The following is a 107,500-nucleotide window of genomic DNA, read 5'->3' on the forward strand; positions in this document are numbered from 1 at the left end:
TCACCTGTGTGTGTTTCCCTCGTAACCATCAGTGCGATCAGCGTCACACACACGGTCGTCATGACGACGAACAGGACGGCCAGCGTGGCCTCCAGAGTCGAGAGACCGCAGCACCCCGACCTTTTGGCGGCCATGTTGTCTGTCAGCCGTGGAGACGAGACAAAACTTTATTGAAATGAGCAGAGACAGACGACACTACATTACCCATGAGCCTCAGCTGCTGTCACAATAAAACTTTATTCTCTGATACTCTCTGTACAATCACCTGTAGCTACACACACACTCACCTGTCTGATGACCGGGTCCAACAGATCACAGCTACTTCCTGTTTCTCACCTGAGACACAAACAACCTGAGACAGAACAGACACCTGAGGCTCTGAGGACACCTGGACACACACACACACACACACACACACACACACACACACACACACACACACACACACACACACACACACACACACACACACACACACACACACACACACACACACACACACACACACACACACACAGAGGAAACACAGCTGAGTCTGGACCAGAACAGAACCTGCAGTAACAACATGACGGTACTCACCGACAGCAGAGTGTGTGAGAGAGTGAGAGTGTGTGTGATGTGAAGTGTTTTACAGCGGTTCAGTCGTTATCTCTCTGATGAAATGACTCCAAAGGTCGAACAGATTCTGATCGGTGATTCAAACTGATCTATAATCAGTAATAAAGTTGAATTGAGGCTCCATGGCGTGCGCTGGAACAGTTTTATTTATCTATTTTGCCGCCTCATTCTATATCTATTACTGTTGTCATTAAACTACACAGAGCAGAGACTGAACGATGCAGATCTGGTGCAAAAGACCGTTTATTCAGACTAAAGAGCTCAAACCAACATGAATGCAGACCAACGAGGACATGGATAGGTGGAACAGGTAGGTGACAGCAGGGCTGAGAGCAGGAAAATGTCAAGACTAGAGGAATGAAACACAAAACAGGGAAGTCCAAGATCAGAAGTGCCCGTACAAAATCCAAGGACAGGGGTCAAAATGTATTCTCAAGTCACAACCAGGAGAGCGAGGCGACCAGAAGGCCCCGCCCAGCGCTGGGGAAAAAGAAAACATGGACAGAGAGAGAGAGAGAGAGAGCAGAGGGAGCAGAGGCGAACCGGATCCTGACAACTGTAACCACTTGGTTGTGTGTATAATTGTTGCCTCAGTTATGTAGGTATGTAGTTCTTGTGGTAGATGTTGAATGTATTTTAATTTACTTCATGTGCGTACTTTTTAGAGGCTGGCAAGGCATGGCAATTATATTTGTAAAGCCCGTTTTTACCAACAGTTTGTCTCAAAGGGCTTTACGTCCCATCATAACAACATCCTCTGTCCTTAGACCAGTGTTACTCATTGCGCGGCTCGCGAGCCACATGCGGCTCGTCAAGCTATAATTGGTGGCTCGCTTGGTAGCTTCCTATGTGGAAACACAGCCAATACATTTTTTCATGTGCTACATAAACATACAACACTGGAATACAAAAACGCAAACATCTGAATTATACTTCTCCCTTCACCCAAATAATGAAGGTGAAAGGAAGTATTTTAAGCCTTAATGGTGACCCCTAAAGGGGACATTGTCAAACCTGGCAACGCAGCCCGCAGGCCGTGTGGCATTGTTTACAACACTTGACCGCAGAGCACGTTTACAGGCAGGCTACGTTAGCTCCGCTAGCTCCGCTAGCCAGCGTGATGGACCGTTTTTAACAAGAAAAGGAACAGAAACCAGCTCAAAAACCAGACGGACAGACACAGTGTTGTAACGAATAGTGTAGTTGGTGAGGAAAATTAGTCTGAGGAAGCAGCAAACAAAAATCAGCACGAAGACACCAGAGAGGGGACGAGCAGGCAAAAGGCAGGTGTAATAGGAAGCATACAAGATGAGCACAGAAAATTTCAAGACAAGTGGACAGACGAATTTTTATTTGTTCTGTATGGCATGAACCTTAACAAACCCTCACTGTGATTGCAACAACAAACTACAAATACACATTAAAAAAGTCAAGGACATGCATGGCCAGCTTCCGCTCATCCCAGTATTAAGGTTAATATGGTCTTAAATGAAAATGTATTGGCTGTGTTATTTCTTTTTTTGTGGGATGTCCAATTTATATGTAGAAATGCACATTTGCAAAGGTGACTTAGTATGTTGTCGCAAAAGTGGCTCTCCCCTTGATTTTGCACTGCCAATGTGGCTCTTGTGAAAAAAATAGTGAGGCTCACTGCCTTAGACCCTCACATCGGGGGTCTAAGGACAGGGAGGAGAGGAGATACATTCTTATTTGAATTTTCTCTTTCCTGTCAGCCAGTCTTGTTGTGTATGTTATTTTGTGTATATTTGTTTATGATACCAAGACAACCATCCCTCAACAGGGGAGGAGGTCTCGGACACCACCTATCTCCAATTTACAATGCTGCCCTTTCATCCCTTCCCAGGAGATTCAACAATCTAGCCTCAAAGAACAACAACTGTTCACAAGTGGCAAGTGACTCCAACGACTGTCGTTATAACACAATAGGGCACTAACGAAGTCGAAACCAACTTCCCACCAAAGACAGTCACTTAATGACTGTTGTTGGCACTTGGAGCACAAAGGGAACCAGTGACATCATCTTCACTCTCGTCTTGTGAACGCCCACACAAGAGGTTAAATAGTGAGTCTCCACACCAGATAGTTGGACCAGTCCCAGCCTGGTCAGTTGCGTACATGAACTGATGAAGCCTCTTGGATGAGAGGTGAAACGTCTTCCTAGACAAATAACTAAGTCCAGTTGCTTTCGATTTAACCTCTTACCACTCCTATAAATTCTGTAATATTCGCCTATCCAAGGCGTACCCAAAGTAAATTGAATGCTGTTCTTGAACTGTTTGGAGAATATGGATGGGCTTGGTCTCTTTTGAAAGGTATCACTCTGAAGTTTTTCCCAAAACTGAAATAATCACTATAAGTGCTACTATCATAGAGATATCTAAGTGGGAGCACACTGAATTAGAATGTTTTTATTCTCGCCTGAATTTTTTTGTTGCAATCAGATGCCTGAAGATGAGTGTGGCTGAGAATTTTAGCTGGAAAACACAATGGGACTACAGCATGAAGCCTTACCTGGCCCCAGTTCAAATTTGATAACAATCCTGCTAAAAATGAGTATTTTACACATGTTTTTCTAAGTGTATATCTAGGCGTTTTCCTAAAGTTGCCATTGAGAAACAATTCATGCGCCAAAGTGCAGCTTTTGCAAAGTTACGCATGAAAATGGCAGTGCTGCCTTTTCCCAGGGACCGTGAATGCAGCACATCGTTCGTTTCGTAATCTCATTGGCTATTCAATGCTACAGTTTCCATCGGGATCGGTTCCTATTGGCTGAAGCCATTCAGCGCTGTCGGAGGGGATGTTCCTCATGAGACACAGCCACTCCATTCGCTATTGCAGGCGGCAGCCGGGGACAGGGAGCTTGTGATTGGTCGAGTGAGCTGTCAATCGAAAGGTCAGAGGGCAGCGCCATTTTGTAAAGTGAAATAAACATTGTTTTCATGTAAACGCCGGACTTATGAGGAGAAATAAACGGATTTACTGGATATACAATGCGTAATTTCATAAGATGCAGCAGCGGGATGAGGTTATCTACCGGTACAACCGTGTGTTTTGGACTAAATACTTTACTGGATTGGATTTACTGGACTTTTCTGAATGTAACGACACCAAGTTTGTGGGGAAACCCTGTGATCCTGAGCCTGCCCTGACACAAATCGTGAGTTATATCGGCTTTTTACGAACTTTGTTAGCATGTTTATAGTCTGATTCGAGTGTTGCTGTGATGATTATATTTAGGAATGGTCGGCATATCTTTAATCACAAGAGTTTTAGCTTTCCAACGATATGTGGCATGACTATTTCAAGTGACTGGTGACATCCTCTATGACACCTCCCTGATTAAAACCCCCCCGGGGGCCCGCCGGCGGGCCGTCGGTGTCTCCTTTGAGACACCAAGGCCACTGGCAATTTTGTGTTTATTCTTTTTATACAATGACAATAAAGCTTCTATCCAAATGAGCGGCGGTGCCATCGACTCCGCTGAGCTCATGTCCGTGTTTGGTAAAAGGTCAGTGAAGTGTAACCAGGAAGCATCAGGTGACATCATCACAGAGCAGGTGAGACTCAGCGTCAGCAGCAGCTGTGATAAGAAGCTGAGGAGATATGAGGTTCTGCTGAAACACTTTGACTTTCAAATACACAGAGACAGAGCTGATCTCAGGTCAGCAGCTCTGCAGCCAAAACAAGAGACAACCATATCTGTGAGATAGGTGAGGGCAGACATGAACCAGCTCTTTAATAATATACCTGGTATCACATCTGGACTGGTATCACATCTGAACTGGTATCACACCTGGACTGGTATCACAACTGGACTGGTATCACAACTGGACTGGTATCACATCTGAACTGGTATCACAACTGGACTGGTATCACATCTGAACTGGTATCACAACTGGACTGGTATCACAACTGGACTGGTATCACATCTGAACTGGTATCACAACTGGACTGGTATCAAATCTGAACTGGTATCACAACTGGACTGGTATCACACCTGGACTGGTATCACATCTGGACTGGTATCACAACTGGACTGGTATCACACCTGGAGTGGTATCACATCTGGACTGGTATCAGTATGATCTATTAAAAATTAAACACAGCATGGCAAGGCAAGGCAATTTCATTTGTATAGCCCGTTTTTACCAACATAACAACATCCTCTGCCCTTAGACCCTCACATCTGTCCTGTATGTTCTACGCAGGTTCAAATGTGCGTACACATGCTCAGACCTGGCATGAGGTTTTTGTGTACCCCACGTTCAATTTCAGATTGATAAGTGCCAATGCTTGCGGGAGATTTGGCATACAACCATTTTCTTGGTGTACGCATGTTTGATAAATGTTGACCCAGGTAAGGAGTTGGAATAAATTAAGAGGTCACACTGAGGTCACACAGAGGTCAGTGCATTAGTGACTGTGACCAGTAAACCAGATGTGTAGTGAGGGTGAACTGGGGATGACTGGTGGACGACCCCGTCCATCACCACAGGTCCTGGAGCCTGATGGACTCTGATGTTCAGAGCCTCCACTGCAGGAGCAGACGTTTAGGAGTCAACTCTGCTGAGCTTGTGTCCATGTTTGGTAGAAGATCTGTCAAGTGCAAACAGGAAGTATCAGATGACATCATTACTCTGAGTCTGATGAAGCTACACTGAGTTGCCACAGAGACTGAGCTCAGGCTCCTCCCACTTAGCTGTGTGAGGTCAGAGGTCAGTGGATGAGCAGTGGCATCAACTGTGGCTGAGTTCGTGTCCATATTTGGTCGAAGAAGTGTGAAGTGTAACCAGGAAGCATCAGGTGACATCATCATCACAGAGCAGGTGAGACTCACTGAGCGTCAGCCGCAGCTTTGATAAGAAGCTGATCTCAGGTCAGCAGCTCTGCAGCCAAAATAGGGGACAACCATATCTGTGGAGGCAGGTGAGGTCAGTGTTCCTGATAACCAGGAAACAAGTATGAACAAAGAGGAGGTGTGTGTTGTGGGAGGAGCCAACAGTATATAAACCCCTGAGACCTCACAGGGCATCAGACTGGAAGCTCCAGTGAAGTCCAGAAGACAAGTCAGCTGATACCTATCTATCTACACCTGCACCAGGTAAGGACACACACCTGAGGACAGAGACACTGACTGAGTCACCTCTGTCTGAGGACAGGTGTTTCCATAGAGACACCTGAGCATCATTCTCCTGTGTTCTTGTCCTCAGGTTGGAGACATGGCCTCAGACCAGATTGTAACAGCTGCCCTGGGTCGACCTTTCACCTTAGGGATGATGTATGACGCTCGAAAAGAGGACCTGATCCCGGGTGAGTCCAAGATGAGTTGGAGTTAGAGCTGAGACAACATGAAGATGTAATCACTCCGATTCAGAACAGTACACTCATGGGATTTGTAGTTTTTAGTAATTTTTTTTGGAGGAACCAAAAACGTGAATAAGCTCCTGAAGCTTCTCAGATCAGGATGTTGCTGCTTCTTCCACCTGTTCATCTCCTCAGGGGAGACCAGTTCACCAGGTCTGAGTCTGTAGGTCCTGGTCCTGGTCCTGGTCCAGATGAAACCCAGTGGTTCTGATGCTGCTCAGCTCTTAGTCTCTATAGATAAAATGTTGAATAGTCTGAAGACTTCTTTTTTTAAAATATATTTTTTGGGCGTTTTTGCCTTTATTTGATAGCACACAGTATAGATAGACAGGAAAGGAGGAGGCAGAGAGAGGGGGGATGACATGCAGGAAAGGTCTGCCTGACGCGAGATTCGAACCGGGGACGCCTGCGTTGAGGACTGTAGCCTCTACATGAGGCGGCTGCCTTAACCAAAGTGCCACGCACCGCCCCAGTCTGAAGACTTCTTAACTTTTATTAACTTGTGTTCCTTTTAAATTAAGCTTGTACTGTAGCACTTTGAGATTGCTTAAATGTAAAGTGCGTTATAAATAAAATGTATTATTATTATTATTATTAAGATTTGACAAAGTGATCAAGCAATCTCCCTGTGATGCTGGTGGTGGCGAGCCCCCACCTCTCTGCACAAACATATGAAATGTTACATCATATGACACATTTTATGAAACTGAGTGATGTTTTGCTTTGTCTTTAGGTTTCACACTGTGGGATAAAACGACTCTTCAGGAGAAAACCAGAAGTTCCTCGAAGGAGAGCAGCACATCTGAGATCACTACATCAGACTCATTTGAATCCAAGTCGTCCCTGCTAGAAATCGAAGCCTCTCTAAAGGCCAGCTTCCTGGGCGGACTGGTCGAAGTGGGAGGATCTGCCAGTTACCTGAAGGACAGGAAGAAATCCAACAAGCAGAGCAGGGTGACCTTCCAGTACAAAGCCACCACCGTCTTTGAGCAGCTGAATGTCGCTCACCTGGAGGCCGGTAAACTCCATGACAAAGAAGCTCAACACAACTGCACTGCAACACACGTGGTCACTGGGATCCTCTACGGAGCCAACGCCTTCTTTGTGTTCGACAGCGAGAAGATGGACACCAGCAGCGTGCAGAGTGTTCAGGGCAAAATGGAGGTGATGGTGAAGAAGATCCCCTTACTAGACATTGGAGGCAGCGCCAGCGTCAAGCTCAACGATGAAGAAAAAGCCCTGACTGAGAAATTATCCTGCAAATTTTATGGAGACCTCATCCTTGACAGCAACCCTGCATCCTTTGAAGAGGCTGTGAAGACTTACCAACAGCTTCCACAGCTGCTCCGAAAAAACCAGAAGTCGGTTCCTGTCAAGGTCTGGCTGACACCGCTGAAGAAACTGCAACCGTCCGCTCTCGATCTGAAGGGTGAGATCTTTCCAGGTCTTCTGAGTAAAGTGGAAAACACTCTGGAAGGAATGAGGGAGATAGAGGTGAGGTGCAGCGATTCCCTGGAGGAGAAGGTGGTCAAGATGTTTCCCCAGATTTCTAAACGGTTGAAACTCTTCGAAGATGTGTGTCAAGTCTACACCACATCGCTCCAGAAAACCATGAGGGAGAAGTTTCCTTCCATCCGAGCAGGAACAGAAGACAACAGCTCGTTGGAGAAGATCTTTGATGCCAAGGAGACGTCTATGTTCAGTCACGAGAACCTGAGCAAGTGGCTGGAGAACGAAGAGAGAAAAATCAACGTCATCCAGTCGTGTGTGGAGCCACAGGAAGTGGAGATCGCCCAGAGCAAGTCAGACCTGGACAGAGTGGTGTTTGACCGGAGTGTGGAGCATGTGCTCTGCTTCGTCTTCACCTCTCTGGACTCCACCGACCCCTTCCTGGACCAGATGTCCAACCAGCTGCAGCATGACCGTCTGCATGGTGAGAGTTTCGCTCCACCAGCACAAGACCAGTGGTTCTTCAAACCGGAGGTGATTGCCAAAATGAGAGAGAAAGCCACGTACTTCCACGGCGTGGCCAAAGCCCTGAAGAAGAGCGGCAGGTTCAAGTTCCTCATGGCTGCTCTTCCAAATGAGAAATACGAAGGAGCCACGATCTACCACTACAAGAAAGGAGCTCTGGTCACGGAGGACTTCTCCACGCCAGTGATCCAGGACGTGACCAAGGTCACAGACAGACGGGACTTAATCTGGTGTAAGTCACAGCTTCTGCTTCTAATTTGTAAAGATCCTTTTTAGAGAAGATGTCTCACTACAGGCAGTGGTTCACACTCTCTGTTTCTACACAGCACTAGGTACAATTTGAATCTGTACCATATCCAGTAAAGATGTCACTTTAACCGGGTCGTTGAAGCAGGTCCGGTCTCTGTGATCATCTCATCTCTGCACTTTAAATAGTCACAATTTTTCTAGTAGTCTTCTAATGTTGGAGCATCAGGTCATAGACGTTAACAGTTTTTATTAAATATTTATACTATAGATTGTTTGGCCACATTTAAACCACATAACCTCGAATGTTTGGTACAATACTAGGATGATTCATTTGTACAATCTACATTTATGCTTCATTCACAAATACATTGAGTGTTACATTGTGTTCACTTTCCAACCTCTCAGTTATCACTTAATGTACCTGAATCCTCCAGCAGCTCCTTTAACATGTGATCAGTTCAGTCTATTGACTCTCTGTGTTCACTCAAAAACAGACGCCTGTGATCTGAACCTGGACCAGGACACGGCCAACAACTACCTTACTGTGTCCGAGGACAACAAGAGGGCGACATATGGAGCCTGGCAGTCGTACCCCGACCTCCCGCAGAGGTTCGATACCCGTCCTCAGGTGCTCTGCAGGGAGGAGCTGACCGGGCGCCACTACTTCGAGGTGGAGTGGACCGAGGGCAGCGGCTACAAGGGCATCGCTTTGCTGTACAAAGGAATTGCACGTAAAGGAGAAGACAACGACTCTACTTTCGGGAGCAACCTCCTGGCCTGGTCCTTCGAGCGGGATCCAGAGCTCTCTGCGTATCACAACGGTAGTGTGTGGTCCGACTCCCTGCCTGCCACCGGCTGCGACCGGGTCGGAGTGTTCCTGGATTGGCCGGCCGGTTCCCTGAGCTTCTACAACGTGTCATACAACACACTGAGCCACATGTACACCTTCAAGGACCGGTTCACCGAGCCACTGTTCCCCGGCTTCTACGTCCGCCATGGCTCTGACTACGCAGCCCTGTGCACAGACCTGTGAGGGAGCTACTCCACCTCCTACACCTCCACTCTCTACACCTCCACCTTATTTACTCTGGGTTTTCTGTGATGTAATGTTGATCAGTTTGATTAATGATAGTAGCTCCGCCCACTCTGTTTGCTGTGTGACTTATTAATTTCTTCCTATGGAGGTGGGTGGGGTCAGCAGGTGTAGGAGGAGCTTTTCTGCATATGTGTGACAATTAAAACTTCTTTCTATAAAATTATTGGTGATTAGGCAGCTCTTTGACTTCCTGTGACATCACAGTCACCATGGTTACATCTTAGAGCTAGTAGGGTGAAAATCAGTTCTTCAGATCTAGAAAATAATTTTGTTGCTTTGATGTGCTAGAAAAATAAGACGTCATGTCAATGAACCACTCAGGAAACGTCCTGGTCCTGGGTCATCTGGTACCACCCAGAACCAGAACCAGAACCAGAACCAGAACCAGAACCAGAACCAGAACCAGAACCAGAACCAGAGTCCATGTCATCACTGTGTTGTTCTGTTGTTCAGATGCTGTCACCTGTTGGATTGAACCAATAAAGCTGAGTCCTGAGTAAATAACTGTGTTTCTGGTCACTTCCTGATCACATCCAGAATAAATGACCTGTCAACACCAGTGAACCCAGACGTCAGTGATCACAGACTGAACAACATCAGAGTCTTCAGAACATCATCTACATTTATCAATTGTTTCAAGCTCCACATGAGTCCTGTAAAAGTCTGACTCCTGATCCATGAAGTCTGCTAGCATAGCATTCATGAACACAGCGCCAAAATCAAACAAGTAGTTACAGCTTCAGTTGGCAACCAGGGTTCTAAATTAACTTTTTAGATCACCAGCCAATTTGGCTGGTAACTTTCTAAAGTTACCAGCCAATCAGAATTTCCACTAGCCAAATTTTTTCCGGTGAAAATAAGAGAGATTCTTTACGTTCGTACTGTGTTTCCCATGAAAACAGCATGTTTTTAGCCTAGCTATCATACTGACAACTGAAATAATTACTTTCAGGGATTGTGCCTCCTCTATTACAGTTTTTCTCCATTGGTTTGGCTCATTTTTCAAAACAGAAATCATATTCTCAAAACAACATGGACAAACCTCCAAACCACTTGGCAAATGTTCACAAAAGAATTGTATTTCTCATTAATTTCATCACATTGTAGCCTAAATGTCTTTGTACATCTTTGCAAATGATTAAGTACAGATAATGTGTGATGTCAAACCTTATAAGCTACTCTTACCCTAAAATCCTGTTTTTATTATTTTATTTTATCATTTATTTATTTATTCAGTTTTACACACAACTGTATTCTGTTAGCTAGACAAAAAGAAAAAACTAGTCCAGTAACTATTGTCAATGAAGGACTGGGCTAAGACTGAGATGTGGACATGAGGGATATTTCAGTGTTTCTCTTCTATAAAACACATTCTACATCTGGGGGCAGAGCTCTGTGGGAAACAGTAAGTTAGGGGAGAACCAGCTGGACAGGGAACCAGGATTTGACACAACACGACAAGCACTGAGAGCCAGGTAGCATGTTACTGCAGGAGAAGCAGGTCCGTGCAGCAGCTGATCGATTCACATGACATGCAGTTTGCTTGCTGCCTCCCAAAAGTTGAGCTTTTACATCTGTGCACCGCACGAAAAAACAAACAAACCGCGACGCATCGTCTGCCGCCGCTACGGCTTCACTTTCGTTGTGAGCGGGCATGTGGCGCGTCTACACGTTGCATCTGAACGGTCCCATGCACGCACACACGCTTCACCCAAGCGGGCCGGTGTGAGTCGCGAGCGACGTGTTGGAGTCTCCTCTCTGCTGTAGCGTGAAACACCGGCCTGCGCGCAGCCAATGGGCGTCTGATACGTCATCACGTAGCATGCAGTGTTCATGGGAAATGTAGTAAGTGCTGCCAGGGGGACAAATGACTGAGAACAGGAGAGCGGCTCTGAACGTGATGATTGCCTTGTGCATCACCGGCCAAACTGGCTGGTAAGTCTTTATTAACACCCGCCAAAATGATTTTTAACCCGCATTTGGCGGGTTGGCGGGTGTTAATTTAGAACCCTGTTGGCAACAGTTTTTCAGATAATCTGCTGGAACTGTCACTATATTCTATATTCACTATATTCTGATAGTTGCATGTGAAATAGGCCATTTAGGAAAAACTCCAACTCCTCTGGCTCCACCTACAGCGTGTAATCGTATTTGCAAAAATCCAATGCTCAGTCAGGTGGAGGAGGAGCTGCCTAACCATGAACCTTTTCTAGTCACTCGGGCCACTCAAAGCACTTTACATTGTTTTTATTGCATTCACCCTTATAGCTCTGTTAGTAGACATACTTTTTGGGAGCTAATCATTCACACACATTCATACATCCTCCACCTGGAGGTCCTGCTCCACCTGGCGATCCTGCTCCATCCAGAGGCCCTGCTCCATCCAGAGATCCTGCTCCATCCAGAGGTCCTGCTCCATATGGGTCCTGCTCCATCCAGAGGTCCTGCTGCATCCAGAGGTCCTGCTCCACCTGGTGGTCCTGCTCCATCCAGAGGTCCTGCTCCATCCAGAGGTGCTGCTGCCTCCAGAGGTCCTGCTCCACCTGGCGGTCCTGCTCCATCCGGAGGTCCTGCTCCATCCAGAGGTCCTGCTCCATCCAGAGGTCCTGCTCCATCCAGAGGTCCTGCTCCACCTGGCGGTCCCGCTCCATCCGGAGGTCCTGCTCCATCTGGTGGTCCTGCTCCATCCAGAGGTCCTGCTCCATCCAGAGGTCCTGCTCCACCCAGAGGTCCTGCTCCATCCAGAGGTCCTGCTCCATCCAGAGGTGCTGCTGCATCCAGAGGTCCTGCTGCATCCAGAGGTCCTGCTCCATACAGAGGTCCTGCTCCATCCAGAGGTCCTGCTCCATACAGAGGTCCTGCTGCATCCAGAGGTCCTGCTACATCCAGAGGTCCTGCTGCATCCAGAGGTCCTGCTACATCCAGAGGTCCTGCTCCATCCATAGGTCCTGATCCATCCAGAGGTCCTGCTCCATCCAGAGGTCCTGCTGCATCCAGAGGTCCTGCTGCATCCAGAGGTCCTGCTCCATCCTGTTCCATCCAGAGGTCCTGCTCCACCTGGTGGTCCTGCTCCACCTGGCGGTCCTTTCAGACAACGGCTGCATCTTTTCAGACAATTGAAGAGCTTTACAAACCCTGACCATGGTCTACCGGTCACTCACTGGGAGTGTTCTCTTCTTTAATATCATCTCCTGGTATGGGAACCTCCCAGTCAGACACAGGTATAAGTTGACCCAGGTAGTTAACCAGGCCAGTAAGATAACAGGAGACAAGCAAATGCAGCTTCAGGAAATCGTTCAATGGCCAAAAAAGCCACTCAAATGTACAGTGACACCACCCACCCTCTCAACTTGTTTTGATGCCATCAGGAAGGAGGCTCAGAGTTCCCTTAGCTAAAAAAGCAGGGTACAAAAAGTAATTTGTGCCGTCTGCAGTGGATATCCTGAACCAGAGCATCTTCAGGTGAACTTTGAGCTACAGTGAAACCGCAGCTGTTGTATGATACTGTATTGTTGTATTTCATGTGTTTATTAGGGCCTCTCCTCTCCTCTCCTCTCCTCTCCTCTCCTCTCTTCTCTAACCCTAACCCTGCCCTTTGAGACACACTGTTGGTTAAAGCAGGTTATACTAATAAAATTAGCTTCCTTTCAAATTCTTATGAAACATTTTATCACGAAAACAAAAAAAACAGATTAAAAAAAAACGTTGACTTTCAGATGAAGGCAGTGTTCCTGAGAACCGGAAAACACGTATGAACAAAGAGGAGGTGTGTGTTGTGGGAGGACCTCCTCTCCTCATCTCTCCTCTCCTCTCCTCTCCTCTCCTCTCCTCTCCTCTCCTCTCCTCTCCTCTCCTCTTCTCCCCTCCCCTCCCCTCCCCTCCCCTCCCCTCTCCTCTCCTCTCCTCTCCTCTTTATTTTACTTTACTTTATTTGTTTATTTGACTGGGACAGCGCACATCAATGTACATACAAGAAACATGTAAATGTGCCGGATTGTAGTATCGATGCTAATTTCCATCCGGAGTCCCAGAACATAAAAACAATACAGTAACAGGGGAACACAGTTATATACACGACATGACGAAGCAGACAACAAGGTAAAAAACAGGTCAGATAATCAGGCCAGCAATGGAACCTGGACAGTTTGGGAAATAAAGTGCAAAGTGCAAAGTGCTGGGCCAAAGTGACAGGTGCTAAAGTGCAGGAGTACATGGGTACCAAGTTGTATTGCACGGTGCCCTAAAGTGCACTCAGTTTAAAGTGCCAGGTGTATTGCATTGCATAGCGCATCGGATTAAAGTAAAAGTAAAAATTTAAAAATGACATGGTATGTTATCTACATATTATAGCAACTAAACAATCTATCCTTCCATGTTTCCATTGCCGGTCTCACTCAAGCACTGCAGGTATTGCACAACCGCACCCTGACTTATTATTGCACATGAACCATCCATAAACATTCGCACATAATAACTATACCTCTATTAATTCAGACATACCGGTCACAAACATTCGCACATAATATCTACAATGCTGGACCATTGCACACGCACCGGCCATAGCCATACAACTGCGAACATGTTTAACTCGGGTTACACATGTTTACAGGTGCTCACAAGTTTGTTTGTCTAATATCCAGTCTGTAAATTGTGCTTTAAAGGTCCTAAAAGGCGGACACTCTCTAATATTGATGGGTAACTTGTTCCATTCTAAACATCCTTGGACTGATAACACGTTTTGAGAAAATGTTGTGCGTCTGAATTGTACCTCACAGTCCCCTCTTGTGGTGGCTCTAGTTCCTATATTCCTTTCTGGTTGTTTTTTATATACTCATTTAGGGGCGGTGGGTACAGGCCGTTTAGAGATTTGTAGATCGCACATACATGTTTAAAGAACTTAAGATTGTTGAAACTAAAAAAATTATATTTTGTCAGGATGTTGCAGTGATGATACGAATGTGTTCTTTTGTCAAGTACCTTGAGGGCTCTCTTGTACACTCTCCTCTCTCCTCCTCCTCCTCTCCTCTCCTCTCCTCATCTCTCCTCCTCCTCTCTCCTCCTCTCCTCTCCTCTCTCCTCCTCCTCTCTCCTCTCCTCTCCTCTCCTCTCCTCTCTCCTCTCTCCTCCTCCTCTCTCCTCTCCTCTCCTCTCCTCCCCTCTCCTCTCCTCTCTTCTCCTCCTCTCCTCTCCTCTCCTCTCCTCTCCTCTCCTCTCCTCTCCTCTCCTCTCCTCTCCTCTCCTCTTCTCCCCTCTCCTCTCCTCTCCTCTCTTCTCCTCCTCGCCTCTTCTCTCAATTTCGATTTCAATTTACGTAAATAGTCTTATTGGCATGACAAGACAATGCTTATATTGCCAAAGCATATAACAAAGAAATAATATGAATAAAACACATTACTGTAATAAGTGACAGTCAATGGCAGAACATAAACAATAACAATAAATATAAACAACTTACTGTAACAATTGTGACATTTATCAGTCACCAAGCCACAAGAGACACCAGGGCCGGCCCGTGGCATAAGCAGTATAGGCAAATGCTAAGGGCGCCGTCCATTTAGGGGGCGCCAGCATACGCAGCGCCACAAATGGAAAAGAAAAAAAAGTGTAACTTTCACTATTTCTATAACTAGTTGGTACTATTATTCCTTAATACAAAAAATAATCCCACGTAAATTTAAATGCAAAGCAATACCTATTAAAAAGTAATAATATAATATGTTACAACATTACTTACTAAGTCGCCCCCCCCTCTCTCCCCCACATGCCCATTGGTACTGCCCTCCGCTCTCCCCACAGTCACACACACAGCAGAGGTACCTGTCTGCAGTGGGGATGCTTTCAAGCCGTTTTCTTGTTAGAAACGCCACATTTTTAATTAGATGTGTGGATACTTGGTTGCATTAATCCTCAAAGTCGGCACAAATGCCAGCTCGTTTGCGCGACCGTCTCGATATGTTTTTGTTTATATTTCGGTCATTTTACGCCGCCCTTGACGACCTGTCAATCAAAAGAACAGCTGTGAAGCGCTTCGAACCCGCAGAATCGTTAGGAGAGAGAGAGAAGCAGTAAGGAGGATGAAGGTGCTTCAGAGGCTGAAAGTTCTGACTCATTTGATGAGGAAGATATTGAAAAAAGAAGAGAGAGTTGAGACTTCAGCCTGCTTAGACAGCCGGGCCAGTGGGCCACAGCTCCAGATCAGCTCCAGCTCTGTATTCAGACCTGCTGAGCTCTCAAATTAATTTTTTTTTTAACCTCTCAAACAGCAGCACAGTGACAACACATGTAGGGTAGGCTACATTATATATGTTAAATATTGTAAATGTTGTGTTTTTTGGCTGTTTAGTTGATATTTTGTTTGGAGAAAAAAAGCTAATTTCTCATTTAGGGCTACACACATCTCATGAATTTGGTAATGTTAAGTCAATATTTAGCTTCTTTTATTTTACATTTGAGACATTTGGTGAAAATAGAATGACAGATAACATTTATGCTCAAAAAGCAATTTAACAAAATTTCATTTTAACTTGTTTTCCACACTTACAGTATCTATTAGCCTTTATTCAGACAGTATATTCCACTGCTTTTGTGAAGCTAAGACTTATACCCATTTCAAGCATCACAACAGGTTATTCTCATGACTGTAGAGAGACTCCTTTTTTTCATGTCTTCACCCAGGATTTACTCAATGAAATTTTACTGATTGTTGTGCAAGTTGTGTATCTCGGGGCCAGAGGGGACATACAGATACACTGCTACATGTATGTTATCATTATAATCATTATTGATCATTGTTGGGGGGGGGGCGCCTGGGAGTAATCTCGCCTAGGGCACCAAAATGGCTAGAGCCGGGCCTGAGAGACACGGTGGCACGAGAAAGAAAAACATCCAGAAGCAGCAGGTCATTTACATCACAACATATTTACAGAGTTACAGAGTTGTGGAGCGGTGGTTTGCTCCTATGTGGTGTCTCCGTGGTAACCCTCAGTCTGTGGCAGGAGGACACATCCTCAGCTGCTAGTCTGCAGCACTTTGGTTTCTCACCTAAACATATTTTAATTTGTCTCCATCTGGAAGTGTCTCAAATTCTTCACAGTGGTTTTTAAATATGGGGAAGTACATTTGTCTAATTTGTTCATATTTGTCACAGTGGAATAGAAAATGTTGCTCACATTGCAAAAACTCAAAATCTTTCCAAGAATATTTGTCTCATTTCTTGTAAAAAAAAAAAAGAGTCTAATTTCTAGTCAAAACTAAACTCTATAAGACTCATCACCTAAAAATGAACTTGTTTTCAGATCATTTTCATTTGTTTCAAACTAATTTTCACTTGAAATAAGTAGAAAAATCTGCCAGTGAAAGAAAGTTTTTTGTGTTTGTAATAAGAAAGAAAAACTTGCTCCACTATCAGATTTTTCTACTTATTTCAAGTGAAAATCTGCTTGAAAGAAGTAAAAAGTGTCTAAAAAAGCTGCTTTTTAATGTGATGAGTCTTATTTTAAGTATAATGAGATTGTTTTGACTAGAAATTAGACATTTTGACTAGAAATAAGACAAATATTCTTGGAAAGATTTTGAGTTTTTGCAGTGCAGTCTCTACTTGTCCCTGTGAGCAGAGCGAGCAGAGTCCAGTCTGTCTGTGTGGGCCGGTTTCCAGAGCCAGACTGTGTCCGTTCAGTTTGTATTCTGCCACTGTGTACGGCCTGTTTAAGGCTGAATAACAATCCATTTTACTTTGGTACTTGGTGGTGTCTTTCCAGTAGGTCATGTATTTCTCTTTCTGTCTGCTCATGGTCTGGTTGGACCGGATGGTTTGGGGTCTGTCCTGAGGGTCTGGTGTTGAGGTCAGGGAGCTGAGAGTCAGAGAGCTGAGACGCTGACGGGACTTTTCTCCAGGTTTGTCTCTTGGGATTTTAGAGCTTTGTAGTGGAAGCTCTGGGGGTCACTTGCTTTTACGTGGTTGTAGAATTTGATGGCTCTTTTATCAATTGTAATTTGTAGGGGATACTGACCCAGTTCTGCTCGGCAGGCGTTATTTGGGATGTGTCTCTGCAGGTGTAATATGTTTCTACAAAATTCTACATGGAATTTCTCGATTGGGTGATTGTCCCAGTCAGTGAATTTTAAATGTTTACCGAGTGGGCCCCATATTTCACTGCAATATAGAGCGATGGGTTTTATTACAGATTTATAGATTTTTAACCATATTTTAATTGGAATATCTGTTTTGATGTTTCTCTTAATTGCATAAAATGCCCTTCTCGCTTTGTCTCTCAGCTCATTCACAGCCGTTTGAAAATTACCTGATGAACTAATACTACTGTAAGACCTAAGTATGTGTAATTTTTTGCATGCTCTAATTTGACTTTGTCCAGATAGAATTGATGTTTAAGGCTGTGATTCCCAGACCTCTTCTGGAAAATCTGTATTTTAGTTTTGTTCAGGTTGACAGTCAGAGCCCAGGTGTGACAGAAACTGTGCAGGAGATCCACTTCTCTCCTCTCTTCTCTAACCCTAACCCTGCCCTTTGAGACACACTGTTGGTTAAAGCAGGATATACTAATGAAATTGCCTTCCTATCAAATTCTTATGAAACATTTCATCACAAAAACAACAAAAAACAGATTAAAAAAACGTTGACTTTCAGATGAAGACAGTGTTCCTGAGAACCGGAAAACACGTATGAACAAAGAGGAGGTGTGTGTTGTGAGAGGACTTCCCCTCCTCTCATCTCCTCTCATCTCCTCTCCTCTCTTCTCTAACCCTAACCCTGCCCTTTGAGACACACTGTTGGTTAAAGCAGGTTATACTAATGAAATTGCCTTCCTTTCAAATTCTTATGAAACATTTTATCACAAAAACAACAAAAAACTGATTAAAAAAAACGTTGACTTTCAGATGAAGGTAGGAAGACCTTTCCTGCATGTCATTCCCCCTCTCTCTGCCTCCCCCTTTCCTGTCTATCTCTACTGTGTGCTATCAAATAAAGGCAAAAAAAAAGTCAAAAAAATATACTTAAAAAAAATGTATGATGGGGTTGACTCGTAGCACATGACGTCACTGTGGGGGGGGGGGGGGGGGGGGGGGAGTTGTGTCCCTACCAATGTTAACTCATTGAGTGCCAACCACGTAATTTCTCGTTTTTCGTTCCCATGCGTTGAGTGCCGAAAACGTAATTTTACGTTTTTTGCTTTTTTTTTAAATTATGAAAATAGACACTTTAATACACATTATATGTAAATTTGGGGACTCTACGACGAGGAGAACTGAAATAGATGACGATCAAAGTCACATGACAGCTCATGATCTGGAAGTTTTTATCATAACTCGGCTTCTGCAAACGAGTTCTGCATGCAGATGCAGCGCAGCTGCTCCGCTGCTGCTCCGCTCTTACCCGCGCTGCTGCTCCAGCTGCTCGAGCTGCTCGGAGCTGAACCAGGAAGCTCTCAGCCGACAGTCCGCCCGGTCTTCATCTGGAGCAACACCGTGTCCTCCCCAAAGTCCTCCCGCGGTAAAATCTGATGGTCTCTGGACCAAAGCAGACCGCCGTCACCGACCCGTACCACAGAAGGACCGCGACCACCGGCGGGACCGGTCTTCCCGAGCCGCGGTGGCCGACAGACCCTCACGTTCCGCGGGGAGAAGCTGTGACACGGCACGGTGCGTCTGTGTTATTGTTGTTTAGTGGCGCCCCCCCCGCCCCCGATGGTGGTTTTGTGAATAGAACAACAACTGTTGTATATATTTATCTTATACGAGCCCTTTGATCCAGAAATGCGAGTGTGAGAAGAGCGACAGACACAAACAGAGCACCTTTCATAAAAGACGCTCTATCTCCTTTTCTAGAAAAAAAGGAGGGATTTTGGTGAAACCCAGCCATGTTTAACTTGACTTTTCTCAGGAACAGAGGCACGTAGAAACAAACGGTTTGTGGCCACTTGAAGCATTAAGGTAAACCTTTCAATTGAGCCACAGTATGTGTTGGTGGCAATAATATAGAATACACTGTGGCTCTACATAAAAAGTCAAAAATGGTCTAAATTGCCGGTACACTTGACTAAAACTTTGGAAAGGAGCGCGGCACTCAATGAGTTAAGAACAAACCTACGCCCTTGGGTTATACTAATGAAATTGCCTTCCTTTCAAATTCTTATGAAACAATATATCACAAAAACAACAAAAAACAGATTAAAAAAACCGTTGACTTTCAGATGAAGGCAGTGTTCCTGAGAACTGGAAAACACATATGAACAAAGAGGAGGTGTGTGTTGGGGGGGGGGTTAAGAGTGATACATCTTGCTGTGCTTTGACAATCTTTGCAAAAACAAAGTTCCAACATGGCGGCGCGGTGCATTTTCCATCTAGCTCATAGCTTTTGATTGTGAAAGTAAACAAAGCCTTTAAGAAGGAGGACAAATATATGACATGGATTTCCAGGAGGAGAGAATTTAGCTCACGTTCAGCCATCATTGGCAGATGCAAATGCTCCTCCAGCAGTGTTTCTCAACAAGTGCCAATCGTGAGTGATGTTAGCAATGCTAACTTAGCATGCGAGCCACCGCTGCTTGTGTGTGTCACTGCTGTTGTTACTGTTGTTATTGTTCTTGTTGCCTATTTTGGTAAACATGAACATTTTGTTTATTTTACAGACACACACACACAATCTAGGCTGTGTGTTTGGTTTGTTTGCACCTCCAACCTATAGGCTAATGTATGATGGCGCAGTGGTTAAGGCGGCCGCCCCATGTAGCGGCTACAGTCCTCAACGCAGGCGTCCCCGGTTTGAATCCCGCTTGGGGCAGACCTTTCCTGCATGTCATTCCCCCTCTCTCTGCCTCCTCCTTTCCTGTCTATCTCTACTGTGTGCTATCAAATAAAGTAAAAAAAAAAGTCAAAAAAATATACTTAAAAAAAAAAAAGTATGATGGGGTTGACTCGTAGCACATGACGTCACTGTGGGGGAAAAAAAAAGTTGTGTCCCTACCAATGTTAAGAACAAACCTACGCCCTTGGGTTATACTAATAAAATTGCCTTCCTTTCAAATTCTTATGAAACATTTTATCACAAAAGCAAACAGATTAAAAAAACTGACAGACGTTGACTTTCAGATGAAGGCACTGTTCCTGAGAACTGGAAAACACGTATGAACAAAGAGGGTGTGTGTTGTGGGAGGAGCCAACAGGATATAAACCCCTGAGACCTCACAGGGCATCAGACTGGAAGCTCCAGTGAAGTCCAGAAGACAAGTCAGCTGATACCTATCTATCTACACCTGCACCAGGTAAGGACACACACCTGAGGACAGAGACACTGACTGAGTCGCCTGTCTGAGGACAGGTGTTTCCATAGAGACACCTGAGCATCATTCTCCTGTGTTCTTGTCCTCAGGTTGGAGACATGGCTTCAGACCAGATAAAGATGGCTGCCCTGGGTCGACCTTTCACCTTAGGGATGCTGTACGACGCTCGAAGAGATGAGCTGATCCCAGGTGAGTCCAGGACGAGTTGAAGGCTGAAATGAAACAACATGAAGATGAAATTACTCCGATTCAGAACACTAGACTCCTGGGATTTGTAGTTTACATTATAGAATGTCATGGAACACTTAACTATAACATTAACATCAAAATCTCCAATGAGCTCACAGTATTTCCCCAACGGTTTTCAATAAGTATATTTAACCTCTGGCAAATCGAAAAGGCAAAGCGAGGTCGGCAGCTAGTGGCTGGTTCCTCTCATGCTCTAGTGAACTCTATGTCCAATACAGTTAAGGCAGTGCTGGAAAAAATGGTAGCCACACCAAAAATTGACACTTTGGGCACAATTTGGACATTTTCACTTAGGGGTGTACTTACTTTTTTTTGCCAGCGGTTCAGACAGTAATAGCTGTATGTTGAGTTATTTTGGGGGGACAGCAAATTTACACTGTTATACAAGCTGGACAGTGAGTTTACTGCAGTTCGATTGCCAGAGCGAACAGTAAAGGGGATAGTGGACATCCCTGCCTTGTGCCCCTCTTGAGGTCAATTGGTCTAGATAACACACCATTTGTGGCAATTTGTGCTTTGGGGGCTCTGTACCTATAATGTTTTAACAGTGTTTATAAATTTGGTACCAAAGTTAATTTCATTCATAGTTTGGAATAAGAAAGGCCATTCGACCCTGTCGAATGCCTTTTCCGCATCCATGGAGAACACTAGTCTATCCTCAGAGTTGTTGGAGGAGTCATGGATGAGGTGAAATAGTTTTCGGAGATTATCAGATCTCTTTTGTGTCAATAGGTGTGTTGTTTCAGGGTTTTTAGTATGTGCATGTTCTTTTTCTAGCTCATGGATAGTTTGTTCCAGTCTAGTGAGTTTACTTTGTTTTTCTTTTCTTTTTTGAGCGGTGAAAGAGATAATCATGTGTGATCATATGTGAGGCTGAATCTCTGTTGCTTTCCAGAAAAGCTTTAATTTAATTACTAATGTACCCATTAAAAGACTGATCACTCAAAAGATGGGGTTTTAACCTCCATCTAAAGGGAGCAAGAGGGCTGGAGGTGTTTTCAATACTTATCTTAAGAGGACAGTGATCTGATAAGGTTGAAGCTAAATAAATGCATTCCACAGTTTTCATGCAAAGTGTTCTGGATATGAGAAATAGGTCTATCCTTGAATATGAGTCATGAACCTTAGAATAGGAGGAATAGTCTCTCTGGGTGGGGTTTTTCATTCTCCAGGCATCCACAAGGGAGAGATTTTTCATCCCTTCTCTCAAAGTTGAGCCAGCAGTTGTTAAAGACTGTTTGGTCTTGGTAGAGTGATCGGTCGAGGGATCTAAGACCAGGTTGTAGTCTCCACCCACTATACACTGGCCATGTACTTGTGTCAAGTCCAATAAGAGTTCTCTAAAAAAAATAGTATAATCTGTGTTAGGTCCATAAGCAGATCAAGGTGTAGGGAATTTTATTAATATCACATTTTATTTTAACCAGACGGCCCTGGTCATCTTTATTTGTCGAAAGTATGTTCACCTCTAGTCGTTTCGTTTGAAGAGAATAGCGACCCCTCTTGATCTTGAATTAAAAACGCAGCTTTCATTTTGATTTGTTTTTCTTTCTTTTGCTAAAAAAATAAATGGAAAATGTATTTTAAAAAATTGATCACAAAGAAGAAGATAAAAAGTTACTAAGACAATAGATGGCAAAATCCGAGGTCTTTTTTGTATTTACATTATTTTTCGGGCAAACCCACAGGACATGCCAAACTGTGTGTCTGCTCCTCTACAGCCATCTTAATAATAATAATAATAATAATAATAATACATTTAATTTAGAGGCGCCTTTCTTGACACCCAAGGTTGCCTTACAGAGCATAAAATCTTAACGACATTAAAAACAAGACATTGTGGAAAAACAAAACAAAACACACAAACAATCAAGACAGTGACCAGTTATAAGTTGTGTGCGAGTTTGAACGGGTGAGTTTTGAGTTGTGACTTCAAGGTTGTGATGGAGTCTGACTGTTTTATGTGTGGGGGGAGGGAGTTGTCAGAGTGCTGTGTTTTCTTGCCTCCATCGTTGACGTTAATCTGATAAAACGCTGATCATGTTTTTGTAACTTGGAACCTGTTGCACACAGACTGTACATTTTATATTTTGGTACAACTGTTTTGTTCATATTCTACTTCTTTCTCCCTGAAAATTATTAACATAATATTAAAAAATTATAGGGTTATATAAAAAAAAAAAAAGACAGAAGGCCTGTAGTTAATAATAGGCATCAGCAACTCTCGATATGAGAGCAGCACATGTCCAGATGCAGATGTGTGTCGATACAGTAGGCTATTTCTCCAGGTGCTGATGTGACAGTTGACGGGTCCTGTCACTATGCCTCCAATTCATCATGCGCCCTGGCTACTTGGCTAAGTGGTTAGCACGCATTACTCTTACCCGGGAGGTGTGGGTTCAATCCCTGCCCCTTCACCTAGCCACATTAGCCAATAATTGAGACAGGCGTCTATATGGGAGAAGCTTTTAGTTGAGCAGGGGAAAGTTTTCCGAGCGAGGAGAGGAGAATTTCGCGAACGAGCAGCCTGTGCACATGCAAGCAGGGGAAAGTACTGAGAGTGGAGTCTGCAAACGCTCGAGCTGTTTTCTCCTGGCAGGCTACAGTATTGCTCCAGGGGGCAGAGATGCAGGATACAAAACAGCTCACGAGTGCTTTGAAAGCGCAAGTGCAGTTTATGTCAGTACTTTATCCCCAAGCTCGCTGCGCCCTCTCTCCCAGGGAGCAACAGGGCCCCTGGCGTGACCTCCGACCGCAGCGGACTGTCCTCAGAGCGCCCCGACCACATCGTGTCACCAGAGTGGTGATCGGCTCACGATAAAGGCATCAGGGGTCTGTGGCGATGTTGGCAACACACCTCACATTCACACATAACTCTTGTTTCCCATACGTAGACCGTGTGCAGGGTTCTAAATTAACACCCGCCAACCCGCCAAATGCGGGTAAAAAATCATTTTGGCGGGTGTTAATAAATACTTACTAGCCAGTTTGGCCGGTGATGCACAAGGCAATCATCACAGCCAGAGCCGCTCTACTGTTCTCAGTCATTTGTCCCCCTGGCAGCACTTACTACATTTCCCATGAACACTGCATGCTACGTGATGACGTATCAGACGCCCATTGGCTGCGCGCAGGCCGGTGTTTCACGCTACAGCAGAGAGGAGACTCCAACACGTCGCTCGCGACTCACACCGGCCCGCTTGGGTGAAGCGTGTGTGCGTGCATGGGACCGTTCAGATGCACCGTGTAGACGCGCCACATGCCCGCTCACAACAGGTGAAGCCGTAGCGGCGGCAGACGATGCGTCGCGGTTTGTTTGTTTTTTCGTGCGGTGCACAGATGAAAAAGCTCAACTTTTTGGGAGGCAGCAAGCAAACTGCATGTCATGTGAGTCGATCAGCTGCACGGACCTGCTTCTCCTGCAGCGCATGCTACCTGGCTCTCAGTGCTTGTCGTGTTGTGTCAAATCCTGGTTCCCTGTCCAGCTGGTTCTCCCCTAACTTACTGTTTCCCACAGAGCTCTGCCCCCACATGTAGAATGTGTTTTATAGAAGAGAAACACTGAAATATCCCTCATGTCCACCTCTCAGTCTTAGCCCAGTCCTTCATTGACAATAGTTACTGGACTATTTTCTTTTTTTTGTCTAGCTAACAGAATACAGTTGTGTGTAAAACTGAATAAATAAATAAATGATAAAATAAAATAATAAAAACAGGATTTTAGGGTAAGAGCCCACTGAGCATTAGACGTCTATTAGACGTCTAGTCTAAGTTTAGACCAACATTCGCCCGTCTATAATCGGTCTATATTTTAGCCCAAATCTAGACGATAGAATTTAATCCATTAATCATTAAATATTAAATAAAAAAACAACTGTAAATTGTATAAATGATGGCCAAATGTTGGATTAATACATTTTTAACAGTCATTTATCAATGTACAGTGTAGTTTAGATTTAGACTCGATTTAGACGTCTAAATCAGGACCTCATATCAACGTCTATTTTTAGACCAAATCTAGATGATTGCACTAAATGATGAATACCGTCCAAAAAGTAACTGTAAATTGTATTAATGATGACCAAATGTTGGATTAAAACATTTATAACAGTCATTGATCAAAGTGCAGTGTAGTTTAGACTTAGACTCGATTTAGACGTCTAAATCAAGACCTCATTTAAACGTCTATTTTTAGACCAAATCTAGACAATTGAATTGTATAATGAATACTGACCAAAGAAAACAACTGTAAATTGTATAAATGATGGCCAAATGCTGGATTAAAACATTTTTAACAGTCATTGATCAATGTACAGTGTAGTTTAGATTTAGACTCGATTTAGACGTCTAAATCAAGACCTCATATCAACGTCTATTTTTAGACCAAATCTAGATGATTGCACTAAATGATGAATACCGTCCAAAAAGTAACTGTAACTTGTATAAATGGTGGCCAAATGTTGGATTAAAACATTTACAGCAGTCATTGATCAATGTACAGTGTAGTTTAGATTTAGACTCGATTTAGACATCTAAATCAAGACCTCATATCAACGTCTATTTTTAGACCAAATCTAGACGATTGAATTAAATACATTAAATAATGAATACTGACCAAAGAAATAGCCTAACTGTAAGTTGCACAATGGTGTCCAGATATTGTACTAAAATCATCTGAATGACCATTGATCAATATACAGTGAAGTTTAGATTTAGCCTTGATTTAGACGTTTAATCAGCATCTAGATTTAGACCAGGTTTAAACTATTAAGTGATCTTTATTTTTTTAATGTTGTTTATGTTATGTTTACATCTTATGCTTTCTTTTTTAAGCATAAGATTATGCCAACCATGTTTAGAAATATTTAGATATCACTATTAACCTATAGCCTATAGATATAGGCAGTTTGCAATTAAGTTTATTGAGCATTAATGCAAATAATTCCTTTGAAAAAATAATTATTGGTGAACAGTAAAATAAAATGGCAATTTGCACGGCGATCGGGGACAGTAGCCAATATGGATATGGAGATACTGTCAGCAGATCCCTCCCCTCCCCACTAGGAGGCAGCAACACGCTGGAAGTTGTCTTGTGGACCGGAAATCAGTTTCAGGAAGTTCAAAAACGACTTCTGGCCGTCTATGCTTCTAGCACTACACCACATCCATGCACAACACCGGTCGAGAGCGGAGAAGAGTGTGCGAAAAGAAGAAGAGCTTCCTATAGGTGAGTGGTCAAGGTTACGTTATTGAAATGCTGCTTTTTCCTGCAATGTTTGTTCATTTAATTGTCATCAATCCGTTTGCAAAATGCCGACGATATGCTTGATATGCTAGCTATGGCTTGCCTGCCCTGCTAGCTCGCTAGCTATGGCTTGCCTGCTAGTACAAGCATCATTGCAAAAACGATTTGTTTGTTTGTGAAATATGGCATGCTCAGCCAAAAGTAAGGTTTTAATGAGACTTTACACAGTAGCACATACAATAGCAGATTTTCTTGAGTCATATGATGCATAATACTTACTACCTGAAAATATAAGCCCAAAATTGATTAAAATATAGCTAGCAGCACTATTTCCAGTGTCTATTTGATTTCATAAACTCCCAGTTACAGACTTGTAAGGGTCACATTTTCCTTACCTAAAGGAACAGTCCCTGAATTCAACTTTGAAAAGCGTTTCCTTAAGTAATTCCATGTTTTTCACAATGTTGATAATTTGTAATATCATACAGATTGCAAAGCTGTCTCATATTGGAGGAAAGGATTTGAAGACCTGCACGAACAAAATCATGGACAGGTATGATTACACATAGAAGTTTAATATCTGTAGAACAGACAACATAGGCTAATAGTGGGTGGTTACAAGTTACAAGTTATATAAGTTTACTGTTAACAATTGTCTTCATTTTTTATCTGTTGCAGACTCTTCATGAACAGCATCATGACACAATTTAATATGTTGGAGGTGGGAAGCAAAAGAAGAGGGCCTTCACACAGACTGCCTTCTACTCTGTGGTCACAGGTAAATAGAAAAACTGTCTGCTAGTTATTTGGAAATTGCTTCATGTTAAACATGTGTGACTGACATGACATTAACAAACAACAATTTGTCTGGACTGTACTAGGTAATCTCTGTAATACTGACAATTATGAAACTTAATTGGTGTTGTTTCATGAAAGGGAACCATAATACAGTTATAGTCAGGCTTTATTTATTAATTTATTAATCTTCACAGACTTACTGCGCAGTGCAAGTTTTGTCCAGCGCAGTGCAGCACGCGCTTGGTTTGCAGTTTGGTAGACAGAGGTTTGCAGAGATGGGTGTGGCGGCGCAGCAGGGGGAGGAGTCTCATTCAGCTTGGCGCAGTGACAGTTTCGTGCCAAAGAGCAGCGCCGACGGTGCGCTGAATGCTTGCCAACTAAAATCAGGTCTACTCTCAGCGCAAGGTAGTGCAGTGGTAGTTTGGCTGACAGGCGCAGAGTGCACACGTCACCAAGACCTCACAGGCAGGTTTCCACAGATTCAGGCACATTTTAATGCAATTGCAATTGTCACTATTCAATGCAATCATCTTAATCAGCACATACATCTATATCTATATAGATTGTCCCGTCACATCTGATGTCAGATCAAAGGCAGTTGGCATGTGTAATGGAACTCAACCTGCCTGATTTAACACAGATTAAAACGTGATGCAAAATAACAAGTTAACATCTCTCTCAGCCAACCACAAACAGCATCAGAGAGTGAATATATATTCGGCATTGCTCATCTCCGGGAAAAAAGAGAGAGAGACGCTCTGCGATGCGTCCTTTACGCACAGCTACTTCTGGTTTCATCCCCATTACTATTTTTTTTATGTTGATGTGATCTGTGCACAGTGGTTACAGGGGTTTAAAGGAGCATTATCGCAAATACAGCAGCATAAAATAAGCTGAAATATGCAAAAGATTGGTCGGGGGAGCCATAAATAAATTTACAAAGAAAATAGCAAACAGTGTAGTGTCCGTGGGGCAAATGCAGAATTTGTCTATGTTATGATCCAAGCCGGCCCGGCGCTTGCTGCGTTTAATTGCACTCGGAACGCGGAAAACCAAACTCCGAATCGCAAAAATTCAATAGAAAATTGTAATGTAGCAGTGTTAGGCTGCTTACAGTCACTGAATCGCTCGGTAGAACACTTCTCTCCACGCCCCTGTGTCTTTCTTCAGCTGTCCTCTCAGCGTTATTAACGTGTTGACACAAAAATGATTTTAACGGCACATTTTTTCTCCTCATGTCCTACACTAGAGAACTTGTTCTTCTTATCACCAAACGAGGCTGCTCTCTCTCTGACAACTGATTGCACTTGTTTATATCTGATATGCTCCGCCACTGGCTCCATCTAGTCTCGTCCATGTCGAAATGACAAAATTGCAGTGCACATCACTCGTGGCGCATTTAAAGGTGAGGAGAGGAGCTCATTTGATTGGTGAAGAACGGACTCGCACCCTCTCCTTTGCCATTTGCGCCGGTAGGAGTAGAGGGACGGGAGGAGTGCCTGTGCCGAGCTGCGCCGTGCACCAAACTTGTAAAGTGCTCCTAGACACACCCCGTTGGCGCGACTGCGCCTGGTTTATGAAACTAGAGCCCCAAGTCTCAAATGGGTGGTGACCAATGCCCATTGAGTCAAGTCCTTTGAAACCATCTACCTTTTGTTATTGGATAGTATCTCTGTGACATCACGTAAAACAATAGGCAACCACACTTGCAATTTCTCTTCATTTATTTTATTGCTTTGTTTGCAGAAGCTGTACGAAAGTCCTTTAAGGATGCCACAGATGACCTCATTGCCTCAGCAACGGAGCTACATTTTAAGCAGGCCCCAGCTCGCAGCGGTGGAGGGGGCTACAAGAGGCCATTGGTGTAGCCTTTTTGTTAACAGTTTCAGGGTGTTCTTTTCAAATTTCTAATGTTTTTAACCCTCCTGTTCTGTTCTGACTCAAATTGACCCAATCTGTTCACTTCCTCCATCCTTGGTTCTTTCCTTCCTTCCCTTCATCCTTCCTTCTTCCTTCTTCTTGATCCACTTGTTCCCTCCCTCCATGTTTTGTATTTTCTGTTTTGTAAAGGAATTAAAAATATTTATATTGCACTTTCATATGTTTGTGATGGTTGGAATTTGTTTTAAAAATGTAGGTTGATTGAGATTACAGTAGGATAGTTTGGTTAATGTTCCCATCAAGAGATATATTTATATCCAGTGGTAAAATAAGCATGGCATTAGTGTTACTGAAACCTATTTAAAAGACCAAAAAAACACATAATGTGAATAGATTGTCATAACATACTGCAACTACATCAAGGTAAGGATCACAGGTTAAATTTGGTCATGATGCATTTTGACAACTTTAATGTCCTTTTTAATAGGCTATAGGGTTCTTGTTAATAATTTGATAGATTGTAATTACATGACTTAAATATCTAGATTTATTAGAATATCCATATAATAGTATGTTTAATTGATGTCTAGATTTTGTAATGGGCTTTAAATATGGTATAAAAGTAAACGTCTAAAATTAGTCTATAAATAGACGTTCATTAGCAGTTATTTAAACGTCTAAGATTAGACGAGACGTATACATGTGGTATAAAAATAGACGTCTGGCAAACGTCTAAATTTAGACGTCTAAAAATAGACGTATATTAGCGGTTATTTAAACGTCTATGATTAGACAAGATGTCTAGACGTAGTCGTCTTTTAGACGTCTTTTAGACGTCTATTAGACGGCTAGTATAAACTTAGACGTCTAAAAAACTTTCACTTTTATACCAGTGGTAGACCGATTTTAGCCTAGACGTCTAGGGACCATTTAGACGTCTATTAGACGTCTTTTAGACCGGAAAATGCTCGGTGGGAGTAGCTTATAAGGTTTGACATCACACATTATCTGTACTTAATCATTTGCAAAGATGTACAAAGACATTTAGGCTACAATGTGATGAAATTAATGAGAAATACAATTCTTTTGTGAACATTTGCCAAGTGGTTTGGAGGTTTGTCCATGTTGTTTTGAGAATATGATTTCTGTTTTGAAAAATGAGCCAAACCAATGGAGAAAAACTGTAATAGAGGAGGCACAATACCTGAAAGTAATTATTTCAGTTGTCAGTATGATAGCTAGGCTAAAAACATGCTGTTTTCATGAGAAACACAGTATGAACGTAAAGAATCTCTCTTATTTTCACCGGAAAAAATTTGGCTAGTGGAAATTCTGATTGGCTGGTAACTTTAGAAAGTTACCAGCCAAATTGGCTGGTGATCTAAAAAGTTAATTTAGAACCCTGAATGTGTGGCACAGTGCCACAGAATCAAGACCAAGCGCCAATTGATTCTGCTACTTTTTCTCTCATCGCAATATCGTTCTGTTCATTCATCTCTGCATAGCGCTCTTTCTCGTTCACACAGACCGATGCATTACGTCTTCCTAGGCAAATACTAGTCCAGTTGCTTTCGATTCAATTTGTTGCCAAGAGATAACGATTACCTGGATGAATGAGAATATCCATAGACATTTTATGAAACTAACTGATGTTTTGTTTCATCTTTAGGTTTCACACTGTGGGATAAAACAACTCTTGAGGAGAAAACCTTGAGTTCCTCAAAGGAGAGCAGTACATTTGAGATCACTACGTCAGACTCATTTGAATCCAAGTCGTCCCTGCTGGAAATCAAAGCCCCTCTCAAGGCCAGCTTCCTGGGCGGACTGGTCGAAGTGGGAGGATCTGCCAGTTACCTGAATGACAGGAAGAAATCCAACAAGCAGAGCAGGGTGACCTTCCAGTACAAAGCCACCACCGTCTTTGAGAAGCTGAATGTCCCTCACCTGGACGCCGGTAAACTCCATGACAAGGAGGCTCAACACAACTGCACTGCGACACACGTGGTCACTGGGATCCTCTACGGAGCCAACGCCTTCTTTGTGTTCGACAGCGAGAAGATGGACACCAGCAGCGTGCAGAGAGTTCAGGGCAAAATGGAGGTGATGGTGAAGAAGATCCCGTCACTGAGCATTGAAGGCAGCGTCAAGCTGAACGATGAAGAGAAAGATCTGACTGACAAATTCTCCTGCAAGTTCTATGGAGACTTCATCCTTGACAGCAACCCTGCATCCTTTGAAGAGGCTGTGAAGACTTACCAAGAGCTTCCACAGCTGATCCGAAAAAACCAGAAGTTGGCTCCTGTCAAGGTCTGGCTGACACCGCTGAAGAAACTGCAACCGTCCGCTCTCGAGCTGAAGGGTGAGATCTTTCCAGGTCTTCTGAGTAAAGTGGAAAACACTCTGGAAAAAATGAGGGAGATAGAGGTGAGGTGCAGCGATTCCCTGGAGGAGAAGGTGGTCAAGATGTTTCCCCAGATTTCTAAACGGTTGAAACTCTTCGAAGATGTGTGTCAAGACTACACCGCATCGCTCCAGAAAACCATGAGGGAGAAGTTTCCTTCCATCCGAGCAGGAACAGAAGACAACAGCTCGTTGGAGAAGCTCTTTGATGCCAAGGAGACATCAATGTTCAGTCATGAGAACCTGAGCAAGTGGCTGGACAATGAAGAGAGAAAAATCAACGTCATCCAGTCGTGTGTGGAGCCACAGGAAGTGGAGATCGCCCAGAGCAAGTCAGACCTGGACAGAGTTTTGTTTGACCGGAGCGTGGAGCATGTGCTCTGCTTCGTCTTCACCTCTCTGGACTCCACCGACCCCTTCCTGGACCAGATGTCCAACCAGCTGCAGCATGACCGTCTGCATGGTAAGAGTTTCACTCCACCAGCACAAGACCAGTGGTTCTTCAAACCAGAGGTGATTGCCAAAATGAGAGAGAAGGCCACGTACTTCCACGGCGTGGCCAAAGCCCTAAAGAAGAGCAGCCGGTTCAAGTTCCTCATGGCTGCTCTTCCAAATGAGAAATACGAAGGAGCCACGATCTACCACTACAAGAAAGGAGCTCTGGTCACCGAGGACTTCTCCAGGCCGGTGATCCAGGACGTGACCAAGGTCACAGACAGACAGGACTTAGTCTGGTGTAAGTCACAGCTTCTGCTTCTAATTTGTAAAGATCCTCTTTAGAGAAGATGTCTCACTACAGGCAGTGGTTCACACTCCGTATTTCTACACAGCACTAGATGCAGTTTCAATCTTTATTATATCCAACAAAGACCTCACTTTAACCAGTTCATTAAAGTAGGTCCGGTCTCTGTGATCATCTCATCTCTATTGCACTTTAAATAGTCACAATTTCTCTAGTAGTCTTCGAAGGTCAGGTCATGCCCACTCTGACCTAACAGTTTTTATTATATATGTATACTATAGATTGAATATTCAGTGTTGCACAAACACACAGAACAACAGATGGAACAAAGAGCCATACCTGAAAGTCCCAAAGTAAAGAAAAATGTTTGGCCACATTTAAACCACACAACCTCCAACGTTTTGTCAGATACGTTCATGAGCAAAGTCATTTGTACAATCTACATTTATGCTTCATTCACAAAGACATTGAGTGTTACATTGTGTTCACTTTTCAACCTCTCAGTTATCACTTAATGTACCTGAAGCCTCCAGCAGCTCCTTTAACGTGTTGTCAGTTCAGTCTATTGACTCTCTGTGTTCACTCAAAAACAGATGCCTGTGATCTGAACCTGGACCGGGAGACGGCCAACAACTACCTTACTGTGTCCGAGGACAACAAGAGGGCGACATATGGAGCGTGGCAGTCGTACCCCAACCTTCCGCAGAGGTTCAACAAGCGTCCTCAGGTGCTCTGCAAGGAGGGGCTGACCGGGCGCCACTACTTCGAGGTGGAGTGGACCGAGGGCGGCACCGAAGTCGGCATCGGTCTGACATATGAAGGAATCGTACGTAAAGGAAATGGCTACGACACCGGGATCGGGAGCAACCTCCTGTCCTGGTACTTCGGGCTGAATAAGGGGCTCTACGCGTATCACAACGGGTGTCAGTGGTCCGACTACCTGCCTCCCACCGGCTGCGACCGGGTCGGAGTGTTCCTGGATTGGCCGGCCGGTTCCCTGAGCTTCTACGATGTGTCTCACAACACACTGAAACACATGTACACCTTCAAGGCCCAGTTCGCCGAGCTGCTGTTGCCCGGCTTCTTCATCAACACCAACTCCGCCTACGCAGCCCTGTGCACAGACCTGTGAGGGAGCTGCTCCACCTCCTACACCTCCACTCTTTACACCTCCACCTTATATACTCTGGGTTTTCTGTGTTGTAATGTTGATCAGTTTGATTAATGATGATTGATTGATTGATTGATTAATGATTGATTAATGATAGTAGCTCCGCCCACTCTGTTTGCTGTGTGACTTATTAATTTCTTCCTGTGGAGGTGGGTGGGGTCAGCAGGTGTAGGAGGAGCTTTTCTGCATGTGTGTGACAATTAAAACTTCTTTCTATAAAATTATTGGTGATTAGGCAGCTCTTTGACTTCCTGTGACATCACAGTCACCATGGTTACGTCTTAGAGCTAGTAGGGTGAAAATCAGTTCTTCAGATCTAGAAAATCATTTTGTTGCTTTGATGTGCTAGAAAAATAAGACGTCAAGTCAATGAAGCACTCAGGAAACGTCCTGGTCCTGGGTCCTCTGGTACCACCTAGACCCAGAACCAGAACCAGAACAAGAACCAGACCCAGAACCAGAGTCCATGTCATCACTGTGTTGTTCTGTTGTTCAGATGCTTTCACCTGTTGGATTGAACCAATAAAGCTGAGTCCTGAGTAAACGACTGTGTTTCTGGTCACTTCCTGATCACATCCAGAATAAATGACCTGTCAACACCAGTGAACCCAGACGTCAGTGATCACAGGCTGAACAACATCAGAGTCTTCAGAACATCATCTACATTTATCAATAGTTTCAAGGTCCACATCAGTCCTGTAAAAGTCTGACTCCTGATCCACAGAGCTGGATGCTGTTGCCAGGGAAGGAGAAGTCTGGATGGATGGATGGACGGATGGATGGACGGATGGATGGATGGATGAATGGATGAATGGATGGATGGATGGATGGATGGATGGATGGAAGGATGGATGGATGGATGGATGGATGGATGGATGGATGAATGGATGAATGGATGGATGGATGGATGGATGGATGGATGGATGGATGGATGAATGGATGAATGGATGGATGGATGGATGGATGGATGGATGGATGGATGGACGGATGGATGGATGCATGGACAGATGGATGATGAATGGATGGATGGACAACAGATAGACGGATGGATGGATGGATGGATGGATGGATGGATGGACATGACATGGTCTTCACCTCTGAGTGTGTTACCTTCAGTGAAACAGTGCCATCTAGTGGTGGAAGCTGCTGTTTGTTTCATGTGGAGTTGAACAATCTTCATCTGATGAATCATCAGCTCATAGATGACCAATAACAATAACCAATCAATAAATGATCAGTAATTGATCAATAACTGTTCCCATAGTTAGTAAGATATAATCAGTTATAACCGATCAGCTCTACTGGTGGTTATTGATTATTGATTATTGATAGCCGGTCTGTGTGACCCTGGTCCTGGTCCTGGCCTCTGTGACCCCGTTGTGGCTCTGGCAGTAAACAGGCCATAAATAAACACCAACATACTGGGAGCTGTGGTGTCAGACTGGAGGCGCTTGTTTTCTGACACCTGACACCTTGACGGAGGCCTCCCCTCCCTCGGACCCCCACCCTACTCCACCCCACCCCACCCGGGGCAGGGGTGTCGGGTGGTGAATGAAGCGCTCCCCGTCACAGCTGCACATGTTGTTGACGCCTCGGCCACCGAGACACGAATCAAACGCTCCTGTGGACGAGGGAGCGCTCGGTTAATATCACACTGAGAGGAGGTTAATGATTCAGAGGAGACCGGTCCCTCTCTGCTCCGCTCCGGTCTGGTTCTGCTTGACTCCACCCCCCCACCCCCCCCACCCGCCCACCCTCGCCCCCCCGCACTGACCTCTGACCTCTGCTGGATGTTGACGTGGAGGAGTCGACCTGCAGGATTCAGATCAGCAGGACAAACTGTTCACCTCTTCAATTAGAGGGACCAGACCAGACCGCCTCAGGACCAGGACCAGGACCAGGGACCAGGGACCAGGACCAGGGACCAGGACCAGGACCAGAACCAGGACCAGGACCAGGACCAGGGACCAGGGACCAGGGACCAGGGACCAGGGACCAGGACCAGGGACCAGGACCAGGGACCAGGACCAGGACCAGGGACCAGGGACCAGGACCAGGACCAGGACCAGGACCAGGACCAGGACCAGGACTAGAGACCAGGACTAGAGACCAGGACCGACCCGGTCTGCATCTGCAGCCATGGCCCCGGGGCAGAAGCAGAGTGGGGGGGTTTCTCCTCCGGACGGCGGTTGGGGCTGGGTGATCGTCGGCTGCTGCTTCATGGTGACGGTCTGCACACGAGCTGTGACCAGGTAACACACACACACACACACACACTGAAGAGATGACGTGAACTAATGAAGTGTGTGTGAGCGCTGAGCTGTAAACTGATCAATCAACTAATGAATCAAACATTTCTGTCAGATTGATGAGTCATAAAAATAATCAAATAATCATCTGACTCTCATCTCATCTTTTAATTTTTTTGTTCATAGTGAATTCTTCATATTTTTATTCCTTACTTCTTTACGTATCTTGTTCTTCTTTATTACTCACTATTCCAAGAATACACTCAAACTCAGCTCATGGTGCTTTTAGTCATTATGGTCCTATACTCTTTGGAATTCCCTACCTCACGAACTCAGGTCTGCTGCAACAGTATCTTCTTTTAAAAGCAGACAAAAAACATTTCTTTTTAGTTTTTAGTTTTTTTAATTTGCAATATTTCCCTCTATCCTAACAAGTTTTTAAATTGTTTTTAATTTTTTTTTAAATTTGCAACATTTTCTTCTTTTTGTTTTCTATACGTATTTTACGAGCTATGTAATGTTGTGCTTTGTTTTGTTTTTGTGAAAGCACATTGAGTTTGCGCTTGTCGCATGAAATGTCCTATATAAATAAAATTGTTGTTGTTGTTCTTTGATCCTGTTACAAGTGAATTGGATCAATAAAAAGTTTTTGTCTAATATGCTAAGCTAAGCTAACCATGATGACGACAACAACAACAGCTTCGGTCTCTGTCCGTTATAAACTGCAGCTTGTTTTACTGACGGGAGCGTCTGCTTCTGTCAACACCCAACACACACGCGCACACACACACACACATGCGCACGCACGCACACACACACACACACACACACACTACAGCTCTGAAGGTCTCGGTCTGAGATTCTGACACCTGAACAAACACCTGACCCCCCCCCCCAATGCTGCTGACTGAGAAAAAAGGAAGGGAAAGCGATTGACAGACATCAATCATCAGGTCACACAATGACAAGTGAGTTTTGGGCTCAAATTAAGAGGAAAGTAGGAGACAAGAAAACAAAAGGACATTTATTTAGTTTAGAAAAGGACAGCGTGCAGTGACATTAATTATTCAAAGAAATTAAAAGATGGCTGCACCAGATTTAACACTAATTTCCATCTGTAGGCCTAGTCCTTGACATAGAGACAGACATCATGAATAAGTGCACGTTGAAATACACAGTTCAGGGTACATCGATAACAGATTTTTATAAGAAAGAAAAGACATTGTGATAAAATTACAAAGTGCAATTTCAGATATGGTAAATACAGGTGCCCATCACCTAAAAAACGCGAGGTATACACTGCATAGTGCATAATGCATTCATTCTAACAAGTTACCGCTACAGTTTCCTTCTGGGGGAACATTAAATACAACGAACCTCACAATTAGAAAATCTACATAAGGTGCATAGTATTGTTCAAAACCTTGAAAAAGTACAAGTATGTAAGATTTTTAGTTTAGTTTATTTAGATCCCCATTAGCTTTTGCCACGCAGCAGCTATTCTTCCTGGGGTCTTTTCATCATAATAGATGACAAATACAAACCATTAACACATAAAATACATTAATACATAAAAAAAAAAAAAAAAAAAAAAAAAAAAAAAAAAATACATACAGAAAACACATACTCAATACAAGAAAAAAAAAACAAAACAAAAAAAAAAAAACATCCAAGACAAACACTTAACATATGTTACCCGCTCCTACATTGAATCACTACACAACAAGAATACCAGGACCCAGTTTTACAAATAGGCTACTAATGGTCAAAATTGCGATCAAAATAATAATCTCTTAATTTCATTTTAAAACTAACCATGTTTCTTTGTTGTATAACATAATTCGGAAGGGCATTCCACTCCTTCATAGCTCGATATAATACTGTGCCTTGAGAGAGTGCCCTGGGTAAAATAAAATAACCTCCAGCAGCATGTCGAGTTGAATAATTATGTGTGTTTGAACTAAAAGACAATTTTCTATACAAAATGTATGGCATTTTAGTTGTTATTATATTTTTAAGAAAAACCATCAACAAATATGACAATCTGTGCTTAACATCCAGCCAACCAAGACTGGCATGCATTTGACAAATATTCGACCTTATTCCACACATAAGTGCAACACGTGCTGCTTTATTTTGTATAAGTTGCAGTTTTCTGATGTTGGCTAGTGAGGTATTGGACCAAACAACTGTACAATAATCCATATGCGACAAAACCAGTGCTTGAATGACTTGTTTAGTAATTTGTGTTGTTAAATATTTAGAGCATCTCCTAATCATTGAAAGAATGTTTCCAATTTTGGTTATTATCCTCTTTATATGCATGTCCCATGATAATGTACGATCTATGATGATTCCTAATAATTTTACCTCTTTCACATGTTTAATTAATTTGTTATTGATCATCACATTAAGCTCTGGGTTTGAACGCAGTGAATAGTTTGATCCAATAACCATACTAGTTGTTTTTGACACATTCAAAATTAATCCATTACAGTTAACCCACTCAGAAACCAACTTCATTTCTTCATTTAAATGTCTATTTAATCCATCAATAGTTCTTTCAGCTAAGTAAATTGTCGTATCATCGGCATACATTGTCATGCGAGCTGTTTTTAATGCCAAGGGAAAATCATTGGTGAAGATTGAGTACAAAAGAGGTCCAAGGCAACTTCCTTGGGGTACTCCCTGTTTTACTTGTTTTAAATCTGACTCACTTCCATTAAAATAAACCATTTGCCATCTCTCACTCAAATAACTTTTAATAATTAACAAAGCTGATGATGAAAACCCATAATGTTTCAGTTTTGCCAATAATAATTCATGATCTAGAATATCAAACGCTGCCGAAAAATCCAGGAAGACAGCTCCTATCATTTTCTTCTGCGAGATTTCATTGCACCAGTCATCTAACATTTGTGTCATAGCTGTTGTTGTAGAATATTTTTCCCTGTAAGCATGCTGAAAATCTGTAAATAAATAATTATTAGAAAAATATGACTGAATTTGCTCATACACAATTTTTTCCATGATTTTACTCAAAATTGGCAATAAACTGATAGGTCGACTATTTGACTCAGAAAACTGCAACTTTTTGTTTTTGGGAATTGGTATTATTTTTGCAATTTTCCATCCTTGTAGCCATATATTTTTAGTCAAACATAAATTAATTATATGTGTTACCACTGGGGCCACAATACCAACAATAGGTTTCAATAACCTTCCATCAAGAAAATCAACCCCAGGTGACTTATTCTTGCAATTCATTAATAATAACTCAACTTTAGAAACTGTAACAGTCTTGAAATCAAAAATACATTCTTTACCTTCCATAATTTGGTTAATTAGTCTATCTGCAAGGTCAGTATCATTATGCTGTACAGTACTTTTTAACTTATCGATTTTATTAATGAAATAATTATTCAAATGATTAGCAATGTCCTTGGGTTTGGTCAAGAACTCTCCTCCAGTTTCTAAGTAAGATGGTGAAGACTTGGTGTGGCCCTTAACTAAAACATTTAGTGTACTCCATAATCTTTTACTATCGTGCTTCATTTCCTGAACTATGTTATCATAATATTCTTTTTTTCTCCTCCTATTTAACTTTGTAACAAAATTTCTTAATTTACAATAAATTTGCCAGTCTGATTTAATACCAGATGATAAAGCAATCTGTTTTGCCTGATCTCTTTCGATCATATGTTCTTTTGTTTCTCTGTCCAACCATGGTGAGTTAACAGTCCTCACTGTGGCTTTTCTCACAGGTGCATGTTGATCTATAACACCTGTTAATGTATCATCAAAAACTTTAAAGGCAGCTTCAGGATCTTCAAGCAACAGAATATTTGATATCTTAGCATTTGAAACATCTCTTACATATTTTTCTTCATCAAATGCTTTAAATGACCTCTTCTTAATTATTCTCGATCCCTCCTTGGGCACCTTTGTTTTCCTAACTATTGCAATTAGATTGTGATCGCTGCATCCTATAGGCATAGATATAGCTTTGGAGCAGATCTCAGGTGTATTTAAATAGAGATGATCAATACAAGTGGCCACTCTCCTGCCATCATTATTAAAGCTAATTCTTGTTGGTTTGTTCATTGCTTGAGTCAATCCCGAAGCTGCACATATATCAACCAATTTCCTTCTCATTGGACAGGACAACAACTCCCAGTTTACATTCATATCTGCCATAAAATATAACTCAAGATTTGTACAACAAGCAGAGTCAAGCATTTCACACATTTTATCTAAATATTCACAATTAGCACTGGGGGGTCTGTAACCACATCCTATAAGTATAGGCTTGAGATGCTTTAAATGTACTTGCAACCAAAGAACTTCAATGTCAGTTTGCATTAAATCATGTCTTATTCTTACAGGTAGGTGGCGCTGCACATAAATGCAGATCCCACCTCCATAAGCATTTCTGTCTTTCCTATAGATATTAAACCCCTCTATCATCAGTGATGTGTCCTCAAATGTAGAATCTAAATGCGTTTCAGACACGGCCAAAATATGAAAATTATTTGACAGGATTATGTTCTCCACTTCATTTAATTTATTCCTAATACTACATATATTTATATGGGCCATTTTTAGGCCTTTCCTCGGTAACTTATATGACATTAAACAGGGTGTACATTCTTATCAGTCTTATTCGAGTTGATTCAATTTCAGAGCAACATAAAATACATTTAACATTGTAACAAATACCCACAAACATTAAAAAAACAAATAAATTAACACTTTGTATTGTCATAAAAATTATACCACTCGTCTATCCGTGAGAATCATCCAACCTCCTACGTTGACATTTGAATGAACTCAGTTCTGTTTAATCCTCCTGAAATCATACAGTCGTATCACTGAGCTGATAAACTGCAAATGCATTAGCTTAAACTTAATTTTCTACCCTTTTATCACTCCTTGGAAGTAAATAATAATAATAACGGAAACCTCATTTATTTCTTAATATAAACGAAATCATATTTTCTTTATTGATCACCATAGTTTATCCAAACTTAAACCATCCAAGTTTAAACAATTTATCATCATATAACAAATAATTATTCAGTCTGTGTTCTGCATGCTTACCGCACAAGTTTACTGTCTCTCTTTCATTTTCAGGGTAGATCATGTTGAGTCAGTCTCCACATTACGCACCAGCTGCGCTTGCACTGTTCACCACTCCCCGTCTCCATATTACGCACAGTCTGTGGTCGCGCTGTTCACCATTCTCCCACACCTCAGCGACCTCGCATCCTTTTAGGATTGTCTTCGTGTTCAAATGTCATTCCATAAACGTAATCCAAAATCCAAATCATGGGTCCCGTTCCTGTCCATTGCTCAAACACACACAGCTTCATGAGCTTCCTCCAACTTCAGTCCAGCATTTACTGCGTATGCAGCGATGGTTTAATCTTTTCCTCGAAGAATTTCTCTGCTTCACTAACTTTCTGGAAGATCTTTTTCTCTCCATTGAAAGTTAGGATGAGAGTGGCCTGGTGAATTAGACCACTTTGTATGCCAGCCCGATACAGCTTTCCTCTGACGTTGTTAAACAGTGCTCTCCTCCTTGCCATTTCTGTTGTCAGATCAGGGAATATCTTCAACTTCATGTTTTTATATTCCAGCACTTTTTCTGATTTTGCCATTTTCAGGATAGCTTCCTTCACCATGAACCGCTGCAATCTCACGATCATGGGTCTTGGACCAGGGCCTTTGCCGGCGACTCTATGCGCAATCTCTACATCAGGAGGACCAGGAAGATTCCTTTGTCCCGTAAAAACGTCTCTCAGAAGCGCAGACATGTATTCAGTGGCATTATCACCTTCGACACCCCTGTCCAGTCCAAAGACCCTTATATTAAATCTTCGACTGTAACCTTCCAGTCTGTCAGTTTTGTCTTTCAGCTCTTGATTTTCCTGTTGGAGTGCGTTACATATTTTCCGAAGCGCACCACATTCTCTCTCCAGTTCATTTATTTGGTCAGACTGACCCGATAACACCGTCTCCATGCCCGTCACTTTTTCTGCACATGACTTCACATCAAGTTTTATGGAATTAAGCTGCGGTTGCAGTTCATCCATGTGTACTTTTAATTCCTCCCGTATTATCGAGCGGATTAATTCAGACATTTCTTTTTTATCCATTTCTTTTACTGGTACCTGTGCCGCAGTTGAAACAGGTGAATCAGGTAAATCAGTGCCAGGTGGTGCGGAGATTGGCGTCTGCTTCTCTCCACGCTTTCTTCTAGTCATTTAAACTTCCAGACCACTTTGCTTCGGTTCAGGTCAAAGGAATCCACCTTTCCGCCAGGGATCAGGAGTTTTTCCCGAGAATTTGCATCACCAAACTTGGAATTTAACCATAATATCTCGGAGTATTGGCGTTCTCCGCACACGAGTGCTCCTCACGTGCCACCGGACATGACGTGTGTGAAGAATTTAGACTCCAGACGTGTCCTGTGATATTCAGCCTCGTTTCACATTTAACAGAGCAGGAACAAAACCTGACAGAAGTAGTTCAGCTGCTAACATTTCCATATTTCGCACATTCTGTGACATAAACTGTAAACTGTCTTGTCTGTAACAACATCTATTGCACGTCTGTCCGTCCTTGGTGAGGGATCCCTCCTCTGTTGCTCACCCTGAGCTTTCTCCTGGTTTTCCCTGTTAAAAGGGTTTTCCATGGAGTTTTTCCTCAGTCGATGTGAGGGTCTAAGGACAGAGGATGTTGTTACGATGCCATGTAAAGCCCTTTGAGACAAACTGTTTGTAAAAACGGGCTATACAAATAAAATTGCCTTGCCTTGGCTTCTTTTCATATTTAATAGAGGTGGGAGGGGGGTCTGCTTCTTTTCATATTTAAAGGGATATTCTGGCGTAAGTTTAACCCATGGTCCAACACACCGTAACACCGAGTTAGACCCCCCCTCGAGAAATAAAGTCTGCTAACCGCTAGCTTCTCTAGTTGTAGCAACTTTAGCAATGGCCGTACCATAACAAACAGCGCAGTATACGGATCCACTATCCACCGATCAAAAAGCCACTTACAGCCACAAATAATGTTCAGAACAGCACCAAACGTCATCAACAGTATAAACAGGGTCCCATCCCATAATACGAGGCATCAAACATCTGTTAGCTTAGCCTGGTTTCTACTGAAAAGAGACGAAAACAACTTACCCACTCTGCTCCAGTTATACGCTATGCAGCAACTTTCCCTGTCCAGCATAGTGTCCAGCACTGACAACACACGTCCAAGGCCGACTGGCAGCACAAACATCTGGTTTCAGCACAAACATCTGGTTTCAGCACAAACATCTGGTTTCAGCACAAACATTTGGTTTCAGCACAAACATCTGGTTTCAGCACAAACATCTGGTTTCAGCAGCCACCGACAGGCAGTGACCACCAGACTGACCACTTGATTCCCCCAGATCCTATCTGTGATGTCTGCTTGTTGTAGCCATGGTTACAGGTAGTCAGCTGTTGTAGCCATGGTTACAGGTAGTCAGCTGTTGTAGCCATGGTTACAGGTAGTCAGCTGGCGTGGAGGTGATTACCGAGTGAAGTAGAGTCCCGCAGCTCAAGGATGAATGTGTGTGTATTACTCCATATAATGCAGCCAAAGTTCCTATGTATCTTCATCAGTTTATAAAAGTTATTATCGAGTGTTCACAGGGAAATGAACGGAGAGAATCACGTAAACAAGCGCGAGATTAGACGCAACGTCACACGCGCGATCAGTGTGGTGGTCACTGCCTGTCGGTGGCCACTGAAACCAGATGATTGTGCTGAAACCAGATGTTTGTGCTGCCAGTCGGCCTCGGACGTGTGTTGTCAGCGCCTGGACTCTGTGCTGGACACGGAAAGTTGCTGCATAGCGTATAACTGGAGCAGAGTGGGTGAGTTGTTTTCGCCTCTTTTCAATAGAAACCAGGCTAAGCTAACAGATGTTTGATGCCTTGTATTATGGGATGGGACCCTGTTTGTACTGTTGATGACGTTTGGTGCTGTTCTGAGCATCATTTGTGGCTGTAAGTGGCTTTTTGATCGGTGGATAGTGGATCCGTATACTGCGCTGTTTGTTATGGTGCGGTCATTGCTAAAGTTGCTACAAAGTTGCTAGAAGCTAGCGGTTAGCAGACTTCATCTCTCGAGGGGGGGTCTAACTCGGTGTGACGGTGCGTTGGACCATGGCTTAAATTTACGCCAGAATATCCCTTTAATAGAGGTGGGGGGGGCCACTGAGCACTGATGCATACCTTCTGCTCTCCGTCTCCAGGTGCATCTCCATCTTCTTCGTGGAGTTTCAGGATCATTTTGGAGCCGATTACGCAGCAACGGCCTGGATCCACAGTCTGGTGGACTGCACCACCATGCTCTGTGGTCAGTACTGGACCAGGACTAGACCAGGACTGGACCAGACCAGAACCAGGACTAGACCAGGACTGGACCAGACCAGAACCAGGACTAGACCAGGACTGGACCAGACCAGAACCAGGACTAGACCAGATCAGGACCAGGACTAGACCTGACCAGGACTAGACCAGGACTAGACCAGGACTAGACCAGGACTGGACCAGACCAGAACCAGGACTAGACCAGGACTGGACCAGACCAGAACCAGGACTAGACCAGGACTAGACCAGATCAGGACCAGGACTGGACCTGACCAGGACTAGACCAGGACCAGGACCAGACCTGAACCGGAACCAGACCTGAACTGGACTAGACCTGAACCAGGACTAGACCAGAACTAGACCTGAACTGGACAAGAACCAGACTAGACCATTGTTGTATTGTAGGTGTTTGACGGTAGAAGTTGAATCTCTGTGTGTGTGTGTGTGTGTGTGTGTGTGTGTGTGTGTGTGTGTGTAGCTCCTGTGGGCAGTCTGATTGGTCTTCGCTGGTCGTGTCGTGTGTCCGTCATGGTGGGTGGAGTCTTCTCCTCCTGTGGCCTCCTGCTCAGCTCCTTCACCTCCAGTCTGGAGCTGCTCTACTTCAGCATGGGCGTCCTCACAGGTACACACCTGTCTCTGTCTTTACCTGTCCTCACAGGTACACACCTGTCCTCACCTGTCTCTACCCGTCTCTACCTGTCTCACCTGTCCTCAAATCAAATCAAAATCAAATAAACTTTATTTGTCCCGGAAGGGAATTTTGTCTTGGGCAAGTGGCCCAAGACTCACCTGTCTCTACCTGTCTCTACCTGTCTCACCTGTCTCTATCTGTCTTCACCTGTCTCATCTGTCTCTACCTGTCTCTACCTGTCTCTACCTGTCTCTACCTGTCTCTACCTGTCTCCTCCCCCGTCCGTCCAGGTGTGGGCTTCGCTCTCTGCTACACTCCAGCCATCTCCATGGTGGGTCTGTATTTCCGGCGGAGGAAGGCGTTGGCGTACGGCGTGGCCATGTCGGGCAGCGGCATCGGGACCTTCGTGCTGGCGCCGCTGGTGCAGGTGCTGATCGAGTCGTACTCGTGGCGGGGGGCGCTGCTCGTCCTCAGCGCCTTCGTGGCCAACCTGTGTGTGTGCGGCGCGCTGCTTCGACCAATCACAGTGCTGGAGGAGGAGGAGGAGGAGGAGGAGCCAAAGCCAGCGGCGGAGGAGCCGGTCACAGGCAGAGATGGACAGAGTACTCCACCCCAGTACTTGAGTAAGAGTACAAATACTACTGGTCACAATTTACTCCGTTACAAGTAAAAGTATCTCAGTCGACATGTTACTGCAGTAAGAGTAAAAAAGTACTTGCTTTTAAAGGTACTTAAGTATCCAAAAGTACATGCTTTAAGTCAAAATAAGAGTCAGAGTAAATGTCTTATTCTCCACATCAATGAATGACTCTAATAGTTTCTAAATGAATGTAAGGAGCTTTTAACTCTTGTTAGTGAGAATGAACTCTTTGAAAGAAGCTGCACTGATGTGCTGCTTTTACAACCACAATGTTCTATAAAGCTGCAGAAACACCTAGAAAAACAAATCAAATGAATGGGATCATAAGAGGACAGCAATTATCATTTTCGCGACTCGCGGTATAGTTTTGAGTTGACAAACGCAGTCGAGAGCGGCTACTTTGGCGGTATCGTATTTCCGCTTTTACATAGATCCGAGTGGAGAGCTGCACTGTGATAGGTTTCCTTCTTTGACAAACACAGCTTGTGTCCAATAGGATTTTAGAAAAAGACCTGAAAGTAACCAGTACTTTTCTGCCTTCCTAGAAATTAACTAGAGTAAAAGTAAAAATATTAGTCTTGGAAATGTATTCAAATAAGAGTAATAAGTACCAAAGAAAAATAATACTCAAGTAAAGTACAAATACTCTGGATATGTACTTAAGTACAGTACTCAAGTAATTTTTTTTTTTTAAACAATATATTTATTAACATTTTCTTACATACACATACACTTGTATTACATATGCAGTTACATCAATATGTAGATCTGTGCTCCATTAATGAAGGGCACCTGTTATGGTACAAGTGTTGTAGAAAGAACAAAACCAAACAAACAAACATTACATATACACATCACAAACATCCACTTCTCAGCCATAAAACATTTTGTACATAATTTAAGGGCTTGATACAATTGCGGGTATTTGACCTCATTAATTCTGTTACGAGGTTTACATGACTACTTATTCCTCTTCATTGTCATTTGCTAAATCGATACAATTAACAAACACATTAAACGGTTTCCATATCTCTTATATGCCTTGCCTTCCTTTTCGTATGTATGTCACTCTCTCCAAAGGAAAGGTTGTCAGCATCTGTTTCACCCAAGACGTAACACTTGGTCTGCTGATCTTTTTCCAAAACATTGCAATGGATCTTTTGTACTCAAGTAAATTTACTCCGTTACTGTCCACCACTGGTCACAGGTAACCTGGCGCTCAAACCGTCCGAGGACTCGGCGCCCGGCCTGCTGGGCTCAGGTGTGTCGGGAAGCCCCGCCCCTCAGACGCAGAGGGGGCGGGGCTTCGGCGCCGGCCTGCTGTCCAGTCAGGACTTCCGCTTCCTGCTGCTGCCGGACTTCCTGGGCCTGGCCGTGTCCTTCCTGTTCCTGGCGAGCGGCTGCAGCCTCCCCTTCGTCTACCTGGTGCCGTACGCGCTGAGCGCCGGCGTCGGCTCGCAGCACGCCGCCTTCCTCATGTCCATCCTCGGCGTCATCGGCATCGTGGGCAACATCACCTTCGGCTGGCTCACGGACCGCAGGTAGGGCGAACGATGACCTCACATGTCACTCTGTTGATGCCATCCCATAATGCACCCGTCAGACATGTTTCCTAAACTGCTTTTTAGGTGGTAAACTGTTCATACTTGTATCACATAGACGCTGGTTCTCTAACTGTTTTATATCAAGGACCCAAAACTGACACAAACTAGACCACGGACCCATTGGACAACACACCAGAAATACACTAACTATCAATGTACCTTTAAATTAGGCCTAGCTACATTTTTGAAAGGTTATAGAGAAATTTCTGGAAAAAAGTGGCACAATTTCTCCAAAAAGTTGAAACATTTCTAGAAAAAAGTGGTAAGATTTCAAAAAAAAAAAAATACACAAACAAAAGTTTAAGATTTGTTATATAAAGTGGTAAAATTTCTAAAAGAAAAAAAAAATAGTAAAACGTTTTTTTTTTTTTAATTGAGACAAAAATAGTAACATTTCTGAAAAGAATTCTAGAAAAAGTGGTAAAATTTCAAGAAAAGGTTGGGGACCCCCTTGAACTTAACTTCAGTTGGATAGTTTTGTTGTACTGGGTATACTGACATATTTATGCATTTCCAGTGGGTCTACTGAGTAAACCTGAGTATCACTGCACCACTGTCCCCACGGCGACCTCTGATCTCCAGCTGCGTCTCCGTCTTTGTCTCTGATCAATAATTGAAAACTGATTTAATATTTGACCGAGGCCCAGAGGCCCAACGGCATCATGGGAAGTTGGAGACTCTGACCTGAAAAACTAGTGGGTCTGTTTTTGTCTGTTGGTTTGTTTCTTTCTTTCTTTGTTGTCTGTTTTTTTTTATTTTTTTTTAGAAACTTTATTAAGTCAACATGGTGCAGTACAATTCAATACATTGCCAGGGGGTTTCAATACAGACAATACAATGCAGAGACAAGCTTTCAAGTGTACATCAATTCAAAGTTTTTATAGCTTTCATGTTGATGGATTTTTTAATAGATTTAATGTGGCTTCATTTTCAAAAATAAGAGAAAGTGTTTTTTGTTTATTGTAACGACATTTATGAATGTGCCATTTGGCTAAGATTGATGATATAGTATTGTTTTTCTTTAGAAGATGGATTGTCAGTGAAGCCAAACAATACATGTTCAAAGCTGCTGCAGGTGTAGCCGATGTCGATCTGGCCCTCTGCGTTGTGTTTCTCACGGCCTGCCCTAGGTGGGGTTCGATCCCACGACCTCCCGCACCGGAGGCGACGATGCTAACCTCTTCGCCAAGCGGTTGACAACCACTTGGCGAAGAGGTTAGCACATCTTTTATGGGTGGAGTGAGTGCACATCCGTTACACAGGGAAAAAAGAGGTTCAATCGAAAAACAAATCAGGTTACAAATATCTTCCCATAATTTGGTTGAGAAAGGGCGAGACCAAAATAAATTAAAAATGTCGTTGTAGTCAGTTTGTCCCTGGTCCTCCAGGGGAGTAAAGATGGCGGCCTCTGAGCTCCTCCTCCTTCCTGTTCCTCAGGTGTTTGAAGCCGTACCGTTTGGCCTGTTACGTGGTCTCCGTGGCGATGGAGGGGATGTGCTGCCTCGTCGTGCCGCTGCTCCGCTCCTTCCCGCTCCTCGTGCCCTTCGCCGTCCTCTACGGATACTTCGACGGCGCCTACGTGGCTCTGATCCCCGTGGTAACGTCGGACGTGGTGGGGGCTCCCTACCTGTCCTCGGCGCTGGGCGTCGTCTACTTCCTCCACGCCATCCCATACCTCATCAGCCCGCCCATCGGAGGTGAGTGGCCGCACCCACCAGCACTTCCTGCTAATTATATCTAAAGGTTGAATATGGAGAATGAGCAGAACACCACCATCTACTGGTCAAGAGAGGGATTGCAACAACTGGAAAATAAGTCATTGTCGAACCCATCAAAATTTATTAAATTATTTAATTCAGACTAAATATAATTTTGTATGTAAAAGCAACAGTTGTGTTCTGCTCCCTCTAAACGCACCGTGGATATGTTACTTTACTATATATTATTATTATTATTATTATTATACTATATTACTATAGCTTTTAATAAACATTCTCCATATTCAACCTTTAAACTGGCTCAAAGTGGAACAGACCTTGTTGCCAGAGCAACGTGCGCTCAGGTGTCAGAGACACGCTGACGGTCTGTTGGCGCTGGCTTGTGATTGGTCAGTGGGAGGTGCAGGCTGATGCCATGACATCATCACCTGATCTAGAGCACTGGAAAAGAGGACCATTGACTCCCGTGGTAAGGGTTTAAGGGTTTAAGGGTTTAAGGGTTTAAGGGTTTAAGGGTTTTGCGCCCCGATTGCAAAAGCGCCCAGAAAACCCATTCACTCCAATGTATGTGTGTTGCCCACTTGCTGGTAAATTGATGAAAACGGCCGTGTTTTTGTTTTTAGGTGTCTTGGTCATATCAGATTATACTTATAATTTGTTTATTACAAAATGTAGATTGAAACATTCATGTAGAAAACTGTTTCTTTTTTACTGGCCTATGTGTTAATGTTTATCTGTAAAGGATCCTCAATCATGCTATTAACTTGGGTGATCTATAAATGTCCTTAAATTATTGAAAACACCACACTGCTCATTCACCAACAATGCAGAGATGTCAGTTCTGTCCACCAGGAGGCGCTGCCATTGGACCGATACTGTCCTTACTCTCTGTTCCAGAGCTCTAACCTGATCACTTCTATCTCTAATCTGATTGGCAGGTTGGCTCGTTGACGTCACGGGGAGATACACCGCCACCTTCCTGCTCAGTGGCTCCGCCCTGCTGGCCAGTGCACTCATCCTCTCCACCGCCGTCGGGTTTCGACGCTGCTACCGCTGCCGCCATTTGTCCACTGTTGCCGAGGAAACCAAAGACACCAGGCCTGAGGCCCTGAGCCTGTCGGACCAATCAGACTTCAACAAGGAGGCGGTCCCTTAGGCCATGGCCTTGGAGGAAACGACCAGTTAGATTCTGTCATGCCAAAGACATCTGGACGGGACCGAGTGCTGTGATTGGACGAGCCAGGTGTCAATCAAATGAAAGCGGTTGGAGGGTGGAGGGGGACAAAACGTAGTGTTTTATTTCATGAAGATGGTGACACCTCCATCACTGACTTCAGCTGTTGACTCTGAACTACAGCTCCCATGATGCCCTGGGTGAGGTCAGCTGACTGAAGAACTCCTCAGTGACGTTTAATGTTTTTTAATCATTTTAAAATTTTTAACTGTTGATGTTTTTTCTTTTAAATATCTCAGAGGGCGACGCCTTTGTTCACCCACTGACCCTGAATGCATCACTGTGACCTCACACGACCAGGGTCAGACAGAAAAACTGGAAAAAAGACAATCACACAACATTTACACTGTTTTTGATCTGTTATTGGGCCTTCTGGTGGTTATTGATCTCATCTGTCCACTAATAAAAAGATAAAAACACTGAGCTGTTGATCAGTTATTGATTATGTTGAGATAATAAACCCAGTTAATAATCTCAACATGAGAAAAGCGAAACTCGCATCTGCAGCATATTCGCAGTTCGCAGTGTGAATGCACCCCCAAACATTTCACAATTTCCTGTTGTTTATTTGCCACGTCCCCGGTGTGAATATTTATAGTATACAACATCTCTAGTGGTATCGAGGGGTGCTGAATCCAAATCTGCTGTATATGAAGCTGAGAAATGTCCCTCAATGCTTCAAAATTGAGAAGTCCAACATGGCCGTCACAGCCAGGCTGAAATCTATTTTTCAGTGTATCTTTTTGAATAAACAAGGTGCAAACATGGATTAAATGTGCTTTTGTAAATTCTCCTACATGGACAAGTCAATGCCATTTTCAGATTTGAGATGTGATGTGAAGAAACTTCTGAGATATTGCCAAAATACATTAACCAATAGTATGTGGATATGTGGAAAAGAACTGAAGATGAGGGGTGAAACGCCTTCAAGCAAGAAAAGAAGTCCAGTTGCTTTTTACTACAACTCCACAAGAATAAGATGACCTGGATGACTGAGAACCTTCACGGACACTTAAAGGGATAGTTCAACATTTTGGCAAATTGGCCCATTGCCATAATCGCTATAGTCATAGCAGTAGGTTCGTTACCTTTAATTGTCGGTGTAAGCTATTTTTAGAACGGAGGAGCGGAGCGTCAGGCTGCTCAGGGCTACGCTATGGAGGCTAATGGAATTTCTTGGTTTTCCTCATCAAACTCATCAAATACACAACCCAACAACTCCAAAAGGCTGTGGTGGACAAGTTGTGACCTGCACATTCACCACGCTATGAGATAATAATGGAACGTTACGAGACGGAGCCGTTTTAGAGGTAAATTCATGCAAAACCGCTGATGCGCGTTGCGTTCAGGGACAGTTTTTCAGCAAGCAGACTCTGTATTTACCCTGTATTTACCTCGAAAATGGCTCCGTTTCGTAACGTTCCATTATTATCTCATAGCGTGGTGATTGTGCAGGTCACAACTTGTCCACGAAAGCGTTTTGGAGTTGTTGGATTGTGTATTTGATGAGTTTGATGAGGAAAACCAAGAAATTCCATTAGCCTCCATAGCGTAGCCCTGAGCAGCCTGACGCTCCGCTCCTCCGTTCTAAAAATAGCTTACACCGACAATTAAAGGTAACGAACCTACTGCTATGACTATAGCGATTATGGCAATGGGCCAATTTGCCAAAATGTTGAACTATCCCTTTAACCAAAGTTTAACTATGAATAATTACTTAGCTATCATCATTATTGTTATTTTTATCAGGCTACTTTTACTGAATTAGTGAATTGGGGACCAAAACCATGGCTGAAGCAATAGACTATTACCCAAGAAAGCCTAATGTCATCAGAGCCACAGTTATGAATCATATGCTAGGAAGATACTAAGCAATAGACTATTACCCAAGAAAGCTTTACACTAGAACCGCCAAGAGGTCACGACCTCTCTCTCCTATTAAATACATTTAACTCTGTTTTCGTCTCCCACTGGATGACTTTTCCTAAAAGTCGCGTTTGGGGAATTCTGGTGTAAAAGAGAGAGAAAATAAGAGTGGTCGTCTTGACCTGCATCCATTCTAATGCAAAAAAAATGGTAACTAGACTGCATTTATATACTAGCCATATATACATTAGGCCTATATAGCCAGACAGACTCACGGCTCAAAACTATTTAGAGTAATGCTTCACATCCATAGACACAAGTTGTGAGCTGCACATTCACCACGCTATGAGATAATAACACAACGTTACCAGACAGAGTTGTTTTGGAGGGAAATACAGAGACTGCTTGATGAAAAACTGCTCCGGCAGGAACACAAATCAGCTGTTTTGCATGTATTTCCCTCTAAAACAACTCTGTGTGGTAACGTTGTGTTATTATCTCATAGCGTGGTGAATGTGCAGCTCACAACTTGTCCACCAGAGCGTTGCGGAGTTGTTGGATTGTGTATTTTATGAGTTTGATGAGGGAAACCAAGAAATCCCATAATGAGCCTCCGTAGCGTAGCTCTGAGCAGCTCACGGCTCTGCTCCGCCGTTCTAAAAACAGCTTGCACCGACAATTAAAGGTAACGAACCTACTGCTATGACTATAGGGATTATGGCAATGGGCCAATCTGATGTTTCTGTAGCATATACATTTTAACAGGGAGGGGTTGCCTTTGAGGGTGGTGATTTGGAGTTTTCAAACTGCTGTGTAAGACTATTACCCAAGAAAGCCTAATGTCATCAGGGCCACAGTTATGAATCATATGCTAGGAAGATAATAAGCAATAGACTATTACCCAAGAAAGCTTTACACTAGAACCGCCATGAGGTCACGACCTCTCTCTCCTATTAAATACATTTAACTCTGTTTTCGTCTCCCACTGGATGACTTTTCCTAAAAGTCGCGTTTGGGGAATTCTGGTGTAAAAGAGAGAGAAAATAAGAGTGGTCGTCTTGACCTGCATCCATTCTAATGCAAAAATGGTAACTAGACTGCATTTATATACTAGCCATATACATTATATAGCCAGACAGACTCACGGCTCAAAACTATTTAAAGTAATGCTTCACATTCATCCATTGATAGTTCAACTGAATTGAACTTAAAATTCTTCCAATTAGGGTTATGTTATTTAATTCAGTATTACATGCTACATACATGATGTAATTTCAACTGAATTTGTGCTGACTGGAGGCTTGGTTTATTTTCTTCCAGGAACATGATTCATAACTGTGGCTCTGATGACATTAAGCTGTCTTGGCTAATAGTCTATTGCTTCAGCCATGGTTTTGGATTCAGCATCCCTTAATACCCCTAGAAATGTTATGTATAAATATTAACAAAATGCCTTCATCACTTTAAATAAGCACATTCTTAGAAAATCTGCGGAGTGGTGTTAAGCTCTCTCAACTGTCCTGTACATTAAAGGCAAAAAAGCACCTAAATAATATATTAAAGAAAATCTGCCTAGACTATTAAATAATACGACAATAAAGAGAAGAAACATCTGTTGAGTCATTGATGAGTTCAGTTGATCAGTAAAGATATCTGTTGCTTTGTTGTTTATCAGATTCTGATCATCTGATTGGCTGCTTGCTTCAGGTTCTGCCCTATAAGGAATCAAGCAGGGGAGAGAGGGGGAGGAGGAGGAGAAGGAGGAGAAGGTCCAGGCCATGTTTGGGATGGAGGGATGGAGGGATGGAGGAGGAGGAGGAGGAGGAGGAGGAGGAGGAGGAGGAGGTCCAGGCCATGTTTGGGATGGAGGGATGGAGGAGGAGGAGAAAGGTTTATAAAGTCGCTCTCAGCTGCTCGGACCTTCACTTCGGTCCTGTCCTGCGCTGCCACCGTAAGACTCCTCTTCATCTCCTCTTCATCTCCTCACGTCTCAGCAGCCTGCACTGCCACGGTAAGACTCTAACCCGCTCCATCACCTCCTCTTCACCTCCTTTATTACCTCCTATGTTCTCCTGCTTCACCTCCTTTATCATCCCCACTTTCCTCTTTCTTTCCCTCCCTACCTTTCCCCCCACCAGCAGCTTCCTCCTTCAGCTGTTGTTAACATTTCCATGTTTCTCACATTCTGTGTTATAAACTGTTTTCTTGTCTGTAACAACATCTCTGTCCCGTCTGTCCGTCCTGGGTGAGGGATCCCTCCTCTGTTGCTCACCCTGAGCTTTCTCCTGGTTTTCCCTGTTTCCTTTTTTTTTCTTCATTTTTTCACAAAACAAAACAAAACCATCACTGACTTAGGACCCTATGAATTGAAATACAAGTAAATAAAATGCAATAGAAATACCATAAAGAGAAATCGCATGGAGAATAGATGTTTGCACCAAAGGGAGTAACAGCAGTACAATATCAATCCTAGAGATACACGACAGTCTTATAATAACCCATATTCCTCCATAGAGTTCCCTTTTGTTTCCCTGTTAAGCTTTTCTCGCCTCTTTTCTTGTCCTCAAGTTGGAGACATGGCTTCAGACCAGATAGTGATGGCTGCCCTGGGTCGACCTTTCACCTTAGGGATGCTGTACGACGCTCGAAAAGAGGAGCTCAACACAGGTGAGTCCAAGACGGGTTGAAGGCTGAAATGAAACAGCACGAAGATGAAATCACTCTGATTCAGAGCATTAACAACAACAAGGCAAAGCTTTTTCGGTTACGGCTGAAATACACTTCACATTTACATGTACACGGCAGCTGTCATAACTCCCTTGCCCAAGACAAATTTCCCCTGGTGGGACAAATAAAGTTTATTTGATAGCGATTTGATTGAGAAAACTACAGAGAACTGTATATAAAACTACATTGCACTACAGTGCATATGTAAGAGAAATTAAACAGGAAAGAAGTATCTGTGAGCTTGTACACCAAGAAAAGATCTTATGCTGACCCAGAGCGCGCTTGTATCCTCATCTAACTCCCCGAGGATGGAGGTGGCTCTTTCCATGCTCAGGAGAGAAAGGAATTCCTCCAGCCATCTATGTCTGTAGAAGCAGGAAGTTTCCTCACCTTCCAGTTCATTAAAATCTTACGCTTTGTTGAGAGGCACACAAGGGCAACCACTCTTTGGTGTTTATTGCATTGGATATTCTCAACACGGGCCCTGAGCAGGCATATTTTAGGGGAAAGCTGAAGGTCAACTTTGAGGATCCCTGACAGGAGTGCCACATCTCTCCACAGGGACTCAATGACTGGGCAGTGCCATAGCATATGGAGGAGCGTTCCCACTTCTCCACATCCATGCCAACATTGAGCCGATAAGCTCTGGTCCATCTTTTTTAGTCTGACCGGAGTCAGATATGCCCTATGCATTATCTTCATTTGTATCACTCTATATCTTACACATTTGCTAGTATTAATTGAGTTTCTCCACAAGCCATCCCATTCAGAAGATGATAGATTAATTCCCAGATCTTGCTGCCACTGCAATTGAGTCGTGATATTGCAATTGGGGGAGGAAAGGGATAAAAGCCTATAAAGTTTGGATACCACTCCTCTCCCATGAGCAATAGCCTCCAACTTCTCATCCAACTCCTTGTGGCAACTGATGGCACTGCCCGTCATTGATAATCTGTTTAAATTGTCTTTATAAGTTGTAGATATGTTAAGAAAGCGCTGCCTCTCAGTCCAAAATTCACCTTAAGCGTAGTTAGTGGAAGCATTGAACCATCCCTCAGCACTTGGCTAAGCCTATGTATATTCAGACTCTGCCATGCTGTGTCAGATAATGGATTCCCACCTGTTGATAATAAGGGATTGTTCCATAGGGGACACGAGGGAATAGTCTGATGATCTGACAACATCTCATCACAACATGAGAGGGGATCAAGCGATCTCTCTGTGAAACTGGTGGTGGCGAGCCCCCACCTCCCTGCACAAACATATGAAATGTTACATCATATGACACATTTTATGAAACTGACTGATGTTTTGTTTCGTCTTTAGTTTTCACAGTATGGGATAAAAACACTATTACGGAGAAAACCTTGAGTTCCTCAAAGGAGAGCAGCACGTCTGAGATCACTACGTCAGACTCATTTGAATCCAAGTCGTCCCTGCTGGACATCGAAGCCTCTCTAAAGGCCAGCTTCCTGGGCGGACTGGTCGAAGTGGGAGGATCTGCCAGTTACCTGAAGGACAGGAAGAAGTCCAACAAACAGAGCAGGGTGACCTTCCAGTACAAAGCCACCACCGTCTTTGAGAAGCTGAATGTCGCTCACCTGGACGCCGGTAAACTCCATGACAAGGAGGCTCAACACAACTGCACTGCGACACACGTGGTCACTGGGATCCTCTACGGAGCCAACGCCTTCTTTGTGTTCGACAGCGAGAAGATGGACACCAGCAGCGTGCAGAGAGTTCAGGGCAAAATGGAGGTGATGGTGAAGAAGATCCCCTTACTAGACATTGGAGGCAGCGCCAGCGTCAAGCTCAACAGTGAAGAAAAAGCTCTGATTGACAAATTCTCCTGCAATTTCTATGGAGACCTCATCCTTGACAGCAACCCTGCATCCTTTGAAGAGGCTGTGAAGACTTACCAACAGCTTCCACAGCTGCTCCGAAAAAACCCGAAGGTTGCTCCTGTCAAGGTCTGGCTGACACCGCTGAAGAAACTGCAACCGTCCGCTCTCGATCTGAAGGGTGAGATCTTTCCAGGTCTTCTGAGTAAAGTGGAAAACACTCTGGAAGGAATGAGGGAGATAGAGGTGAGGTGCAGCGATTCCCTGGAGGAGAAGGTGGTCAAGATGATTCCCCAGATTTCTAAACAGTCGAAACTCTTCAATGACCTGTGTCAAGTCTACACCGCATCGCTCCAGAAAACCATGAGGGAGAAGTTTCCTTCCATCCGAGCAGGAACAGAAGACAACAGCTCGTTGGAGAAGATCTTTGATGCCAAGGAGACGTCTATGTTCAGTCATGAGAACCTGAGCAAGTGGCTGGAGAACGAAGAGAGAAAAATCAACGTCATCCAGTCTTGTGTGGAGCCACAGGAAGTGGAGATCGCCCAGAGCAAGTCAGACCTGGACAGAGTTTTGTTGGACCGGAGTATGGAGCATGTGCTCTGCTTTGTCTTCACCTCTGTGGACTCCACCGACCCCTTCCTGGACCAGATGTCCGACCAGCTGCAGCATGACCCTCTGCATGGTAAGAGTTTCACTCCACCAGCACGAGACCAGTGGTTCTTCAAACCGGAGGCGATTGCCAAAATGAGAGAGAAAGCCACGTACTTCCACGGCGTGGCCAAAGCCCTGAAGAAGAGCGGCAAGTTCAAGTTCCTCATGGCTGTTCTTCCAAATGAGAAATACGAAGGAGCCACAATCTACCACTACAAGAAAGGAGCTCTGGTCACCGAGGACTTCTCCACGCCGGTGATCCAGGACGTGACCAAGGTCACAGACAGATGGGACTTAATCTGGTGTAAGTCACAGCTTCTGCTTCTGATTTGTAAAAGATCCTATATAGATGAAATGTCTCACTACAGGCTGTGGTCCACACTCTTCCTACACAGCACTAGGTACAATTTGAATCCGTACTACCGTAAAACACCAAATAAAGGCCCGGGCGTTTATTTGCTTAAATCGCTTAAATCAACAGGCGTTTATTAGGAACCTGCGTTTATTTGGGAACTGCCTTTATTAATAGTGGGTCTCCATTCAACCTAAACCTCATCAGATATAACAACTACTGAATCTCCTTCTGGGGAAAGACAGGCTTCACTCCGTGGCGTCAGGTGGCAGTCGAACGATACGTGTTTCTCAAGACATTAAAGACGGCCGGGGTAGAATTGTTTTCGGTCTCGCTGACCTCCGCGGTCCTGGCCTGCACAGGTACCAGGAAACCAAGACCCCCGGGTATGTTGGTACTCCGCCCTTCCTGATCAGCCCAAAGTTGCAAAAACCGTCTCTCCACTCCTCCCACACTTTAGCACCTGCCTGGACCACACAGTGTTGGCTCGCTCCACCGTCCTTTTTTCTTTTTCTTTTTGAGGGAATGAAGTAACTAATAATAATGCAACGTAAGGTAATTAAAGCAGAAGTAAGTGATATTTTTGTGTTAATATAAGTCTTAAATAGTTGTATCTTCCGACAGCAATCACTTCTATAGAGTGTTTGGACTGAAACACGGGTCTGTCAGTCACTCTGCTCTGCTCTGAGCCCAGGAGAAAACTTTCCTTGTATCCTACAACCTTTATCCAATGAGGAGAGAGAACGGCATAAAGGGGCGGTCCTCTCTGTGTGTGCAGCCAAGGGATGCGCCTGAATGTGGTGACGTAGGGACGAGGACCAATAGATCCATGACGAGGGCGGGGGCTGCTAACTCCATCCGCTGACAAGACGTTATGGTGCGTTCAAGGCAACTCGTAACTCGTGTTTTTCCGACCTGTGAAGTGGTACCAGTTCGATCTGGTACGAGTTCACGGGTCAGAAGTTACGAGTGGCCGTTATAGTGACTTTCACAGGCAACAAGTCGGAAAAACACGAGTGGGTTGCCTGGAACGCTACAAAGTCGTAAGTCGTGACTTGAAGCTGTAACTTACAGTTTCAAAAGCCGGCCTGGAACGCAGCATTAGCCAAAACGACCGGATCGCTTACTAGGGCTGTCAGTTTTTAGAAAAATGAGGTTCGAACGAATATTGAATGACCCGTAATTCGTTCGGATATATTCGAACAAATCCCCCCCCCCCCGCGCCGCCGTCGCCGCACACACAGTCGCGGTGTTTTATTTTGAAAATTGACCGGATACTCTCGTTGTTTCATGTTTGACTTCCTGCCCAGTTTGACGCGATTGCTCGCGGCTCTCACACAAAATAGACCAGACGCTGCACGGCGCGAGCCGGCCGCGGAGGTGCACGCCGCGACACCACACCAGCGGTTAATATGGGCACAGAAAGTAAACTGGCTCCGCTTCTCGGCTGTTCGCGGCCCTTCCGCGTCCGGTGGACGTTCCGCGGCGCTATGCAGGCACTGGGCACTGCAGCCAAAGACGGTAAATAGAGTATCTTTGCTGCAGCCTGCATATCGAGCAGGTCATTACTGCTCGAATACTAACTTTTCCCCCCACATTCGAACGAATATTCGAATGTCGAATAAAAAGTGACAGCCCTATCGCTTACTTCTTCTTTAAGAACAGTAAATTGTTTACACTTCTTTTAAAAGGAGTAATAAGTCTTTAATGTCTCGAGACACCGCTTTCAATTCATTAAGGTTATTTGTTTGTGTTTAGGCAGGCTATATTTGCATAGAATAATTTTTGGCAACCAGAAAACAATGTTTGACCCGGCTGCTTTAACGTGTGATCAGTTCAGTCTGTTGACTCTCTGTGTTCACTCAAAAACAGATGCCTGTGATCTGAACCTGGACCGGGACACGGCCTTCTACCACATCGCTGTGTCCGAGGACAACAAGAAGGCGAGCTTTGCAGACTGGCAGTCGTACCCCAACCTCCCGCAGAGGTTCGATCCCCGTCCTCAGGTGCTCTGCAAGGAGGGGCTGACCGGGCGCCACTACTGGGAGGTGGAGTGGGTTGCGACCGACTCTCCAATCGGCGTCGGTGTGACGTATAAGGGAATCGGACGTAAAGGAATAGGCTCCGACACCGGGATCGGGAGCAACAACCTGTCCTGGTTCGTGGGCCGGGAAATGGGGTTCGCTGCGTATCACAACGGAATGGTGTGGAGAGGTGAACCGTTCCGCGTCAGCAACTTCCGGATGGGAGTGTTCCTGGATTGGCCGGCTGGTTCCCTGAGCTTCTACAACGTGTCTCACAGCACAGTGAGCCACATGTACACCTTCAACGCCCGGTTCACCGAGCCGCTGTTGACCGGCCTCTACACGCCATACCCCTTCGCGCTGTTCGCCTTCGCAGACCTGTGAAGGAGCTGCTCCACCTCCTACACCTCCACCTTATTTACTCTGGGTTTTCTGTGATGTAATGTTGATCAGTTTGATTAATGATGATTGATTGATTGATTAATGATTGATTAATGATAGTAGCTCCGCCCACTCTGTTTGCTGTGTGACTTATTAATTTCTTCCTGTGGAGGTGGGTGGGGTCAGCAGGTGTAGGAGGAGCTTTTCTGCATGTGTGTGACAATTAAAACTTCTATCAATGAAATTATTGGTGATTAGGCAGCTCTTTGACTTCCTGTGACATCACAGTCACCATGGTTACGTCTTAGAGGATCAGTTCTTCAGATCTAGAAAATCATTTTGTTGCTTTGTTGTGTTAGAAAAATAAACTTTGGTGTCAGAGGTTGTAGTTCAACCTTGAAATGACTCTCTTCCTATTCACGTTTGTTGCTCAGAATTGACTACATTTGCTAAAAACAGCCCGAACCTGAACCATCGCTGTGCAGCAGCTATAATTTACTCTGGGTTTTCTGTGTTGTAATGTTGAGCAGTTTGATTAATGATGATTGATTGATTGATTGATTGATTGATTAATGATTGATTAATGATAGTAGCTCCGCCCACTCTGTTTGCTGTGTGACTTATTAATTTCTTCCTGTGGAGGTGGGTGGGGTCAGCAGGTGTAGGAGGAGCTTTTCTGCATGTGTGTGACAATTAAAACTTCTATCAATGAAATTATTGGTGATTAGGCAGCTCTTTGACTTCCTGTGACATCACAGTCACCATGGTTACGTCTTAGAGGATCAGTTCTTTAGATCTAGGAAATCATTTTGTTGCTTTGATGTGTTAGGGTTAGGGTTGACGTCAAGTCAATGAACCACTCAGGAAACGTCCTGGTCCATGTCATCACTGTGTTGTTCTGTTGTTCAGATGCTGTCACCTGTTGGACTGAACCAATAAAGCTGAATCCTGAGTAAACAACTGTGTTTCTGGTCACTTCCTGATCACATCCAGAATAAATGACCTCCATTCCGAGGGATGACCATTCCGAAAATCCCCAAAGGGCCGTCATTCCGAACGTGTTTTATTTTGAAAATTGACCGGATTCTCTCATGTTTCTGTGTTTGACTTCCTGCCCAACACAATCGCCCACGGCACATAGACCAGTCGCCAGACCCCGCCCCCCTTCGAAATTTCAGCCAGGCGCGAGCTGCCTGCGCTCCTGCCGAAAAAGAAATGTCCTCCGTGCTTTGGTTGGGCAGCGACAGGACCTCTGTTGGTATGTTTTTGTCAGTGTGTGTGCGTGTGTGTGTGTGTGTGTGTGTGTGTGTGTGTGTGTGTGTGTGTGTGTGTGTGTGTGTGTGTGTGTGTGTGCGTGCGCAGCAGTGAAGTGAAGCAGAGCAGCAGCTTGGAACAGATTTTATTTTCTATCAAAGTTTCATCAGCAACAGAAATAAAAGTAAAAATCAAACTGTACAGTTTTAAAAACAAACGTTTCCACAGCGTAGTGACGTCGCAGTGATGATGTCACTTCCTGCAGGTTTTAGAGCGTAGCTGCCTCCTGATGGTGGCGTGGTCGCTCTCCTTCTCTACGGCATCGGCTCCGCCCACCTGGACGAACACACACACACACACACAGTTGAACTGCCTTGACCTCTAAGGAGAAAACCCTTCAGGTGTGTTGTTGCTAGCGGCGACGGGCCCTCTCACCGTGAGGGGGGAGTCGAGCAGGGGCGTCGAGGTGTTCGTCTTGAAAAGTTTCCTGCGTCCTCGCCGCGGTTTGGTTGCCGTGGTAACCGTCTCCTTCTCCACCGAGTGTCCACTCACCAGACCGATGATGGTTTTAGCTGTTGGGGGGGGGGGGGGGGGGTTAGGAGCAGGTCTGAACCTGATGATGTCATAGTGACATCACAGCAGCCACACCGCTCTAGTTTCTGACACGTGACAGAGCGAACAAACAAAGTTTTTTATCCATTCCTCTTTTGAGCTAAATAATCAGATCTATTATTATTATTATGGGCTGTCGGTCACATTTCCACGATGTCACGCGGCCGTTAGAGGCGCGACAGACTGACCCGATGGTCGACATCGGGAAGTGGAGGAGAAAAGTCAGACTGTGGAAACTCTGGTAACACGTCTCATATGGTGGTTCAGCTACGGCCTGAAGAACACGCACAAAGGCTGCACACACACACCGTTACACACACACACACACACCGTTACACACACACACCGTTACACACACACACCGTTACACACACACACCGTTACACACACACACACACTGACCTTTAGAGCCCAGGATGGAGGGAGAGCTGTGCAGCAGCTCCCCGATCTTCTGCAGAGCTCCGTCTCTCTTCTCCTGCACCACAGAACAACAAACAAACACACCTTCATCATCAGGTCACATCCTCATCATCATCTCCATCATCTTCTTCAACCTCATCAGGGAAAGTGGGGAACATAGGACCCTTTTAAGGGGAAAGTGGGGAACATAGGACCCTTTTTGGGGAAAGTGGGGAACATAGGACCCTTTTTGGGGAAAGTGGGGAACATAGGACCCTTTTTGGGGAAAGCTGGGAACATAGGACCCTTTTTGGGCAAAGCTGGGAACATAGGACCCTTTTAAGGGGAAAGTGGGGAACATAGGACCCTTTTTGGGGAAAGCTGGGAACATAGGACCCTTTTTGGGCAAAGCTGGGAACATAGGACCCTTTTAAGGGGAAAGTGGGGAACATAGGACCCTTTTAAGGGGAAAGTGGGGAACATAGGACCCTTTTTGGGGAAAGCGGGGAACATAGGACCCTTTTAAGGGGAAAGCTGGGAACAAAGAACCCTTTTAAGGGGAAAGCTGGGAACATAGGACCTTTTTTGGGGAAAGCTGGGAACATAGGGCCCTTTTTATAATAATAATAATAATAATGGATTACATTTATATAGCGCTTTTCTACCGTTACCCGATACCCAAAGCGCGTACAGAAACCATTATTCATTCATACACAAACTACGTGTGTAGCCACAGCTGCCCTGGGGCAGACTGACGGAAGCGTGGCTGCCATTTCGCGCCAAACGGCCCCTCCGACCACCACCATGATCATTCATACGCATGCACACGAGGCAAGTGGGGTTAGGTGTCTTGCCCAAGGACACTACGACAGAGAGAGCGGGATTCGAACCGCCAACCCTCTGATTATTGGACGACCCGCTCTACCGCCTGAGCCACTGCCGCCCCCTTTGGGGAAAGTGGGGAACATAGGGCCCTTTTTGGGGAAAGCGGGGAACATAGGGCCCTTTTTTGGGGAAAGCGGGGAACATAGGACCCTTTTTGGGGAAAGCGGGGAACATAGGACCCTTTTAAGGGGAAAGTGGGGAACATAGGGCCCTTTTTTGGGGAAAGCTGGGAACATAGGACCCTTTTTGGGCAAAGCTGGGAACATAGGACCCTTTTAAGGGGAAAGTGGGGAACATAGGACCCTTTTAAGGGGAAAGTGGGGAACATAGGACCCTTTTTGGGGAAAGCGGGGAACATAGGACCCTTTTTGGGGAAAGCGGGGAACATAGGACCCTTTTAAGGGGAAAGCTGGGAACAAAGAACCCTTTTAAGGGGAAAGCTGGGAACATAGGACCTTTTTTGGGGAAAGCTGGGAACATAGGACCCTTTTAAGGGGAAAGCTGGGAACATAGGACCCTTTTAAGGGGAAAGCGGGGAACATAGGACCCTTTTAAGGGGAAAGCGGGGAACATAGGACCCCTTTTGGGGAAAGCTGGGAACATAGGGCCCTTTTTGGGGAAAGTGGGGAACATAGGGCCCTTTTTGGGGAAAGCGGGGAACATAGGGCCCTTTTTTGGGGAAAGCGGGGAACATAGGGCCCTTTTTGGGGAAAGCGGGGAACATAGGACCCTTTTTGGGGAAAGCGGGGAATATAGGACCCTTTTTGGGGAAAGCGGGGAACATAGGACCCTTTTTGGGCAAAGCTGGGAACATAGGACCCTTTTAAGGGGAAAGTGGGGAACATAGGACCCTTTTAAGGGAAAAGCTGGGAACATAGGACCCTTTTAAGGGGAAAGCTGGGAACATAGGACCCTTTTAAGGGGAAAGTGGGGAACATAGGACCCTTTTAACTCATTGAGTGCCAACCACGTAATTTCTCGTTTTTCGTTCCCATGCGTTGAGTGCCAAAAACGAGATTTTTCGTTTTTTGCTTTTTTTTAAATTATGAAAATAAGACACTTTAATACACATTATATGTAAATTTGGGGACTCTACGACGAGGAGAACTGAAATAGATGACGATCAAAGTCACATGACAGCTCATGATCTGGAAGTTTTTATCATAACTCAGCTTCTGCAAACGAGTTCTGCATGCAGATGCAGCAGCTGCTCTGCTCTCACCCGCGCTGCTGCTCCAGCTGCTCCAGCTGCTCGGAGCAGAAACAGGAAGCTCTCAGCCGACAGTCCCGCCCGGTCTTCATCTGGAGCAACACCGTGTCCTCCCCAAAGTCCTCCCGCGGTAAAATCTGATGGTCTCTGGGCCAAAGCAGACCGCCGACACCGACCCGTACCACAGAAGGACCGCGACCACCGGCGGGACCGGTCTTCCCGAGCCGCGGTGGCCGACTGACCCTCACGCTCCGCAGCTAGAGGCTGTGACACGGCACGGTGCGTCTGTGTTATTGTTGTTTAGTGGCGCCCCCCCCGCCCCCGCTGGTGGTTTTGTGAATAGAACAACAATTGTTGTATATATTTATCTTATACGAGCCCTTTGATCCAGAAATGCGAGTGTCAGAAGAGCGACAGACACAAACAGAGCACCTTTCATAAAAGACGCTCTATCTCCTTTTCTAGAAAAAAAGGAGGGATTTTGGTGAAACCCAGCCATGTTTAGCTTGACTTTTCTCAGGAACAGAGGCACGTAGAAACAAACGGTTTGTGGCTATTTGAAGCATAAAGTTAAACCTTTCAATTGAGCCACAGTATGTGTTGGTGGCAATAATATAGAATACACTGTGGCTCTACATAAAAAGTCAAAAATGGTCTAAATTGCCGGTACACTTGACTAAAACTTTGGAAAGGAGCGTGGCACTCAATGAGTTAAGGGGAAAGCTGGGAACATAGGACCCTTTTAAGGGGAAAGTGGGGAACATAGTTTATTCAGGGTTAGGGTTATTTAGGGAACATAGGACCCTTATATAAGGAGAAATGCGGTTTAACATTCGCAGACAGTTTGGTTTCTTACTGGAGAATTTAGACTTGTGTTTGTAAAATGTAGATAAAATAATTAACAACGAATCAAATAAAACTGGGATCATCTTCATCATCATCTTCATCATCAACCTGACTCACCTGTTTGTTGGTGCGCGTGTTTCCTCTCAGTTTGTTCCTCTTGTTCTCACTGAACACCAGGTCCTGTCAGACACACACACAGTTACAGCAGCAGCTTCAGGCAGCGAAGCCAGACAGTCGTGTGTGTGTGCGTAGGATCTTTACTAAACATATTCACATTTATAAAACCCAGCGTACGAACACCGTATCAGTAAACATCCCTACAGCGTCGCAGCTGAATCGGCTTCACGCCAACGCTGTTTTAACCTTAGATGGTCATTTAAAAACACAAAACAGAACAGAATTGTTCTTCTCTCTGTGTGGTACGCATGGTTCAGTTTGTTCACATTCTCCCGTCAGGTTTGTTTATATACTGTAGATCACGACCTCTGAGTGGACAGTCACGTACGCCCCTTTCAGGCCTGACTATGTGTACGCCGCGTTTATAAACGAGCTAAACACTACCAAACACGAGGGCTGTCGATCAGAGTCAAGATGGTGTCAACAGAGCAGCGTGGAGAGAGCAGATTATTAACAGAAACCAACATCAACATCTGATCTCAGGCTCAACGGCAGCATCGCACACTGAACACGTTTCTACAACAGTCAGACTCATAGGAAACATTTAATAAAGATAAATCTTACACTCTGGCCCTTTAAAGGGACCCTAACATACAGATTTACATGTCTGTGCAGCTTTATCTGTGTTTTATTCTTCAATGTTATTTAATGATGTTTTCCTTCTTTCTTTCTTTTGTTTTTGACTTATTTCCTTTTGAACTTTTATAACTCTTTTTAACTTAGTCTGACTCCTGTCGTACCCAGCTTGTCTGTGCACAAAATGGCAAAATAAACTTCTTGAATCTTGACTTAAAGGAATAGTTCACCAAAAAATGAAATTCAGTCATTAGTGCCTCCCCCTCATGCTGGAGTAGTTTTTTATTCCTCAAAGGTCATCTGGAGACCCGGGAGGTCGGTTCGTAGTCCAACCACAACTTTATATGAGAGTAATACTGCAGGGCCCGACACAAAAACGTCCATAAAACTACACACTGCACTTTGAGGAATAAAGAACTACTCATCAGCATGAGGGGGAGGCACTAATGACTGGATTTCATTTTTTGGTGAGCTATTCCTTTAAGGAGTGGTGGTTTATACTAGATGTATAAAACCCTGTTAGATACAAGATGAGGAGTTGTGACTCTTGTAAACAACGCCGCGACGCACAACGTTGGTTTGCGTCGTTGACACACACACACACACACACACACACACACACACACACACACACACACACACACACACACACACACACACACACACACACACACACACACACACACACACACACACACACACACACACACACACACTGACCTGTACGTCACAGCTCTTCCTCTTCCTCCCCGTCGTCTTGGGCGTCTTCTTCCTGTCGGCCATGTTGCTCCTCAGAGGAGACGCCTCCTTCTCTCTCTCCTCCTTCAGCCTCTGGATTTTCTCCATCTCTCTCTTCACCGCCTCAAACTCCCTGCTCCCCCCCTCCTCTCCCTCCTCCTCCTCCTCCCCCCTCTTCTCCCTCTTCTCTTCCTCCCCCCGGGGTCGCCTCCCCTTCCTCTCCTGCAGCCTCTGCATCTCCTGCTTCAGCTCCTCCACCACCGACTCCTTCTGCTCCTCCGGTCTGTTCTCCTTCTCCTTCTCCTCCTCCTCCTCCTCCTCCTGTCTGCTCTGCAGCGCCTCCTTCAGACGCTCCAGCTCTGACACGGGAACGAGACAACACACGACATCATCGTCACTGCAGCTGCAACCAACGATTATTCTCATTATTCATTCGTCTGTCGATTATTTCAACGATTAATCGATTAACACAAGTTGTGAGCTGCACATTCACCACGCTATGAGATAATAACACAACGTTACCACACAGAGTTGTTTTAGAGGGAAATACAGAGACTGTTGATGAAAAACTGTCCCTGAAGGCAACGTGCATCAGTGGTTTTACATGAATTTCCCTCTAAAACAACTCTGTGTGGTAACGTTGTGTTATTATCTCATAGCGTGGTGAATGTGCAGCTCACAACTTGTCCACCAGAGCGTTGTGGAGTTGTTGGATTGTGTATTTGATGAGTTTGATGAGGGAAACCAAGAAATCCCATAATGAGCCTCCGTAGCGTAGCTCTGAGCAGCTCACGGCTCTGCTCCGCCGTTCTAAAAACAGCTTGCACCAACAATTAAAGGTAACGAACCTACTGCTATGACTATAGGGATTATGGTGATGGACCAATTTGACAAAATCTTGAACTATCCCTTCGATTATTGTTCATTTAATTGATTAATTGTTGCAGCTCCTCCTCCTCCTCCTCCTCCTCCTCCTCACCTCTCCTCAGCTCCTCCATCTGTCCGTGCGTCTCCGTCACCAGCGCCTCCTTCTCCGTCAGGACTCGCTGCAGCTCTGACACACACACACAGACCACATGACTTCCTGTTTCCCTGGTGTCGCAGCACCACAGAAGACGAGTTCCTCCTCCTCACCTTGCTTCTCTCTCTCCTCCTCTCTCCTCCTCTCCTCCTCCGTTCTCTCCATCTCCTCCAGTCTCCTCCTCGTGGCTCCGCCCGCCGACTCCAGCTCTGCCCTCTGATTGGCCGCCTCCTGGGAGAACTCTGCCCTCTGATTGGCCGCCTCCTGGGAGAACTCTGCCCTCTGATTGGCCGCCTCCTGTGCCAGCTGCTCACACCTGTTGTGGCTGCAGAGGGACAGGAAGTGAGCGGCTGCAGCTGCTGCTGCTGCGTGGTGATTGGTCAGAGTATCGATTGGTAGATACTATGTGTGAATGTTTATGGTTTGTGTGCAATTGTGTGAGTCAGGCTGCAGTCATGTAATAGCTGCAGTGTTTGAATGAGATCGGCAACAAAAACGTGACTATAGATAGAATATAAATAGTTGTTCTAATATGTGGATAATACACCATGTTGTACTTTAATCTGATGCAATACACCTGGCACTTTAAACTGATGTGCACTTTAGGGCACCGTGCAATACAACTTGGTACCATGATGCACTGCTGCACTCCAGCACTGGTCACTTTGACCCAGGACCTTTGCACCTTTCCACTTCATTTCATTTTCATTTTGTTGTGTCCTTGTTGTCTGCATTGTTGTGTCGTTTATATTACTATGTTTCTCTGTCACTGTACTGTTTTTATGTTTTGGGACTTCGGATGGAAATGAGCAGCTGCTGCTATAATCCGGCTCATTTACATGTTTTTATATGTTCATTGATGTCGCTGTCCCACCCAGATAAACTAATAAAGTAAAGTAAAGTAAAGTAAAGGTGATCAGACCTGTCCGTCACTTCTCTCTGCAGCTCTTTGATCTGCTGCGACTGCTCCTCTGATCTCTGCAGCGCCGCTTCGCTCTCCGCCTGCAGCTGCGCCATGGCGGCGTGGAAGACGCTCCGCCCCTCCTCCTTCTGGGAAAAACAACACGAAAACCAACCAATCAACGGCTCTGGTTCCCTCCTATGGACAACCAATCAGTGATCAATCAGATGGATGATGTCATCTCACTAAAGCTCCGGCTAGTTGAGATAAAAATGGACCCGAATGCCGAAGCAGAACGATTATTATCAGAATGAGCCGCGCGGCGCTCAGAGATGACATCATCCAGGTCAGAGGTCAGTAGATCAACCTACAGACCCCGGATGTTGATAACAGCTAACCCCCGGACTCAGAGGGGAATAGCACTAGCCTATCAGAACTAAATCTTGGTGAAAGGAAGGAGTTTCTCTGCAGATAATGTGTTATTTAGAGGCTGCATTCTGCTGCCCTGTAGACTCCATTATACGGATATACGCGCCTCTCGGCTGGAGCTCATTTCATCACAACCACTTTAATGACACCAAAGTTATCTGGGGGAGGAAATGATCGGAGTTTATGATAGAAATAAGGTTCAGGTGGTAAAAAACAGACATTCCCCCTGTTTGCCAGCGTGCGTTCAGTCTGTCCGGCTCTCTGCACAGTCACCTCTTCACGAACGACGACATGTTTGGAAACATGAAGCTGTGTTTTACGGCTCTGACGCTGCTCGTTGTTTCATCAGCAGGAAAATAAACTCAAGAGGTTCAACGTCTTCGTAGCAGCTTTAAAGTTTATTCTGCCTGTAAACAGCCTCAACTTGACTCTCAGTGAGACTTTGTGTTCCAGCTCCGTTTACTAACACGTCGTCTTTCTTGAAGTGAACAATCCCCTCGGTGTGATTGAAGACATCTGGTTTATGGGATGTAAACGGCCCTGACAGCCTAAGACCCGTCTGCTCCCATTAGAGAACAGGAGAAACAGAAAACATAAAGGTTCATGTTGTGTTGTGTCTCACCTCCTCCGTCAGTTGGCCGATGGTGCGGCTCCTCTCCTCTGATTGGCTCTGCAGCTGCTGGAGGCGGGACTCTGTGGTGGAGAGCTGCTCTGATAGGTCGAGGCAGCGGTCGGTCTTCTCTCTGAGCTCCGTCTGGACACCGGTCACCTTTTGATTGATTGTTTTTATTTTGTATGAATGACAGACACACAGACATAGGAAACGGATCGGTAAGAAGCCAAACCTGCCCCCTTACAACTGTTACATTTACAATCAATCATGGTGTAGAGACCAGATCACTAAGGTACTAACATATCATACAGAGACAAGTTTGAAGACTGATTCAGTCAGCAAACATTGTTAAATAAGAAAATCAGACGATGAATAAGGGTTGCTCTGGCAAAATTCATCCATAATTCATACCTCACACTTTATGAGAAATGAGGAATAGCTTCCTTATAACTTATAAAAGCCTCTACGTCCGGACCGAGTCTCAACATCTGGACGAGTCTCAACATCTGGACGAGTCCTTCAGAACCACCAGAAGAGGAGGAGGAAGAGGAGGAGGAGGAGGAAGGAGAAGAGGAAGAGGAGGAAGAGGAAGAGGAGGAGGAGGAGGAGAGGAAGAGGAGGAAGAGGAAGGAGGAAGAGGAGGAAGAGGAGGAGGAAGGAGAAGAGGAAGAGGAGGAAGAGGAGGAAGAGGAGGAAGAAGAGGAAGAGGAGGAGGAAGGAGAAGAGGAAGAGGAGGAAGAAGAGGAAGAGGAGGAGGAAGGAGAAGAGGAAGAGGAGGAAGAAGAGGAAGAGGAGGAAGAGGAAGGAGGAAGAGGAGGAAGAGGAGGAGGAAGGAGAAGAGGAAGAGGAAGGAGGAAGAGGAAGAGGAGGAGGAAGGAGAAGAGGAAGAGGAGGAAGAGGAGGAGGAAGGAGAAGAGGAAGAGGAGGAAGAAGAGGAAGAGGAGGAAGAGGAAGGAGGAAGAGGAAGAGGAGGAAGAGGAAGGAGGAAGAGGAGGAGGAGGAAGAGGAGGAAGAGGAGGAAGAGGAAGGAGGAAGAGGAAGAGGAGGAAGGAGGAAGGAGGAGAAGAGGAAGAGGAGGAAGAGGAAGAGGAGGAGGAGAAGAGGAGGAAGAGGAAGAGGAAGAGGAGGAAAGAGGAAGAGGAAGAGGAAGAGGAGGAAGAGGAGGAGGAGGAGGAAGAGGAAGAGGAAGAGGAAGAGGAGGAGGAAGAGGAGGAGGAGGAAGAGGAAGAAGAGAAGTTTCACCTGGTTCTGCAGCTGGAAGATGCCGTTGACCAGAGCTTTGTTCTCCTTCATCAGTCTGGACGACTCCTTCTGCTCCGCCTCTAGAGACGACATCACCGACACGCAGCGATGACACGCATCCAGCTCTGACACACACACACACACACACACACACACACACACACACACACACACACACACACACACACACACACACACACACACACAGAGAGTTACACGAAAGCCTCGTTTTCCACTGTCAGTCCGGTTCAGGTTGGATATGGTCAGCTTTGTGTTTCCACTGTGTGGGGGACCTTCAGGGGGCGGAGTGCGTGTCGAAGCGTCACTACTAAAGGCCCACACACACACACACACACACACACACATCGCCCCTCCGACTGCCGACCAGAGTTATTGATATAACAGAGTGGTGATAGGACTCCCATAGAAATACAGAGGCAGCTCTGCTCACTTTACATTCAAACAAACTAATAACGCCACTGCCACAGTTGTTAAATTTCATCAATGAGACTTAACACTAAAAAGAAGAAGTTAACCAGCCAGCGGTAAACCTCTAGAAGCGTGTGGATACGTTACTTGGCTCGTTTCCTCCCCTGAGAGGAAGACGTAGCAGCTTTACTGCTGTGGCTCGGTTGCCGCGAAATGGCTAATTTCTGTTAGCCCGTCTATGGTGTTTTACATTATACGTTAGCATCAAGCTAGCGGACTTTATGCTTAGTTGTGACACTGGCTGTGTGTTGTGAATAGGGATGCAAATTATCGAGTAATTCATTAATCGATAGTTGATAGACCTTATCGATCGATGATCGATTAATTGATAAGCGGCGATTTTCCTGAGAACCTAAATTTTAGGGGAAAATTTAAGATCAACATTCCTTATGGACTTACACTAGTATTTGTTAGTTTATTTTAAGAGCACAGCACAATGAAAATGTTTAAGTAGCACGTTATTGGGACATAGAGCTCTGAGGTTGAAGTCCTATCATAATGAGATGAGATGAGAGACACCGCTGCGTTTCCATTACAGATTTTTGCAAAATAAAAGCGATATTTCTGAAACTTCGAAAAAGTGCAATTGCCATTTGCGGTGTTTCCATTGAAAGGTATTTTGCTAATGAGCCGTAATGCGTCTTGCGTTTCTATGGTGACGGCACAGCGATCTCAGCTGCCGACAGCTGTTGCTGTTATTGTTTTTAACATTGACAAAAACAGCGCTTGATTGCTGAAAGGCAAAGCCCGTGTGGCGCTGCAGCGGCCACAGATAAGGGCGCACTCACACTAGGGCCAGTTGTTCTGTACCGCGCTGAAGCTCTAATGCCCCCTCCTCTGTCCCTCGCTGGCCCGCACTCACACCACCTCCAACCCAAGCTGCTCAAGCACGGTTGCCTCCGTTGATACAGAGGGACTATTTGTTTACCAACACGGCGGATGTGCGCTTTAACCTGACTGCAGAAAGAACGGAGCCTTTTAAACACCAGCGGTGATGAGGCGCTGACAACAATATAGGTGGTTGTGTCCACACACCCGTACAGGTCTATGTGACTTAAGGTGACATGTCGGCGCAGGAGGGAGTGGGAGTGTGGATGCGAGCCAGTCTCCTTCAACCATGCATGCACGGAAAAGGGGAATGATAGGAAAGGGTTTTCTAATTTAATGAGAAACAATGCCCAGGTCAGCAATGCATGACAATAAACATGTGGTTCATTTGTCCCCTCAAGTTACATAAACCAACACAGCTTGGACACACGCGCTGTTCTCCGCGGCACCGCAACGAGCGCTTTTTTTTCTCTTTTTCTTTTTTTTTTAAATTAAGCTCCGGTAGCGACCGGCTAAACTACGGAAGGATACTGTAAACCAGCGCGGATCCGGTGTGTTTATCAAAGCTTGGTCGCCGTGCTGAGGCACCGGGTCGGTTTGAGCTGCGGTCAGGCTGCATTACAACTCCTCAGGCAGCTCCGTGTCGGCGGCTTTTTGACTCGTTACTCACTGGTCGTCTGTGTGTTAGCGATGGTACAGCCTGAGTCCCGTAAAGCTACAACAGGTGTTGTTGTCTCTTTTCACCTCCTCTCCCTCTCTCCCTTGAGTGCTGCAGTGCGCTGCGCTGCACACGTTTACACAGAGATCCGCTACATTATGTCGGCTTTGCTTGTTTACATTTCACAGTAAAACTCCCATTGAAAAGGAACGATTAATTGCAAGTAATTTAATTTAATCGATTAAATTCTTATCGACAATTAATCGATAGTCGATTAATTGTTTGCATCCCTAGTTGTGAACGTTGTTTCAAACTATGTGGGTTTGATTGAACATCTATGATGCTTAAATATGTGGAGGTAACAGAGTTACAGAGCTGTAGCTTCACCTCCTCTTCCTCCTCCTCCTGAAGCTCCTCCTACCTGTCAGCTGCTGCACCTTCTGCTCCAGCAGCACCAGCTCCTTCTTCACCTCCTCCAGCTCCTCCTCTCGTCTCCTCAGCTCCTCCTCCAGCCTCCTCCTCTCCTCCTCCACCTCCTCCTCCCTCTCTCTCAGCTGCAGGATGACCTCCTCCTTCTTGTCGTTCTCCTCCTCCAGCCTCCTCCTCTCCTTCTCCTCCTCCTCCTCCCTCTCTCTCAGCTGCAGGATGACCTCCTCCTTCTTGTCGTTCTCCTCCTGCAGCCTCCTCCTCTCCTTCTCCACCTCCTCCTCCCTCTCTCTCAGCTGCAGGATGACCTCCTCCTTCTTGTCGTTCTCCTCCTGCAGCCTCCAGATCTCCTCCTCCAGAACCACTGAGGAGAAGTCACAGTCAGGCAGAACGTTTATGTAAAGGGTTAGTAGAGTGGAAATCCAGTTTCTTCTGCATGTGTTCATCTTAATCAGAGTTAAAGGTCCAGTTGTCCAGTTTAAAGGGATACGCCAACATTTTTTTTTTCCGTGTCTTGCCTCACTCCTGAGTCCATGACCAGCAGATAGACACCATCCTTTACACTGTGCGTGCAGTAACCATGGAGATAGAGCCGTATCGCCGTAGTTAGCTTAGCTCAAACACTGGAAGTGTAGGCTAACACTACCTATACACTTCCAGTGTTTGAGCTAAGCTAATTAGTGACTTCAGGTGGAGGCAGGCTAACACTACCTATACACTTCCAGTGTTTGAGCTAAGCTAATTAGTGACTTTAGGTGGAGGCAGGCTAACACTACCTATACACTTCTAGCGTTTGAGCTAAGCTAATTAGCGACTTTAGGTGGAGGCAGGCTAACACTACCTATACACTTCCAGTGTTTGAGCTAAGCTAATTAGCGACTTTAGGTGGAGGCAGGCTAACACTACCTATACACTTCCAGCGTTTGAGCTAAGCTAATTAGCGACTTTAGGTGGAGGCAGGCTAACACTACCTATACACTTCCAGCGTTTGAGCTAAGCTAATTAGCGACTTTAGGTGGAGGCAGGCTAACACTACCTATACACTTCCAGCGTTTGAGCTAAGCTAATTAGCGACTTTAGGTGGAGGCAGGCTAACACTACCTATACACTTCTAGCGTTTGAGCTAAGCTAATTAGCGACTTTAGGTGGAGGCAGGCTAACACTACCTATACACTTCCAGCGTTTGAGCTAAGCTAATTAGCGACTTTAGGTGGAGGCAGGCTAACACTACCTATACACTTCCAGCGTTTGAGCTAAGCTAATTAGCGACTTTAGGTGGAGGCAGGCTAACACTACCTATACACTTCCAGCGTTTGAGCTAAGCTAATTAGCGACTTTAGGTGGAGGCAGGCTAACACTACCTATACACTTCCAGCGTTTGAGCTAAGCTAATTAGCGACTTTAGGTGGAGGCAGGCTAACACTACCTATACACTTCCAGCGTTTGAGCTAAGCTAATTAGCGACTTTAGGTGGAGGCAGGCTAACTCTACCTATACACTTCCAGCGTTTGAGCTAAGCTAATTAGCGACTTTAGGTGGAGGCAGGCTAACACTACCTATACACTTCCAGCGTTTGAGCTAAGCTAATTAGCGACTTTAGGTGGAGGCAGGCTAACACTACCTATACACTTCCAGCGTTTGAGCTAAGCTAATTAGCGACTTTAGGTGGAGGCAGGCTAACACTACCTATACACTTCCAGCGTTTGAGCTAAGCTAATTAGCGACTTTAGGTGGAGGCAGGCTAACACTACCTATACACTTCCAGCGTTTGAGCTAAGCTAATTAGCGACTTTAGGTGGAGGCAGGCTAACTCTACCTATACACTTCCAGCGTTTGAGCTAAGCTAATTAGCGACTTTAGGTGGAGGCAGGCTAACTCTACCTATACACTTCCAGCGTTTGAGCTAAGCTAATTAGCGACTTTAGGTGGAGGCAGGCTAACACTACCTATACACTTCCAGTGTTTGAGCTAAGCTAATTAGCGACTTTAGGTGGAGGCAGGCTAACACTACCTATACACTTCCAGCGTTTGAGCTAAGCTAATTAGCGACTTTAGGTAGGAGGCAGGCTAACACTACCTATACACTTCCAGCGTTTGAGCTAAGCTAATTATGGCGATACGGCTCTATCTCCATGGTTACTGCACGCACAGTAGAAAGGATGGTGTCTATCTGCTGGTCATGGACTCGGGACAATACATGTATTAGTGCTCCACAACAGTAGAGACGACACCAAGTGGAGCAGAGAAACCACCAGAACACGTAGAGCAAACCTCCTCCTCTGTCCCTCCTCCCCTTCCTTCTCCTCCTCCTCCTCCCTCCTCCTCCCGCCTCCTCCTTCCTTCTCTCCTGCTCCTACCTCTCTTCTTGGCTGGTTCTCCTCTCTCCTCTTCTTCCCCATCGCTGCGATGGCGTTTCCTGCTCCCCTCCTCCTCCGCCAGCTGCTCTCCTCCTCCTTCTCCTCCTCCTCCTCCTGCTCCTCCTCCTCCTCTCCGACAGCAGCAGCTCTGTTGCAGCTGCAGCAGCTCCACTCTGATCGACTCCACCAGCGCTCGCTGACACACACAACAACAAAAAGTCTCAAAAATCTCTCACAGTCGCAGGTCGGTGGTTATGAAGAATCTGGTTCATCATTAGTTGTATTCATGAGGTTGGAAAGACTTCAAAGCTGCAACAATTCATCGATTATTAAATTAATCGTCAACTATTCTGATAATCTAATAATCAGTTTGAGTTGTTTTTTTAAGAAAAAAAAGTCCAAATTCTCTGATTTCAGCTTCTTCAGTGTGAATATTTCTGGTTTCTTTGTTCCTTTATGACAATAAACTGAGTCTCTCTTTGGTTTGTGGACAAAACAAGACGTTTGAGGACGATGTCGTCTGGTGGTTTGAGAAACACTGATTGATGATTTTAACATTTTATTGACTGTTAGAGCCATTTATGGGATCATGGATCATTTGGATTGGTGTTGATCCGGGTTTTATATATCGAGGCCCTAAGAATGGCCATTGGTTAATTGCTCTCTTCTTATTGGCTGTGATATGTGCATACTGGAGTTTTTTTAGTTGAGACTATGGAGGCGAGGAGAGCACATTAGTTTTATTATTATTTTTGGATTAATACAGAGTTTATTCTGTTGGAGCCTAAAGAAAGATTTCAATCAAAGAAAGAAAGAAGAACTGTGGAGTTTCGTTTTGACCTCGACACGTGTCAACTATATGCTCGCGCTCCACAGATTAAGTGTGCATTTTAAAAAGGAAAAAAGAGACAAAGCCACACTTACATTGACCAAACAACGAATCGATTAATCGTTTAAATAATCGATAATGAGAGAAATCGTTAGTTGTTGCAGCCTTAGGGCCCATTCACATGGAGCGTCTTTTGCGCGAGCGTTTCCATTGTTTTCAATGTAACTGCGCGCAAAATCCGAAGCAACGCCGACGCGCAGCGCACGCAGTGCGATGCGCCTTTTTTCCCGTGCGAGTCCGAGGCGCACCGAGATGAAAATATCTCAACTTTTTCGAATGCCGCACGCGCACCGCGTGTCATGTGATCAGAATCAGCTGCACGGACCTGCTTCACCAGCAGCAACAAGCAGCCCGGGCCGGTACCGGCTCTCAGTGCTCGCTGCTTTCAGCAGCTCCCTCTCGGCGAGCAGCAGCTCGGTTCCCCCCCGGTCCAGCCCGGGTCTCTACTCCATAGCTGCCGTAGCAGCAGAGTGATACCAGCACATTTAACCGCATTTTTAACTTTTATTACATACAAGGTGGTGAGTTCACGTCTGGCCTGCCTCCCTCCTCTCCACACGGCCGTGAGTCCTCCGTTCAGACTGACAGGCAGATGGAGCAGTGAAGCTGCTGATTCACGGTGCTTGAAATCTGATCAGCTCTGTGTTTACTCAGTTCCTGGTTAAATGACGGAAGCGTCACCACTAAATGTAAAAATGTGACAGGTTCTTGTCTGTGTCTTTATATTGTATCATGTGTCTGTTTCTCCTTTTTTTGTTGTTTGTTTGTTTGTTTGTTTGTTGTTTGTTCTGCTTACTTTCTTTGTATATTATAATGTACTAAGTATGTCTGTATTTCCGTTGATAACATGGACCCCCTCGAAAATGAGGTGGCACATCTCAAGGGGCTATCCTGCAAAATAAAGTATAAAAACAGTATTTTGGTTGCTTAGTAACAGGCGCTCCATGTGAACGGGGCCTTAGAAGACGTTAACGCTGATAGAACTATGAACGTGTTAGTTCATGCAGCTCATGTTACTACTGTTCTGGTCGTCTTATTGTGAAAAGGCGCCACAGGAAGTGCGTCGCGTTTACGTCTCTGGTGGCGTCGTCCACGTTGGTCTCCATGGCGACCTGCAGCCGGGCGATGACGTCGTCTTTCTGCCGACACATGTCCATGAGCTCGGACAGCTGCAGAAGCTGCTGCTGCATCGCCTGGACGACACACACACACACACACACACACACACACACACACACACACACACACACACACACACACACACACACACACACACACACACACACACACACACACACACACACACAGAGACAGACGGTGAGGCCACGCCCCCCCGACACGCCGCCGGCCAATCACAGCACAGAGACGTGACATCACAACAGGATGGCGACGGCGGCTCTATTCTCATTGGTTAACAACAACTTTGCTCTAAAGGATCAGTCACATGGCTAAAGGACGATGACGCATCTTTTCTTATCAACGTCATTTCTCTTGTTGCTAAAAACAAGAAACACAAATGTAAACTTTCAAATAAAACAACTAATGTTAACCTGTGTATGTAGATATTAGGGGTGTGACGATACACTCAGCTCACGAGACGAGACTTTAAGAAAACTACAATGACAAAGACTGACTGGACCAACAGACTTTTATTTAACCAAGTTGCTCGTGCATTTTGAAATGTTTTATTATAACTCTTTACTAGGGGTGTGACGAGATCTCATGCCACGAGATTAATCAGTCCTCATCATTGATAAGGACTAACTGTGTTTATAAACTATATCAGCTGGTGTGATTATCTACGACCGGATCACACCGTGCCGAACTCTATGTGATGTTGCTTAATTTAAAAGTGTTTGTTCTTTGCTGCTGTAAAATAAATAAAGATTGATGTAAATGAATAACAGAAGAAGCAGAGGGAGGCTGTACCTGGTTGGCTTCCTGCAGCTGCTCATGTGACTGCTGCTTCTCCAGACGCAGCGCCTGCAGCTCTGAGGACAGAGGTCAGAGGTCAGAGGTCACCGCCGGTCTCTGCACAGTGTGTGTGTGTGTACCTGCAGTGTGTGTGTGTATGTACCTGCAGTGTGTGTGTACCTGCAGTGTGTGTGTGTAGACTCAGGCAGCTCTGGACGCTCTGAGCGTCGGCTCTGATCTTCTCCAGGTCTTCGCTCATCGAGCCGATGATTCCCTCCAGCTGCGTCGCCTGCTCCTCCTGTCGACCAATCAGCACCGTTTTAGTGGCAAAGCGGCTTGAATCAGCGGATCGACCCGCTAACAATCTGCATCTGGCCCCTTTCCCATTGACCAAAATGAGCATAAACCAGTCGCCCCCGCTTTCATCCGCGGTGCAAGAAACACAGGTTGTGTCCTAACCCCCCCCCCCCTCCTCTCTGTCTAGTGACCAGTTGTTGTAGTGGTGTCTGAATGTTTAGTGATTATTAATGTTCACTATATAGTGACTGAATCTATCCCATAATTCACCGCCACATGTAGTGAACAAGTAGTGCAAGTAGTGACCGGTGTAGCTACCAAATAAATGCAGTAGTGACCGGTGTAGCTACCAAATAAATGAAGTAGTGACCGGTGTAGCTACCAAATAAATGAAGTAGTGACCGGTGTAGCTACCAAATAAATGAAGTAGTGACCGGTGTAGCTACCAAATAAATGCAGTAGTGACCGGTGTAGCTACCAAATAAATGCAGTAGTGACCGGTGTAGCTACCAAATAAGGTTATGTGTAGGGACTACAGATGGAGATTAGCCCCCCCCCCCCCCCCCCCCCCCCCCCCTCACCTGGCCGTGGGCGGAGCTACAGCTGTAGCCCCTCCCCTCCCCCTCACCTGGCTGTGGGCGGTAGCGGCGGTAGCGTTGAGGTCGACCGTCCTGCTGACCAGGTTCTTCAGGATCTCCACTCTCTTCTCAGCTCGTTCCTCCAGCAGCTGCCGCTCCTTGTCCAGACGCTCGCTGACACACACACAGAGACACACACACACACCTGCTGTCAGCAACAGTCGCTAGGCAACCAGTGGGTCAGGTGACCAGTCAGCTGAGCCGCTACCTGTAGTCCTGCTCCATCTTGTTGAACAGCTCCATGAACTCAGCGCTGACTTCCTCTCTGATCTGAGCCTCCAGGACCAGACGCAGCGCCGCCGCCACCGCCGGCCGGTCCAGCTGAGATACACACACACACACACACACACACACACACACACACACACACACACACACACAGAGACACACAGACACACACACACACACAGACACAGACACAGACACAGGCGTTTGGACCAGAGTGAAAACAATCATGCAATATCTAATTAAATATGCGCTAATTTGCATATTTCCAGAACAGAAATCTGAACAATGGTTAAAGCTGCTTTGTTTTATCTTGTTGACACATTAGAGTCTTTAGTTTTTCCAGAGGAGGATTGTGGATATCTCTTTTCATCACTCTGTAAATGAGAAAATACTGTCACCAGCCCTTTAAAACATCTAATGTCTCCATGTTTAGTTTTAGTTTTGTCGTGAGTTCTTCTTATATTAACGTCCTCGTTATACATCAGAGTAAAGGGTTTTCATTGACAAAATAAATACCGTAATTTCCGGACTATAAGCCGCTACTTTTTTCACACGCTTTGAACCCTGCGGCCTGTACAACGATGCGGCTAATGTATAGACTTTTACTGGCTAACGGCCTCCGGGGGGCGCTCTAGCAGGAAGCACAGAGACAGACACGTGGGGAAAGATTATGCACCGAAGAAGACACTGGTTTTGAGTGTTGGTGCTGTGTTTTATTTTCTAACCAGCATGTTACTGTCTGTTGGTGCCGTTCAGGCACAGTTAGAAAAAACCCTAAGCAGGATTCCCCCTTGGCTAATTAAACAGCTCTGTAGTAATTGTGATGGTTTAACTCGCTACATGACAACGGAGGCTCTCTGTCTTCACCTGGCAACATCAGTGTCGCCGCCCCGCTGTCCCAGCTCTCGTCTCCGCACCGCAGAAACGCGCTCCGTAACCTCTTGTTCATGACGGTTAAGACGACACAAACACGCGCTGTAACATCGTTATGTTATGTAACGTTTCCACCGCTCCGTATTGATGTTTCACCGGCTTCGTTGTCAACAGATGCACATGGCTAAGAGCAGCGGAAAAGCGAGCGGACTGTCCCAGTTCTACTGTCTCTCTGTGTAAATGTCTCATGTTACAACATGAAAAACCTGCAGCTTTTATTCAGGTGCAGCCTGTATATGTACAAAATCTATTTTCTTTTAACATTTAGTTTGTGTGGCTTCAATTTACGGTAGAATCGAGAAACATGGAAATGTACTGGTGTTGTTGCCATGACGCCCACTGTTACCTCCTCCTCCTCCTCCTCCATGGTCTGGTCTTCTTCTCCTCCGGCCTCCAGCACTGTTCCCTCCATCCCTTCTTCCTCCTCCTCCTCCTCCTCTTCCTCCTCCTCCTCCTCCTCCTCCTCGTCTTCCTCCGACTCTTCGCCGCCCTCGTCCTCCATCACGTCCTCCAGCGTGGTCTCCCAGGCGACCAGCGAGCTCTTGCGGCCCCGCCCCCCCGTCACGTTGCGGCGCTGGTCGGCGTCGTCGATCATCATGGACAGCTCCATGGCCGAGCGCTGGGGGGCGTCGTCCACGGCAACCGGCCTCGTGTTCACCAGCACCACCTGCAGGACGAGGCGCCGCCGTCAGCGCTCTGGAGTGTGTGTTTTGTTTTGTTTATTTATTTATTTAGATCCCTGTTAGCTTTAGCCACGTAGCAGCTGTTCTTCCTGGGGTCTCTTCATCGTAATAAATGACAAATACAAACCATTAAAGGGATAGTAGCATTTTTTTAAAGTGTGGTTGTATGATCTCCAAATAGCCCCTAAGTACTTTAATTGCAGTAGAAGACTCTCTGCACTCCTCCCGTTAGCAACGCTAGCCCATAATAGCCCTGCCCAGAGATTTACAACATACAGTGTTGTGAACAGACCCAAAGAAACGGCCTATTTTCACGGCCTAAAAGAGGTTTTACCTGAAAAAAAATACACAGTTCCATTGTTCACTATAATATAATTTTTACCAGCCCTTCAAAGTGCAGGAAAAACACAGTTTTTATTTGGACCTAACCACCTCACGTATCCCTCCGCCCAGGGTTAGCGCCCACCGATCAGCAGTTGGTTAGGTCCAAATAAAAACTGTGTTTGTGTTCTGGAAAAAATTATATTATAGTGAACAATGGAACTGTGTATTATTTTTCAGGTAAAACCTCTTTTAGGCCGTGAAAATAGGCCGTTTCTTTGGGTCTGTTCACAACACTGTATGTTGTAAATCTCTGGGCAGGGCTATTATGGGCTGGCGTTGCTAACGGGAGGAGTGCAGAGAGTCTTCTACTGCAATTAAAGTACTTAGGGGCTATTTGGAGATCATCAGAATGTTTCCAATTGTGGTTTTTATCCTCCTAATATGCATGTCCCATGATAATGTACCATCTGTGATGATTCCTAGTAATAACTGTGTGTGTGTGCGTGCTGACCTTCTGTGTGTGTGTGTGTGTGTGTGTGTGTGTGTGTGTGTGTGTGTGTGTGTGTGTGTGTGTGTGTGTGTGTGTGTGTGTGTGTGTGTGTGCTGACCTTCTGTGTGTGTGTGTGTGTGTGTGAGTGTGAGTGTGTGTGTGTGTGCTGACCTTCTGTGCGAGGGCGGAGAACTTGAGGACGTTGAGCGTCTCGTCGGAACAGGAAGTGCTCTGGTTGACGTTGACGACCATGGAGACGCGGCCGGCGCCACAGAAGAAGAACTGCAGGAAGTGTGTGAGCTTGGACTCTCTGAACGGGACGTGGTGCTGCAACCTGCAGAGGGACGAGGTCATCAGGAGGGGACGAGGTCATCAGGAGGGGACGAGGTCATCACATGGGTTAAAGCAAAAAAAAATCTTTTGACTGAATTTTTTTTTGCAGGGTTAGAGTCAGCTGACAAAACTCTCCGGTAAGGCATCTTGAGCGGTCAAATGCCGCTAACGGGACCAGATCGGTCAAAACTGAGGGTTCAAGCTAAGACGCTTTATTTTGGTTCAAGCTAGCTACATCGAGGGTAGGTTAGCTTCCTGTTTCAAAGTAAAAGCACAAATTCTATCCTCATGGTTTTCTGTATGTGAAGGGCAACAGGTGTTATATTTTGTGAAAGTAACAGGAAGTGCGTTGGTCACAACGGCTAGCTTGAGTAGCGCCAAATTCATCCCAACAAAATAGTAAACAGCTGGTATTTAGACAAATTAACGACACACTGCTGATCTAAACGGCTACTTTCTCACCTAAACATGTTTGAAATGTGGATAAAGTGATATATTTACAGAGTTTAGAGCTAAAATGAAATCAGCTTCTGACTGATGGTTTCAGCTCAGGTAGGAGCGCAATGCATTATGGGTCATCATGTAGTAGCCTATGCTGCAGTGTAAACGCTCTGCATGCTGTCTGATCGATGAGTATGTAGTATGCGGTTTCACACACACACACACAGACACACACAGACACACACACACACACACACACACACACACACACAGACACACACACACACACACAGACACACACACACAGCCTCAGCGTACTTGGCGTGCTGGTTGAGCCTCATGGCGCTGATGCACTTCCCCAGCGTGAGCAGAGAGCTGTTGATGTTTCCCGCCTCTTTCAGCCGCTCGCCGGTGTTCTGGGTGCGGGAGCAGCGCTCCGACCCGGCCAGGTCGCACAGCGCCAGCCTGAACAACACAACAACAACAACAACAACATGATGAGTGTTGCGCTGGGCTGAGGCTCCGCCCACCGAGCCCGACGCTGAGGAGGCGCTCACTCACTCGCTGATGCCGAGGACTCTGGGAACTCCCACGGCGTCGACTCTCAGGACCCGGATGGAGAAGATGCTGTGGCTGCAGAGACACAGAGAGTCAGGGTTAACCGGGGTAGACCGGAGTAGACCGGATTAAACTGGAATAAACCGGGGTAGACCGTAGTAGACCGGGGTAAACCGGGAGAAACTGGAATAAACTGGAATAAACCGGAGTAAACTGGAATAAACCGGGAGAAACTGGAACAAACTGGAATAAACCGGAATAAACCGGAGTAAACCGGGAGAAACTGGAACAAACCGGAACAAACTGGAATAAACCGGGAGAAACTGGAATAAACTGGAATAAACCGGAGTAAACCGGGAGAAACTGGAATAAACCGGAGAAAACCGGGAGAAACTGGAACAAACTGGAATAACCGGGAGAAACTGGAACAAACTGGAATAAACTGGAATAAATTGGAATAAACCGGGGTAAACCGGAACAAACTGGAATAAACCGGAATAAACTGGAACAAACCAGAGTAAACTGGAATAAACCAGAGTAAACCGGAATAAACTGGAACAAACTGGAATACACCAGAGTAAACCGGAACAAACTGGAATAAACCAGACTAAACCGGAACAAACTGGAATAAACCGGAGTAAACTGGAACAAACCAGAGTAAACTGGAACAAACTGGAATAAACCAGAATAAACTGGAACAAACTGGAATAAACCGGAGTAAACTGGAACAAACCAGAGTAAACTGGAACAAACTGGAATAAACCGGAATAAACTGGAACAAACTGGAATAAACCAGAATAAACTGGAACAAACTGGAATAAACCGGAGTAAACTGGAACAAACCAGAGTAAACTGGAACAAACTGGAATAAACCGGAGTAAACTGGAACAAACCAGAGTAAACTGGAACAAACTGGAATAAACCAGAGTAAACCGGAACAAACTGGAATAAACCAGAGTAAACCGGAACAAACTGGAATAAACCAGAGTAAACCGGAACAAACTGGAATAAACCAGAATAAACCGGAATAAACTGGAACAAACTGGAACAAACCAGAACAAACTGGAATAAACCAGAGTAAACCGGAACAAACTGGAATAAACCAGAATAAACTGGAATAAACTGGAATAAACCAGAATAAACCGGAATAAACTGGAATAAACCAGAACAAATTGGAATAAACCGGAACAAACCGGAGTAAACCGGAACAGAACAGTGTAAATCAATGTAAACGAGAATAATAAACAAGAATAAATCGGTATTTAATTGCAATAAACCAGAATAAAGTAGAATAAACAAAAATAAACCAGAACAAACTGGAATAAACAACAACAGAACAGTATAAATCAATATAAACGAGAATAATAAACCAGAATAAACTGAAACAAAATGGAATAAACCAAATTAAAACAGAGTAAATGAGAGTAAACAAGAATAAACCGGTATAAATCGTAACAAACTGGAATAAACCGGTGTAAAGCAGGATAAACGGTAATAAAGGTTAATGACAGGTTCAGTATCGATGAGCGATGGACACCGACCTCCTGCTGGACAGATGGTTCAGTCTGGTGGAGGAGAAACTCTGGTTCTTCTTCCCGATCTTCATCACTCGGTACGCTTCATCTGAGCTGCTCACAGGGACCCAGCGCAGGTCTGAGGAGACACACACAGAGAGACACACACACACACACAGAAACACACAGACACACACAGAGAAAGAGACACACATAGACACACAGGCTCAGACAGAATCATCTTCCAGAAAATCAACCAGTTTACCTGCAGAAAGTTCCTCTTTAAAGGGATAGTTCAACATTAAGTCAAATTGGCCCATTGCCATAATCCCTATAGTCATAACAGTAGGTTGGTTACCTTTAATTGTCGGTGCAAGCTGTTTTTAGAACGGCGGAGCAGAGCCGTGAGCTGCTCAGAGCTACGCTACAGAGGCTCATTATGGGATTTCTTGGTTTCCCTCATCAAACTCATCAAATACACAATCCAACAACTCCACAACGCTCTGGTGGACAAGTTGTGAGCTGCACATTCACCACGCTATGAGATAATAACACAACGTTACCACACAGAGTTGTTTTAGAGGGAAATTCATGTAAAACCACTGATGCACGTTGCCTTCAGGGACAGTTTTTCATCATCAGTCTCTGTATTTAACTATAGGGATTATGGTAATGAGCCAATTGGGCAAAATGTTGAACTATCCCTTTAACAGAGCAGCAGTGACACACACACACAGACACACACACACACAGACACACACAGACACACTACCTTTGATGAAGGAGTTCCCCTTGACGTCCTGAGACAGACGCAGCGTCGTCCTCTTGTGGTGTCCACTGGGAACCTGGACAACGTAGAGATCACACAGCTAGAGAGAGAGAGTGTGTGTGTGTGTGTGTGTGTGTGTGTGTAACAGTAGATATCTTCCTGTGTGTTCAGTCTGTTAACCCTCTCCAGTCAACGGCCTCCTGCTGCCCCCTAGTGGCCGGTCTCTCACTGAGGAACCAGGTGTAAGAGGAGGAAGCTCCTCGTCACACTACGCTACGACACTTCTACACTCCAGTGTTTCTCCTACCGTTCTATTGGCACGGGCTAGGGATGTGTACCTTTCGCATTTGAATCGATACGGTATCGATACTCGGTACCTGGGAACCGATACCGGTACCAGTCGGTACCTGTTTTCGGTTCTTTTTGTGTGTGTGGTAAGTAAAATAAAAAAATAAAAATAAAAATGTCTAAAATTTTAATATTTACCTCTTAACAACATCACAACTCCTCAGCCTTTAAGAGTATTTTATGTTTTAGGGATGGGCAATGATTTTCATATATTGGAATAGTCATTCAATGAAAAAAAAAAAAAAGAAGTTTATGAGACTATCGTCTTGTCTGAAAAAATGTCCGTTTTTACTGTGGGAAAAGGAGAAACATGGAGAGACTCCTGCAGCCATCAGAAAGCTCTGTGTGAAACTTTGTCAAATAAAAAAAACAACTGAAACTGCAGTGCAAACTCTGCAACATGTGGACTTCACGTTTTGACGAGAGGAGAGTGGGAGACTTCATCCTCATTACGTGACGAGGACTTGAATGGCGCCGCTGTGATGAGAAGCGGGACTCGGGACTCGGGACCGGACCGCTTCGGTACGGATTGTCACAAAAGTCCGTTCTTCACGTTAAATGACGGACGGCTGTTTTTCACATAGTGATTTTAAACGACGGGCTGGCGCTACCACTTCTCCACGTCTCATTTCAGAGAGAGAGAGAGAGAGGGAGAGAGGGAGGAGGGGGGCGGGCGCGAGTGTGCGGGGCTCATGCAGACTGCACTCTCGCTGACGCACGGCGAAGGTGCGTTCAGGTACCGAACTGTGGTACCGATTGACTTTATGTGAATCGATACTCGGTACTTTGGTGGGAATTCGGTCGGTACCAAAAAAGTACCGAATTTCGGTTCCCATCCCTAGTAGTGGGTAAACTGCTGTTACCTTCTAGCACCATCCCTAGTAGTGGGTAAACTGCTGTCACCTTCTAGCACCATCCCTAGTAGTGGGTAAACTGCTGTCACCTTCTAGCACCATCCCTAGTAGTGGGTAAACTGCTGTCACCTTCTAGCACCATCCCTAGTAGTGGGTAAACTGCTGTTACCTTCTAGCACCATCCCTAGTAGTGGGTAAACTGCTGTTACCTTCTAGCACCATCCCTAGTAGTGGGTAAACTGCTGTTACCTTCTAGCACCATCCCTAGTAGTGGGTAAACTGCTGTTACCTTCTAGCACCATCCCTAGTAGTGGGTAAACTGCTGTTACCTTCTAGCACCATCCCTAGCAGTGGGTAAACTGCTGTTACCTTCTAGCACCATCCCTAGTAGTGGGTAAACTGCTGTTACCTTCTAGCACCATCCCTAGTAGTGGGTAAACTGCTGTTACCTTCTAGCACCATCCCTAGTAGTGGGTAAACTGCTGTTACCTTCTAGCACCATCCCTAGTAGTGGGTAAACTGCTGTTACCTTCTAGCACCATCCCTAGTAGTGGGTAAACTGCTGTTACCTTCTAGCACCATCCCTAGTAGTGGGTAAACTGCTGTTACCTTCTAGCACCATCCCTAGTAGTGGGTAAACTGCTGTTACCTTCCAGCACCATCCCTAGTAGTGGGTAAACTGCTGTTACCTTCTAGCACCATCCCTAGTAGTGGGTAAACTGCTGTTACCTTCTAGCACCATCCCTAGTAGTGTTAACTGCTGTTACCTTCTAGCACCATCCCTAGTAGTGGGTAAACTGCTGTTACCTTCCAGCACCATCCCTAGTAGTGGGTAAACTGCTGTTACCTTCTAGCACCATCCCTAGTAGTGGGTAAACTGCTGTTACCTTCTAGCACCATCCCTAGTAGTGGGTAAACTGCTGTTACCTTCTAGCACCATCCCTAGTAGTGGGTAAACTGCTGTTACCTTCCAGCACCATCCCTAGTAGTGGGTAAACTGCTGTTACCTTCTAGCACCATCCCTAGTAGTGGGTAAACTGCTGTTACCTTCTAGCACCATCCCTAGTAGTGTAGTAGTGGGTAAACTGCTGTTACCTTCTAGCACCATCCCTAGTAGTGGGTAAACTGCTGTTACCTTCTAGCACCATCCCTAGTAGTGTAGTAGTGGGTAAACTGCTGTTACCTTCTAGCTCCATCCCTAGTAGTGGGTAAACTGCTGTTACCTTCTAGCACCATCCCTAGTAGTGGGTAAACTGCTGTTACCTTCTAGCACCATCCCTAGTAGTGGGTAAACTGCTGTTACCTTCTAGCACCATCCCTAGTAGTGGGTAAACTGCTGTTACCTTCTAGCACCATCCCTAGTAGTGGGTAAACTGCTGTTACCTTCTAGCACCATCCCTAGTAGTGGGTAAACTGCTGTTACCTTCTAGCACCATCCCTAGTAGTGGGTAAACTGCTGTTACCTTCCAGCACCATCCCTAGTAGTGTTAACTGCTGTTACCTTCTAGCACCATCCCTAGTAGTGGGTAAACTGCTGTTACCTTCCAGCACCATCCCTAGTAGTGGGTAAACTGCTGTTACCTTCTAGCACCATCCCTAGTAGTGGGTAAACTGCTGTTACCTTCTAGCACCATCCCTAGTAGTGGGTAAACTGCTGTTACCTTCTAGCACCATCCCTAGTAGTGGGTAAACTGCTGTTACCTTCTAGCACCATCCCTAGTAGTGGGTAAACTGCTGTTACCTTCTAGCACCATCCCTAGCAGTGGGTAAACTGCTGTTACCTTCTAGCACCATCCCTAGTAGAGGGTAAACTGCTGTTACCTTCTAGCTCCATCCCTAGTAGTGGGTAAACTGCTGTTACCTCCTAGCACCATCCCTAGTAGAGGGTAAACTGCTGTTACCTTCTAGCACCATCCCTAGTAGTGGGTAAACTGCTGTTACCTTCCAGCACCATCCCTAGTAGTGGGTAAACTGCTGTTACCTTCTAGCACCATCCCTAGTAGTGGGTAAACTGCTGTTACCTTCTAGCACCATCCCTAGTAGTGGGTAAACTGCTGTTACCTTCTAGCACCATCCCTAGTAGTGGGTAAACTGCTGTTACCTTCTAGCACCATCCCTAGTAGTGGGTAAACTGCTGTTACCTTCTAGCACCATCCCTAGTAGTGGGTAAACTGCTGTTACCTTCTAGCACCATCCCTAGTAGTGGGTAAACTGCTGTTACCTTCTAGCACCATCCCTAGTAGTGGGTAAACTGCTGTTACCTTCTAGCACCATCCCTAGTAGTGGGTAAACTGCTGTTACCTTCTAGCACCATCCCTAGTAGTGGGTAAACTGCTGTTACCTTCTAGCACCATCCCTAGTAGTGGGTAAACTGCTGTTACCTTCTAGCACCATCCCTAGTAGTGGGTAAACTGCTGTTACCTTCTAGCACCATCCCTAGTAGTGGGTAAACTGCTGTTACCTTCCAGCACCATCCCTAGTAGTGTTAACTGCTGTTACCTTCTAGCACCATCCCTAGTAGTGGGTAAACTGCTGTTACCTTCTAGCACCATCCCTAGTAGTGGGTAAACTGCTGTTACCTTCTAGCACCATCCCTAGTAGTGGGTAAACTGCTGTTACCTTCTAGCACCATCCCTAGTAGTGGGTAAACTGCTGTTACCTTCTAGCACCATCCCTAGTAGTGGGTAAACTGCTGTTACCTTCTAGCACCATCCCTAGTAGTGGGTAAACTGCTGTTACCTTCTAGCACCATCCCTAGTAGTGGGTAAACTGCTGTTACCTTCTAGCACCATCCCTAGTAGTGGGTAAACTGCTGTTACCTTCTAGCACCATCCCTAGTAGTGGGTAAACTGCTGTTACCTTCCAGCACCATCCCTAGTAGTGGGTAAACTGCTGTTACCTTCTAGCACCATCCCTAGTAGTGGGTAAACTGCTGTTACCTTCCAGCACCATCCCTAGTAGTGGGTAAACTGCTGTTACCTTCTAGCACCATCCCTAGTAGTGGGTAAACTGCTGTTACCTTCCAGCACCATCCCTAGTAGTGGGTAAACTGCTGTTACCTTCTAGCACCATCCCTAGCAGTGGGTAAACTGCTGTTACCTTCTAGCACCATCCCTAGTAGAGGGTAAACTGCTGTTACCTTCTAGCTCCATCCCTAGTAGTGGGTAAACTGCTGTTACCTCCTAGCACCATCCCTAGTAGTGGGTAAACTGCTGTTACCTCCTAGCACCATCCCTAGTAGTGGGTAAACTGCTGTTACCTTCCAGCACCATCCCTAGTAGTGGGTAAACTGCTGTTACCTCCTAGCACCATCCCTAGTAGTGGGTAAACTGCTGTTACCTCCTAGCACCATCCCTAGTAGTGGGTAAACTGCTGTTACCTTCTAGCACCATCCCTAGCAGTGGGTAAACTGCTGTTACCTTCTAGCACCATCCCTAGTAGAGGGTAAACTGCTGTTACCTTCTAGCTCCATCCCTAGTAGTGGGTAAACTGCTGTTACCTCCTAGCACCATCCCTAGTAGAGGGTAAACTGCTGTTACCTTCTAGCACCATCCCTAGTAGTGGGTAAACTGCTGTTACCTTCTAGCACCATCCCTAGTAGTGGGTAAACTGCTGTTACCTTCTAGCACCATCCCTAGTAGTGTAGTAGTGGGTAAACTGCTGTTACCTTCTAGCTCCATCCCTAGTAGAGGGTAAACTGCTGTTACCTTCTAGCACCATCCCTAGTAGTGTAGTAGTGGGTAAACTGCTGTTACCTTCTAGCTCCATCCCTAGTAGTGGGTAAACTGCTGTTACCTTCTAGCACCATCCCTAGTAGTGTAGTAGTGGGTAAACTGCTGTTACCTTCTAGCACCATCCCTAGCACGGCCCCCGCCCCCCCTGAAAAAGGGGACATCTAGGAGCCAGTCACGGCGTTGTGTCCCTCGTTGAGGCCCGCCAGGCCTGTACAATGGTAGGGGAAACACTGGTGTGTGTGTGTGTGTGTGTGTGTGTGTGTGTGTGTGTGTGTGTGTGTGTGTGTGTGTGTGTGTGTGTGTGTGTGTGTGTGTGTGTGTGTGTGTGTGTGTGTGTGTGTGTGTGTGTGTGTGTGTGTGTGTGTGACCTGTTCCAGCAGGTCGTGGATGTTGTCGTTGTAGATCTCACAGAAGGAAACCCAGACGGAGAAACGGACGTTGGAGCCGACGTCCAGAGAGAAGCTGTCGGCTTCAGAGAGGCTGCTGCTGTCAGAGGAGAGGGACGAGGCTGCACACAGAGACACACAGAGAGACACACAGAGACACACACACAGAGAGACACACACACACAGAGAGACACACACACACACACACACACACAGAGAGACACACACACAGAGAGACACACACACACACACACACACAGAGACACACACACACACAGAGAGACACACACACACACAGAGAGACAGAGAGACACACACACACAGAGAGAGACACACACACAGAGAGACACACACACACACAGAGACACACAGAGAGACACACACAGAGAGACACACAGAGAGACACACACAGAGAGACACACAGAGACACACACACAGAGAGAGAGACACACACACAGAGAGACACAGAGAGACACACACAGAGAGACACACACAGAGAGACACACACACAGGGTGAGTCCTGTGGGTTCGAGCCTCTGACTCGTTGTAAATAATAAAAGGATGAATGAGAGTGAAACCTTCTAGAAACGTGGACCGTCCAGACGTCTGACTCTTATCGCTCTGCAGAGACAAACAGACACAGAGGGTCAACACCAAGACTGTCAGGGTCAACTACAGCTCAACACAAGTTACATTTAAGACTTTTTAAAGCCACTTGAAATGAAATTTAAAGGGGACATATTATGCTAAACTCACTTTTTCATAGCTTTAGTGTATTTGCCTCCTCACCCCTTAAACGTCAGTTTTGACAACTACGTCAACATTTTGTAAACTACCATAGTCTGGAAATGTGTCTCTTAACAAGCCGTTTTAATTTCACCCGGCTTATTACATCACAAGCCGGGTGATGTGAATATTCCAGCCCTCGCTCCCGTGGTTACCATGGTTACCTCAGCTATCAGAGCGAAGCTTCTAAACCGACCCTTTAGAGCAGCGCTGTGAAACTGGTGTGTAGAGAACCAGCTGTTTTTCTGACCAAAGCCTGTTACTAACATTACTGTTAGACACCAAGGTACCAGGTCAAGAAGCAGAAAAGAGCAGAATATGTCCCCTTTAAAGGATAATTTCCGTTTTTTACAACCTGGACCTTATTTCTAGCATAAAATACCTCATTATCATAACAAAATATTGGTGAAATGAACGAGTTTTGCGGCAGATAATGTGTTATTTAGAGGCTGCATTGCGTGCTCTTCCGTGTTCTCGCATTATACGGATATACGCGCCGCTCCTCTGGGGCTAATTCCGTCAAAACGACTCCAAATGACACCAAAGTTGTCTGGGTGAGTAAATGATCGTATTTTATGCTAGAAATAAGGTCCAGGTTGTAAAAAACGGAAATTATCCTTTAAGACCGACTCAACAATAAACACAAATGCAGTTACATAGGGTGAGTGACATCATCTAACAGCTGTGTAGTTGTGCTGCAGCGTCATCGCCACGTGTTTACTGTATACTGTTTTGTATTTGTCTATATGGTTTACATTGTCTGTATTTTATTCTATGTCTGTATTGTCCAGTGTGAATGTGTATTCTTTTATTGTCTCCATGTTTTGGACCCCAGGAAGAATAGAGGACGCTAATGGGGATTTTAAAGGGATAGTTCAACATTTAGTCAAATTGGCCCATCACCATAATCCCTATAGTCATAGCAGTAGGTTCGTTACCTTTAATTGTCGGTGCAAGCTGTTTTTAGAACGGTGGAGCAGAGCCGTGAGCTGCTCAGAGCTACGCTACGGAGGCTCATTATGGGATTTCTTGGTTTCCCTCATCAAACTCATCAAATACACAACCCAACAACTCCACAACGCTCTGGTGGACAAGTTGTGAGCTGCACATTCACCACGCTATGAGATAATAACACAACGTTACCACACAGAGTTGTTTTAGAGGGAAATACAGAGACTGTTGATGAAAAACTGTCCCTGAAGGCAACGTGCATCAGTGGTTTTACATGAATTTCCCTCTAAAACAACTCTGTGTGGTAACGTTGTGTTATTATATCATAGCGTGTCTGTCTGTGTGTGTCTCTGTGTGTGTCTCTCTAACCTCTTTGAGCAGCCGGAGCAGGCTCCTCTTGCTGCTGCTCTCCGCTGCCTGCTGGTCTGGGGTCAGTCTGCTGAAGTCTCTGCAGCGTTGAGGCTTCAGGTCCCAGCGGTCGTAGAGTCGCCCCTCGATGCTGCTGAAGATCAGAGCCAGAGAGCGAGGCAGCAGCCCCGAGTCGTGGTCCGGGCCTGAGGACACGGAGAGGAAACAACAACATTATCATCACTACTAGGTGTTCAGACTGATCACAGTTATCAATAACAGACTCTCTAGTTCTGGTCTCTAGTTCTGGTTCTGGTTCTAGTTCTGGTTCTGACCCAGGAAGGTGAAGGTCTTCCCGGCGTTAGTGACTCCGTAGGTGAACACCAGACAGTTTCCTCCGTCCAGAACGTCTCGGACTGAACCACGGAGAGAACCCTCGAACACCGTCCTCTGGCCCGCGTCCGGTCCAAACACCTGCACACACACACAGAGAGACACACACACACACACACACACACACACAGAGAGACACACAGACACACACACACACACACACACACACACACACACACACACACACACACACACACACAGAGAGACACACACACACACACACAGAGAGAGACACACACACACACAAACACACACACAGAGAGACACACACACACACATTTAACCAGTTTGTTTCTGTGTTTATTCTCTCGTTCTCTCTCCCAGAGGTCTGGATTAAAGATGTGATGAGCCGTCTGTGGCTCTAACTAATGAAATAATCTCTTAAATGATTAGAAATTATGACAAATGTATCATAGAACAGCCCAAACATGTTTTTGTTGTTGTTTTTTTGGAAACTAAATCCTTAGAAATCATCTGAAATCTGAAAGAGTCAAACTGAGCTCTGACAGCTGATGTCATGGACATTTTCAAAAGAAAAGATTACAATAAAGATTTTATTCTGTGGGTAACGGGGGCGGGACTAGATCAGCTTTAGCTTCTCCCGCTTTCCCTTTCGGCCATAAATAAATACATTTCAATCAAATTCATCAAAGGACGTTTGACTTTTATTCTAATTTTCCGTGTGTTTTCCATGACTGGAACATTGGTCAACCCTGTGGGAGCAGCCTGAGGCCAGGTGCATGCTGGGAGCAGCCTCAGGCCCGGTGCATGCTGGGAGCAGCCTCAGGCCCGGTGCATGCTGGGAGCAGCCTCAGGCCAGGTGCATGCTGGGAGCAGCCTCAGGCCAGGTGCATGCTGGGAGATGCTGGGAGCAGCGAGTTACCTGAGTGAAGCTGAACCTCTGAGCCGTCTGAGGATGAGACTTGTCACTCTGGCGGTTTGACTGAGCGGCGCGAGGAGCCTTCAGCACCACGGTGTCGGGGCCCTCGATGGTCAGACACTCCTGACGACAGACACAGTTACAGTTACAGTTACAGGGGGGTTACTGACTGAGTTGGTTAGTTCCAGATAAACACAAGGTTTTGAGCATTTTATTAACTCATTGAGTGCCGCGCTCCTTTCCAAAGTTTTAGTCAAGTGTACCGGCAATTTAGACCATTTTTGACTTTTTATGTAGAGCCACAGTGTATTCTATATTATTGCCACCAACACATACTGTGGCTCAATTGAAAGGTTTAACTTTCTGCTTCAAATGACCACAAACCGTTTGTTTCTACGTGCCTCCGTTCCTGAGAAAAGTCAAGCTAAACATGGCTGGGTTTCACCAAAATCCCTCCTTTTTTTCTAGAAAAGGAGATAGAGCGTCTTTTATGAAAGGTGCTCTGTTTGTGTCTGTCGCTCTTCTGACACTCGCATTTCTGGATCAAAGGGCTCGTATAAGATAAATATGAGTTAAAAAAGAACAAACGCAACAGTTCCTTTCCCTACAACGGAGTTTTAGAGCCACATTGAGAATAAAGTCATAGTTTTACTTAGAAAGAAAATAAATATATAATATAATAATATAATATAATAATATTCCACAGAAAGAACTTGGAAGAAATCAGATTTATTTTCTCATGAAATCACCACTTTATTCTCAACGTGGCCCTAAACGTAGTGTTCAGTTACTAACTCAGTTACTATTTGGGGAAAGTAGTAACTAGTAACTGTAACTAGTTACTTGTTTCTACGGTAACGTGTCCAGTTACCTGTGGGTCTCCTCCGCTGCTCTCTGCGGCGGTGAACGGTCGAACCCTCAGGTAAACCTGCAGGTTCTCTGACGGGGCCGCGGCGCCGTCCTGATGACATCACAACCACATGACATCATCAGACACACACACACACACACACACACACACACACACACACACACACACACACACACACACACACAGACACACACACACACACACACACACACACACAGACACACACACACACACACACACACACACACACACACACACACACACACACACAGACACACACACAGACACACACACACACACACACACACACACACACACACACACAGACACACACACACACTCCTGTTTATTCTACATCTAATTGATCCAGTTAAAGGGACAACCAGGAGTTTCTATTTGGTTATAAAAAAGTCTCATCTTTGATTTTTGATTTTATTTTAGTTATGTTTCGCTGCTGTGCTTGTTTGTTTTGTCGTCATTGTCTGTGTGTTTGGAGGGTATATGACTGGTTGTTGTTGTTTTTTTTGTTTGTTTGTTTGTTTGTTTTGTGAGGGAACCAGGCCCATTTGGGATTGAATGACTGTGATATGAAGTGCTGTATTACATGAGATTTGGTGATCTGAGTTCCTGTCCTGTGGTTGAAAATGAAAAAATATAATAAAAAAATAAAATAAAATAAAATAAAATAAAATAAAATAAAAAAGTCTGATATTAATGTGGATGAATCTCCGTTACCACTTGTTAATGGTCCATTTTAGATAAATCTATGGTTTTGTCTCTATGGTTATTTTGTTATTATTAGTGGTGGTGGAAATGCTGGGCGAGCCGACCAGCGTTTCTTTACTTTCGGTTTCGTGGCGAGTCATGAGAATAACGCCGCCGAATCTCCGTTTATGGTGGGAACTACGACGGTATGTGATCGTCTTCCAACCTCTGACTTTAATTCTTGATGAATGAAAACATGAGTCTGTCTTGCACCGGTCAAAGAATTTCACGGTGCGGAGGCTCATAAATGTAGTGTGAAAACACTTTGCTTTAACAAAACTCCTGGTTGTCCCTTTAATGTTTTGTTGCCATGGTAACTGTGTATAGAGTTAGTTGTTGTTGTTTCTCACCTGAGGAGGAACAGCATCGAACTCTCCCAGCAGGTCTCTCCTGATGTCGTCAACCTCCACCGGGCCCACGCGCTCCGGCTTCCCCGCCAAGCACGACTCCATCATCTCTCATACACACACAGAGAGACACACACACACACACACACAGAAAAAAACACACACACACACACACACACACACACAGAGAAAAACACACATTAGAGTTCAGCCGTTTCAGGGTAAAACACAGGAATCTAGAAGTTAATTCTAAAACCTTTCTTCAGGGTCTCTGCAGGTTTCACCAGCTCAAATCTAAGACTTTTTAAGACCATTATGGATGAAATTTAAGACCTATCATGACTAGGGATGTCACAATAATAGATTTTTTTGGTACGATTATTGTCAGAGAAATAATCACGGTGTTATGATAACGCTGTTAATGTGTAAAATCAAATATATTTATAATATACATTATTAATTATAAAATATTTTAATTATCTATTAAAATATGACCAGTTATTAACCCGCCAGGGGAAGTGTTTGAAATATTCAAGTCATTAATTGTCATCGAAGTTAATTTAAATTTTTTTTTTTAATTACAAATGACACTGTAGCATTTAAATTCCTACCAATTCCAATGCTACGTTAGATAAATGGACCAATATCTGTGTATTCACCTTTACTTTGGCGCCACATCTGCCGACACGGTTCATACATAATCTTTTTTTGGAAAGTGACGGTATTTAGGAATCTTTGCGATCAATTAATTGTGGTGTTATTTGTATAACTATTGTATTATTGTGTATTTTTTTGTGCATGATGATGCGTGCTTGTGGTCTTGTGTTGTCTTCTGCTGCTGGTAACACTGTAATTTCCTGCAAAGGATTAATAAAGTATCTTTAACTTTAACTTAACTTAATACCGCGATTAATTGTGAAAACAAGTCATTGTGACATCCCTAATCATGACAAATAAAAAATGTACAAAAGAAATGCAGAGTCACAAAATTAGAAATTGATTGCAACATTGCGTGTTAGGCTTGTTTGTAGTTGAAAATACATCCAATAAAGCACAATGAAGTGTCGCAGGAGCATTTCATTGAGCATTTGCTTTTGAACACTTTCAAGACCTTCTCAATACTTTTCAACACCTCACGGCCGCTTCAAGCTGTAACCATTCACATCAGTGACACTTTAACTTAACAGGTTTAGTTTGTGATAAAGACTATAGACCACTATGATACAACAGAATTCAACATAGGCTGAGATAATAAATCAAAGGCAAAGTTTATCAAAAAAATAAAAAATAAAAAAACATTGCTCCACTCTCAAAAAACCAAAACAACAATCTTCTTTTCTTTTTCATGTACCGGTTCATCTTTGTTTTTTAATAAAATGAATAAATTCACACACTTTTACAATGTTTTTTAGGACTCAAACTCTTGGACAGCTAATTCAGAAAAAGCACCTTCAAACTTTAAGACTTTATAAAGTCGTGAAAAGACGTTTTAATACTTTTTAAGGGTTTTAATTTCCCCCAAACTTGATTTATCACCTGTTAATACTTTAAGACCCCGCGGATACACTGCTGTTTCCTAACAAACACAACAGTAAAACTCTGAGCCTGTTGTTCATGTTGTTGACACTTGACACTCAGACACACATCATATAACTTAATCAGTCCTATAATCAATCAATAATCAGTCAATAATCATTAAACCAGAGACGTTGAGATAGAAGGACTTTGATTAAACTGAACCGACGTTAGCTAGGACTTTGATTAGCTGTGTTGTTAGCATTAGCCACAGGGAGCTAACCACAGACCTGAGCTGTAACTTACAGTTCTAACGGTTGTTTAATGTGTAACGTCCTGAGTATAAATGAATAAATGAAGGTTGAAGAAGAAGCGGAGACTCACTGTGAACAGTTTATTCACCTCACTGAGCTCTGACAGCGGGAAACATCTGAAACATGAGAGAATATCGCTGCCCTTAGCTTAGCTTCGCTGCTGCTGCTGCTCCGCGGGCTGAGGTTTAAACTGGAGCCAGGCGGCCAATCAGAACACGCTACGTCACAGCTCCCGTTCCCGTGTTCTCGCGAGATTATAATATAGAGGGAGAGCGCAGAATAAACAAAACATGATCAAAGAGACTCTAGACTTGATTAATAAACAGACTCGTTGTGATTATCTTGAGTAGAGGATTCACATTTTAAATTTGACAGAAACTAGGTAAGGTAAAGGTACTTTATTTGTCACATATACAGCTAGTACAGTGAAATTCTTTCTCTGCATTTAACCCATCCCTGAGGAGCAGTGGGCAGCCACAGTGCAGCGCCCGGGGACCACAACAACAAAAATCTATCTATCTATTTTCTACATATTTTTTTATCGATTTCATACAAATAAATATAAGGCGTGGAAAAATAACAATTCATAAAACAAAAACAGATATAAAGATATTTGTTTTATTATTTTTATTCAACATAATGAGTGCAGGAACAGATAAAGAACACACTGACAGACATTACAAGACGTGATGAGGCATAAACTGATAACAGAGGTGGTATAAAGACAAAAATGCTCTAATAAATTAATTAAATAAATAATATAAAATAAATAAGTAATATAGGACTGGTAGAAAACTGTCATTTGAGTAAAACTGAAGAGCTGACAGCTTTTTTCAAGTTTCAATACCTATATTTCAGAGACTCGAAATAAAAATAATTCATTTCGATTAAAAATAATGGAAATGAGGGAGTTCCTCTGGACATTTAACTTCATGTATGTGGAATTTAGATCATGGATGTATTATATTTTATATTATCATTAATTAGATCCGTTGTTTTTCCTTTTATTGACAAGCAAGTAGAGTACAATAATGTTTTTAGACAAAAATAGAAAAATAGATATGAAACAAGGTAATAATCAGGTGAGATGGTAATAAAAACAACCCAATAACAATTAGAAGAGGAGAGAAGCAAACAAAAAGAAAAAAGAAAAAGGGTACATACATTGGTCACGCATAGAATACAGAGTACAGAAAGACTATAATCATTGATTTAACAAAAATCCATAAAGTCATAAGATTAGACATTCATCAGGCTGTCGTAATACTGCAGAAATAGACCTTATTTTTTGTCATTTATAATTCTGAGAGACTTAAGATGAAAGTTGAATTCAAGTAGAAACACCTTTAACTTAGGGTTAGTTTTGAGCAATCTGTGTTATTTGTTCTTTTTAAAAAAAAACTTTATTAACATTTATGTACAGAACAATACTGTTGTGCCAGGGGGAAAATATATATATATAAATATACAAAAATCTATATATATGTATATAAAAAAAACAAAAAAAAACACATTGAAGTAAAGAAGATCATATTAAATAAATAAATACTTATCCAAAATGAAATAGTTTTTTAATGCTTTTGGTGTTTCAAGTCCTTTGGTTTACGTCACACAGATGTAAAGATGTAAACACGGGCGCAGCGGATGACGTAATCAGACGGGGACCGCGGCAGCAGCAGCAGCGGAGGAGACGGAAGAAGAGGATCAGGACTGAAGCGGATTAAAGAAGCTGCTGCTGCTGCTGCTCGGACACTTCACCTGCTCAGCGGAGAGACAAGCACCTGTTCACCTGTTCACCACTTCACCACTTCACCTGTTCACCTGTTCACCGAGGAGAGAAGAGAGAAGAGAAGAGAGAAAGAGGCGTCGCCGAGGAGACGCAGCAACACGTTCCCATGACAACGGTGAAGCGGGGAGGAGGAGGAGGGAGAGGGAGGGAGGGGGGATTAATAATCTATAATATTATTTGTTACCGATCAAAGTGGCCGTTCATGACGTCACTACAGTCATCGATGATCAGTTATCTGCTGCAGTGACGTGGGGATAATGGGCTCTATGCTCAGCTCCACTACTTCCTGAAATAAGGGTTGTTGATTAAGTGTGTCTGACCTCACAACAATGGTCAGACACACCTGGATTAAAGACTTTAAGACTAAAAGAAAATACTTTTTTCCAAGATAGCCTTTCTACTCCAAACAATGCAACACCTATTGTGAAAAACTACATGTTAACTGGCCTGATCAGAAACCATTCTAGTTCTGGCCTCCCCAAAGTGAACAGATAGATAGAGAAGACCGTTGGCCACAGCAAGTGGAGCTTTGGAGATAGAAAGGCTATCTGGGACTCAAATGGAAGCTTATGAATTAAGGAAGTTTTCTATATACATGTTAGGCATAGATATTCTCCATAAAGGGCTGAAAAATAATAATTTTCATGAGAATTTGTCAGGTGAGCAGTACTTTTTTTTGTCTTTTTTGGGATGTTGAGGGTGATATCTTAAAATGGAGTTGCAACAAACCCCAGAATCTTTTTTTCCTGCCTCCCCCTATGTGTCAAGATACTCTCTGCCAAATGTTATAGTTGTATGACTATTTATGCCATTGTAGTACCTAAATATTTGCATTTACATCATTTCTCCAGCAGAATGACCCCAGAAAGGGGTTTTGTCCCCTGTATCTTTCCAGCAGCTAGTTGACCGGGTTGTCCACCAGGTTTTAATCCTTCAAGTTCCTAGAGATCATTTCTGCTGTCAAACCTTTTACAACGCTCCGTGTCTTAATGGGGGCGGGACTAGATCAGCTTTTGCTTCTCCCGCTTTCCCTTTCGGCCATGTGTGTTGTGTTATTTGAACTTAGATGAAGTGTGATGATGATGATTTAAATTGACATGCCCGAAATAAACAGATTGATTGATTGTCCGTTTTTTTGCTTTGCCCTCTGGCTACTTTTTAAAATCTATTATCAATAACATCAATATCTGTTCTTTTCTGTGTGTGTGTGTGTGTGCAGCAGGTGTCCCAGTGTGTCCTCAGAGTGTGAGTCCGTGTGTGTGTGTGTGAGTCCGTGTGTGTGTGTGATGGTAGACTGTAGCGATGGCGGCCGCTGGCTGGACGCCCACTACGACCCGGTGGCCGGCCTCCACACCCTGTCCAGCTGCGTGGACCTGGCCGACCTGGGGGGCGACGGCGAGTCCCAGCTGGTGGTGGGCGACCTGGGCCAGCTGGGCGCCGCGGCCACGGCCTCGGGGACGGGCATGAAGCTGAAGGTGTACCGCGGCACGGCGCTGGCCAGCGAGAGCGCGCTGCTGGACCTCCCCGCCGGCCTCGTGGCCTTCTTCATGGACCTGCACGAGCCGCGCATCCCAGCCGTCGCCGTGGCGTCGGGGCCCTGCGTCTACGTCTACAAGAACCTCAGGCCGTACTTCAAGTTCACGCTGCCGGGGCTGGAGGTCAACACGCTGGAGCAGGTCTGTCACACAGCTACTAGAACTACTACTACAGTAATGTTCAACTGTTCTGGTCATCTATCATCAGTTTGAGTCGTTTTTAAAGGGATAGTTCACCCAAGATTCAAGTTTCACTGCATGTCCATATGACGGTTGCGAACGGAGCTCACTTGTCTTTGTAACAAAAAGACACACCAAAAAACATCCAGATACCTCCATGCTGCTCGTATGTAATGTCCCTCTGGTATTGAAGCCCCGACATGAGGAATTGTTCCGAAATAAATTAAATAAGTCTATATTTTAAGCTTGTTTGTAGCGGAAGCTCCAAGTGTCTCAGTTCACTGCTCTTTCCCGTGTCAGTGCAAATCTCGCGCAACACAAGAAGAGCAGTGAACTGAGACACTGGGAGCTTCCGCTACAAACAAGCTTGAAATATAGACTTATTTAATTTTTTTCGGAACAATTTCTCATGTCGGGGCTTCAATACAAGAGGGACATTACATACGAGCAGCATGGAGGTGTTTGGATGTTTTTTGGTGTGTCTTTTTGTTATGAAGACAGTTGGTATCCATTTGCAACCGTCATATGGACATGCACTGCTACGCCGAGACCCCCTGTAACTCAGAGAAGCCACGGAGGACTCTGAAACTTCTCCCAGCCCTTAGTCCACATGAGGGGGAGGAGAGTAAATGAGAATGAAATTTGAATTTTGGGTGAACTATCCCTTTAAGAAAAAAAGTCCAGATTCTCTGATTGCAGCTTCTTCAATGTGAATATTTCTGGTTCCTTTAGATTAGATAAACTTTATTGTCCCCCAAAGGAGAAACTTGTCTTGGGCAAAGTTCATAGAGCCGTAGAGCAACAAGACAATCAGTGACAGACAGACAAAGCAGCATCGCAGCATCTGAACCATAGCAGCATTATGGGATCTAAATAAGAGAGATGGAAGGTAAAAAAGGACAGAAGCTTAACTCGGTAAAAAAATAAATAATAGAATTTAAAAGATCATGAGATCCATGGAGACTTATAAGAGTAAAAACTGGAGCTACACTACGTTTCCTCCTCCAGCCTGAGGTTGATGCTGCTGCCATAAAACATCTGATCAGGTTTCTATCGCTGCGTCGTAGAATGCTGACATGGTTTTCCTGCTCACCCCGAATAGTCTCAGTCTTCTGGTAAAGTTAAAGCGTTGTGCCAGTTCTGCACACAGGTAGTCGACATGTAGTTAACATGTTGTCCATTTGTGTCCCCAGATACTTATATGAGCAAACCTGTTCAATTTGCATGTTCCCTATATTTACAGGGTTGTGGACTCTTACAGCCTCTGGGTCAAAAACCATTTCTTTAGTTCTTGTGGTATTTAGTTCTTACTAAATGCCACAACTCAGGTTATTGTTCCTTTATGACAATAAACTGAGTCTCTCTTTGGTTTGTGGACAAAACAAGACATTAGAGGACGATGTCGTCTGGTGGTTTGAGAAACACTGACTGATGTTTTATTGACCAAACAACTGATGATTAATCGTTTAAATAATCAACAGATGAATGGATAATGAAGATAATAGTTAGTGAACGGTGCAACAGATTTACTGTTTGGAGAAACTTTAGTTTTCAGAGTTGAGTTGTAGAAACGTTCTGAACGCTTCGACGTTAAACCGCCGTGTAGCTGAACATTTAGGTTTGACGGGTTGATGACCTCAGGTTGTGTTCTGCGCTGTGATTGGTCAGGACGTGTGGCAGCAGGCGAGGGAGGGGCAGATCGACCCCCCCACCCTGAAGGAGATGCTGGAGGCCGTGAGGACCAAGGCCGACGTGCCGCTGTCCGTCCGCTCGCTGCGCTTCCTCTCGCTGGACGCTGCCGACATGGACGACTTCGTCCAGCTGCACAAGCAGCAGCCAATCAGACGCCAGGTAACACGGCAGCAGCCAATCAGACGCCAGGTAACACGCCGCGTTGCCCTGACGACGGCCGTAAAACGTGTTCGTTACACTGCAAAAACTCTACAGCTTTCCAAGAATATCTGTCTCATTTCTAGTCAAAACTAATCTCTATAAGACTCATCACCTAAAAATTAACTTGTTTTTAGATCATTTTCACTTGTTTCAAACTAATTTTCACTTGAAATAAGTAGAAAAATCTGCCAGTGAAAGTAAGTTTTTTGTGTTTGTAATAAGAAAGAAAAACTTGCTCCACTATCAGATTTTTCTACTTATTTAGAGTGAAAATCTGCTTGAAAGAAGTAAAAAGTGTCTAAAAACAAGCTGCTTTTAATGTGATGAGTCTGATTTTAAGTAGAATGAGATTTGTTTTGACTAGAAATGAGACAAATATTCTCTGTAAGAGTTTTTAGTTTTTACAGTGTAGTCGTGGCACAGTTCAGACTTTACACCTAACCTGTCATGATGATGTCATCCCCTGGCCGTGATGTCATCCCCTGGGTTTCTCCCCGTGGCCCCGCCCCCTGGCCGTGATGTCATCAGACGGTCATCACCTGCATCGGGACGCTGAAGAAGAGCACGGCGGACGAGGACGGTGTCAGCTGCCTGGTGATCGGGACGGAGAACTGTGACGTCTTCGTCCTCGACCCCGAAGCCTTCATCATCCTCTCCAAGGTAGTGACATCACAGCCTGGTTACCTGGTTGCCTGGTTACCTGGTTACCTGGTTACCTGGTTACCTGGTTACCTGGTTACCTGGTCAACCTATTGGTTACCTGGTAATAGTTAAAATTCAAAGTTCAAAGTGTTTATTGTCATTTGCACAGTGGAAAGGTGAATTCAATGAAATTCTTACTTTGCTGTCCTCGTCATAGAAGCCAGCAATTAGATAAAAATGGGCAATTAAAAACAACAATAATAGGGCTGAACGATTTATCATTCTCTGATCGAAATTGCGATTTGAGACAACGCGATCATGTGATTGCGAAGGCTGCGATTTTTTGCAGTGCTCCTGACCGACCCAGGATCTGTTGTTCAGACAGTTCAGACGGTCAAATGACTATTTTCCACTACACCAGTTTTTTCCCCCCATTAATTAACAAAGAAAAAAAATAAAGTGTGTCACCATCTCTCATCTCATCTCTGTCTTTTTGACTCAGAACAGTTTCCTTTTAAAGGAGCTTTCATTGCAATATCCTGTTTAAAGTGATCATATAATAAACAACTAATCAATACTGTTGCTAATAGATAAAGGAGTGATAATAACCAACAGTAAATGCTTTGAATCTCTTAGATTTAGCTGTGCAGTATCTTTAGTAGACCGGATAGCAGCAGATGATAAAGGGTCATTACAACCAGAAGAGACAGGAGACTTTTAGTTTTTAGAGACTTGAGACTTGATGAAGTGTCACCCCTCAAAGACTTGAGACTTGACTCGGACTTGCAAAAAAGACTTGTGAACATCTCTGGCCCCCACTACTTAACTTTAGTTTTCATTCTAGCATTAGAGCATGGCATTAATGTTTTAATGGTATGATGTCATTCTCTGTCATGTTTGTAAATGTTACTGTACATTATGAATATCACACTGAAGCTTGATTTGAAGAAAATCGTGAATCAAATCGAAATCGTAATATCTGCCAGAAAAATCGCAATTAGATCTTTTCCCAAAATCGTTCAGCCCTACCTGGTTACCTGGTTACCTGGTTGCCTGGTTACCTGGTTACCTGGTTGACTGGTTGCCTGGTTACCTGGTCACCTGGTTACCTGGTAACCTGGTTACCTGGTTGCCTGGTTACCTGGTTGCCTGGTCACCTGGTTACCTGGTTACCTGACTGTCCTCTGCTGCAGATGTCGCTGCCCGCTGCTCCCACCATGATGGACGTGACGGGTCAGTTCGATGTGGAGTTCCGCATCACGGTGGCGTGTCGCAACGGAAACATCTACATCCTCCGCAGGTGAGTGGGAGGGGCTTAGTCGGAGTGGGAGGAGCTTAGTCTGAGTGGGAGGAGCTTAGTCTGAGTGGGAGGAGCTTAGTCTGAGTGGGAGGGGCTTAGTCTGAGTGGGAGGAGCTTCTCCTGAGTGGGAGGAGCTTAGTCTGGGTGGGAGGAGCTTAGTCTGAGTGGGAGGGGCTTAGTCTGAGTGGGAGGGGCTTAGTCTGAGTGGGAGGAGCTTCATTAGAGTGGGAGGGGCTTAGTCTGAGTGGGAGGAGCTTCATTAGAGTGGGAGGGGCTTAGTCTGAGTGGGAGGAGCTTAGTCTGAGTGGGAGGAGCTTAGTCTGAGTGGGAGGAGCTTAGTCAGAGTGGGAGGGGCTTAGTCTGAGTGGGAGGAGCTTAGTCTGAGTGGGAGGAGCTTCTCCTGAGTGGGAGGAGCTTAGTCTGAGTGGGAGGAGCTTAGTCAGAGTGGGAGGAGCTTAGTCTGGGTGGGAGGAGCTTAGTCTGAGTGGGAGGAGCTTAGTCTGAGTGGGAGGAGCTTAGTCTGAGTGGGAGGAGCTTAGTCTGAGTGGGAGGAGCTTAGTCTGAGTGGGAGGAGCTTCTCCTGAGTGGGAGGAGCTTCTCCTGAGTGGGAGGAGCTTAGTCTGAGTGGGAGGAGCTTAGTCTGAGTGGGAGGAGCTTAGTCTGGGTGGGAGGAGCTTAGTCTGAGTGGGAGGAGCTTCTCCTGAGTGGGAGGGGCTTAGTCTGAGTGGGAGGAGCTTAGTCTGAGTGGGAGGAGCTTAGTCTGAGTGGGAGGAGCTTCTCCTGAGTGGGAGGAGCTTAGTCTGAGTGGGAGGAGCTTCTCCTGAGTGGGAGGGGCTTAGTCTGAGTGGGAGGAGCTTAGTCTGAGTGGGAGGAGCTTAGTCTGAGTGGGAGGGGCTTAGTCTGAGTGGGAGGAGCTTAGTCTGAGTGGGAGGAGCTTAGTCTGAGTGGGAGGAGCTTCATTAGAGTGGGAGGGGCTTAGTCTGAGTGGGAGGAGCTTAGTCTGAGTGGGAGGAGCTTCTCCTGAGTGGGAGGAGCTTAGTCTGAGTGGGAGGAGCTTAGTCAGAGTGGGAGGAGCTTAGTCTGGGTGGGAGGAGCTTAGTCTGAGTGGGAGGAGCTTAGTCTGAGTGGGAGGAGCTTAGTCTGAGTGGGAGGAGCTTAGTCTGAGTGGGAGGAGCTTAGTCTGAGTGGGAGGAGCTTCTCCTGAGTGGGAGGAGCTTCTCCTGAGTGGGAGGAGCTTAGTCTGAGTGGGAGGAGCTTAGTCTGAGTGGGAGGAGCTTAGTCTGGGTGGGAGGAGCTTAGTCTGAGTGGGAGGAGCTTCTCCTGAGTGGGAGGGGCTTAGTCTGAGTGGGAGGAGCTTAGTCTGAGTGGGAGGAGCTTAGTCTGAGTGGGAGGAGCTTCTCCTGAGTGGGAGGAGCTTAGTCTGAGTGGGAGGAGCTTCTCCTGAGTGGGAGGGGCTTAGTCTGAGTGGGAGGAGCTTAGTCTGAGTGGGAGGAGCTTAGTCTGAGTGGGAGGAGCTTCTCCTGAGTGGGAGGAGCTTAGTCTGAGTGGGAGGAGCTTAGTCTGAGTGGGAGGAGCTTAGTCTGAGTGGGAGGGGCTTAGTCTGAGTGGGAGGAGCTTCTCCTGAGTGGGAGGAGCTTAGTCTGAGTGGGAGGAGCTTCATTAGAGTGGGAGGGGCTTAGTCTGGGTGGGAGGAGCTTAGTCTGAGTGGGAGGAGCTTCATTAGAGTGGGAGGGGCTTAGTCTGAGTGGGAGGAGCTTAGTCTGAGTGGGAGGAGCTTAGTCTGAGTGGGAGGGGCTTAGTCTGAGTGGGAGGGGCTTAGTCTGAGTGGGAGGAGCTTCTCCTGAGTGGGAGGAGCTTAGTCTGAGTGGGAGGAGCTTCATCAGAGTGGGAGGGGCTTAGTCTGGGTGGGAGGAGCTTAGTCTGAGTGGGAGGAGCTTAGTCTGAGTGGGAGGAGCTTCAACTGAGTGGGAGGAGCTTCATTAGAGTGGGAGGGGCTTAGTCAGAGTGGGAGGAGCTTAGTCTGGGTGGGAGGAGCTTAGTCTGAGTGGGAGGAGCTTAGTCTGGGTGGGAGGAGCTTAGTCTGAGTGGGAGGGGCTTAGTCTGAGTGGGAGGGGCTTAGTCTGGGTGGGAGGAGCTTAGTCTGAGTGGGAGGGGCTTAGTCTGAGTGGGAGGAGCTTAGTCTGAGTGGGAGGGGCTTAGTCTGAGTGGGAGGGGCTTAGTCTGAGTGGGAGGAGCTTAGTCTGAGTGGGAGGAGCTTCATCAGAGTGGGAGGGGCTTAGTCTGGGTGGGAGGAGCTTCTCCTGAGTGGGAGGGGCTTAGTCTGAGTGGGAGGAGCTTCATTAGAGTGGGAGGAGCTTAGTCTGAGTGGGAGGAGCTTCAACTGAGTGGGAGGAGCTTCATTAGAGTGGGAGGGGCTTAGTCTGAGTGGGAGGAGCTTAGTCTGAGTGGGAGGAGCTTAGTCTGAGTGGGAGGAGCTTAGTCTGAGTGGGAGGAGCTTCTCCTCTCAGCTTCAGCAGCTCCATCTCCTCCGGTCGTGACTCTGTTTCTCTGTGTTTCTC

General features: G+C 45.0%; 7 protein-coding genes across 8 annotated transcripts in view; 5 read left to right on the forward strand and 2 right to left on the reverse strand.

Annotated features, from left to right (window-relative positions):
• The window catches only part of asah2 (N-acylsphingosine amidohydrolase 2), a gene marked incomplete at both ends in the record, with an annotated part of 16,008 nt that extends 15,874 nt beyond the window's left edge, over window positions 1-134 (reverse strand). Inside the window, one exon of the mRNA XM_083994785.1 lies at window positions 5-134. Within this exon, the coding sequence (XP_083850911.1) occupies window positions 5-134 (130 nt within the window). The remainder of the gene's footprint in view (window positions 1-4) is intronic.
• Window positions 135-4,094: 3,960 nt separating this feature from the next.
• On the forward strand, window positions 4,095-9,259 carry LOC311003101 (neoverrucotoxin subunit alpha-like; the record flags this gene model as incomplete). Its single annotated transcript, XM_083994786.1, has 4 exons — window positions 4,095-4,196; window positions 5,850-5,949; window positions 6,737-8,209; window positions 8,721-9,259. The coding sequence occupies 4 exons, from the start codon at window positions 4,095-4,097 to the stop codon at window positions 9,257-9,259; spliced, it is 2,214 nt and encodes a 737-aa protein (XP_083850912.1).
• A 365-nt stretch (window positions 9,260-9,624) lies between these two features.
• LOC311003103 (stonustoxin subunit beta-like) lies at window positions 9,625-33,066 on the forward strand (the record flags this gene model as incomplete). The annotated part of the gene is made up of 4 exons (XM_083994788.1): window positions 9,625-9,669; window positions 20,709-20,808; window positions 30,462-31,928; window positions 32,528-33,066. 4 exons carry the CDS (start codon window positions 9,625-9,627, stop codon window positions 33,064-33,066), a joined length of 2,151 nt encoding a protein of 716 aa, XP_083850914.1.
• A 2,178-nt stretch (window positions 33,067-35,244) lies between these two features.
• Window positions 35,245-49,516, forward strand: slc16a12b (solute carrier family 16 member 12b; the record flags this gene model as incomplete). Its single annotated transcript, XM_083994789.1, has 7 exons — window positions 35,245-35,357; window positions 43,650-43,753; window positions 44,246-44,389; window positions 44,689-45,027; window positions 46,246-46,579; window positions 48,080-48,339; window positions 49,299-49,516. The coding sequence occupies 7 exons, from the start codon at window positions 35,245-35,247 to the stop codon at window positions 49,514-49,516; spliced, it is 1,512 nt and encodes a 503-aa protein (XP_083850915.1).
• Window positions 49,517-53,314: 3,798 nt separating this feature from the next.
• LOC311003105 (stonustoxin subunit beta-like) lies at window positions 53,315-59,443 on the forward strand (the record flags this gene model as incomplete). The annotated part of the gene is made up of 4 exons (XM_083994790.1): window positions 53,315-53,471; window positions 54,029-54,127; window positions 55,514-56,986; window positions 58,907-59,443. The coding sequence occupies 4 exons, from the start codon at window positions 53,315-53,317 to the stop codon at window positions 59,440-59,442; spliced, it is 2,265 nt and encodes a 754-aa protein (XP_083850916.1). The 3' UTR covers window position 59,443.
• Window positions 59,444-60,884: 1,441 nt separating this feature from the next.
• Window positions 60,885-97,771, reverse strand: LOC311002876 (uncharacterized protein). Its single transcript, XM_083994443.1, has 32 exons — window positions 97,674-97,771; window positions 95,778-95,882; window positions 94,663-94,752; window positions 93,795-93,914; window positions 92,854-92,992; window positions 92,540-92,724; window positions 91,012-91,054; window positions 90,416-90,555; window positions 85,115-85,187; window positions 84,370-84,481; window positions 82,832-82,903; window positions 82,589-82,735; window positions 81,668-81,830; window positions 80,346-80,666; window positions 79,047-79,156; window positions 78,829-78,952; window positions 78,084-78,198; window positions 77,919-77,980; window positions 77,063-77,182; window positions 75,101-75,296; window positions 72,739-73,107; window positions 70,343-70,467; window positions 69,110-69,256; window positions 68,080-68,207; window positions 67,452-67,482; window positions 67,271-67,385; window positions 67,116-67,190; window positions 66,119-66,495; window positions 64,763-64,825; window positions 61,708-61,780; window positions 61,129-61,265; window positions 60,885-61,029 (listed from the first exon to the last, which is right to left on the reverse strand). Exons 2-32 carry the CDS (start codon window positions 95,880-95,882, stop codon window positions 60,946-60,948), a joined length of 4,161 nt encoding a protein of 1,386 aa, XP_083850569.1. The 5' UTR covers window positions 97,674-97,771; the 3' UTR covers window positions 60,885-60,945.
• Window positions 97,772-99,269: 1,498 nt separating this feature from the next.
• The window catches only part of bbs1 (Bardet-Biedl syndrome 1), a 12,190-nt gene continuing 3,959 nt past the window's right edge, over window positions 99,270-107,500 (forward strand). Inside the window, exons 1-5 of one of the 2 annotated variants that reach the window (XM_083994393.1) lie at window positions 99,270-99,507; window positions 100,612-101,068; window positions 102,776-102,958; window positions 103,529-103,660; window positions 104,836-104,942. In XM_083994393.1, the coding sequence (XP_083850519.1) occupies window positions 100,679-101,068; window positions 102,776-102,958; window positions 103,529-103,660; window positions 104,836-104,942 (812 nt within the window). In that variant the 5' untranslated portion in view covers window positions 99,270-99,507; window positions 100,612-100,678. The remainder of the gene's footprint in view (window positions 99,508-100,611; window positions 101,069-102,775; window positions 102,959-103,528; window positions 103,661-104,835; window positions 104,943-107,500) is intronic. The other variant, XM_083994394.1, reaches the window with a different exon arrangement.

The sequence above is a fragment of the Trachurus trachurus genome (assembly GCF_905171665.1).
Source record: "Trachurus trachurus genome assembly, chromosome: 19".
Classification (NCBI taxonomy): Eukaryota; Metazoa; Chordata; class Actinopteri; order Carangiformes; family Carangidae; genus Trachurus; species Trachurus trachurus.

What these genes read in the sequence shown, in the direction of transcription:
- LOC311002876 (XM_083994443.1), bottom strand. Translation starts at nt 95,882, where the DNA reads ATGATGGAGTCGTGCTTGGCGGGGAAGCCGGAGCGCGTGGGCCCGGTG. An exon ending in TCTCCGCCCTCGCACAGAAG is followed by an intron (nt 80,667 to 81,667) that starts GTCAGCACACAC and finishes CTCGTCCTGCAG; the next exon opens with GTGGTGCTGGTGAACACGAG. An exon ending in GAAGGTGCAGCAGCTGACAG is followed by an intron (nt 70,468 to 72,738) that starts GTAGGAGGAGCT and finishes TGTGTGTGTCAG; the next exon opens with AGCTGGATGCGTGTCATCGC.